Source organism: Quercus robur, chromosome 6 (genome assembly GCF_932294415.1).
Source record: "Quercus robur chromosome 6, dhQueRobu3.1, whole genome shotgun sequence".
NCBI classification, from domain to species: Eukaryota; Viridiplantae; Streptophyta; class Magnoliopsida; order Fagales; family Fagaceae; genus Quercus; species Quercus robur.
The window spans coordinates 37460360-37604538 of NC_065539.1; the positions used below are offsets into that span (position 1 = coordinate 37460360).

Consider the following 144179-nt stretch of genomic DNA (forward strand, 5'->3'; position numbering starts at 1 on the left):
CTAAATGTTTTAACTAAAGCCAATTGCAACCTATGAGCTATGCAATGTACATAATAAGCATATGGACATTCTTTAAAAAATAGAGCTTGTAATCCAATCCATTCACCACACATATTACTAGCTCCATCATACCCTTGACCTCAAATATTCTCAATGTGAAGGTTGTAACGAGAAAGGACAACACATATCTCCTTCTTTAGGGTCAACGCAGTAGTATTTCTAACATGCATAACATGAGAGAAACGCTCTTTAATGAAACCATTTTTATCAACAAACCTCAAAATAATGGCCATTTGCTCTCTCTTTGACTCATCCCAAGTTTCATCAACAAGAATGCAAAATTTTGCATCTTCAATTTCTTCACAAATAGCATTTCGCACATTACTAGCAAGAATATGCAAAATCTCCTTTTGAATTGTGGGTGATGTATATTTGGCATTTCGTGGAGCATTTTCCAAGACAACACTAGCTACTTTGTCATTAAAAGTTTATGTGAATTTTATCAATTCAATAAAATTACCTATATTTTTTGAATCAAGACTTTCATCATGACCTCTAAAAGCACAAACTTGGAATGTTAGCTGTCGAGCACACTCTATCGAGGTTTTGAGCCGCAACTAATTATTCTTTAATTCTTTTGACGTTTGTTTCTCAATTAGCTTGTCAATATGTCGTGAATAATTCTTTAAATCCTCACAATATTTCACAACAATTTTATGTGGGGAGTTTGGATCTTTCCCTACATGACAAATTAAAGGACAATTCATTCCATCTTTCTCCTTTTTCCAATTATTAAAACCTCTTGAAATGAATGCATTTAATCTAGGACGACCTATTGGTTTCTTACTAAAAAGGTAGCAAGGTAGACAATATATTGCATCCATTGAAGGTGAGTATTCCAACCAATCCCTATGTGATTCAAACCATGAAGGTTGAAATCGACAACGATGAGTATCATCGTTGTATGGATAGTATATATTTTTAAGTTGATATGGACCTTCTTTGTGATAAGCTCGTCGAATTTCATCTTGTTTGTTGATAGAGAATTCACATATTTGTTTACATGATCCTGGATCATGATCTATCTCTTTAGATTGAATTCTTGAACATTTGGAGGGGTGTTCATCAGGTATTGTAGTATCAACATTTGTTTCTATAGCCACAGGTGTCCTAATTTCTGAATTGCTAACATCTTTTTTCTTAAAGAATGCATCAATTGTTTTTTATTTGCTCATAATTCTTTTAGCTTTAAGAATATGACTCAAAAATTAACCTGAAAAGAATTTTAAAAAATAAAATTTTAATTAGAAATTTTTACTTAGTTATATGGATGTTATTTATACTCAAAAAAAAAAATCCACTATAATTTAAATAGTCAACCCATTTTTAATATGACTTTAATTAATAATAACCCCTCAAACAAAAATAAAAATTAAACACACAAGTATTGGTACACAACATAAACCAAAAAAATTTAACAACACCTACAGCCACATGATATCTAACTAATCAAAAATAGGTAATAAATCAAAACAATTTTACCTTAGAAACTTTGTCTTCACAAAGTGCAAAGATGGTCGTGTGGCAATGCCTACTACCTCTGCCTCCAACTTTAGATCTTCCCTTCAAGACTCATCACAAACAATCTCCCCATGCCTTCAATCATGTATTTCTCTAAAAAATTATGAAAATATAAAGAGCATGTGAATAGTTAGGTGTAGATAGTTGAGAAAATCAAAAAAATACACTAAAAAGAGATGAATGTCTAATGCTTAAGAAAGAAAAGAAAACTCACCAGGCGGTCACCAAGTTCCAAAACTAAATCTAATGAAGAAAGAAAAAATTGGTCAGGATTTTTTTTTTTTTTTTTTTTTTTCAAACTGTGAGGATAGAGGACTGGAGTTTTGGGGGGCTGGTAGGCAGCGGTACCAATGCAAGTGAAAGTGTATCAAAGAAGACAAAACAAAAGAATAAGAAGTAAAGGGAATAAGGGATTTCATGGGTCAGTGGGTGGGTTTTTTGAGATGGAGAGAAAGTGAAATTTTGTTGTTAGTGTGGACTTGAGTATTTAAATGAAGTGGGCTAGCTTTTTATTTTATTTGGAGTGCATAAGGCCTAAAACTAAAGTTAGGGCCTGGGAGAATAGTTGAGATATGGGTATGGGGGGGCCAGCTGTCCAGTACTGGGGGGGGGGGGGGGGGCAACTATTTTTTCTACCTACTCTAATGAATTTTTTTTTTTTTTTGCCGGGGCCACCCCCCCCCCCCCCCCAAGCGACTACGTGGCTCCGCCCCTGACTTAGGGTAACTTTGAGATCTATTTATTGTATTGAAATTGTAAATATTTTGCTGAAAATACTATAAATAAAGGTAAAAGTTAGCTGAAATATATATTGAAACTCATGAATAATACTAAAAAGTGTAATAAAACCCATAAATAATATCAAAAATAAACTGAATAGTAAAATAAATTGATAAAAATAATCTTTGTAAAACAGACACTTAATACCAGTTATAAAGCATTTAAAGTTTCTATGATAATTTCTTCTCTTCTTATTTAAAAAAGAAAAATGTTTCTATGATAATTTATTCTTCTACATTAACACTTACAGAAATAAATTGTACCTTAATAATAAGAACCCAAATATAATTTAAATTTCTCATTATCAAGCTAATTAATTATCTCTTACTTTATGTTTGAGAATTTATAAAATAACATAATAGAATGATCTTCTTTTCTTTTTCTTTTTTTGAGCAAACATAATAGAATGAATTTTTTTTTTTTTAAAGAATACTAAGTATTTTTAACACACACACATGGGGAGAGGAGAGAGTGTCTTAAAGAAACTTACAGTGGTGTATATCCAAAATAATAAAATAAAATTGATAGGTCATTAAAGAATGAAAATGAAGTTTCTATCCAAAAAATATATGAAGTGGAATATGGGTATTATTTTTTATATAAGATAAAAATTCTACTCTAACTTAATCACTACAAGAAAATTTGGCTATTTTTAACAGTTGAAACCGTCAAAAAAAGTATTAGAAACCATTAGAAAAAAAGTATTTTTGACAGTTAAAATGACTATCGAGAAACATCGATAAAAACCATGTCGAACATATTTTTCTACGAATTATGCAACCATTGAAAAAAGTGTTATACCTTTATCAACGGTTACTAAACTTTGAAGTATTATTGAAATCTGTTGAAACGTATACACATAAATGTAGATTAATGTGTGCTTATTACTTTTATCCGCAAGCACTCAACCGTCGGTAAAGTGTATCTTGAAATAATTTTCAACACTTTATAACCATTGAATTAAGTATTTTCTTTTAAAAATAAAAAATAAATTTGGATGTGCTCTTTCACATTGATCAAAATATAATAATATGATTCAAAATATAATCCACATTGAAAATTTTAAATACATTCTCATCTAGTCACAACGCTCAAGACTTTGCTAACAATGTTTGACAGTCCTATATACAAACAGAAAATAGAATTCAAAAAGAGGGACAACAAATATTTATGCCAAGATTATTTATTAGCTGAAACAAATAATATTGTATAAATATAAATATATATATATATATATAGAGAGAGAGAGAGAGAGAGAGAGAGAGAGAGAGAGAGAGAGAGAGAGAGAGAGTGTGTGTGTGTGTGTGTGTAACACCCTAAGTTTTTCTCTAAATATATGTGTATATTTTTAGTGAGGGCATTTTTGTAAAATTGTTAATAAGATATTTGTTATGTGTGGTCCATAACCTCCCCCATCTATCACCGCACGTGAACCCCCCGCCCCCCCCCCCCCTCTTCTCTTTTCATTATCACAGTTACTCTCTCCTTCCTATCTCTTATTCATTCTTTTCTTCCCCAATGATGACCGAAACTCAAAGCTCCCATATCCTGCATAATTTCTTTCCCCTCTCTAGTCGAAATCTCCTTGTTAGGGAGGATTATGTCTCCATTGATTCTCCTAGCATAGCCAAAACTCCATGAGATTTTGAAGTGCAAGAGACCCAAGGTAAAAATCTAAGGTTTCTCTCAATTTCTTCTATGAAATCCTTTGGTTTTTGTTAGTTTATGATGTTTATGGTAAATACTTGATCGGTTCGGTGAGTATTGGAAGATTAGAGGGTTATGAGGATTTGGGCAGCAAGAGTTTTTATTAAATCCAAAATTTCAAACTATTTGGGGGTGTTTACTTTGATGGAGTATTTTGTTGTCTATTTTACTAAAGGGTATTTGAGGTTTGGTTTCCTAGATCAACTATATGGGTTTTGTTGTTGCATGAGTTGATTCCAAAGTGTTTCCTTTGTATTTAAATGGCTTTGACATATGTGAATGTAGGCATGTGCTTGTTGCATGTCAAGTGTTTGGTAAATTGCCTATATGAGTTAGAGTATCGAATTTCTTAACTTGTGTTGTGATGACAATTATATGAGGTTATTGGTTGCATTCATAGTTGTTATCATGTGCTAAAACATGTAGCTTTGAGGTTAATCAAGTCTGAAAGTTTTTGGCATAGTATTAAGATTATAGTAATTTTATTTTGGAATTGTAAATCTGTCCCTGACAGATTTGAGTAAGCTACATTACATGATTTTTAATAAATTATAAAAAAAATTATTTTTAGCCGAATTTTTAGTGGTACATACTAGACATATAAAGGCTTCTCCCTATTTAAATTCAAGCTTTTTGGATAACGCTAAGTGGACCAATTATAAAAAGGGATGACCTGTTGGAAGTTATCTGAAAGTGTGATTAGGATACTGAGACTTTAAAGAATTTACTCCAAGCTTTTATTGTGTGGTTTAGCTTATAAGTTCATATGTGCTTTCTTTGGCAAGTGTTTTACTTTGGCTAATTTTATCATGGTTTGGTAGTGACATACTTTGTATCAAGTTGGTAAATGCACATTGTTTGCGGTAGGGAAATTAAATGCTTTGGTTGTGTTATAGTCCTATGAGTTTCTTGTATGCTTGTTTGGTTCCTTTTTGGGTAGGGGTACTTGTCTTGGGATGGTCAAGCTAGGCTTTAGGGCCTTAGGTTTGACTTTTGAGGAAATCCTTTCCGACTTATGGAGACAAATTTGATAGCGTAATTTTGTAGTAGACCATGTTATTAATAGGCTTGATTCTAGGTTCCAAGGTACTTGATGATGGACCTAGTGATGAGATTGATTGATTTCATTTTGAAAAGTACTATAATCATGGACCTAGTAATATAATCATGCATATTTTTGAAAAGTACTGAGTTTTTCTTTTTTTTCTTTTTTAAAAACATAGTTGTTCTCTTGAAATATATATATATATATATATATACACATATGAATACACATACATATATATATATGTGTGTGTGTATCTATACAAGTATACATACATACATATATATATATATACGTATGTATATGTAAATGAACACTCTATTTTCTTTCCTTCAAAAAAGAAACAAATGTTTTTTTCTCAAAAAAAAAAAAAAAAAAGAACACAGCAGCTACAACTGGAGGTGTCCTTTGCCATGGTGGCAAGAATTTAAGGCACAACAGGTAGTGGTTGAGGGAAATATGAGACAGGACAGTAGCGAAGCTGAAGAAAGACGATGGAGACCTCTTCCTTCGGGGTTGGTTAAAATTAATTTCGACGGCACGGTGTTTGCAAAGGAGAATAAGTCAGGGGCTGGTGTGGTTGTAAGGAATGAAGAAGGGCATATCACTGCCTCCTATACAAAGAAATTACAAGCTGCATACAACGGAGGTGAGGTTGAAACAATATCAGCAGCTGTTGCTCTTTCATTTGCTTCAGAAATCGGCATAAAACGAGCCATTCTAGAGGGTGACTCGCTGTAAGTGATAAAATCTTGAAGGGAGAATGTCAAAGTTTTATCCCCTACTGGTTTGTTGTTAGAGGATGTGATGGCTTTGTCTCAAAATTTTGATGAATTACTATACTCTCACACCATGAGAGACGGTAATCAAGTAGCGCATAGTTTGGTTAGATATGCATTAGGAATTCCAATTTTTTTAGTGTGGATGGAGGATGTTTCACCACCGATACTTTCTGTTTTACAAGCCAATTTGATAGGCTTACATTAATAAAATTTTGAAAAGTACTGAGTTTTTCTTTTCTTTTTTTTTTTTTTTTTAAAAAACATAGTTGTTCTCTTGAAATATATATATATATATATATATATATATACACACATATGAATACACATACATATATATATATATATATAAACGTATGTATATGTTAGTGAACACTCTATTTTCTTTCCTTCAAAAAAGAAACAAATGTTTTTTTCTCAAAAAAAAAAAAAAGAACACAGCAGCTACAACTAAAGGTGTCCTTCGCCATGAACAGTACAATATTTACACATGGACAATCAAGAAGAAAAAGATAACAATGCACATATGTATGTTTATATACATGCATAGAAGAATGGGAACTATTTGTTTTCTTTCAAAATCAAAAAAAAAAAAAAAAAAAAAAAAAAAAATTCTTTGCCTTTGGCTCAAAAGGGGTTTTTGCACAAAAAAAAAAAAAAGGAAAATAGTAGTTACGATTGGAGGTGTCCTTTGCCATGAAAAGTACAATATTTACACATGAATGGCTAAAAGAAAAGGGTAATAATGCGTATAAATATGTTCGTATACATGTGTATACATATACGTAGATGAATAAACACTATTTTATCACAAAACTTTTTTTTTTCCTTCCCTTTTGGCTCAAAAAATCATTCTTGCAGGAAAAAAAAATATATGGCACAGCAGCTACGGCTTGAGGTGTCCTCTACTATGAACAGTGCAATATCTTCACATGAATAGTTAGGAAAAACATGTGCACACATAAAAAAGTGACAATAGACAACCCCTTTTATGTAGAAAATTTCTTTTAGGCATGAACCTTTTACAAAACAATGTCCATAGTTAACTTGTCCTTCTTTCACATGTGATATTGGTACCTAAAATTGAATACCCTTTTGCACAAATAACAACAAAACTTATAACTGAACAAATCACAACTAAATAAGTTTTTATATAACTGAATAATTTCACATACATGAATAGTAACAGCACCTACCGCTAGAAGAGCTTTTTTCCTCCTATTACATGCAAAAAAAAAAAAAAAAAAAAGTCTTTATAAAAAGAGAGTCGCAAAACATGTAGTAACACGTTAGATACATATTACATCCCAACAGAGTTGCCCACTAGAAAAATAAACTAAAGCATGAGTAGCCTAATCCAATAAGCCGCCAAGGGTTTCTGCGGAGGAGGAGCCACCGCTGGTGGGTAAGGACAGCATGATGGAATTCTTTTGACTTGTCAAAAGGGATAGTTCTGCTTACTTCGCTACAATTTCTTTCAATAAATCTAAAATCTTCACCGCAAGCTCAACCAACTTTATCTCACCATCACGAATGATGCGTGAGACAGTAGTAGTTTTAAGCCAATTAAGAATGAACCCAACATCAAACTTCATGGATTGTAACTCACTAAGTACATCCTTCCACTCAAGTACTTTATGCAAGTTGAAACTCTTGAGGGGTGTGCGTTCTATGTCAAGCAAAACCGCAACAAAGGATTGGAACATCACCTTCCTCATTGCATTACCATATGTGCACCTAGACATAAAATCTGGATGCTTTGACAATATTTTCTCCAGCAATGGCAGACCCTTAACGGGAACATCAAACCGCTGAAATTTCACTGTGGTTCTCGAAAGTGTATAGAAGTCCTCGACAGATTTGTTGTTCTCCCTTTCTTGATTGAACATCTCTATGAAATCTTGAACATTAACCCCCTGAAACGCAGCACTTGATGGCTCTCCTTCTACAACTGTCAAACAAGATTGGCAGAGTTAATTTATTTGTCAAAGAAACAGAAAGGAAGTTTTTCTTTATAAGGCAAGCCAAACATAAATCTTCAGATATTATTGAAGCATGGGCAGCAGAAGCCGTACTTGTGGTTTTTCTGCTCTTGGGAGGATCAAGGTCAAATGTGGGCATGGTAGGTTCACTTATAATGCTTTCTCCAGCCGCACCAGCACAAGCAACTCCTTCAGGTGGCAGCAAGGGATCAGTAACACCCCCTCCAGTTGTGTCACCTTCAGCAACTTCCTCAAGGACCAACGAAGGTACATCAGTCTCTCTTTCAACTACATTAGCATCAACAACACCGCTAGGCGCTAGCAAAGGGTTAACAACAACCTTAATCTCACCAATTTCCACAGTTTCCATGTGTACCATTGAGGAATCAGCAACATTACCTGTGATAGAAATGCTATTAGCAGCAGTAGAAACATAGGATGATAAGGAGGCGAGTAGCAGAAGGTTACTAGAACCCATGGTGGTGTCCATAAAGTCACCAACACGATCTTCAGATTAGGTTCTCTCATAGTCACTAGACTAATGTGGCAACTAACAGCAAAAAAAATATGTCAGTATAAGAATAAAAATATATATAATAGTAACAGTAATAATAATAAAAAAGGGGAAGAGAAGAAGAGGAGTTTAAAGGTTAAGAATTTACCTCTTCTTAGGAGCTCTCAACATCAGGTCTAATAGCTTTCACCCTATGAGCAGTGGTTTTTCTCCTATATATCCTTGCCTCAAAATTTGGGCTCAAGAAAGGAACAATCTCGGTAGTCGACACCAATGGAGGCTCGACAGCCTCTACCATTGGAGTTGTGAGGGAAAGACTTATATCCCTAACCAGAGAATCATGCAGCACAATCACTAGAGACTTGGATTTATCTTTCTTACTGCTACCAACATCATGCTCTATCTTAGACCTTTTCCTCCTAGAAACACTTCCAGCTGGAGGAGTTTCATTTCGAGCCCTTTTACTTGGTGTCCTATGCTCCTCTATTTCGGGTTCAAGGGCTTCCACTATCTTATTCTACTTGCTCCATTCTTCTGGAACATCTTCACCATAGACGACCCAACCATTAAGGTCAGAATGCCATTCAGCGAAACTTATTTTCTGCCTAGCTGCCCACGAACAAACAGCCTGAGTATTCAAAACCAAACACCGGTTAGGAGGAATATCATTCCTTGGAGGGCCAATTGTCTCCCTTTCGTGCTCTCGGCTAGCAACAAAGTCAACAAAGGTGTTCATTACTTTTTGCCAGTAGGTACACATATTTCGGGTAACACGACCTTCCCTTCACCTACATGGGATCAACACATACACCTCCCTCTCACACCAATATTCCATGGCCGAACCATGAAGTAAAGGCTCTCGAATATCATACTCCATATCATTAATTATAGGCACATCTTGGTCGAGCCCGAATTGGCGTGACACTCTGAGGATTGTAATTCACGAGGCTAAAACCTGAACTGTTGTGGCAAGGGATCGACAATGGGGAAGTAATGAGCAGAAAATTCAAAATCTTGCTGCCATCCCCTAAGTTAAACATTTGAGAATCAAGCATCTGAGGATGAGGACGATGATGGTGATGATGCTGATGTTGATGCTTTTGATGCTGATGAGGATGATGATGCTATCTCTTCCAGTGCTGACGAGATGTCTACTTGATACTCTTACCCTTTGTCACTCGTGACAAAAAAGGGAAGTAGTTTTGATATAAGAGTAGTCATACTCTTAGGGGGAGGGTTAGTATAGGAGATTTTTGTTAGGGGGAGTGTTCATATTTTGAGGGATGTAGTGAGGACTTTCTGTATCTTTTTCTTTTTTTTCTATTTTAGATGCATTGTTCATGTACCATAGATCTTGTGATCATGTTGTGATAGCAAACCTTGTACTTGTTGATATATATATATATATATATTTGAGGTTGTTATTACAGTCATTTCACCTATCTTTACATGCGTTGTTTCTTTTCTTTCTTAATACACATGTTTCTTATATATTGTATGCAATCTATTAGTTCTATTTCACACTAAGATGTCATGATAAGTTTTGTTTAAAATGTTTCAGAAATACAGGTTGTCAAAGTCTACTTGTCATAAACTCTCTTCTTGCAAAGTTTTTCAAGAGTTTGGGTTAAGATAGATTTTATTGTATTCAACAAGTGAGTATGAGTTGAGTGATTTATGACTTCTCTCATATGTTCATTTTTTTGTTGTGGTTTTGTCACAGATTGCCAAAGGGGGAGATTGTTAGGACATATAGGATTCAATGTTAGGAACATATGTTAACATTTTATGTAATAGGCTAATCCTTTGACAAAACGCACTTTACTTGTAATTGGGTAGATCTAGGATGTGTTTAATGCTTCAAGAAACAAGGTTTCAAGTTCAAGTGTTAAAGCCATGCAAGTCTGTCCAACAATCAAGTGAGAAAGTGTAGGATTTTAAAACTCTACAGCTAGCATCTATCGAGGTTTAAAAGCTGCTAAAGCCCGTGGCTCGGCAGCTAGCTCGATATCGAGGTTTATGAAGTTCAGTTTTTCAAACTGATTTTCATCCAATCTGTGAATGTATATTAGGGCTTTCTTTTCTCACAACCCTAAAAATATATAAGGATTATTTTTAAGGCCGTAAAAGGTTATGAAAAGTTGCAATAGAGCAGAATTCCACAAGTGTGAAGAAAGGTTTGACCGAAAACCTAGTTTGCCCTAGTTCTTCTTTCTCTTGAAAAAGCTGCTGTGTTTGTACACCGTAGGGTTTTGTGACCAAACAACTTCATGATCTTCATCATATGATGAACAAAAGAACTTTGCAGTTAACATCCTTCTCAAGTTGGTGATCAAGTCACGTACTGGGATTCGTGCAATTGGTTAGTCATGTACTGGAAACCGTGCATTGAAAAAGAGAGATTGTCACTACAGAACAAGTCCAATTAAGTATTGGGGTAAGGGTTCAACTGTAGGTTGGTATAAGGTATTGGGATTCCTTTACTTGTAACCGTTTGTTTTGATAATAGTGGATTCTTGGGAGTGGGATTTTTACCGTGTAGGTTTTCCCCATTGGTAAACAAATCACCATGTCAATTTAATTTCCACTGCATACTTAGTTATTTGGTGATTTGTTTGTGCTGCCACGTATATTGCATGTTAATTTGATTAATTAAATAACTTGGCTAATTAATCAATTAATTCATCACAATGGGTCAATACATTCTTGGCCTATCAGACATACCTTGGGAAAGCTTTATGGCAAGGTGAAAAGTGAAGGGTTTGATGAACTAAGCGGGGTCGCAACTAAAGATGCATTTACTCAACCACATTGCTAAGACTGCAACCCTCCCAATTGCACAACTACCAAGCTTCTTAAATGCAAGAATCCACGAAGAAAACCTGGCCCTTTGACCACTAGGCGATGCCGCACGACCCCCAAATGCCTTATAAAGTCTCTCTTCAATTTTAGCCTCTTCTCTATCCAACTCCAAATCCGTTGGATTCAACCTCCCCATGCTTGGCAGTAAGAATAATCTCTCTACATTTTCAAGGGTGACAGTGGTTTCACCCCAAGAAAAAAAGAAAGTATGGAATTCTGAGCTCCAATGACGAATCAAATACCGCAGTGCGATACTGTCCCTGAATACATGCCACCCTCGAGACATCAGTATCGCTTCAAAAATGTGGGCATCACGAAGAGCCTGACAAAATCCATCATTCTCAATTTCCTTATCAAGCCAATCAAACCAACCATTGATCAATCCGTTGGGACACAAAAATTGCACTGGTGAAGGCAGAAGCTCCTTCCGCTAGAGGCACAAATCCATAACCCCAGATGCTGCAGGTACCCATGCAATTTTGGGATTGGGGGCTTCACCCCTTATATTCCATTAAGAAGGAGCATCAGATGCACCAATGTCAGTCAAAACCATGGGAAACAAGGGAGAAGAGCAATACCATGAGTCTTGCAACGGTAGGAGCGATTTTCTAGCGATTTCGACATCAACGGCAATGGGTGCTTCCTCTTCTTCAGCCATGAACACAATTTGATGATGGAAGCCTCTCAAACACAAATAAAAGGGAGAAGAAAAGGAACAACAGAGGAGGAACAGAATGGTTCCTTCTTTCTTTTCTCACGGCCAAATATATATATATATATATATATATAAATATATGAGGAGAAGTTTTTCCCTCTCCTCTCTGTTGTCGAAAATCAAGAAGGAAATATGTGAAGAAAGAAATTTTATCTCTTTTTCCCTTTTGGTGGTGCTGAAACAAGGAAGAAGAAGGTGAAACCCCTCTCTCTCTCTTTTATTTTTTCTTTTCTCCCTTTCTCTGTTTCTCGGCATTAACAAAAAATAATGGGGAAAGGGCAAAATTAACTCCTTACGTTGCACTGAGAAACATGAAACCTAGTCTTGAAAAGACATGCTAAGGGGCTACAGTTATTACAGGTAACAATAACCACCCTGGTATCTGATATGAGGTTTTACAAGGGTTCACACATAACACCACAAACGATCATTATTTTTCAAAAATATATGTATATATATATAAATAAAAAATAAATAATAAAAGATAAAAAAAAATAATAAAAATAACTAAATGACAAAATAATAACAACAACAATGTATACTCGTATATGTAAATATGAAACATAACAATGACAAGTTTTCGAAATACATACATATATATATATATATATATATAAACAAACATATATGTATATAGCAATGATGACAACAACAACAACAACAATAATAATAATAACAATAATAACAAAAGCACTCGCACGTGTGATCCAAATATTTTTCTTTTCAAAAAATATAGTAAGAATCTGATCACACGTGACTCGAGGGGCCAAAAAAATGTTGAGGGAGAAATTGATGCCTTTGAACACAATGTTGGGAAGTCAAGCCGAAACTCAGCTATAAGCTCTTGAGATGGTACCCAAAGGCTTTCGGTGTGATGACAAGCCTATCCAAGCAAGAAACAAAGGTTGCACTTGACAAAACAGCAACAAAAGCCCAATGAAAATACTTTACAATACTTAATTAATACATTAGTGGTCCTGTTCAGATAGTACAAGGGAAATGAATTCTCTAGCGGTAAGGGTGAAATTACACTTAAGTCCAAAAAGGTAAATTCTCCAACGGTTAGGGTGAAATTACATAGTCCAGCAACCAATGATTAAATAAATTTACGAAAGTGTTAACTCCTGGGTGTCCTTGTATGTCTCGGTCAGGGGAATTTACTGTACTTTCGGCCATCATTACATCAATGTGAGGGAAGAGCTCGATTGTTACAAATACATTATATCCTTCAACAGTAAAACAAAAAGTAAAAATTAAAGGTTCCATGGGAAGAAGAAAAGGATTAATTGGCATGGTGTGAAGGGAGAGAGGGATCCCGGCTCAGTGCAGCAAGTATTAAACTAAGATTTTGGTAAGTGTGTCTTCATAAGGCATGAATGAGGTAATGTGGGCTGTTTTGAGTGAGTGGGATAGGATTAATACTGAGGTTAAGGCTTTAGTGAGTAATGGGCTGTTTCTGACTAATTGGGAGACATTTATGAGCTGTGATTGTGTGCTGTGATTGTGTAAAGGGGGGAAAAGAATATCTGAGGTTAGGTGAGTGTGGTCTAAGGGGAATGAGTGGTGAGCTTAAGGAGAGCTAAACCACAAGCAAAAATGGCAAACAAATCAAGAGTTTCAGAGGGAGTAGCTGTGTGTTTGTGGGTTGAGGTGCTTATGTTTTTATAATGGAGTTTTAGAAAAGTATTAATTAACAAGAACCCAAAAAACATAGGACCAATCAAAGGCAAGGAATCAAGGTTAATCTTCCTAGGATTTGGCCAGAAGTAGGAGATTTACTTTAGGGGTTGCCTTGCTTCTTTGGGTAATATATGACACTTGATTGGATTTTGGAATGTTTTGCATTAAATGCTAGGATTTTTAGGGCTAAGTTTAACCAATGGGATTAAGGCATGTATCAAGAACGAATCCTAATGCTACAACTAAGATTTGGACCCCAAGAAGTAGGATTCAACACCCCAAGCCAGGTGTCAAACACTAAGTCCACTTTAGGGGGTTTCGCTAGAGATCCCTTTATGCCCTTCAAACCACATGTTCCCAATTTTTCCCCTTTAGGATTCATAGGCTTGGCACATGAATCATGTTTTGAACGTTTTTGACATTTATAGCGTCAATTTGTTGAGGTTTGGATAACTTGGTTTCAGCTCTCTTTTCGCTGGAGGTACAATCTTGAGGAAGATAATGGAGTTCCATCACCCTTTAGACTTCACCTGATATCACAACCCTCGGGCACTATTCACGTCAGGTAAAGGGTGACAGAAAGTTGATAGGATAGCCTCTAGTTCATTCTCAAAGACTTGGCTCTCTTGTAAGGGCCTCCAGCTGTACTTTGGTCAGGGATGAACAAGGGCTGGTTGTCCACTTTCAATCCTCTGCCCCTTGCTGGGGACTTTTGGATTGGGCTTGCTCACATGGGTTGGTTCCTTTAGGCTGGGTTGTGTGCATCCTACAAAATGGACATCAACAACACATGTTGCCATGGGTTTTCATTCCTCATGGTCTTTTATTAGTAAATATTTTGGGTTTTTCATAGATACTTGCAATGGGCCTTTGGGCAATTATTTGTAATGTTTCAAAATACTTTTGTAAATAACATTTACTATGATGAATTCCATATTGTAAATAATGTTCATGGTTTCTAATAATCGCATCATAATTTAAATGATAAACTTGTGGGATTGAATATTTGCCATGAGTGTTGAAGGTATATATTATGGATGTTGTGATGCAAATGATGGCCATGTATTCCATGGGTTTATAATATGAGAACATAATCTTCAAGACAACTCCCTATGAGCTTTTATAAGACGATTGCCATGGTTTTGCCATAGTAATATTTAAGCAATAATTATACCACGATATTTTTTCTTTGCCAAGCGTTAATAATCTTGGGCTTTTTGATAAAATAGTGCCAACGTAAATTAGGCTTTCGATATTGCTAGCGAGAACTAGGCTTTTAATATTGCCAATGAAAATTGGGGTTTTGATATTGCCAGTGGTTTTTTGACTGGGCTTTTTGACGAATAATTTGCCACGGGTTTGAATCATGGGCTTTTATCATGGGGTTGAATCTCATTGGAAAAATAGTATTGCCATGAATTTGAATTGTGGGTTTTTTCGAATATTTGCTAAGCATAAAATTCTTGGGCTTTAGAAAGGATTAGATTTTATCTCGCTCAATAAATAATTCGGGCTTTATGAGAAAATATTAGGTCCCATAGGGTTTTGCATTTGTAGCCAAATTTTGTGATAGAAATGAGAAAGGTTGTGGGCTAGCATAGTGATAGTCAAAAAAATATATTTAGGCATGCCCAATAATTTGTTTGTGACATTTGAAAAGAAATAAATAGGTGTTATTTAAATAATATTAGGTGTAAAGAAATGCACCCCAACAGTAGGCTAAAAGCTAGACACCTGGCTTGGGGTGATAGCTCCTACTCCTTGAAGCTCAAATCTTAATTGCAGCACCAAGATTCTACCTTAATACTTGCCTTAATCTCATTAGCTGAACACAACCTTAGAAATCTTAGCATTTAATGCAAGATTACCCAAATATTCACCCACGTGTGATATTGCCTAAAGAAGCAAGGCAGCCCAACAGCAAATCACATCATTTTTGGCCAAATCCTAGGTTAGATACTCTAAATTTCAACTCCATCTAACATTACCCAAAGGAGACAAGCACTCAAAAAGTTCATACCATTTTTGGCCAAATCTCATGATGGATATTCTGAAAATTCTCTTGCTAATCAGATCCAACGTTTTTTACTTTTGCTAATTGCTCCCTAAACTTCACTATAGAAGAAAGCATTGATAGGCGAGTATTGACCCCTGTGATAAATTAATTGATTAATTAGCCAAGTTTATTAATTAATCAAATTAACATGCAATTTATGTGGTAGCACAAACAAATCACCAATTAAACTAAGTATGCAACATAAATTAAATTGACATGGTGATTTGTTTACGAATAGGGAAAACCTACACGGCAAAAACCCCACCGGGTGATTTTAAAGTCACCACTCCCGAGAATCCACTATTATCAAAACAAGCGGTTACAAGTAAAGGAATCACAATACCTTATACCAACCTACAGTTGAACCCTTACCCTAATACTCAATTGGACTTGTTCTGTAGTGATAATCTTTCCTTTCAATGCACAGCTAACAGTACATGTAAACAATTGCGCATATTCTAGTACGCAACTTCAATCACTAACTAGAGAAAGTTGTTGGCTGCAAAGTTCTTCAGTTCATTACACGATGAAGATCATGAAGTTGCTTGGTCACAAAACCCTATAGTGTACAAACACAGCAACTTCTTCACAAGAAAGATGAACTAAGGCAAATTTTATCTCCGGTCACACTTCTTCACTCTAGTGAAATTTGCTCTTGTGCAATTGTGCGTAACCTTTTACGGCCCTTAAAATAATCCTTATATATGTTTAGGGTTGTGAGAAAAGAAAGCTCAAACACATATTCACAGATTGGATGAAAAACAGTCCTGAAAAACTAAGTTTCAAAAACCTCGACAGATACCTATCTGTTGAACAATTGTCGAGCCACGGGATTCAAACAGCTCTTTAAGCCTTGATTGATGCTAGCTGTCGAGCTTTAATGAGGCACTTTCACACTTGATTCTTGGACAAACTTGCATGACTTTAACACTTGAACTTGAAACCTTATTTCTTGAAGCATTAAACACATCATAGATCTACCCAATTACAAGTAAAGTGCGTTCTGTCAAAGGATTAGCCAATTACATAAAATAGTAACATATGTTCCTAACATTGAATCACATATGTCCTAACAAGCATCATCTACTCACCAAGGGGGACGAAATCCTCTCAAAGTCTCCATCAATCTTGTTATTTTCAACCCTTAATTTAGAAATATGTTCCTTTTTAGTTCATAAATGCCCATACCCATCAACTCACAAATATTCCTTCTCTTTTATAACAAAACCCAATATCATAAAGGTCTCATGATTAGCTACAATCAGTCTCTCTCCACCTTGACCAAAAATAGCCAAGCACATTAACCATTTTATTCCCACATCACCATATATATGCTCACCCACTCATATAAGAGTAGTTTCCATCATTTACCAAACATCCTTCCATATATTCCATCATGTGTATAAGAACCTTGGTTAATATTTGCTACACTAGGCTGGGGTCTTTCTCTTCCTTCATTCCATCCTAATTTTTTCTCTTTTACTTGTAATTATGAAGTCTTTAATCCATGTTTATTGTTATTGTAATGAAGGCCATAATGTCTTGGATACTATGAAAGTTTTCCCTCATGTTGACTTAATAATAATGAGGAAATATATGATTTTTATCATGTAAACACATTTATTAGCTTATCAGACGTTACCACTAGAGGTCTATTATATTCACTGTTGGACCATTTTTCCTCTTATGTACTTGTTATAATGGGTCAAATGGATGGGTTTGAGGTGGGCATAATTGGGTTAGGTATATAAAACTCATTTATCCATTAAAATCCATTTAACTAATTTGCTTCCAACCTAAACCCAACCCAATCCAATTATTATGGGTAAACCCCAACCCACCCAATTACCCAATTATCAAAATTACAAAAATGCCCCTAAAGTAAAAAACTCAAATCTCACTGCTCCACCTAGCCTTATCCTTCTTTTGTTCAAAAAGTGAGGTTGGAAAATTTCACCAAATCTCAAAAGAAAAAAAAGAAAAAAATTCACAGTAATCCCAAACTCTAATTTTCATCAAATCTCAAATTCTAATTTTCTCAACAACCAAACACTCCCCAAGAAATAGAAGTGAAAGTAGACTCTCAAACTCAACCTCCCACCAAAAACTCTCTACACTCCTCTCCCCATTCTACACCAAAACCCTTCTCACAGTAATCAATGCGCCGAAGCATGTTAGAGATCTCGATGATCTGTTCCTCATCCCTAAGGATCAGCTTGTGCACGTTGATCCACACGTCGGTGTGCTGTCGAATTGACTTGATGATGCTCTCAGACTTCTCGATCACTCCTCCGGCCTTCATGTCGTGGCATAGAATCCAGAACGACGTCGTCATGGTCAACGACGAGTCCAACTGGGGCTTCACGGCTCGACCCGACCCGCCTCTGTGGTGGTGGTGAGGTGGGCCTAGCAGAGCTGGAGCCGCCACGTAGTGGTGGTTGTACCGATTTTTTTTGCTTTGCTTTGTCCCTTTGTTCTCTATTTGTTTCTTGGGAAAATGAGATTTTTTTTTTTTTTTTTAAACTTGGAAACCCTAGAAAATTGAAGAAGAGAAGAGAGGCTGAAAGAAAGGTAGGGCTAAGTTTTTTGTTTTTATTTTGGATGGCAAGGGCTAGGTTGGATTTGGGTTAATTGTTTTTGGGTTAAATGGGGCTCAACGGGTTTTTAGTTAAAACCTAATAATTACTGGGTCTAATTGGGTTGATGCCCATTTAATCCAAATAATAATTAGGTAGGTTTAAGTTCAATTAGAGTGGGTGGGTTTGGACGAGCAAATGGGTTTAGACTTATTTTACCACCCCTAGCAGTGAGGCTGTGTGTGATTGTGACCAAATGAGAAGGCTGGGCTGTTTATTTTACATAAATAATTATCACATTCTGGGCCTCGGACAATTTTCGTTTAGGCTATTTCTAGCCTTAAAACTGTCCTTTTGGATCTACTTTCAGCCCAACATGGTAATATTAATATAATATCTCATATTCGGTTTTTATTTCCTAGGGTGCGTTTGGCTTCAAATTAAAAAAACCAGCTTATTTTACTATTTAGCTTAATTTTGCTACTATTTATGAGCATCACTGCACTTTTTGGTATTATTTATGGATCCCACTGTACTATTTTAGCTAACTTTTACCTTTATCTATAGTACTTTTTTATAATACTCAGAAAATTAGTAGGCTGGATGGCACGAATTTTGATTATTTTGAGGGCCTGAAAAAGAAGAAACAAAAGATTAGGGGAGATCGGGGTCAACCGGCCACAAACCTTCCGATGATAAAGTTAGTCTCTTTATTCCGAAATAGGAAATTCCAAACTTATGGGGATTGTGTCTGGAAAAAACTTACCTTTGTTTGTCGAAGATTCTTGTTTTTATAGGTTCAGAAAACGGTTATCTATTTAATAACTTCCCCCACCTTTACAGAGTCCAGAAAGTTTAGAGTACACCTCCATAACTGTCATGGAGGTTATATTTTATGCTCCTTTTTTCTATAACCGTTGTTGAGCTCATCATAAGTAATGGACGGAAGGTCATCCAAAAGCTATAGAGTTGGCGTGATGAACTCGTCTAAAAACCTCTATGGATGAGAGTGTCAAGGACAAGTATCTCGTCTTCTGCTATTCCTTCTCTGGACGAGTATGGAGTTGGCTCATTTTTAGACATCACCAATTGCCCCCTTGTCCATGGGTCGTCTCTAGGATATGTTTAATGTTGTTCTTAATGCGTATTTAATGCCAGCAATTAGGTATGCCATGTGTCACAATTTCATTGGTAGCCAGCCACATCGAGTTATTTTATCGAGAAGCATGCCACATGTCACTTTTTGATTGGTTGCGTCGTTTCAGATACCTAAGCTTACAACCTATAAATAGTAGAATTCCTCCGATACCCTTCACATTTCTGAAATTTCCTTCCTTGAGCTTCCTCGTCTTAGCACCTTGTCTAGAAGTGTCCTCTTGTCCTTAGTTCCCTCGTCTAGATTCAGATACTTTTTCATTCTCGTCCTCATATTTTAAGTTTTCTTAAAAATGTCTGAGACCGTTCTTTCCTTGTCTAGAAATAGCATGGATAAGGCCATAGACGAATATCATGATCCTAGTAGTTTTAGTGGCTCTAGTGATAGTAGTAACGGCAATAGTAGTAGTGGAGGAAACACCACGGATGAGTACACGTCTAGTGTTCCTGGGGTTTCTTTAGAGGTTCTTCAGGAAGAACTTAGGACGAGGATCGAGTCTGAATCCAAGGCTGGTACGAATGAGCCCTCATCCATAGTTCAGGATGAGGTTGAGGTAGTGTATAGCTGTGCCATAGGAGTAGCTTCCAAGACGGATGATAGGAGATTGGATTTACTTAAGAAATGGTACCAAATCCCGGACAACCTTAAACCTAGGTTAGCGGTTCGTGGGGAGTGGTGCTGTCAACCACATTTTGGGATAGGTATCTATAAAGCCAATCTTTTAGGTGGACTTAGGCTACCTTTAAATGCTTTTGCTAGAGAACTACTTACTAAGTTAGGTTTAGGTATCTGTCAATTCAATCAAAATGCATGGAGATTAATCGTCTCTATGCAAGTTTTGTGGAGGGAGGTGTTTGAGGGGGACCGTCCTCTTACTGTGGACGAGTTCCTCTACTGTTATAAGCCCTCCAAAATTAGTCAATCCCTTGGCTTCCATCAATTTATAACCAGAGGGAAAGATTATAGATTAATTAAGTCCTTAGTTACCTCAGATAGGAATTGGAAGACGGAGTTCTTCTTCGCCTTAGGTTTCTGGGCTGGACGTCCCATTGAGGTTGACCAAGACCCATTTCCTCCCTACACAAGAGAGTTAGGGAACCTTCGTCCTGAAGGTATGCTTATAGCTGTAACTTTGTTATTTATTATATTTATTCTTGTAGGTAGTTATCTAATAATTTTCCTTTTCTCTCCCCCTCTTTTTTTATAAGTGCTAGACGACCTCATTTAAGCAGGTTTTACATTGAGTGAATCTAGAAGGCTCGTCTATACACTGACAGGACTTTTCATTCTCTGGTAAGTCCCCAACGTCTTGCCATCTGGGGCTTAGGTCCTAAACCATCTGCTAAAGCCATCGCACACGAGCTCACCATTCGTAGACGTAAGTTTTCTTGTCATCCCTTTCTCTCTCTTTTTCGTTTTTTCTCTTCTTCTTTTTTTTTTTTTTTTTTTTTTGACGTCTTTCTTTTTAGGAATGGCTACAATGAAGGAGAACAAGGGTAAGAAAGTGATGGGCGAGGCAACTGGGTAGGAGGTACCGCCTCAACCTCATCCATTAACAGGTGACAAAAGAAAGAGCTTGTCATTAGGGGTTGATTTAGGGAACCTCCCAGGCGCAGGGAGAAAAAGGCTAAGCATAGGTCATCCAAGTCTAAGAACATCCAGTCCACTCCGTCCATCTCTATCCATGAGCCTGAGGATGTTCAGATCCTTGATGATCTAGAGCTTAAGGATCCTCCTACATAGGTCTCGTCCACAACCAAGGCGCCTTCCTTGTCTCAGCCTTCCCAACAGGTACCTCAAAACCTTATTGGGAATGAGGATCTAGCTTGGGAAATGTTTGGGACAACTATGATAGATGCAAAAGTGACAGCTTGCTATAACATGTCTTTGAAGGACTTTGAGCATTCTGGCGTCCATAACCTTTTCAAGGTATGCAAGCTTTTTCTTTTCCCTTTTATTTTTGTTTTTTAAGTCTTGTCTTGTTAGCAAGGTAGACATGTATTTTTGCTCTAACAAAACTTTGACTCAGGCAATGTCCAAGTTCATCGCCGCGTTCAGGCAAGCAACTGATTTGGACAAGATAAGGGTCTTGCTGGAGAGGAGGATCAAGGAGGTGAAAAACGAGAGTAAACGGTGGGCTGAGATAGCTGCTAATGGTAAGGAAAAGGCAAAGGAGATGCGGAATCAAATTGAAGAGCAAAAGACTGATGTCATAGAGAAGGACACTCGTCTTGACCACTTTCAGAAGAGGAATGACGAGCTGAGTGCTCTTCTTAAGAAAGCTAAGGAAGACGCAGTTGCGGAGTTTAAGGTGTCCAAGCAATTCACGGACTTACTGGATACCAACTATGCAGTTGGGTTTGAGAACTTCAGGATGGACACCGTGGAGAACTTCCCTGACATTGACTTCAGTTCTATCAAACTCAATCTTAATGGTGCTCCTACAAACTCCCTCCTCCAGACAAGTTCAAAAGATGTCAATATAGAGGACGACGCTACTACTCAACCACATCAGGACGACCAAAACACCAACGCCCCTCCTACCTGAAGACGAGATTTTAATATTTTGGTTATGTATTTTTCTTGAGTTTTGTTTGGTCCTTGGTCTTGGGACCTTTTAATGTAACCCAAGTACACTAAGCTCATCCATAGTTTTAGGACGAGCTATCAACAGTTGGCTTTACTTTCGTAAGGGTGTTTAGACATTGGTTGTCCGCCCTTAAACAATTGCTTGATTTTCTTTTCTATTATTGTATGGACGAGAGTTCTTTTTAATGTTATATTGTTTCAAATTTTTACTCATCCGTAGAAGTAATTCCTTCTTGTTTAAGTATATACATATACATTTTCTTGTCATACTTTGAATTTCGCTAGTATATCTCGTCTTTGTAAAATGGTGATTATCAACATTATTCGTTCTTAAACTTAGCTGGTTTTCGCCTTTAATGAAGATAAGACACAACTTTTCACTCATCCATAGATTGAATTGTTTTAGTAGGCATCTTAATCAATAAGTTAAACACTTGCTTATGCATTTCCTCGTCCATGGGTTGGACATGCATTACGCTTTACCTCATCCGTTATACTGACGAACATCCTCTAAACTTGCTGTGTTTTGCTCAGGGAAGCCAAGGCTTTACCTCGTCCTTTACTTGGACGAGTATGCCTTGCTTTGCCCTTAGGAAAGCTTATTAACATTACATCTCCGCATCCAGAAAATTTTCTCGTCTTGGGCTTTTCAGCCTTCTTGTGAACTCATTTGAACGAAAAATAGCATAGAAACTAAGATTCACACAACATTATGTACATGTCATAAATATTGTTCACGAACAAGGCATATGCAGGGAATATCGAGGATGATATGAGTAACAGCGGGGAACTACCACTCGCAGCCATCTCAGCACTTCAAAGGAGCCTAGCCTTTCGTGCCCTATTCAACCAGCTTGGATTCAATGAAGAAGCAAGGAAGGTAGCAACTGAAACACTAGTATTCATTGCCTCTGACTCCGGTACATACTGCCTTACCGCTGAAGCTCATGCCAGTAGAGCTTTAGTAGAGACTACTACTGTCATCACCTTTACTGACGAAGACATGGAAATGCAGCACCCTGATTATAGTAGACCCTTATATGTTGCTACTCAAATCAACAATGTCCACATACAGAGGGCATTAGTTGATACTGGTGCATCCTTGAATCTCATCCCAACCAGTACACTTAAAGCAGCTTAACATTTAATGCAAGATTACCCAAATATTGACCCATGTGTGATATTGCCTAAAGAAGCAAGGCAGCCCAAAAGCAAATCACATCATTTTTGGCCAAATCCTAGGTTAGATACTCTAAATTTCAACTCCATCTGACATTACCCAAAGGAGACAAGCACTCAAAAAGTTCTTTTGGCCAAATCTCATGATGGATATTCTGAAAATTCTCATGCTAATCAGACCCAACGTTTTTTACTTTTGCTAATTGCTCCCTAAACTTCACTATAAAAGGAAAGCATTGATAGGCGAAAAACGTATTAACCCTCTGTGATAAATTAATTGATTAATTAGCCAAGTTTATTAATTAATCAAATCAACATGCAATGTATGTGGTAGCACAAACAAATCACCAATTAAACTAAGTATGCAACGGAAATTAAATTGACATGGTGATTTGTTTACGAATGGGGAAAACCTACACGGCAAAAACCCCCACCAGGTGATTTTAATGTCACCACTCCCGAAAATCCACTATTATCAAAACAAGCGGTTACAAGTAAAAGAATCCCAATACCTTATACCAACCTACAGTTGAACCCTTACCCCAATACCCAATTGGACTTGTTCTGTAGTGATAATCTCTTCTTTCAATGCACGACTAACAGTACGTGACTAAACAATTGCGCGGATTCTAGTACGCAACTTCAATCACCAACTAGAGAAGGTTGTTGGCTACAAAGTTCTTCAGTTCATCACACAATGAAGATCATGAAGTTATTTGGTCACAAAACCCTACGGTGTACAAACACAACAACTTCTTCACAAGAAAGATGAACTAGGGCAAATTCTATTTCCGGTCATACTTCTTCACTCTAGTGAAATTTGCTCTTATGCAATTATGTGTAACCTTTTACGGCCCTTAAAATAATCCTTATATATGTTTAGGGTTGTGAGAAAAGAAAGCTCAAACACATACTCACGGATAGGATGAAAAACAGTCCTGAAAAACTAAGTTTCATAAACCTCGACAGATACTTATCTGTCGAACAACTGTCGAGCCACGAGATTCAAACAACTCTCTAAGCCTCGATTGATGCTAGCTGTCAAGCTTTAATGAGCAACACTTTCACACTTGATTCTTGGACAGATTTGCATGGCTTTAACACTTGAACTTGAAACCTTATTTCTTGAAGCATTAAACACATCATAGATCTACCCAATTACAAATAAAGTGTGTTTTGTCAAAAGATTAGCCAATTACATAAAATAGTGACATATGTTCCTAACAATGAATCACATATGTTCTAACAAGCATCATCTACTCACCAAGGGGGACGAAATCCTCTCAAAGTCTCCATCAATCTTGTTATTTTCAACCCTTAATTTAGAAATAAGTTCCTTTTTAGTTCATAAATGCCCATACCCATCAACTCACAAATATTCCTTCTCTTTTATAACAAAACCCAATACCATAAAGGTCTCATGATTAGCTACAATCAGTCTCTCTCCACCTTGACCAAAAATAGCCAAGCACCTTTACCATTTTATTCCCACATCACCATATATATGCTCACCCACTCATATAAGAGTAGTTTCCATCATTTACCAAACATCCTTCCATATATTCTATCATGGGTATAAGAACCTTGGTTAATATTTGCTACACTAAGCTGGGGTCTTTCTCTTCCTTCATTCCATCCTAATTTTTTCTCTTTTACTTGTAATTATGAAGCTTTTAATCCTTGTTTATTGTTATTGTAATGAAGGCCATAATGTCTTAAATACTATGAAAGTTTTCCCTCATGTTGACTTAATAATAAGGAGGAAATATATGATTTTTATCATGTAAACACATTTATTAGCTTATCAGACGTTACCACTGAAGGTCTATTATATTCACTGTTGGACCATTTTTCCTCTTATGTACTTGTTATAATGGGTCTACTTTTATATTAACCGACTATGGAGGAATGCATAATTTTTTTATGCAAATACATTTATCAATTTTTCAAGCGTCTACCACTAGATGTTTTTCCTATTTACCACTAGACGTTTATTTAAGCACTTATTCTTGTTTTCCGTTAGATTATTATTTAAGCACTTATTGTGGTGAGCCATCCTTTGTGCTAGCTTTTCTTTGCGATGGGTATTTTTTCAGGCTTTATTATAATCTTTGTTGAATGCAACTTAAACCTTGAGCAAAATGAGCTTTTCACATTCACCAATAACCTTTGGGCTATATTCCAAGCCCAAAGTCAAGTCCCAATCTTGACTTTCCAAATATCATGTTGGTGAAGAAAAAAAGGCCCCAACAGTGACTACCCTAAAAAAAAAAAAAAATCTTACAGCCGCCTCTGTCATTCGCACTCCACCCACCTCCAAAAAAAAAAAAATGAAACTCATGGCCTAGGGACAGAACACACCAAATGGGCCTAAAATCTTGTCTACCCTTTATGCTTCATAACATGGCTCATGTGGGCCATTGGCATGTCGCCTCTATAATCTCTATTAGGTTAGCTTTCTTTTTTTGAGATAAAAGATAGAAGTTTGTTCTTGATTCAATCCCCTCTACTTACATTTGGCTGAGAAAAAAACAACCATGTGTGTATAGCACTAGCAGTACTATCATCCATCAGAATCATCACCCAATTAGAAATGATGTGGCACCGATTTGTTTCTTTTTTTTTCATGAGTGTTGTGCTTTGGAAGGTTATATTGATGTTAATGGCCCCTCGAGTTGTCATAATGATTTAGAAAAAAGGTTTTTTGTTTCTGTATTGTGCTTTGAGTTAACATGAGTTTGCTGGTTTTAGCTAAAAAATCAAGCCAAGAATGAAGCATATAATGCAAATTTATTTCATTTGACAGGGCTTACACAATCAACAGTACAACACGTATTTATTTGAAGTCTTCTAGCTAGCTAGATCCCTTCAAATATTAGACAAAATTCATAAAGAACTGAACAAGCTTTCTACATAATTTCTGTGTCTCAAAGAGCATAATTAGAAAAATTCTCACATGACCAAACTAAAATGCATTACTTGCAAACATACCCAACACGTAGAACTAAACTGTAAATGAAAATCACCCCTGCTGGACAGCCGACAAGGTTTTGCTACGCCAAAGCTCATGAAAATAAACAAGCATTCTGTCCCTAGGTGGTAAATTGTGTTTGATCAGTCCGTGATTCAGAAAATTCTTCATCCATGCAATGATGGCAGGAAATTTTGCAGGATCCACAATCTGCGTGGACCCAACTTCCTCCATAATAGGCAGCCAGTAAGCGATCCATCCCAGTGCAATGTCCAAATACCCAATGCTTTCCCCTCCAAAAAACTTTTTCCCTTTTATCACTTCCTCTATCTTTTCCACAGCCTCTATGGCTAATTTTCGTGAATTCTCCTTTTTCTCTCCTAGGGACCACATAGCAGTCCATGCCGCTTCCATAAGCTGTCCCAAGAAACAGAAAATTTTGGATGATTAAAATTATGTGATGAAAGGATGAGTGAGTTGTTACGCATCAGCATATGTGTGTGAAGTGTGATATCCATAAAATTTTGCGTTTCCTATGCACTAATTTGGGAACATGATAATCTCTCTTAGTAAAGAAGAATGCTCATAAAAGTGTATTTTTAGAAAAGATGAAATCGATTGAGTATTTTTAGACATACTTTTAATTTCCCATACTCTATCCATGTGTGATGATAATTGGGTTTGTCCAATGTAGCCATGGTAAAAAAAAAAGGGGTTTGTCCATTAATTGTTTGTCATTTTCTGTTCTGGTTGAAACTTAAAAGGTTAAAACACTACTCTCAAATCTCATTCAATTTCCAATTTTGTTTTTGATCTGCAAAACGTCAACAATGAATCAAATCCACTTTTAAATTAAAACCAAAAAAAAAAAAAAAGAGACTGGTATAGTTAAATATCGTAATATTAGAAAGAAAATTAAAGAGCGCACAATTTCTCAAATAAGCTATATATAAAGCCCACAGGAATTACCTTCTCTTCTGCGAATTTAGCCCAAAATCGTGCTTGGGCTATTTCATAAGGATGTTGAGGCAGCAGTGGATTTTGTTTCCAGGTCTCATCGATGTATTCAAGAATGATGAATGATTCAAGGATGACTTTCCCGTCATGAATCAAGACTGGAACCATTTTATGAACTGGGTTCAGCTCCAAAAGAAGAGAGCTCTTGTTGAAGACATCTTCTTCAATGTACTCATAATCAACACCCTTCAGCTTTAGAGCCCATTCAACCCTCCAGGCAAATGGGCTAGGCCAAAATGACAAAAGTTTCACCTCCTGCTTCGCCATTTAAGATTTAGGTGCGGTTTTGTGCACTTGGTTTTTTTTTCGTTTTGATGAACAGGCTGAGGCTACTAGTACTTATATATGTGTGTCTTCCCAGAGATTTTGAAAATTCAACATCGGAGCATGAGATAATAAGACGCCAACTTTGACTAAATTAGATGTCTGTCTAAATGTTGAATTTTCTTTTCATTGCTTTTTCCTATCATAATTTGTTTTACTCAATTTTTTCAATTCCCTTTCGGAATGTGTAATGGAATAAAATATTTTGATATCAATCTTCTCAAAATCGAGGTAACGTGCCTTGTCCTTCAATTTCATTTTGGAATACTTTAATGTTATATATATTCAAAAAATGATGATACTTAATATATTTATTTAAATATTAATGATAAGATAAATCCAATTCACTCATTTTTAACTGAATGGATAAGATTTTGATAACTAAAAATAAAATTACCTTACGAAAGTGAAACATTTTAAACCCTTAAAACATATATACCATACAAATACAAAGCCGAATTATTTCGTGAAGTTTGGAAAGGACCACGCGAGGACAGTACATCAGATGATTGAATTTATTATTTATTTATTGGTAACCAAAACACTCTTTCCATCTTTGTTGTCTTTACCTGCCGGCACCAGGACTATTATTTTGTTTCAAATTCGAAGAAAATCTGATGTGAAAGCTTGAAAGAAGTGTCAAAGTGCACTTACGAATTACGTCATGATTACGATAGTAGTCTGTCAGTCACAATGTTCAAAGTCCGCGAACATTCCAGAACATTACTGTTCAAAGCCCATAACCAGTATGCCAATTATCTACTACTCGTGATAAATAACAGTTTCAAGAAATTCATCTCAAAGACTAACGGAAATGTAAAATATTACTACTTAGGCAGGGGCGTAGTCAAAATTTTTTACATGGAGCTGATTCAAAGTATTGATATGAAAAAACATAAATTATAAGTCTATTAAATATGATATTTCAATTTTGATATATCTTTTTTTTTTTTTTGGTAAACAAGGGAAAGACAAAAAACTAAACAGGAAGCAAAGCTTCAGGGCACAGCCTGTTCACAAACAGACCATGACTATCAGCCTCAAAGAAAGGAATAACGTCCACAGGTGGACTAGAGAACATAGTAAAATCAACACCCATAGAAGTTCCTAATTTAGTTGTTGGGGACATATTTTTATGTAATTGGCATATCCTTTGACAAAACGCACTTTACTTATATTCAGGTAAATCTAAGTAGGTTCAAGATGATCATTACAAGTGGTTAAATTGAAGACATAAAGACTACTCAAGAACTGTTCAAGAAAAGTTAAATCTGCAGGTCTCGATACCTGCTCGATAGAAGCTCGATCTGTCGAGATTCATTAAAGCTCGACAGATTCATTAAAGCTCGACAGATTCCTCGATCGATCGAGCTTATGGGTTTTCAGTTTATAGCTAAAAATGTTTTATTCTAAAAGGCTATTTGTTTATGGGTTTGTATAATCCTTATAGGACTAGGAAAGCCCAAAGTTTGCGTAAACCTAGTTGGAATAGGAGAGCCCATTAAACTCCTATTTAAAGGAGGTGAAAAAAGAAAAACCTAACCCTAGAGAGCTTCATAAGGTTTTCTTTTTGAAACCCTAGCCTCCTTCTACAGAAAAAAGAGTTTTTGCTGCGTTTCTTGTACGCCTTTGGGTTCTATAACCAAGCAAAGTCTCTTACACCAACATTGAAGATCTTATTGATGTTTCTATGTGAAGCTACTGCAAATCAACTACAACAATCAAAGGGTTGTTGTGGAGTTAGTCACGTACTTAGATTCGTGCAAAGGAGTAAGCCGCGTACTAAGATCCACACATCAAATTGGTTAGTCACGTACTTGGGAGCCGTGCATCAAAAGGGGGAACTGTTACTATAGAACAAGTCCAATTAGGTATTGAGATAAGGGTTCAACTGTAGGTTGGTAAGGTACTCGGGATTCCTTTACTTGTAACTGTTTGTTGTGATAATGGTGGAGTTTCGAAAGTGGTGACCTAAAAATCACCCGGTGGGGTTTTTGCCGTTAGGTTTTCCCTATTCGTAAACAAATCACCGTGTTATTTATTTTCCGCTGCATTATTAGTTTATTGGTGATTTGTTTCTGCTACCACGTGTTTGCATGATAAATTGATTAATTAATAACTTGACTAATTAATTAATTAAATTCTATCACAAGAGGTCATTCAGTTTGTGGCCTATCATTAGTCATATAGTATGCGCATCTATTGACTTCTCTATAGACATGTCTAAATCTTGACTAAGGAATCTGAGAAGCCAACTGCCTGCAATCATCCATGAGGGAGGAAATAATAGAATTAGAGTTTTTTTGATGAGAGAATGCATCTACAATGGCTTTGGCATCCATTTCAATGATTACAGCTTGGATGTGAGCTTGTAAGCATAAGAAGAGGCCATCCCAAAGAGCCTACAGCTCAGCAATAAAACTGTTTGCTAACCTAATCCTCCTAGCGTAGCCAATGACCCAATTCCCTTCCTCATCTCTAATTACACCTCTTCCTCCAACCAACCCAAGACTTCCACTTGATGCTCCGTCTGTATTAAGCTTCATCCATCCAGTATCAGGCTTCTCCCACCGGATACTTCTCAAAACCCATTATTTGGTAGCTGTAAAGCTACACGCACAATGCATATATTCCAATGCTCAAGCCTTTATTTCTTTAGCAAGATTAGGACATTGAGATCTTCCTTTGAAGACAAATTGATTTCTATTTTTCTAGATCAACCAAATAGCAAATAGGAACACTTGATGCCATTGGGGCTGCCCTTCATTAGACTTGGAATCAGCCTTACAATTGGAGGTGAGCCAATCTTCTAAGCTCTCTGTAAAAAAGGATGGATCAGCTGGCGATACACCAAGTTGCTGCCAAATATTTCTGACCAAGGGGCAGTCACGCAAAGCATGTAAAATCGATTCAGAACTAACCTGACAGGTAGGACAAACAATGTCCAAATTCAGCCCTCTTGCCAAGAGACATTCCCTCACACCAATGCTTTTGTGCATACACTTCCATACATTAAACATTATATCTTTCATATATCTTAAACATTAATGAACATACAAAAACTATCTAGTTCACTATAGACATATACAAAAATATCCACACACACAAAAAACATTTCACATCAAAATCATGTCTGACGACAATTTTTCATGGAATAGAATTCATCCATAATCATTTCCATGGTGAAATTCCCAGCAATTTCCTTTTCTATATAAACTATCATATTATCTGCCAAAAGTTCATCCTCCATTCTATTGCGAAGTCTTGTTTTTAATAGTTTCATAGCTGAAAAAGCTCGTTCTGTAGTTACTATAAAAACTGGAAGAGTCAACACAAGACGAATCAGTCTATCAATTAAATGATAGAATTTAGACTTCCCTGAAATTTCTAATCCCCTACATAGCTCAGATATTGTACCCATATTCTGAAAATCTGGATGTTTTGTCACATCAAGCTCATAATATTGCAATTGATGCTTCAAAAGACAAATTTCCTACTCAGTGAAATCTTGAGGATAATAATTTTCAGCCAAATTGCAAATATCACCAATTTTTAATGATCTAAAAGCATCCTTGGAATTTAATGCTAAACTAAGAGTGAGAAGATCTATTGTTAGCTCACAAAATCTACTATTCAATTCTTGCAATTGAAAATCTATTACAACTGTAAATATTTCAATTCTTAAATGATGTTTTATTGTTGTTAAAGTTTCATCTTGATGACGGTATCTACCTCGAGCTTTAGTGTAATGAGCATTTAAATCAGGAATATCAATTTCAGGTTGTCCACAAAATGATGAACACTAGCAAGTAAAGGCTCCCATCCATCATCTCTCAACTTTTGAATAAGTGATTTTGTAGTTGAAACTAAATGCATGGCATTTAAAAGATCCTGAGAATGTTGTTGCAAAGTTTGGCAAAGAATATTAGTAATTCCCATAATCTATTTCATCATATGCAAAATTAAAACAAATTCAAATGATGTTAATACCTGATAAGCTCCCTCGGCATCACCACGTTGTTTATAATTAGCCCCTTCCTCAGAGATAGTATTGATAACTTTGCAAGTTGCATCAAACATTTTTATCAAACTACAAATAAATTGAAAATGAGATCCCCAACATGTATCTCCAGGTCGTTGCAAAGTACCAATTTGGTTTGCTCCTCTTCCTGTCTCAATTTCATTAGAAGCAATCATATTCTCAATTTGTTCCCCTTGAACATATTGAATTTCATCATTACACTTACTAGAACCAACGACAATATTGATAATATTAGTCAAATGATCGAAGAACTGATGAACAACTTTTACTTCTCTAGATGCTGTAACTAAAGCCAATTGCAACATATGAGCCATGCAATGTACATGATAAGCATATGGACATTCTTTAAGAAATAGAGCTTGTAATCTATTCCATTCACCACGCATATTACTAACTCCATCATACCCTTAACCTCAAATATTTTCAATGTGAAGGTTATAACGAGAAAGGATAGCACATATCTCCTTCTTTGGGGTCAATGCAGTAGTATCTCTTACATGCACAACATGAAAGAAACGCTATTTAGTGAAATCATTTTTATCAACAAACCTCAAAATAATGGCCATTTTCTCTCTCTTCTACTCATCCCAGGCTTCATCAACAAGAATGCAAAATTTTGCATCCCCAATTTCTTCACGAATAGCATTTCGCACATTAGTAGCAAGAATATGTAAAATCTCCTCTTAAATTGTGGGTGATATATATTTGGCATTTCGTGGAGCATTTTCCAAGACAACACTAGCTACTTTGTCATTAAAAGTTGATGTGAATTTTATCAATTCAATAAAATTACCTCTATTTTTTTAATCAAGACTTTCATCATGACCTCTAAAAGCACAAGTTTGGAATGCTAGCTATCGAGCATACTCTATTGAGGTTTTGAGCCGCAACCGATTATTCTTTAATTCTTTTGATGTTTGTTTCTCAATTAGCTTGTTAATATGTCGTGAATAATTCTTTAAATCCTCGCAACATTTCATAGCAATTTTATGTGGGGAGTTTGGATCTTTCCCTACATGATGAATTAAAGGACAATTCATTCCATATTTCACATTTTTCCAATTATTAAAACCTGTTGAAATGAATGCATCTGATCCGGTACAACCTATTGGTTTCTTATTAAAAAAGTAGCAATGTAGACAATATATCGAATCCATTGAAGGTGAGTATTCCAACCAATTCCTATGTGATTCAAACCATGAAGGTTGAAATCAATGACGATGAGTATCATCGTTGTATGGATAGTTTATATTTTTAGGTTGATATGGACCTTCCTTGAAATAAGCTCGTTAGATTTCATCTTATTTGTTGATAGGGAATTCACATATTTGTTTACGTGATCCTAGATCACGATCTATCTCTTTAGATTGAATTCTTGAACATTTGGAGGGATGTTCATCAAGCATTGAAATATCAACATTTGTTTCTACAATCATAGGTGTCCTAATTTCTGAATTGCTAACATCTTTTGTCTTAAAGAATGCATCAATTGTTTTTCGTTTGCTCATAATTCTTTTAGCTTTAAGAATATGACTCAAAAATTAACCTGAAAAGAACTTTAAAAAATAAAATTTTAATTAGAAATTTTTACTTAGTTATATGGATGTTATTCATACTAAAGAAAAAATAAAATTTCCACTATAATTTAAACAGTCAACCCATTTTTAATATGACTTTAATTAATAATAACCTCTCAAACAAAAATAAAAATTAAACACACAAGTATTGGTACACAACATAAACCAAACAATTTAACAACACCCACAGCCACATGATATCTAACTTATCAAAAATAGGTAATAAATCAAAACAATTTTACCTTAGAAACTTTGTCTTCACAAAGTGCAAAGATGGGTGTGGGCCGTGTGGCAATGCCTACTACCTTTGCCTCCAACTTTAGATCTTCCCTTCAAGACTCATCACAAACAATCTCCCCATGCCTTCAATCATGTATTTCTCTAAAAATCTAATGAAAATATAAAGAGCATATGAATATTTAGGTGTAGATAGTTGAGAAAATCAAAAAAAGGCACTAAAAAGAGATGAATGTCTAATGCGTAAGAAAGAGAAGAAAACTCACCAAGCAGTCACCAAGTTCCAAAACTAAAGCTGATGAAGAAATAAAAAATTGGTCAGGGTTTTTTTTTTTTTTTTTTTTCGAACTGTAAGGACAAAGGACTGGAGTTTTGGGGGCTAGTAGGCAACGGTACCAGTGCAAGTGAAAGTGTATCAAAGAAAACAAAACAAAAGAATAAGAAGTAAAGGGAATAAGGGATTCCGTGGGCTAGTAGGTGGGTTTTTTGAGATGGAGAGAGAGTGAAATTTTGTTGTTAGTGTGGCCTTGAGTATTTAAATGAAGTGGGCCAGCTTTTTGTTTTAATTGGAGTGCATAAGGCCTAAAACTAAAGCTGGGGCTTGGGAGAATAGTTGAGATATGGGTATGGGGGGCCCAGTTGTCCAATATTGGGGGGGCCCAATTATTTTTTCTACCTACTCTAATTTTCTTTTTCTTTTTTTTTTTTTTTGCAGGGGCCACAACCCCCCAAGCCATTATGTGGCTCTGCCCCTGACTTAGGGTATGTTTGAAATCTATTTATTTTACTAAAATTGTAAATATTTTGCTGAAAATACTATAAATAAAGGTAAAAGTTAGCTAAAATAGTATATTGAAACTCATGAATAATACTAAAAAGTGCAATAAAACTCATAAATAATATAAAAAATAAGCTAAATAATAAAATAAATTAACAAAAATAATCTTTGTCAAACGGACACTTAATACCAGTTATAGAGCACCAAAATGTTTATGTGATAATTTATTTTTCTACACTAACACTTATAGAAATAAATTGTACCTTAATAATAAGAACCCAAATATAATTTAAATTTCTCATTATCAAGCTAATTAATTATCTCTTACTTTATGTTTGAGAATTTATAAAATAACATAATAGAATTTTTTTTTTTTTTTTTTGAGCAAACATAATAGAATGATTTTTTTTTTTTTTTTTTTAGAATACTAAGTATTTTTAACACACACACATGGGAAGAGGAGAGAAGGTCTTAAAGAAACTTACAGTGGTGTATATCCAAAATAATATAATGAAATTAATAGGTCATTAAAGAATGAAAATGAAGTTTCTATCCAAAAAAAATATGAAGTGGAATATGGGTATTTTTTTTATATAAGATAGAAATTCTACTCTAACTTAATCACTACAAGAAAATTTGGCTATTTTTAACAGTTGAAACCGTCGAAAAAAGTATTAGAAACTGTTAGAAAAAAGTATTTTTGACAGTTAAAATGACTGTCGAGAACCATCAATAAAAACCATGTCGAGCATATATTTCTACGACTTATGCAACCGTTGAAAAAAGTGTTATACCTTTATCAACGGTTACTAAACTTTGAAGTATTATTGAAATCTGTTGAAACATATACACATAAATGTAGATTAATGTGTGCTTATTACTTTTATCCGCAAGCACTCAACCATCAGTAAAGTGTATCTTGAAATAATTTTCAACATTTTATAACCATTGAATTAAGTATTTTCTTTCAAAAAGAAAAGAGAAATTTGGATGTGCTCTTTCACATTGATCAAAATTTAATAATTGATTCAAAATATAATCCACATTGAAAATTTTAAATACATTCTCATCCAGTCACAACGCTCAACACTTTGCTAACAATGTTTGACAATGCTATATACAAACAGAAAATAGAATTCAAAAAGAGGGACAACAAATATTTATGCCAAGATTATTTATTAGCTTAAACAAATAATATTGTATAAAGAGAGAGAGAGAGAGAGAGAGAGAGAGAGCCCCAAGTTTTTCTCTAAATATATGTGTATATTTTTAGTGAGGGCATTTTTGTAAAATTGTTAACAAGATATTTGTTATGTGTGGTCCATAACCTCCCCCATCTATCACCACACGTGACCCCCCCCCCCCAATTCTCTTTTCATTCTCACGGTTGCTCTCTCCTTCCTATCTCTTATTCATTCTTTTCTTCCCCAATGATGATTGAACCTTAAAGCACCCATATCCTGCATCATTTCTTTCCCCTCTCTAGTCTAAATCTCCTTGTTAGGGAGGATTATGTCTCCATTAATTCTCCTAGTATAGCCAAAACTCCATGAGATTTTGAAGTACAAGAGACCCAAGGTAAAAATCTAAGGTTTCTCTCAATTTCTTCTATGAAATCCTTTGGCTTTTGTTAGTTTATGATGTTTATGGTATATACTTGATGGGTTTGGTGAGTATTGGAAGATTAGAAGGTTATGAGGATTTGGGCAACAAGTGTTTTTATTAAATCCAAAAATTTCAAACTATTTGGGGGTGTTTGCTTTGATAGGGTGTTTTAGTTGTCTATTTTACTAATGGGTATTTGAGGTTTGGTTTCCTAGAGCAGCTATATGGGTTTTGTTATTACATGAGTTGATTCCAAAGTGTTTCCTTTGCATTTGAATGGCTTTGACATATGTGAATGTGGGCATGTGCTTGTTGCATGTCAAGTGTTTGGTAAATTGCCTATATGAGTTAAAGGATCGAATTTCTTGACTCGTGTTGTGATGACTATTATATGAGGTTTGGTTGCATTCATAGTTGTTATCATGTACTAAAACATGTAGTTTTGAGGTTTATCAAGTTTGAAAGTTTTTGGCATGGTATTAAGATTATAGTAATTTTATTTTGGAATTGTAAATCTGTCTCTGACAGATTTGAGTAAGCTGCATTACATGATTTTTAATAAATTATAGAAAAATTATTTTGAGCCAAATTTTTAGTGGTACATACTAGACATATAAAGGCTTCTCCCTATTTAAATTCAAGCTTTTTGGATCACGTTAAGTGGACCAATTATAAAAAGGGCTGACTTGTTGGAAGTTATCTGAAGGTGTGATTGGGATGCTAAGACTTTAAGGAATTTACTCCAAGCTTTTATTGTGTGGTTTAACTTATAAGTTCATATGTGTTTTCTTTGACAAGTGTTTTACTTTGGCTAATTTTGTCATAGTTTGGTAGCAACATACTTTGCATCAAGTTAGTAAATGCACATTGTTTGTGGTAGGAAAATTAAATGTTTTGATTATGTTATAGTCCTATGAGTTTCTTGTATGCTTGTTTGGTTCCTATTTGGGTAGGGGTACTTGTATTGGGATGGTCAAGCTAGGCTTTAGGGCCTCAGGTTTGATTTTTGAGGAAATCCTTTCCGACTTATGGAGACAAATTTGATAGCATAATTTTGTAGTAGGCCATGTTATTAATAGGCTTGATACTTGTGTTTCTAGGTTCCAAGGTACTTGATGATGGACCTAGTGATGAGATTCGTTGATTTCATGGTGCCCGGTTGAGGTAAAATTGGTTGGCATCCCGAGGTAAGTAGCTTTTTAATGGGATTTTTTTTGGAAAATAATCATGTTGCATAAATGTTGTTTTTGGGTCAAACACATTTTGGGAAATTATATATGGATCTATGTTTTCTTAAAAGTGTTGTATTGTAACCCTATTATATATTATTATATATAAAAATGCATCATATTTAGTATTGCATTTGGGAAAATGCATGGATTGTTGACATGGAAAATATAAGCATCTTTGACTTAATCCTATGATAAGGAATTCATGGACTCTATGGTATATTGGAAACTTAAAGGTGCTTATTTATCTTGTCTTGTATTATTTGGGAAATATTGATGCAAAACACTTTTGACAAGAAATACTTTTGAGAATATTGTGGACATTTGGTTGTTTGTAATACCTTATGAAACTACTTGAAAGTAAACTATGTATTTGGAATACATTGAACTTGTGAGTTTTTGATGTGGTTTTGCCCTTGTGCTATGATGTTGGTGATTATCCTGTCTTGGTGACAACAAGCCAAGTTAGAGATTCACACTTTGCATGACACGAGTAAATCCTTGAGTGTGTCGGTGAGGCCACTGCCTATAGGGCCAAAAGACCACATGCAAAAAGGGTACTGTGCGACATGTCATTCCCTGCTGCCCATGGGGAGAAGAGGTAATCCTTGAGTGTGTGGGTGAGGCTAGGCAAGGCCAAGAAACCTCATGCAAAAGAGGTACTACATGACGTGTTATCCCTTACTGCCCATGGAAGGGATAGGTAAATCCGTGAGGGTGTGGGTGAGGCTTGGCAAGGCCAATAGACCACATGCCAAAAGAGGTACATATCATGCTAGTGTATTTGGGCTCTAACTTGTTTGTGGCGGTATGATGTCTGGGTGATATCTCGGTCCTTGGTGCATCTTGGGTGAGGTTTTCTAGTTTTGAAATGGTATTGGATATTTTTATGGCTCACAGTGAATGGAATGTAATTTCATAGTTATTTTTGGAAGCTTGGTACTAAACTATTCCTATCGTTCTTGTCTGTGGCTAATGAAATTGTTTTTGCATAAATTAAATGGAAATTCCCAAATTGTAACATGTTTTGTAAAATGCTCATTATCATGAAACTTGCATTTCCCCCACCCCCATTAATTATACTACTTATTGGACTTTAGCTCATTCCACTCTCCAACAGTTTTTCAGATAAATTTGCTATACCTCGGGCATGGAGTTTGTTTTATTGGTGGTGATTGAAGCATTATCTTAATTGAGAGATTTATGCTATGATTGGTTGGTGACTCAACTTTCTAAATTTATTGAGGCCATAGCTAATTCCATTGGAGGTTGGGCTCTTGAGGTTTGTTAGCCTTAGGCATGGTAGGCCTAGATTCTGTCGTTGAGGTTGCCTATCCTAGGAAGGATGGTGATTTGATGTTGATCCATGTGGAGTCTTGGAATTTTGTGTATATTTGGAGACATTATTCGTAATTTTTATTGTTTGTGAATGTCTCATAGAGCTCTAACTTATATTGTGGAGAGATCAATAATTTTATTTATTTTATCATTTGGAAAGAAAAAAAATTCCCTTACAATTCCTTTTGAAGGTTTGGTTTCACATGCTTTGAACCCTTTTGGGTTTGGGGAGAGAGAGAGAGAGAGAGAGAGGTGCCAAATTCTAAATGTTGAATTGGTAATAAGTACAAGTGCAGCCACCACACCTTTAGTAAGTACATAGGATAAGGTTTCACAAATTTACTGACAAAGCTTGCAGCTTACCAAAAACTCTTTCTTTTGGTAGTAACTTTCCCCAAGATACCACCTGATAAATTGTATTAGAATGCCCACAGTTGGTTTAAAGCTTCAAAGAGAATGATTCCTAACCATTGTTTCTTGATAGATCATGACCAATAAAGAGGCAATTACAAATGGAATTTGATAAATAAATTCAAATATAACAATTAGATCAAATCCAAACAAAAGGGATCTTGCATTCTAATGATATGGTCAAAATCATTTATTTCATTTTGGTATAAGGTTGGCACACATTTAGATGAAACTATGATAATTTCATACAAGGGATAATTACAGATTACCCACTTGTGGTTTAACCCGAATTTAACTTACCCACCCACGGTTTCATTTTTGACACTTTACCCACCCGTGGTTCATTCCGTTTATGCTCCGTAATCCACCTCTAATTTTTCTATTACTCTAATAAGTTTCATCAAAAAATTAAACAAGAAATCAGATCAAACACTCCTCTCCCACGCACTCTCTCACGCTTGCTCACCCACCGGAGATCTTAGATGCTATAATGGCACCCACTTGATTGATTAGTCCGAGAATCATCATTAAAGTTGCGTTTGTTTCGCATGTAAACTAAAATCTGAAAATGTTTTACACTCGGGTGTGTGTTTGGCACCACTTGAAAATATAGTCAAATTGAAAATAGAAATCAGTTTGACTGTAAAATAAGCTTCCTATGCCATAAATGAATTTTCCTTTCCATTTCACCTTCAATAGATTTCCGGATTGGTCACTCCTCACACACCCCGAAACTCATCCTCAAGCTCACCTTAGCTCCACCCCCATGCATCGATGACAGAGAGACGCAGCTCTACCCCACACTCCATTGAAGGTTCGATGTCCACCCACACTTCGACGTAACTCCACCCCACACTCCGATGCCAGTCCGGTGAGTTTTCTCCCTTTTCTTCTCTTCTCTCACCTCCGCCCACTTTGAGCTCTACATGTACGCGATCCACCAAAGCAAAAATCTTCCTTATGCCAACAAAGCCATACCCACCTCCAACATCTCCGATCCGTCGCCAGCGAAGCCAATCTATGGGTTTGGGTTTTGACTTGTGAAGGAGGAGCATGACTAATTTGGGTATGGGTTTTGAGAAGCGTGATGTGTAGGTTGCGATTTGGGTTTTAGTGGTGGTCAATCTGAGATTTTGGGTTGTCACGGTGGACATCAGCGTGGGGTCGTGATGCTATGGGTGGACCTGGGTTCGTGGGGCCGTGGGTAGCAGCTCGCCGTGGGTCTTGGGATTGAGATCTGTGGAGTGGTTGATTTGAGTTTAATTTTTCTGGGTTTGAGAAGTCCTGAAATATATATCTGGATTTGAAATTGGGGTTTCAAATATATGCATGGTTTGAATTCATTTGTTCTCAAGTTCCATTAAAGTTCTCTAAGTTTTTTTTTTTTTTTCTTTTTTTTTCTTCCAACAGAGAAGTTGAAACTGTGATTTTTCTCTCTCTGCATGTTAATTTTCAATGTGTTGCTAGCAATTTGTGACTCTTTTTTGTGGGCTTAATTTTGAAGCCAATTTGGTATAAAACATGGGATCAAATGTTGTGCTATATTTTGGGGTTGTATTTTGATATATCTGTGGTTTGTACTTTGATGGTATTACTTGGTTTGATTTGTATTAGTTTTCTAGGTGTATGTTCTTCATGTTTGTATATGTTCTTCATGTTTGTGAATGGTGAGAAACCAATACTATATTTTAATCTTTTTTTTTTTTCTTGTTTTGGGAGGAGAGAGATATAAAATGGGTGTAAAAAGATTTATTTATCCTTCTTTTTTAACAAAGGTGGGTAACAAAAACTAAACGGAAATAACCTCAGATGAGTAAAGTGTCAAAAATGAAACCACGGGTGAATAAATTAAATTCGGGTTGAACCACAGGTGGATAATCTGTAATTATCCCTTCATACAATAACTTATTTGAACCAACGAAATTCATTGAGGCTATGTAGCTGGATATAATAACTTAGAGGGATTGATAGACATGGCAAAACAGGTCATAATTTTTTGACCCGACCCGATTGACCCACAATCCTATTGACTCGCAACCCGATTGACCCGTTTAAAAATGACCTGTTTTGACCCGCAACTCGTTTGCCCCGCAAACCCGATTGACTCAATCCGAACTTGACCCGACCTGCCCGTTTTGCCACGTCTACCAACATTTAGTAGATTGAGATTGAGGTGTAATTCTTATAAAATATTTACTTATTCTTCTTTACTTAATATGTTATGTACTCTATTATAGTTTGTCATTCTTTACTTGCCACCTTCATTTTCTCTTCCTACTTTAAAATGATCAAAGATTATACCAAGATTAGCTTCTAGAAAGCTGGAACAAGAGTTGCACCAAATTTGGGTATCAAGTGTTTAGTGGTAATTGGTAAGTGATAACAGTATCACCAGTGAGAATCTAATCACAATTAAGGAACTCATAAACAATTAACAGATTGCATCTATTTCAAAAAAAAAAAAAAAACTTATTTGTAAAATATGGGTCAACTTAACCCGTCCCACGACCCGACTCAACCCGCGACCCGATTAACCCACAACCCGATTGACCCGTTTAAAAATGACCTAATTGACCCGACCCAACCTACCCGTTTTGCCAAGTCTAATGCCGGATAGGAAGCTGTTTCCTTGTGAGTATGAGGTTGGTGTGGGGAAGTCAAATTAAAATATAGTTATAGTCTACATCCTCCTAAATTGTAATTATTGTGGACTTTCTCTTCAATAAGAAAATTGGGTATTAATAAAGTAAAGATAGGAAAAGAGGGCTCTTTTGACCAACAGTAACAGTAACTATTGATTTTTTTTTTATTTTTTATTTTTTAAGTTTGTCCTAATTTGTTGGTTTTTCAAAGACAATATTAGTGCTGGGCCTGCTGGCTACCGTACTTGACCAGAGTACATTTATTCAATTGCTGTGCAAGGGATGATCTTGGGTTAAAATGACATTCTACTCATCCATAGTATAAAAAGCCATCCTACCATTTTGTGCATTTCCACTATCATCGTTAACCTGCAATCATCAAATTCCATGATACAATATCTCTTTCAGGCATTTCATTGAATAGTTACGTGCCTTATGCATAAATGATTCATATAATTCAAACAAATTACAAACAACAAACAAATATTGATGGGCTAAAATTCAATGTGCCAGAAGTTTAATTGTCCAAAAAAATAAACCAGACCTTGACTGCTTAAACATGTATTGGCAAAGCCAAGCCACCACCGAAAAACCAAAATAGACGTGTCCATGTATTTGAAGCTTGCAATTTTAATCACATCAAAGCAACAAAGGGTACTTAAAGCTTAAGAATTTAATCCATCACATGTCCATTGGCTCCTTTACCAGAAAAGTTATTGGGGTATTTCACCAAAAATGTCTAAAGCATAGAGGATTCATAAGCTGAGCATTTTCAATCGAGCACTTTTAGGGCCAAACTAAATAAATCAAAGTTCAAGTATTTAACAATCCAAATCCAAATGCATGCCCAAATAATTAACCATGCCTAAGTCCAAAATCATACCATATATGTGCCAAAAATCAAACAAACTAAGCCTAAACTCAGTACATCACACACCTAAAATAAATAAATCAAAGCAAATTTGGAAGATCCACATACTTACTATTGATATCTACAAGTGCTACACTTGCAGATTAATCTAAATGTATATTGAGAAAGTTGGGCGCTCTCAACTTCTCCTAGGCCGTAGAATTTCGGGTTCCTTCTGTCTTGAAGGCTCTTCTGTTCCCTTAGGTAAAGTGTGTTTTATCTATAGGGCTTGTGGGGTCTCTTTTCCTTTGGGGTTTGGGAAACACATCTCTCCTTCTCTACCATGGAAGATATAACAAAAGGTTGGAACCAGCTATCCCTCTCTGACCAAGAGGGTAGTGGCTTCCATCTACGCAAAGAATTGGCTTCTGAAGAATTTATTCTCACGGCAAAGTTTTTTACAAAAAGAGTTTTAAACACTAAATCGTTGGCTAGAACTTTTAATCAATTATGGAGATCGAGAAATAACTTAGTTTTGGGCGATAACATTGTTCTTTTCATTTTAGATAATAAAATAAGAGTGGATTAAGTAATTGCAAATGAGCCTTGTAGTTTTGACAAGCACTTGGTGGTGCTTCAACTATATGATAAGGACACGCATATAGATGACTTAGCTTTTAATCAAGCAGCATTCTGGGTTTTAAGTTCATAACATTCCTATCAGGTTCGTGAGCAGAGAGGTTGCTAAAGGTATCTATTCTAATATTGGAAAGGTATTCGAGTCTGATGGTCTGAAAAGGGATGGGGGAGATTTTATGTGAGTTCGAGTTATCATTGACATATCAAAATCACCGTGTTGTGGTAGGATTATTTCTTTGAAAGATGGAAACGAAAAGTGGGTATCTTTTAAATATGACCGGCTGCTGAATCTATGTTATTTATTCACGTATGATAGACTTAGGTTTTGCGTTTCCTAACCACTAATGCTCATGTTTCTATATTGATTCTTCTCAAAGTTTTGTTATCGATACTATTTTCATTTTCCTATTTGCATATGCTTTTTTTTTTTTTTTTTTTTTTGAGAAACACATATGCTTTATTTGGTTATTATATAAATATGACTTTCAGGTATGTGACAAGTAGGCGAAGGGGAAAAATAAAAGATATATGACATGAATTTGAAGTGTAAAGGCCTAAAGGGTCATAAGTTCTGTAAAGCCAAATAGAAAAAGGATGACCATTGCTTTTTCTCGAGAACAAAGTAACGAATTAGTTTTGTGTATCTTTACAAGTTGGAAAGGCAAGTGTCTTGCCGCCCATACATTGTGGTGTTTTAAGGGCAAAAACAAAAGAAATATTAGGCACCTTCAACGTGGTTTGAAGCTTTCTCGTATATGAACGAAAAGTTGTTTGGTTTTTATGGTAGTCCCTACTGGAGCTTCATCTCCTCATGAAACTTGGAGATGAACTCCCATGTGTAATTTCTATTATTTAATTTTCTGAAATTAAAGGTAAGAGGACAGGATATACTTTAACTTCCATGGTAGACATGACAACTGCTGCTTCTAGAGGCATCCTCAAAGATCATTTTGGACCAACCTCTGGTTTGGTAAAGGTAAACTCTTAAGAAAAATAATTGGAAAGTGCTTAAGCATTTTCTTTTTCTTGCATTAAACGTGCTGAAGTTGTTCCAAACCAAAAAGTTTAGGGAACTGCATCTTCAAAATTACATAAAACTTACACTTATGATTGTTTCGATGGAAAACATTGTGTAAAGATAGGTTTTCGTATTTTCCAGTGTTTAGTAGCATTAGAATAAATGAGTCAAATGAAAACTATTTTTAGTCAACATAAAAAGTGTGGCTTATTTTAAGAGATTATTTTCCACTAATTTGTTTGGAAAACAACTCTATCTCACAGCAAGTTAAATACGGAAAGTTATGAAATTGTTTTTCAATTCATTAAAAGTTACTACCAAACATAGAAAAATGTAATAGTTTTATGGAAAATGTTTTTTGAAAAATGACTCATTTTGTAGAAAACATCATTATTGAAACAAATAGAGAACTAACAAAATCTCATATTATCGAATAAGAAATTTGAGGTTCAAATACTGCCTACTCTAAAAACCAACTAATATTTTAGCCTATAAATAAAGAGCAAAATTACCATAAGCTAAAATTCAATCTTATTTATTAAATAAAAATTTGAAAGCAGTGAGTTTTTAACCTATTTTATACACATTTATTATACTTCTAAAATATATTCTATAACTGCCCACTTCTACGAAAAATTATACAGTCCTCATGATGGACCACGTCACTTGTCCACCATTCCACTAAAAAACTCTCACTTGTTTAAATCAGTTTCTGTTTTAAAAAAATTTCTGACTCAGTAATTTTAAATAGGTGAGAGTCTTTTAGTGGAATGGTAGACCATATCACTTGTCCACCATGAGAACCTTATAATTTCTCCACTTCTACACCCAGCTCTCAAAAATTTTGTTTTTGTTTTTTTTTTTTTTTTTGTGGGGAGGGGATTATAAAAGCCACATTCATTTCATAATAATGGCCTTGGAGCCCACCATTAGGACTCAAAGTGAGATTGCACTATACAAAACCAATAATAACTAACAGGTGCGCTTTACAGGATTGCGCTTTCGTCACTCACTAAACTTAGGACCCAAGATTGCTCTCTTAATACGCCTGGCCCCCAAGACAGCCGAAAGTGAAAACTGCTCGTCTAAGAAAACACTTTCATTTCTCAACAGCTCCAATGCCACCATTGCCCCTTACAAAAATACCTTTTGCTTCTTTTTTGAAATCCATAGTGTACCATTTTGGTAAATTTCTAAGAAAGAAAAAGAAAATCAATAGGGTATCAGGCTCCTTCCATAAAAACCATCCAAGTTCAGTCTATGTGATGCAAAATCTTCAAATAATTTATAACATCCCACCCTGCCTCCTGCTTCTTAGGCCTCTCCCTTCAAAGAACAGTTCATCATCACATTATACTAATACTAAGCAACATTTTAATGCCCCGCTCGAGCTTGGCAAAGAAGCTACACCACGCTAAGAAAGCGTGGAAGAGCTTCACCATCACACTCCAATCCAAATTCCACAAGCTCAAGATCTCCAAAGCCATAAAAACCACCACTCACCGCCTCCTTGCCATGCGTTGCTTCCGCTTCCTTTTCAAACGATACCCTCTCACTAAACCCTCCTATCAATACAGCCAACATTACTACCACCACAACCAGCCTCAAAAGAACTTTTCTGCTATACACATAGACGAGCTCTTTGATGAACCTGTGTCAGTGTATACCAAGAATATGCATGCTCATGCTGAAACAAGCAAAGGTAAAAAAGTGCTCGACAAGAAGGTTTTACCAACAAATACCAATAACATTAATAGTGTTGAGGATGCCTGGAAGGTGGTGGTTGCTTCATCACCGCATCTCCAAGTGGATGAAAGGGCAGAGGAGTTCATCTCCAAGTTTCATGAAGAGATGAAGCTCCAGAAGGAAAGGTCAAATCTTGAGTTTCAGGAGATGTTAGCCCGCAGTGCCTAAAAATTAAATTTTTCATTCTTTTTTTTTTGTTACTTTCATATTTTCTTCTATCTTTCAATACAGAATATGAAAGTTATAACAGGTACTTGATGGTTTGAGATTTTCTCCTTTTTTTTCTCACCTTGTGGGGTGGAGTGAAAACAATGATTTTGCAATGAGTATGATTATGAAAGTGTATAGCAACCCTAGGTTGTCTAGGGCTTCTTGTGTATTCTCGCCAATGATTCTTTTCATGTGGCTTTTTGAATTTGGTGATTTGATACATACATATGGGGAGTGCTTTGTTTAATTAGTGTGGAAAATAAAACAAAGTTGTTTGTATTTGAAGAACTTGCAATGCAACCATGAAAGTTTGTAATGATTACCTGGCAAAGGCTTAAGAGTTCAGTGTATTTTATATTTGCAACTGCCTCTTTTTCAAACCAATGTCTGTAACCCTGAAATTAAGAAATACAGGATTCAAACAAAGTGACCACTTCAATTAAGGCCCCTAAACACTGAATTTCATAATTAATCAGTTCTATTAAGAGAGAAAAATAATTACTCCATGTTAATGATGATAAACACAAAGAATCTTAAAAAATTACTAAGAATCATACAGAAAAATGAAGTAAATCTTGGAACTCAAGAGTAGAAAATAATCTTACAAATTGCGTTATTATTTACTCATAGGTTGATTTAGTGAGTGGATATATCTGCAGTTTCAAGTATAAGAACTACTGCCAACGGACTAGTAGCCTGATTGGCATCTACCCCCATCCTATAAGGGATAGCCATGCCAGAACTCCAACTAATTGTCATGCTGGGAGCTCCCATAAAGATTTTGCAGAAGACATTTTCCTAAGAACATTTAAGCCACAGCATATAACCCCCTATTAAACGGGTTGTTTCTCCAAAACCAACTACTCCCAAACCCCCCACAAAGAAAAGCTGCTGCTTTACAACATTTCTTTCACTTATTCTATTTTTTGGTTTAGTATTTCATTAACAACGTAGACTGTTGTAACTTCTTTTCCCACAAATTACACAAAGTTTTATTAACATTAATGAGTCCATGAAAATACAGAATGTGCTCCCTATGATTTCCTCCTACATATATGCACATTAAACAAAAATCATAACAAATAGTTCATAGAGCCCCAACAACAGCAGATTTAGGAAATGATATCAAGTCTGCTTTGACAATATCCTAAATTAAGTGTTCCCAGCTCACAGAATCCAGCTAAAAGGCAAGTCTGGGACAACATTAGTGCAGAAAATCCTTCATGGGATCATCATGATGTATTCTTTTCATCCGATATGCCTCCATCTCCTCAGCAGTAACCTACAAAAGGCATTACATGATGTAAAAGACACAATGGAAAAGAAATTAACCAGATCCAAGACTTCACAAGTAATGGCTTAACAACAGTTGAATGATAATAAAGATACCTCATCATTCCATCTCACATTATACTTGCGCTTTCTTTCATCCTTCTCTTCCTTCTTCCTTTCGTCCTCCTGGCCAAACATAACATGCATAAGCAATAGCAATACATATAAAACCAATCATATCTCTGGTAAAAATTATGCAAACAATAATTTATATCTTCAATAATATTAAAAAAATTAGAAGCAGAAGTAGAAAAGATCAAATGATCCCAAATTCACCTTTTTAAGGGCCTCAGTGAGTTGTTTTTGGTCAAGGAGCAAGTCATCAGGTACATCATTTCCCCAAGTAGCAAGCCTTTTCTCCTCTGCTGGAACAGGTGTCTCTGCATGCAAGTTGAAGATCAAATCAGAATGCGAATGTACGCATTCATATCAAAACAAAAAGGAATTTACAAAACTCATTAAGAAGTGTCCATGTACGGGTACGGGTAAGACACGGTGACATAAGCAATTTTTGAGAAATTTAACATGACATAGCGGCTACGACACCAAAACGACACGGGTATGGCACCCCAAATGAAGTGTTTGTGCTTCCTAGAATATAAACAAGTAAAATCACTAAAGCACAGAGATTAAAATAAAGGACTGAAACTTGTGTTGAAATTTGGATTCCAATGAGAAACCAGTAGAATCATGTGGACTTTGATCAAATATAGGAAATGTCCGAAATCAGCAAATAAAAAAAATGTGAACTTTGTCAAGATAAATTTTGCACATAGAAAAAGTGAACATATATTCTAAAATTACAAATTAAAGGTTCTAACCTTCAGATGCTGCTTTACGATCAATGTTAGCCTTCATTAGGTCTGCTGCAGCTTCAGCAGCCTCAATTCCAGCTGCACCAGTGCAATAACTGTTCCGTATTGTTTGCTTACAGCACTTGTAACCCCATTGATGATCCTTCCACCATGAACCCCAAACACTTGTGTGGTTATTAATATACACATCCTCCTCATACTTACTTTTGGGAAGAGAAGTCTCCTTCAAAAATAAACCAAGAAATAAATAAGTTAAAATCCTCCTTTTGCATGCATCCAATATTAAAAACTGAAAAAAAAGTAGGTAAAAAAACAACATAGAAAATGCTTCACCATTCTGTCCATTCAAAGTTCAAATGAGCCAGAACTGAATGGTCAGGTAAAAATTGATAATTAGTAGAAAGTGTGATTCAAAGCGAAATATTATTGTATCTCTTTGCATATCTATTCGGGGCAAGAATACTGATAAGTATATAAATTTTGAAGGTCAGATGCCATGTGATAAAGGTTACAATTATTAATGTTCTTCGAAAGGAAGATACACCCTATAATCATTATAGAAAAAAAGCAATTGTACATATTTCCCACATTCCCCAGCAATTTCAAAAACCTGTTTATAAGTCTTTCCACTCATTGTAAGTACTAAAAACAGCAATTAAAAGCTCAGAAAGTTTCAAACCCAATCCAATTTCCTCAACCTCATCCTGACTCAATAAGGACAAATCAATTCCATGTTTCGTGAAAGTTCATTTCCCACGTCTTCAGCAATCCTCTCTTTTTTTCCCTTCTTACTCGAAAAAGTGATTTCATAGAAATTATCAACCAGTCCCAAAACTTAAAATTGTTACAAATGACAGGACAAATTTAAAGACGATAAAATCGTTAGTATGAGTCACCTTTTATAAAAATAAAATAAAATAAAAAATGAAAAAGGGAAACAAATTATTGAATGTCTAATGCTATTTCACCCTAGATAGTGCTATATGATCAACAATTTCCACAAGCCAATCCTATGGGGATGGATTAAAGTTTTGCTGAATTAAATTATAAAAAGAAGATTTCAAAATATAATGCAGCTTGCCAGCATTATCATATTCAATTCTGCCATATTTTTCAAAACAAGACAAATTTTTTAAGAATATGTTTAACAGAATGTAATACCAGGCCTTTTATAACTCTCCCAGCACGATCATATTCAACTTGTCTCTCAGTTTGTCCCATAAGAAGCTCCCTTGGGAGTTTAGCATCAGTTGCAGCATTGCCATACTTCTCCATAATGGCGTCTTTCATTTGTAATTTTAATTTCTCCTTAATGATCTTATAATTTTTGTAGAGCAATTCAGCTTGCGATGGAGCTGCTTGCATGTGAATATCTTGACCTTTCTCAAATGCCTCCCAGGCATGTATATTGAGTTGCTTGAACTCCATAGCTTGCCCGCTAACTCTGTATTGGTTATCTCCCTGTAATATAACCGTCAACAAATCAAAATCATGTGACATTTAACACATAGGCAACTACAAAATATTTCAAAATAACGTCCACAATATCCCTAGTCACCCACTCCATAAAACTTCTCATTCGGGTCAGCATCGGGAAGAGGATCTTCACGCATGGACCGAGTTTTGGGATCATAATACGCAGAGTTGACATCAAGGTTCAGAAGATATTTTGCTGTGTCCTCCCGAATACGCAAATTTCTGAAATAAAAGGACAGAATAAAAACAATGATGCGAAATTATTATTGTAAAGGAATGCTATACCAGTGGACAGAATATGCTTCCAGTTTAACATCAAACAAATATCTAAGACAGTAAACTGAAGAAAACACACCTGACAGTTCCAGTGCTTCCACCACCTGTAGTACGAACACGCTTCTCAACCTTTGCAAAGTCCATCTGCTTACTTTCATCAACCTTGGCCTCATCAACTTTCAGAGCATCTTCATCTTCATCTTCATCTTCATCACTGACATTACCTTCCCCATTCTCCTTATTGTTTTTCTCCTCTAATTTCTTCAGCTGCTGTTCTTTCAGGTACTTCCTTCGGGCCTCATCCCTTGCCTCATATCTCTCAATGACGCGAGCATAAGTTGCTGCATCATAACCATTCCATCGGTCCCGTTTGCCATCATAATCCAATTCAAAAGTCTCTATCTTTTCATCAGGTGCAATGTGCATGTTAGTCCATTTTGCTCCTTTCTTGCGTGGCCTCTCCATGCATAACTTCACATTATGTGTCATTGCCCCACAGCTGTAGCGAGAAAACGAAAAATCCACATCCTTCATGAATCACAGCTTTACCGCATTACATGATACAGAATACCAGTGAAACAGGTCATAAAGAGAGGAAAATTTTCCTTCTGTCGTCAAATTTAGTATCAGAAAATCATACACCATATATAATTTAAACTTTCTTCCTTAGTGCTAGTTTGGATAGCACTTTTATTTGCTGCGTCTGCGTTTCCTCCTTCCTTTCTTTTTTTTTTTTTTTTTTTTTTGCCTTTTCAGCCGCAATGGTTGACCCATTCTCCGGTGAACAGTGTATTTATGCACTGTTCACGGTCCCACAAACTCCACTTTTTATCAACTTTTTCATTAAAAATGGGTCCCACAATACTATTCACACATTTAAAAATTATTTTGCTACAGTGTTTTCAGTTTTCAGTTTTCAGTTTCAGCAAAATAAGTTCTATCCAAACACACCCTTAATATAGTAAATGACAACAGGAATAAAAGAAAAGCTACAAAATTACAACATCTCATTTCCAGATATGTATTCACAGTTCTAGATATCAAGTACATATTAGGACATAGAGACTACCATGTAGGCTTTTCAAAGTTTAATGATGCAAAGGCAAGAAAGCCCTGAGCAGTACTCTCTTGTGTGTTCCTATATTTCAGAGGCCTTATTTTAACTGATATGGGGCTAAAGTACATTTAACTGAGGCTATAAGCGAATCAAAATGGAGAAAAAAAATCATTGAAGTCATGTTGTTCAATAACCAAGGTGACTAAGCTTTGTACTATATTACATGTTCAAACAAATTACTATTACATGTCAGATGACTCATATTTTAGTTCAAAATAGATAAATGTACTCTAAATGCCCTCAAAATAATGAATTTGTTCTCTGGCTTTGTACGTCTGAGTTTGTGTTTGGCATAACAATGAATATGTTCTCTAGTTCTGTACATCTAATACTCGGGGGAGTATAGAACAGGGGACCACAAAGTAGAGATAAGATGATCACAAGATTGTACTCAATTATAATATTGCCTTTAGGAGTTCGAGTTCAAGAGAAAACAGTAGTTTAGCACCTCTTGGGGTGCCAGTGCACTGAGGTTTGAATCCCACTAGCCCATCCCCCTATTTTACCTATCAAAAACATATATTTCCTTTAAAAGAAAAACCGAGGAAAGGTAATACTTAGGATGATAAGATGATTATGACTCTGCTTAGTACTAGTTACCAAAGGCTACTTAATGCCCAAGGGCAGTAAGTGCTGTGGCAACACCTCAAAAAATACAACCTCAATTTGCATTTTCATCTAATCCCCATGAGAGTCATGAGCAATGGAGACCTATAGTGCTACAGACAGGTTCCCCCAGTCATTATCACTATTACACTATCAATAAACTTTTCATGCCCAATATTGAAAGCATTTTTCCATATCTCAGTCAAGAATGTAAAATTCCTTAGTGCAACCAACATGAACTTGGAAACAGTACGAGCAAGGTCCACTTACTTTTCACATGCTCCCTTCCTGTACTTATCTGCCTGAAATATTTTTGCACCTCTATCATACCAGGATTTTGTATAATTTGGATCCGATTTCCATTTCCTTTGATGTTTTAAACTCTAACAAAGAAAAAGGTAGAAAATCCTTGATGAGAATAGTGCCTTTATATGTGTGAGAAGGGTTGTATTGAACTAAATATGTGTGAAGCTTACTGGTCTCTCAGCATTAAGATACCAAGGTGCAGACGACATATACTGAGGAATGTGAGGGTTAATCTCTTTCCCATCTTCATCAACCTCTGCTGGCGCAAGCCCAGCTTTACGTGCTTCCTCCAATTCAAGCTGCTTCCGATGATCCTCTCTAGATTTGAAAGCCACTGCAACACCCAGGAAGTAAAACAGATTAACCAAAAATAGATATTCATGATAGAAACGGTCACCAAAAGGCCAAAAAAACAAGGGCAGCCACTGCAGTTTACCATAAATGACCTGTACTCCTCATGTTCCATGTTTCTAACTTCAAACTTAAGACACAGCTACAACTACAGTACATAAACATCCTTCATATGAAAATCTACCACTTCAGTTAATTATCATATTATTAAATTATTTTGACAACTTCAGCATAAAATTTTCAGACATATTTTACTTGGGTTACATGAAGATGGAAAAAAAGCTTCAAGTGTAGTCCAAATATTCATAGCAAGTACAACTACTAGCTTCATCCACTCAATAAACAACAGCTAATACAAATCCATGTGCTTTTTTTTTTTTTTAATAACCCTTCAGAAATGAGAGCAAATTATATTTTTTCTCTAATTAACTATAGAAAAATTTGAATACCCAGATGATAAAAAAAAATAAATAAATAAATCATATTGAATTTGAATTACAGAGACAAAGAAACAATAAATCAAGCAGATACCCACATGACAAAAACTCAGTACTGGGCAAAATTTAAATTATTCTTAACACAATGATACATGTGCAATAAGGGAAGATTGGAGAAAATGAATTACCTGATGCAGTAGCCATGTTTGAATGTAGGATAAGAAGAACAATGTATGTTCGATTCAGAGCCCTAACCTGCTGGTAGAAACGGATATATTAACATTAGAATTTCGTAAGTGGTCTGGTTTTATAGTGGGAAATGGTGGCATGTGTACCTCTACAGACGTACAGAATTTTCTGGAAAGGCCATTGGGTAGTGAGGATCACATGCGGGCGCGTTCATAATGAATTGTGGATTCATGAATTATTTAAACGACAATGAACCGTCGTCGTTTCCAATTATTCATTTAATTGGAAATGAGCCTAGCTGAGTTGAGCCGCCGAGTATTAAAAGTTTTAAATTGGCCATTTTAATTTTATTTTGAATATAAGCTAAGTTTAAGTTTATTACTAAACTAAAACATATGCTCAAGTCTACTTCATTTTCTTTCTCCAAAAAAAAAAAAAAAGTTTACTTAATTTTCTTTTTTCTTTTTTTATATAGGATAGAAATTCTTCTCTTACCTAATTTAGATGTATATGTGTGTGAAATTTCCTCCTAGAGACTTGAACTTCGACTTTTACCCTCACACCCCACAAACATTTATACTAGTGGAGTGACCATCGCACCAAGAGTGGTACGGTGGTTACTTCGTTTTCTTGTTAAACAAACTCAAACTTGTTCACAATTAATTATTCTTTTTCCATATATATAGTAAATACTGCAATAAATGTTTTCTCCTCTTGACAAAGATGTGCTAATAATTTTTAACTAAATTACAATTGAAATTATATTATTTAAGTTGATTAAACAAAATGATTTTTGTTTATCTATCTATATACTATATATAAGAGGATTTCCCTCTTTCGACTACACTTTTATGTGATTCAAAAATACCTTCATTAATTAAAGGACTTCATTTAGAATTATAGTCATAAATGTCAAATAACAAATTTCATTTTGAATTAAAAAATAGAACTCCTAAAATTTAAGATTTTTTTTTTCTTTTACGTTCAAAAAAGAAATTATAGTTATAACTTTTCTCTAAAACTTATCATTTTTATTTGTTTGAAAATTAAAATATATATATATATATATATATTCCTAAATTATAATAGATGTAAATTATTAACTTTTAATTAAAAAAATAAAAGAGCACGCACCTAAGCACGTGCTCAAAGGCTGTACTATGTATAAGAGGATTCCCCTCTTTCAATTGGACTTTTATATAGTTAAAAAATACCCTTATTAATGAAAGGTATTTTCATTTAGAAATAGGGTCATAAATGTCAAATATCAAATTTTATTTTGAATTCAAAAAGGGAATTCCTAAAATTTAGGATTTTTTTTCCTTCACGTTCAAAAAAGAAATTACATTTACTGCTTATCTCTAAAATTTATCCTTTTTATTTGTTTGAAAAAAAATATATATTTCTAAATTATAATATATGCAAATTATTAACTTTTACCCAAAAAAATAGATGAGCCTCGTGCTTAAAGGCTAGTAATCTTATAAAGATTAGATTCACAAAATTTTCTATTGTTAAAAATATACACAATTTTTTACTATAAATGGATTATTTATACTATCAATAAATTACAAATAATAATTTGATATAAGAAAGTTTATTTATAAATTTAGACAATTCAATCTCAACTCTATATAATTATATTTTAAATATTTATCTATATTGTTATTTAAGGAGCTTTCCTAATTTGAGAGTCTCGTTTTTTTTGTTCAAAAATACCCATACACCCCTATATTTAAGTAGAAACAAAACTAAAAACAATCCGGTAAAAATACAACTCTAACTCCCACTAAAACATTGCCTAAAAAATAAAGTCACTCTCCTGTTGATTTTCAAATTACTTTATCCACTTATAAATTAGATTCTCAAAAAAAAAAAATATATATATATATATATATAATAAAAACACAAGATTTTTTTTTACAAAATAAACATATAATATTTGTTCATTTTTTGAAACTAACCTTATGATACTCCTGGTTGTATTAGTAGTTCTAAATGCATAATATTAATGAGAAAATGTGTGAAACTCAAATTGGAACAAATGAAAATTTATGGCACTAAAAAAAAAATAAAAAAGCCTCATTGCACGCACGAAGCGCGTGTGATAAGGATAGTATACATACAAATATGTAATATTATATTATATTATATATATTGTAAGGATAAGGGCCCAAAACTATATATTGGGCTTTGGGCCTTGGCCGTGGACATTGGTTGGTCCAAGGACGAATAAACAACGATGAAAGTGTTAAGCTTAGAGTCTCATAGGTATGTGGCAAATGGAAGGGTTGGGGGAGGTGGTTCAAGGAGTAGTATCTCCTCGGATAAACGAAGTGCAAACCAGAGGTATATCCTATCGCTCAATGTGACCTTCTAGAAAATTCCACCAATAGGGACGTGAATTATGAACATACAGGAGGAATGGAAGCTCAGAAATATCTAAAAGAAAACTGCTACCACCGCATTGAATGCTCTATAGCTAACTCTCTAGCCGCATTAATGAAGAAGTGATCTCTAAACAGTGTTTTTCAGCCTTATAGTTACCACCAAAGACTTCAGGAAGGTGTTGATGGGACAAATATCAACACCAACCATCTAGCTTGCACGTGGAGGGTAGAGATGAAAGGAGAAGATAGTATAAAAGAAGAAGAATGCAATGAGAATAGGGGTGGAGGAAAAAAGAAAGAAATACTGTAACAATCAGGAACCAAATTTGTGATCAAACTTGTAAAAAATATATAAGAACTGATCTCTTTGGACTAAGCAAAGGACGATTTTCTTTAGATTAAATCAATCTATCTTCTTGTTCTTGTCATTGGAGCCCAATTTATTTGTTGTCTAACTCATTTTAACCTAGTCTTCCAATCCACTCTCTACAAATTTATTGTTTTGAACTTTTTGATTCTAAATCCATTCACCTTTTAGGCTGGAGACCCAAATCTGGTCCTTACACACACACACACACACACATATATATATATATATATATATATATAATTTAACATCATAATTAAGAGCTTGTTTGCAAGCATGTTAATATTTTTGGGTTCGATTTTTTCAATAATTAGGCTTAAACTTAGACTTCAGATTTGCTCATCTACTAAATAAATAAACATAAACAAGTTTTCCATAGTTGGCATAACTATTTATAAACAAGTTGGTTCATTTGTAATCCTACCCAAAATCAAACTTTTATGGAGTAAACCTTAAGGGTCCGTTTGGTTGGAGATAGAATAGGAATGATAGAAAAGAAAGGAAAGAAAAGTTGAGAGAAAATATTTTTAGTGGATGTTTGGTTGGAATGAGGAAAAAAAAATTTGTGGGGTCCAGGTGTTTTCTCCTCTGACACATTAAAATGTTTCTCTTCAAATTGGAGAAAAAACGATTGGACTAAACCACCTATGTGAAACATACTAAGTATTCTTGATTTGCCTTTTTTTTCCTTGTGCTTCCTTTTTTCTGTTTTGTCTTTTATTTTTTCCTTAGATGTTCTTTTTATTTGTATCCTTTGCTTTCTTTTTTCGTTTTGTCCATTTTTGTTACTTAGGGCCCGTTTGGGAACAATTTATTTCACTAAAATTAAAACCGAAACCTAATTTACTAAAAGTAGTGTTCGTTTGGGATTCGCTTATTTTACTGAAACTGAAATTTTTTTGCTGAAAATATTGTAGATAAAGGTAAAATTTAACTGAAATAGTACAGTGGGACCCATAAATAGTACCAAAAAATGCAATAAAACTCATAAATAGTAGCAAAAATAAGTTGAATAGTAAAATAAGTTGACAAAAATATTTTTTGTCAAACACACACATAATGTAGAAAAAAGCTAAAAGTTAGCTAAATAGTACAGTTAGACCCATAAATAGTACCAAAAAGTACAATGAGAGCAATAAATAGTAGCAAAAATAAACTAAACACTTTAAATAAGTTTAAGCTTTCATCACTTCCCAAACGCACTCTTGGTGTCCGTTTGGCAAAGATTATTTTTGCTAACTTATTTTACTATTAAGCTTATTTTTGTTACTTTTACTTTTATCTACAGTACTTTCAGTAAAAGTTTTTAGTTTCAGCAAAATAAGCAGATCTCAAACTGACCCTTAGTGTTCCTTTTTTTAGTTTTTTGTCACTTTCTATACTTTTCATTCGGTTGGTTTTTTCTTTATCAGCAGTTGGTTTTTTTATTTATTATTTTTTTGGTTGTGTTTCATCTTTTTTTTCCTTTTTTTTTTTGTTTCATCTTTTATCTAGCAAGGGCATGAAAGTAAATTTATACAAACTATATTTTTCTATCCTTCTATTTTTCCATTCCCTAAACAAAACACCATGAAGGAAAATTAGAATTTTCTATCCTCCTCTTTTTCATTCTTCCAACTCAATAGACCCTAGGAGGATAGAAAATTGTGGGAGAATGGAAAAGTAGGAGAATAGAAAAAATTTAATATCCTCTCATTTGTGTTTGGTTTGGAGGGGTAGAAAAGTGAAGGGATGAAAAACTTTTTTATTTGGTTGAGATGAAAAATGAGAGGATGGAAAATGAAATTGGTATAAATTTACCATTATGTCCTTACTAAATATATAAACAAAAAATAACACATTTTTTTAATTAAAATTTTGTTGTATGGACACTTCAATTTTTTTTTTTTTTTATATAAAATAAGTAAATGCCAAAAGGATTTTTTTTTTTTTAATAAAAAAAAGACCCAAGCCAAAACCAACGTATTGTGTGTAAGATATGGAAGACCTTTATCCCCCACCCCCCAAAAAAAAAAAAAAAAAAAAAAAAAGAAGCAAAAAGGAAAAAAAGTTGGTTGGTGGCAATTTTGTCATTCATCAACAACAGGCACAATCATGTCTGTTCTCTCCATTTGAGAGAGACAAGTTTTGTGTGGGCTCAGGTGGAAAATGCTTGAGCCCCACCCAAAAATTTTCTCTCTCCCCCTCTTTACCAAACAACACACAAACTCAATTTCTCTCATTTATTTTCTATTCACTCTATTCCATCTCTAAAGAGAGAAGCTATCAATCATGCACTATTTAGAGTAGTTTGAATGTACAAGTGAATTACCTTGAAAGGAAAAATGTACCTCATGAGACCACCCTCTCACAATATAGGACCCACATAATGTGATAAAGGGGTCTCCTGAGATTATCTCCTAATATACTTTTTCCTTTAAAGGAGTATAAAAAAGATTTAAAAAGGTGAGGTCATAGATTTATGATTTAAACAAACTTTGTAAGTAGGGAAAAACCAAGATTTGAACCTAAGGGAACTAAAGATGAATAAAAAAAATCATGCAAATTTAAACTAGCATATGTCGAATATTAACAAAATATTAATGAAAGAGAAGACACAAAATAATTCTCTTGATACATTTCAAATAAATCATAAATCCAAACTAAATTTGATTTCTTTTAAATCTTGAAAATCATTTATGATGGACTTTGTTTTAAATTTATCAACAATCCCTCTTTCAACATACAAAACTAAAGAGTACATTAGAAAATCATCATTCATAATCAAAGAGTTCTTTTAAAAATTTCATTGGACAATTTTCATAAATTGAGATATTAACATTATAGGTTGGCAATGCTATATTACTACCATTAGCTTCTGAAATATTTGCATTTTTATTTTTGAATAATTCACATATTGTAATTAACTTCTCATAATCCAAAAATCAAATAAACGACATTTATTAGTTCACTATATGTCCAATATTTTTCTAACTAAAATATTAATTAGTTTTTTTTTAAAAAAAATTAATTGTTTAAGTGTAGCCATATAACAAAAATCAAAGTGCCACACAATTTTTTATTTATTTATTTATATATATACAAAATAGAAATTCTACTCTAACCTAATCTAAGTGTATATCTGTGTGAAGCATTGAAACTCCCTACTGGAGATTTAAACTCCGGCCCTTACCTCCCACACCTTACAAATATTTATACTTGTGGAGTGACCATTGCACCAATAATGCGTGATGGCAAGTGCCACGCAACTTAGCATACCATTACTGCATAGCTATACACAAATAGTCTCACAACTAGTGATATACAAAAACAACTTACAACCATTACTAGGCAACAAAAATTAATTCGATAAATAGACTAAAATAAACTCAATAACTAGTAACTATAAGTCATACTTGGGGAAAAAAAAGCTATTAATGCATTAAACTATTAACTAATTGTGTAAATAATAAGAAGGATAAAGTTTGGTTACAAACTTGGTTGCTACAACTCCCATTAAAAATATTAATATGACTACATATTTTGAAAAATCTAATCATTAAATTACATGTTCTTTATGTTCATCAACACATATGTCAAATTTGATGTTAATTGGATGTTATTTACTATTTGACCCATAACTTATTTTTCATTCATAATTTTAGACTATAGAAATTTGAAATTTAAACATTTGATTAATAACATAGTTATTAATTTTCGGTCTTTCATAAATTTTGCAAGCATTGAGGATATAAAAAGAATATATAAATCTAATAATGGATTTGTCAAAATTCATATCCAATAAAAAGATATTGAGTGAAGTTATAACCTTAAGTTATAACCAAGTTTGTTACCAAATTTTATCCTAATAAGAATAAGTTAAAAAAATATATTAAACATCCCTTCGTAGGTAAGTGGTAATCTGAAAAGTTATTAAATTTGTAGGTTATCCATCACCTTATGACTCTCAAAAGTCATCTCAAATATTGATCGTGCCTATAATGAAAGGGAGAACCCTTCGTCTATTTATAAGGAAGGAGCCTTAGTTAACGAGTTCAAAAGAATTAAAAAAAAAACATTCTCAAGGATGATTATCAGACGTTTATCTAAAACAAGTCCTTCCCTAATTTTTTTTTTTTTTTATTATTAAATTGGATTACAAATAATTTTTTTTTTTTTTAAATTAGGCTAAAATTTTGTGCCAGGTCAGACAAGTGTTGAATTGAAGTTTATTAGTGCTAATCAGCAGTTGATGGTATAGGTATAAGTGCCAATCGGCGCAGTGAAACTCCAACTTAAATTTGCTAATCTTATAATTTTTTCCACAAATTTTGATAAGTTTATATATATAAATATATATATATATATATATATATATATATATATTTGGGATAAATCTAACTTGAGACCTAATTTCTAGCCTTTTAGGCTCAGATAATTTTAATGGATATTTAAAAGTCTTATTTAGGTTCCAATTTCATCTCCTCCGTTATAATTAATCAATTATATAAAAACTCCTATTAACTATCTATTTTTTAATTATATTTTATCTCGAAGGTTCTTACTTCTTACAAAAATTTGGCATAATTGTGATGACTGATGAGAGGTCAATGAGTCTGAGCTTCAAGAAAGAACTAAACTATTGCAAGTAAAAAGAGGAGAGGTCATAAATGGAGGTGAAAATGGCCAAATACCATGTTTTGGCAAAATTTATGATAAACAAGCACTGTTTCGAAAATATTTAGCAATCTATCACTTTTTTAGTACTCGAGTTTCACAAAATCGAGTTCTAAATAGTACTCGAGTTCAGTGAACTCAAGTTCCTAAGTAAGTCGCTAGCGTGGCATTGTTGATCTGGAATTTGAGAGATTAAAAAACAATGTGGTACTCGATATTGCGGAAATCGAGTATTTTTTTATAGTACTCGAGCTTAACAAAGTTGAGTACATTTTTTTTTTTTTTGGGTACAAAACTTTTACTTATTTCATCTTCAACTGTTTGTGATTATTGTGTCCACCATGTTAGGTGCATCATAACATGGCATTGCTGATTTGGAATTTGAGAGATTAAAAAACAATGTGGTACTTAATATTGTGGAAATCGAGTATTTCTTTATAGTACTCGAGTTTAACAAAGTCGAGTACCCTCTTTTTTTTTTTTTTTTTTTTTTTTTTTTTTTGTTGTTTCGTATAAAACTTTTACTTATTTCATATTCAACTATTTGTGATCATTGTGTCCACCATGTTAGGTGCATCATAACACCGTGGGTCTAACCCACACTTGATAAAATACCTCATTAAAGAGGTGGTTGGACAAGCCATAAAAGTTAGCCTATTTTCTTCTTGGGCAGTGACTTAGGTGTGTTGGACATGCTAAGGAGAAAAAAAAAAAAAGAAATGGGCTGATACATTAAGGCTATTCGGCCTAAGGGAGAGCTGAAGGAAAAAGAAAGTGGCTAAAGCAAAGTCAAGGCAAGTGAGTTGCATTTATTGTGATTTGATGTCAAGGGTTTGAAAGGAAGAAAAGAAGGAAATAATGAAAAAATAAATGGAGAGGCCATTCGGCTAGTGAGCAAGAAGTGAAATCCCAGAGAAAGTGAGGACTAAGTGCAGTCTTGAAGAATTGTATGAGTGAGCGAGCAAGCAACTCCAGTTACTTTGTGCTTAGCTAATTGCAACTCCAATTACTTGCATATGAACTTTTTCAAGTTCAGATACTGTACTTAGTTTGGTGGACACAATGATCACAAGCAGTTGAAGATGAAATAAGTAAAAGTTTTGTATGAAAAAAAAAAAAAAAAAAACCCAAAGTACTCGACTTTGATAAGCTCGAGTACTATAAAGAAGTACTCGATTTTTGTAATATCGAGTATCATATTACTTTTTTAATTACACAAATTTCAGTTCAGCAGTGTCACGCTTGCAACTCACCTAGGAATTCGAGTTCACTGAACTTAAATATTATTTAGAACTTGATTTTGTGAAACTCGAGTACTAAAAATGTGGTACATTACTAAATATTTTCAAAATGGTACTCCCTCCGTCCCACTTTGTTTGTCCTCTATTCCATTTTGGGATGTCCCAAAATATTGTCCTGTTTCTAAAAATAAAAGTCACTAATTTACTAATGTTCCTATTATACCCCTATTAATTTATTAATTCAATTTTTTGATAAATTTATTTAAGGGTAGTTTTGGAAACTTATACATTTTTAAAAGGTAGACAAGACAATAAATGATGTTCCCTTAAAAAGTTTGACTTTTCAAACAGAACAAACAAAATGGGACGGAGGGAGTATTAGTTTGTCATAAATTTTGCCAAAACGTGGTATTTGACTATTTTCACCAATAAATGGATGTGTAAAGCTGTATTGCCCAAGTATAATTTAATTATATCTTAGTTATTTTATTTTATCTCGAAGGTTCTTACTTTTTACAAAATTTTGGCATAACTGTGATGAGAGGCCAATGAGTCTGAGCTCCATGAAAGAACTAAACTATTGCTAGTAAAAAGAGGAGAGGTCATAAATGGATGTGTAAAGCTGTAATGCCCAAGTATAACCCGTTATTTCTTGGGTAAGTATTGCAAGTAAACTTTTTGACTAACTCATCATTTGACTTCTTGGTTGAGCACCCAACGGTTGTTCAAGCTTGAAATGCGTAGGACAACCTGTGTTATCAGTTGCTGACTAATTCATATTTATATCATATATCATATGACGCCCGTGGAAAGTTAATACTCACCACTCATAGCATAGTGCGCATCTAAATAGCATATTCCTCCTACACATCACGCTGCACTCGCACTTTACCCAACCCCTTTATTAAAATCTGCTTCCCAAAACTAAAAAACGACGTCGTCCTTCCACCTCATTCTGCATTTTTCGTTGAGCCTTGTTTGTTAACCCTTCACCAATTATTAAAAAAAAAAAATTATTATTATGAAATTCATTTATTTTGCTTTTTAAATTCATTAATAATTTTTTTAAAAAATTTGTGACACTTATACTTTTTTTTTTGTCCCTATATTTTGACTTAATTTTAATTTAGCTATTAAGTTTTCACAAATTTCATTTAAAACCTTATATTTTTAAAGTTATTGTTATTTTAGTTATTACTATTTGGAAAATTATTATATATTCCGAAGTATCATAAATGCGTATTTCTTCCTCTCACATGAATGATGGGTCCACTAATTAAATTCATGGTGGGATTCACCATTCATGTGAGAGGAAGAAATATACATTTATGATACTCCGAGAGTACCAAATAATTTTTTCTTCTTATCTAATAATCACGTAAGTATTTTTTATTAGTAAAAATATAATAAGCACCAAAATGAAAAAAAATTTTAAAAATTTAAGAACCATAAAAATTTGAAAACCAAAACCAAAATATAAGGGCCAAACATACAATTTTGACAAAATTTGTATTAATTTTAGAATATTATCTTTATCAATCACCCTTTGCACATTTCCCTAGGCAACTTGACAACTACGTTTCCGGCCCAATAAATATTCGAGCCTCATCTCTTCTTTTCTCCCAATAGCTACTACTTCACTGCTTCACTCTCCAATTTTTCAAACCGATTCAATTTTTTTGCAGTTCCTTTGATCTCGATCGAAAATGGGGAAAGAACCAGTTCGCGTTCTCGTTACTGGAGCTGCAGGTACCGTATCAAATCCATAATCAGATCCATCACTCTCAATTTTCTTCACTGAAATTTTTCGATTCGATCTGAGACTTGTTAGACTAGTATTTAAATTTCTTTTTCACTTTCTATTGCTTTTAGTCTGTTTGGAGACTGGTGTAGATCTGGTACATGACGATCTACGATAAGCCTAATTAGTTCGAAGAAAATTGCGTAAATTTTTAATTTTTGGTTATAATAGAAAAAGAATTAAACAGATCTGGTGCTTGCGATTGAGTTTTTTGTATCTGCGTTATTGTTATTTACCGATTGTAAAAGACAGAGTTAGAAGTTGGTGTAATATTATTTGTGATCTGAATTCTAAGATCTATGTTTTAGTTTATTGCCCGAAAAGTTTAGAAGATAAATGAAATGGATCTAAGATTGTGTTATGAGAATACTCTATGCTTTGCTGGCTGACTGACATGAGTCAACTCTCCCATGTTCACACGGAGTGTTTGAATTTGGCCATAGCATACAAAGCGAAATCTGTGTTATGTAATCAGTGCCCTCTTTAATGTTTAGGTAAAGAAAATAGTGTTCATTATAATTATCCACTCTAAACTATGGAAATTTTGCAATGTGAGACCTAAACTACACTCTAATGTGAGATTGATTTGTAACATAATCGATTAGTGGGTTAATTAATCTTGAATTAGGTTGTTGATTGTAAAATTTTCATAGTTTATGGTGCACTTGGTAAGTGTTCTTATAGTTCAGAATGGAAGCTGATTGTTAGTGAGCGTTTGGATTGCGTCTTAAGCTGGGTTTGGATACGGATGAAAAGGAACGCTTCTGTCCGATTCCCTTTTTTTGTTTTTTTTTTTTTTGAGCATTTTGTGGCTGTGGTGTCACACTAGTGGGTCCCGTGCACTTTTCACGGAACTCACAAATCTCTTTTTTCATTAAAAATAGGTCCCATAGCATTATTTACACATTTAAAAATTATTTTGCTACAGTATTTTTAGTTTTCAGTAAAATAAGTGATATCTAAACGGACTCTAACAGACCTGTGTTTTGCGTTTCAGCCTTTTTTTTTTTTGGGGGGGGGGGGACCAGCTCCTGGTGCACTGTTCAAATTCCAAGAACAGTGATCAAGGCATATGAACAGTGTTTTTTTAGTGTGACCAGTATCCAGAATTTATTTTTCAATTGTTTTCAGTTTTCAGCAAAATAAGCGGTATCTAAACGCACCCTTAATCTATTAATTTAGACGTTGATTTGGATGGTAGGACAGATGTCGAAAGTTCATCTCAAATTGGGGAGTTGATGGTAGAATTTTGTAGTTTAGGATGTTTAGCATGCACATTGAAAATGCTCAATAGTTTAGGGTGGATAGCTATAGTTAAGCAAATGGGTCCTGACCACCCTGTGATTCTGCTCATTCCTGATCTAATATAGTTAACATTTTCTTATCTACTGTGCAATATTTTGTCTTTAGTTTAGTTTTTGAGCGATGTATTGAGGATTTATTGTTGGATTTGTTTGCAGGACAAATCGGATATGCTCTTGTGCCCATGATTGCTAGGGGAGTGATGTTGGGTCCTGACCAGCCTGTGATTCTGCACATGCTCGATATCCCACCTGCTGCAGAGGCATTGAATGGGGTGAAAATGGAGTTGGTGGATGCCGCATTCCCCCTTCTTAAAGGTATGTGTAGGCTTTTTAATATGTCAAATATGAATGACTTGTGTTAAAGCATCAATACAGACTCAGCCTTTTTAATTTGTTAAATTATGAGGTCTGATGGGATGAATTTTGACAGGTGTTGTTGCTACAACTGATGTTGTTGAGGGTTGCACTGGGGTCAACATTGCAATCATGGTTGGTGGGTTCCCAAGGAAAGAAGGCATGGAAAGGAAAGACGTGATGTCTAAAAATGTTTCGATTTATAAGTCTCAGGCTTCTGCCCTTGAACAGCATGCAGCTGCAAACTGCAAGGTGAATTAAGTTATTTAGGATTTTTTTTTGGGGGGGTTATTTTGATGCCCCATAGGGTTGAGTCCACCTTATCCTGAAATCAAATATCCTCTTGCAGCATGTATGATAGCTAAAAGTTGGAACCATATCATGTGTTAGTTTTCTTTGCCACTTTTTCTTGAATGGTATTCTTGAATCAATCCAGTACTTGTAACATATTTGACATCTAAAGTGCTTTGAAAAACTAGGGCAGCCCCTTATGGATTTTGTGTTTACCAAACAAATTAGTTTGAAGTTCTGAGTAAAATCATCCAGATGAATTCATGTCCATGTGATGTCCATACATGAAAAAGAAAAGGCATGTTCTCCTGTAAAGTCAGACTGGATGTGCTTCCTGAACGTATGCTTAGATTTCTTCTGCTACCTTTGCAGGTTTTGGTTGTTGCCAACCCCGCAAACACCAATGCATTGATCTTGAAGGAGTTCGCACCATCTATCCCTGAGAAAAACATTACTTGTTTGACAAGACTGGATCATAACAGAGCTTTGGGCCAGATTTCTGAGAGACTGAATGTCCAGGTTTCTGATGTCAAGAATGCTATTATCTGGGGAAATCATTCATCGACCCAGTACCCTGATGTTAACCATGCAACTGTGAAAACACCATCAGGAGAGAAGCCGGTCCGTGAGCTTGTTGCTGATGATGCTTGGTATGAAAATGGACTACTACTTATTTTGATAATTCTGTTTGGTTTGAGTACATTGAAGTATTCACATAAGTTTCTTTACTTAAAGGTTGCATGGAGAATTCATAGCCACTGTCCAACAACGTGGTGCTGCAATCATCAAAGCTAGAAAGCTATCTAGTGCATTGTCTGCTGCCAGCTCTGCTTGTGACCACATACGTGATTGGGTCCTTGGAACCCCAGAGGTTGGTATCTTTCTGTCTATTCTTTGATTCATATACTGTGCAGAAGTTTCTTTCATGCTGATTGATCACTTTATTTGCAAATTCAGGGCACTTGGGTTTCCATGGGGGTATACTCTGATGGTTCATACAATGTACCAGCTGGACTCATTTATTCATTCCCTGTCACTTGTCGCAATGGAGAGTGGAAGATAGTTCAAGGTAATTTCCAGCAAACACTTGTAATATTAATCAATAATTGGTTTTTGTCTTTCTCCCCACTTACACTTTGCCATTCTTTTTATTGGTTGTCACTCATATCTTACATGTAAAAAATAAAACGGATTGCCACTCTTTTCTCTGGATAACTTAAATCTGATTCCCTTTCCAGTTCAAATCTTCTTGCCTTGCTTAGCCTTTGGCATAGGCATGGGCGTAGGCTCTAAATCAGCGGAATCCCAACTGTGCATTTAGGCTTTAAGCTTTGACCTTAATGGTTGGAGGGATGAAATAGCTGGGTTAAATCAATTTCATATGTGTGTGTCTAGAGAGAGATTGAGGGAGAGCCTGCTGGGGGTGGGTGGGCTCTTTTTATCGAGAATTTCATGTGACACTGTGCCGAGAGCTTTATTGGCTTTGCACATATGCTCATCAAGGCTGCTGCCTTCTAAAAGAAAGACTATTCACTAACACTCTTGGATCTTACTTTTATGTTGCTTTTTTATACCTTTGAATTCTTCCAGCTTCATTGTTGTTGTGTTTGAATGACAGACAGAAAAATCTGATTGATGTTTGAGTTTTTTTTTTTTTTGTGGTTATGATTTATGGCTTTGATATTCAAGTTTTTTAAAGTTCAGATTCTTTACATTGTTTGTCTTCAGTTTATGATTCTCTTGGTGATTCTCATTTATTTATTATTACTAATTATTTTCTATTGCTCAGGACTTTCAATTGATGAGCTCTCAAGGAAGAAGTTGGACTTGACAGCAGAGGAGCTCACCGAGGAAAAAGCCTTGGCTTATTCATGCCTCTCTTGAATGCTCTTGTTCTTTATCTAATGTGATAGTATGTCTGGCTCTTTCTGGTGTGTCAATAGAAGTAGCTACAGTTTTGAATAATGCCATTGTTAAAGATTTAGGGGAACTGTTAATGATGGAGAAGCTGCTTCTATGGATTTATATTTTGCAGCTTTCATTTTTACAAGAATGTTTGAATTCATAATGGTTATCTTGGTTATAAATATGAATACTATCACCTGCATAATTGGATGAAGTTGAAGAGATTGTTAATGTAGAACATGTAGGGCTTTTGTATGTTTTGCCCCCCTCCCCCTTCTCTTGCCTCAATTGTGATTTCATGGTGACTGTTTAAATACCAGGTTCCATTATCCTTGATTAACAAATGAATTTCATCTTTTACCTTTCTAGTGTTTCACTGTTTTGTACGTTTTTAGTTTTAGCAGATGTTGGTACAATACTAGGGGCATCTTTAATGGTAGTTTTTTTTACAAACTTTGTACATATAATTACGAAAGAAAAACTTAATCCAGATGCTCAGAAGCTAAAAGCCAGCTATCTTTTAGCGGACCTTTTTGATCGTGTGCAAGATTTCGTTGGTAGAAAGTTAATCTTTGATGCTTCAAGCCTTCAACACTAAAACCATTTCCCTCGTTACTTGTTTGGGTTGAAACTGCATTTTTTTTTTTTTTAAACGCTGCCATTTTATTTGTTTAACTTTAATAATCTAACTTCTCTAGGAACATTATTTAGTTCAATCTCTTCAAAGTAAATTATTAGTTTCTAAAGTATCATTCTTAATTTAGGCTTAAATAATGCAAACGGATTCAAATAAATGATAAGTTATAAGGTTTCTCAAAAAAAAAATTTGATAAGTTATAAGGGTTATGTCTTGACTTTCTAAGAGAACCTTAAATGATATAGTGGACAAAGAAAACAGTACGGGGAGAGGAGAGTCAATAGACTGAATAGTTATTTCAGTTTGCAAACCCTTTCGTTCGGTCTGGGAGGGGGAAAGGAATGCAATTGAATGAAATGAAAAAGGATGATTTTTTAAAGAATATTTAGTCAATTTCCCTAACTGGAAGTTTAATAGGAAAAAATAAAATAGAAGAGGGAATACTTATTCCATATCCTTATTTGGAAGTTTAATAATCCTTAAACGTAGGTTTGTACCGCACCACATCAATTATAATTTGTAAGAGCATTTACATCTATTTAAGCAAAATGTTATTTCAGTTAAAATATGCAAAGCCCAAAAAATGGTCTACATTGGAATATCAAGCTAAAATATGCAAGTCCAATTAGAGTAATTATCTAAAAATTAACACATTCATAATTGGTCCCAAGCCCAAGAAAAAGATGAGAATTGCAGTAGTTGTCAGCAATCATAAAATTTAGTCACTCTATTATGAATGAATTCAATAAAGATACTCCTTGGGCATCCCCTATACATGCAGATGACCCTAATTAATATGTTAAAAATTCATAACTAATCTCAAAATTTTGGCACTAAAACTTTGTTTTTGTTGTTTTAATTATCTCATGGAGACAATGATTTTCCCTCAATTACCTTTGAGGGATTTGTGCACATATTCTAATAATCCTTAACAAGCATTTGCAGGTTACAGCTGTTCGTAGGTTGTATTGTACTACATTAATTATAGTTTGTAAGAGCATTCACATCCCTTTAGACAAAATGCTATTTTAGTTAAAATATGCTAAGCCCAAAAAATGGCCCATATTAGAATATCAAGTTAAAATATGCTAAAGCCCATTTAGAGTAATTATCTAAAAATGACTACTTCATAATTAGTCCAAAGTTCAAGAAAATGATAAGGATTGCAGTAACTTAACAGCAATCATACAATTTAGTCACTCTATTATGAATGGATCCAATACAGATATTTGTTTGGGTGTTCCATATACATGCAGGTGACCCTAATCAATATGTTGAGAATTCATAGCTAATCTCAAAATTTGTTATTGTTATGGTTGTAATTATCTAAAAATAGAAACATTGCAATTGGGAAAATAAAATATTTTAATGCTTGTTTTCCCTTAGTCCTTGAGCTCTCTCTCTCAATTGGCAATGCCATCAATGGCTTGGCCAACCAACTTGAGCAATGTACGCACTGGCGTCAGTGAGCTTGGACGTCCCTGATGGCTCGCAACGTTGCTTCTTATATTACCGTTATCTCTTTCTTCAACCCGAACTTGAAATACTTGAGGTTGCGCTGGTAAGTCTAGATCACTGTCTTAATTAACCTACCAAAACTCCAAGAGCAGTTAGAGTTTGGGTTCAGGTTCTATTTTGGAGTTTCGTCCTTTTGGGTTTGGTGTGGGTGGCGGCGAAAGCAAAAGGTTGGCTGTGTGAAGTGCGGCAAAGGTATAAAAAACTGGACGTGGGTTGCGGTATGTAAAGAGAGAAACTGATATAGATTTAAATTAAGAATAATAATATTTTAATAAAATGGAAAAAAGAAATAAAGAGTTGAGTGTGTGGTATATTTAAAAATTAGCAGACAGTGAGGGGTGTTTGGTATTTCAATACAAGAATATAACGTTATATTGTTTAGAAAGATTATGTGATTAAGGTGATGTGATATATTTTGTAATTTTAGATTATGGTTATGTTAAAAAAAAATAAAATAAAATAAAAATTTTAATATCATATCATCGTAATGTGTATTACATTAAGAATACATCACAACGAACTAAACACCTCCTGAGTCGTGAGAGCTTTGCAACTATTCCATGTTGTTTTGAACGAAAACGTCTTCAGTTTAAGTTCTCTTTTTAACGAAAATTGTAACCATCAAATTATTATTATTATTATTATTTTATAAAAGGTGTGTTGGAAAAAAGAAATATTTTAATAAAATGGATTTAAATTAAGAATAATAATATTTTAATAAAATGGAAAAAAGAAATAAAGAGTTGAGTGTGTGGTATATTTAAAAATTAGCAGACATTGAGGGGTGTTTGGTATTTCAGTTCAAGAATATAACGTTACATTGTTTAGGAAGATGATGTGATTAAGGTAATGTAATATATTTTGTAATTTAGATTATGGTTATGTTAGAAAAAATAAAATAAAATAAAAATTTTAATGTCATATCATCGTAATGTGTATTACATTAAAAATACATCACAACGAACTAAACACATCCTTAGTCCTGAGAGCTTTGCAACTATTCCATGTTGTTTTTAACGAAGATGTCTTCAGTTTAAGTTCTCTTTTTAACGAAAATTGTAACTATCAAATTATTATTATTATTATTTTATAAAAGGTGTGTTGGAAAAAAAAAAGTTAACTTCTTTATGTTAAAATTTGTCTAGAATTTTGACTAAGCGGACATGGATACTCTTACTAGCTACGAGTTTGCAATACAAATCAACTTGGCCATAGCAAAATGTAAAGAGGAGTTGCCGAGTTGGTGAAACCATCAGAACCCAAGCTTTTAGGTATCATGGCATAATAAGGACGCATTACGCAACAAACCATCCAGATTCCTGTTCAAGCTAGCTCAATCAATTTCACCCCAAAAGATTAATATACGTAATAGATCGTGGTAAATTAATTAGGTGAATTTAATGATTGGGTTTGAGGAGGGGAAAAATGACTTTTCACAAATTTCTGTGTGAAGTTTAATGGTCCGTTTGGATTGAGGGGGAGGGAAAAAGGGAGTAGAGTAGAGTAGAGTAAAGTAAATTTGGTAAAAAATTAGCTTATTTTGAGCCAACTCTACTTTACTTCCCTCTGCTCTCTCTCCTTCTTCCCTCAATCCAAACGGGCCCTAAGGAGAAGGCATTGAATATGAAGCACGATGGGATGTAATGGCCAATTGCGGTGAGTCGGTGTGACTTCTAAACACACCTGAGTCAGGTCAAGAAGAAAAAAAGACTTAGGTCGATAGTGAGGGGAAAGATTAGTGTACAACATAATGGCCTACAACGAAATACTTTTTAAAAACACTTTAGCAATAATGATTGTAGGGACACGATTTATTTAACGGCCCAAGAATGACGTTGGGCTCGTATGCAAAGGGCCCCAACAATATGATTTGTAGAGAGTGGGCTTGAAAGACATGACCTTGAGCACAGGTGGACGGTTAATCGTAGCGTCTATGGAAGTTCTTATATGGGCGGGCTTGGCTTGACTAGCTAAGCCCTCCATTAGTACGGATTGTAGGACTTAAGTCCTTGGACGTTATCCGAGGAGCCTTATATCCTTCCCTTTCTCCCTTTCACCGGGGGAGGGAGTCCCTTTTTCTTCTAGGGGGGTTTTCCTTTTATACTAGTGTTTGTTTCCCCCTTTAGAGTCCACGTGTAAGTTTCACTTTTCTGGGATGCAGACCTGTCCTGTCAACCCATACCTAGAGTGGTTTGGGGTCGTTGGGAAAGTTAAAGGGTATGGTTTAGAGTATGGACTTGTCAGATACAGGGTTTTGTATTATGATGTTGGCAGCTTTTTCCCTTGCCTTGCCCCTACACTCAGTTTACCCCTTTCTTCAGGCATTTCGTGAGGTGCCGAGCATGAGGTCGTCCTCGGCAATGGCTCTCCTTGGCTTGGGCCCTAGGCCCTAATGTAGAGTGGGCTTGGGCCGCGAATTCTCTGCCCCCACAATAGCCCCTCAAAATCATGCTGCCCGACTTTTAGTCGAGGAGGAGGGTTTTGGTAATGTTGGGCTTACATCATAGCTTGTTCAGATTCTGTACTCTACTAAGATTTGTGTTTTTCTATTTACATGGGAGACGTGCCATATTAGAGGTATTCCTTTACCTACTCACGTGGAGTCCTTTGACGCTTCAATACTCAAGGCGCGCCTTCACGAGGATCTTCAGATCCTACGGTTGCGAATGGCATTGGAAATTGAGCCAACTCTACCTTGTTCGTAGCATTCCTTGGAAAGCTGCATGAATTGAATGCCCCCACCTTACCTCTTATATAAGTAGGATAAGAGGTTATTTTCCTTACACACAAACCCCTCGATTCTCTTCAAAATCATAACCCTTCAGCTATAATCACAGTTTTCGTCTTCAGTGCTATCCGCCCTTTGTGCAATATGTTTGAGACACGGACAGGAGTAAAGGAACTCCATCCGCCACAGAGGCGCCGGGTCCTTCCGAGACTCAAGGTAGCGTGGTCTGGGCAAGGGAGGCACAGATTCAAGAAAATCTTCCGTCTTGACAAAGGGGGAAATGGTATTTCTCCTTCTTTTAGTCAAAATCCGAAGCAGGTACTGGTCGCACCAGATTCTTGGTGCGTCAGAAGTAAAGCTTTCCGCCATCAGCGCTGTCTGCTATATCGCAGGCGTGGTTACGTGGAGGCCCATCAACTTCCGGCTGCCTGCACCTTTTCTTCAACGGTGCTGGCCTCAAGTTGGGTTCCCTGAACCTTTTCTTCAGCTGCGCTAGCCCGAAGTCAGGCTGTCTGCTATATCGCAGGCGTGGTTACGTGGAGGCCCATCAACTTCCGGCTGCCTGCACCTTTTCTTCAACGGTGCTCGCCTCAAGTTGGGTTCCCTGCACCTTTTCTTCAGCTGCGCTAGCCCGAAGTCGGGCTCTCTGCGCCTTTTCTTCAACGGTGCAAGCCCCGAGTTGGGCTCTTTGGCTGCCTGAGTTATAGGCATGTAAAAGTATTGAGGAATGGCTCCTTTAGACGAAATTTTGAAGCGGCAGCACATCTCTTCTCTGCACCTCTTCTTCGGCTTTTTTCTTCATTCCCTTGTATCTTTTCTTTTCGCTTGTGTAGTTAGTTTCAGTATGAGCTTATTTAAACTCTTTCATTGTACGCTGTACTGTCCCTTTGTCTTAATAAAAGATGAATTTATTTCTTTTTAAATATTTTTCCTTTCTGCAACAATTATTTTGTGAATGGGTGTGCTACATGTGTGTTCTCCTTCGATGATACTTAGAGTAGGAAACCCGAGATAACAGCTGAATACTCCGTAATGCATGCAAGGTGACCGTCCGAGAACAATAAACTCTAAATAATTCATCTGAGAGGGTAGCCAAGCAGCGAGGGACTTTAACTGTGTTTTGACAACGTATGGCCCTATATTGCAGTTGCACCAATTCCCTTGGTACTGAGAATCCGAGGGTAGGCTGGGGAATCCATGCAGTCCTGGGATTAGCCCAACTATCAAATGGGGAACTCTTTCTCGGGGTAGATTCTAAGGGCCATCTAACGTCCACGTTGTGTCCAAACCCCGTATTGTCTTTTCTAAGTAGTTGGTTTCCCCAGAGGCTTGAGTCCGAGGACCATACAAGGCCTTGGTTCTGTCCAAAACTTGTAGTTTTCTTCTAAGTAGTTGGTTTCCCCAGAGGCTTGAGTCCGAGGACCATACAAGGCCTTGGTTCTGTCCAATACTTGTAGTTTTTCTTCTAAGTAGTTGGTTTCCCCAGAGGCTTGAGTCCGAGGACCATACAAGGCCTTGGTTCTGTCCAAAACTTGTAGTTTTTTTTTCTAGGTAGTTGGTTTCCCCAGAGGCTTGAGTCCGAGGACCATACAAGGCCTTGGTTCTGTCCAATACTTGTAGTTTTTCTTCTAAGTAGTTGGTTTCCCCAGAGGCTTGAGTTCGAGGACCATACAAGGCCTTGGATCTGTTCAATACTTGTAGTTTTTCTTCTAAGTAGTTGGTTTCCCTAGAGGCTTGAGTTCGAGGACCATACAAGGCCTTGGTTCTGTCCAAAACTTGTAGTTTTCGTCTAAGTAGTTGGTTTCCCCAGAGGCTTGAGTCCGAGGACCATACAAGGCCTTGGTTCTGTCCAAAACTTGTAGTTTTCTTCTAAGTAGTTGGTTTCCCCAGAGACTTGAGTCCGAGGACCATACAAGGCCTTGGTTCTGTCCAAAACTTGTAGTTTTCTTCTAAGTAGTTGGTTTCCCCAGAGGCTTGAGTCCGAGAACCATATAAGGCCTTGGTTCTGTCCAATACTTGTAGTTTTTCTTCTAAGTAGTTGATTTCCCCAGAGGCTTGAGTCCGAGGACCATACAAGGCTTTGGTTCTGTCCAAAACTTGTAGTTTTTTTTTCTAGGTAGTTGGTTTCCCCAGAGGCTTGAATCCGAGGACCATACAAGGCCTTGGTTCTGTCCAATACTTGTAGTTTTCATCTAAGTAGTTGGTTTCCCCAGAGGCTTGAGTCCGAGGACCATACAAGGCCTTGGTTCTGTCCAAAACTTGTAGTTTTCTTCTAAGTAGTTGGTTTCTCCAGAGGCTTGAGTCCGAGGACCATACAAGGCCTTGGTTCTGTCCAATACTTATAGTTTTTCTTCTAAGTAGTTGGTTTCTCCAGAGGCTTGAGTCCGAGAACCATACAAGGCCTTGGTTCTGTCCAAAACTTGTAGTTTTCGTCTAAGTAGTTGGTTTCCCCAGAGGCTTGAGTCCGAGGACCATACAAAGCCTTGGTTCTGTCCAAAACTTGTAGTTTTCTTCTAAGTAGTTGGCTTCCCCAGAGGCTTGAGTCCGAGGACCATACAAGGCCTTGGTTCTGTTCAAAACTTGTATTTTTTACTTATTTATTGATTTAATTTCCAAAGGTTAGCCCCTTGACCCAGGTGGGGAGGGGTTAGCTTGATGTTGGAAGCCCCTAGAATTGCCCGTGCCCTTGGCACTGCCAGGCATAGCTCCTAGTGGAAACTTATGTTGGAACAACAACAACATGTCGCTGGAAATGAAGGCACCCTCGCAGACCTTTGCTTGACAAAGGCTCAACTCCGCCGCCGCCTGAGCCAACGCGCAAGCCATCCCCACAGACGGCGCCAATTGTAGGGACACGATTTATTTAATGGCCCAAGAATGACGTTGGGCTCGTATGCAAAGGGTCCCAACAATATGATTTGTAGAGAGTGGGCTTGAAAGGCATGACCTTGGGCACAGGTGGACGGTTTAATCGTGGCGTCTATGGAAGTTCTTATATGGGTGGGCTTGGCTTGACTAGCTAAGCCCTCCATTAGTACGGGTTATAGGACTTAAGTCCTCGGACGTTGTTCGAGGAGCCTTATATCCTTCCCTTTCTCCCTTTCACCGGGGGAGGGAGTCCCTTTTTCTTCTGGGGGGTTTTTCCTTTTATACTAGTGTTTGTTTCCCCCTTTAGAGTCCACGTGTAAGATTCACTTTTCTGGGGTGCAGACCTGTCCTGTCAACCCATACCTAGAGTGGTTTGGGGTCGTTGGGAAAGTTAAAGGGTATGGTTTAGAGTATGGACTTGTCAGATACAGGGTTTTGTATTATGATGTTGGCAGCTTTTTCCCTTGCCCTGCCCCTACACTCAGTTTGCCCCTTTCTTCAGGCATTTCGTGAGGTGCCGAGCATGAGGTCGTCCTCGGCAATGGCTCTCCTTGGCTTGGGCCCTGGGCCCTAATGTAGAGTGGGCCTAGGCCGCGAATTCTCTGCCCCCACAATGATGATTCCATTTAAGGAAAATTACATTTTAATAAAAAAAATCCTTATTTTAAATTAGGCCTCAAATTTTTAATTTTATTAGTTAAAGTACCAAACTTATGAAACCATTTCATTTGAAGCTTCTAGCATTTCCATTAGTATTATTATTATTTTTCCTTATTTTGGCCAGTAACAAAATAGATAAAAGTGAAAAATCATTGATTGACCTTTGTGTTTCACTTTGAGGATTTTACAAATCAACTTGACACATCCATTGAATAGCGAAGGTAGGTACAGAGAAGGTTTCGTTTAAAGAGAAAATATTTCGCTTACAGTAAGAAAAATAACTGTTAAAAAATCAAAATTGGTTACTTAGGTGAAACACAAAGTTCCATCAACGGTTTCAATGCAAATGAATAATGAAGATGAACAAGGGCTTCAAATTGAAACAGTTTCATAAGTTTGAGACTTTAATTTTCAAAATTGAAAACCTAAAACATGCTGAAAAACTCATTTGTATCACATACAAAACATATACAATAGAAGACAAAAAAGATCTACTTCTATCATACGAGAAAACATGTAATCTTTGAATCTTAGAATATTGTTTATAGAATACATACATTGATCCAATGAAACACAAGAACAAAACAAAAAAGAATGTTTGATCTTGAGAACACTCTGATCTTCACCTCAAGTCCACAAGAACTCGAGATTGTGGACTATCTTCCTTGTCAATAACCCTTGAAGGAGTACTTTTCTTCTTCTTTGTTTTTAGAACGTATGGTTGTCTCCAAAACTAGAGAGAACTTTTCTCTATTCAAAACTTACTTAAAAACTAAAGTAGCATTTTTTTTTCTTCTTTTTAACAAGGAAGATAAATAAAATTCTAACTTTAATGGGCTTTGGGCCTCTTGTCAACTTTTAACAAGTTCAAAATTACCATTAATTCTATTAATTCCACTGTAATAATATAATTACACTTTAGGTTTTATTAATTAAATTAAATCCTAAGACTTTATTATATATATTAGCATTTGACCCGACGAAAACAACCATAAATACTATTAATTTGTGTTTGGGGGCCGTTTTTTAGTGCGCAGCCATGTGTTGTCCACTGAAGGGGTAACCTTGCCAAACTCGGATTTGTATGGGGAGTTGTGTCCAGAACTCGACATTGGGCCAAGTAGTCCAATGACTTCCAGCGTATTTTTAGGCCTACAACATGGGTAAAGCCCAAAGTTGAAGAATCATGATAATGGTTGAATAAATAAATAATATGTATTTGATATAATAGCTTTGATTAATAGTTGTAGTAGTAGTTGAAATAAAGTAATATGTATTTAAAGGTGAAATAATCATGTATTCCATAATGTAGATTTAGAGATATGGAAACGCAGTGACTTATCTTTGTATGATTTGTAGCTACAACTGTAAAGCGTCAATCAGTTGATGGTATTCTAGCAGAATGACTCCAGCAGTGGAGAGGCAATTTGCCATGATAATTTCAAGATTGAAGGGGAAAAATGGGTGCAACTGGAGGGAAAGAGAATATGTCCAGCTATGTGTGGAGGCTGGTTAAGTTTATCCCCTTTATCATGCATTTAAATGAATTTCCCCTTGATAATGCTCTTTTAGTTATTGTGAAGCTATGAATAGTATTGCATTCCATGGGAAGGGCTTTTGTAAAAAAGGTTTTGCCTTCTACGAGAAGGGTTTTAGTATTAGAAGTTTATGCCTTCCATGAGAAGGACTTTTAGTATGAGTGTTTGATATCTCTTGAGAAGTATGGAGATGGTAAAAGATATAGATGTTTTGTGAGATGTAGTATTTGTAATTTGTAAGATACATGGAAGTATGAGAGATATGGAGATTAAAGATGGTAAATATATGAGGTTATAGTTGTTGGAGAAGTTATAGTGATGACTTGTGTTGCTTTCCAAGAGGAAAGATTTTGTAAGAGAAGAGGTTTTGTAAGAGAAGTAGAGAGGGAAAGGTGCTTAAAGGATATGGGTGTAGTGGGCCTTTTTTGGTTAAAGTGGGCTGGGCTACCTCCTGCGGTATGGGGCCCGAGTGTTCTGGGTATGGGAGTTGAGACTGGTCCAATTGGAACTCAACTTGGTCCAGCTTGTGCACAAACTATGCCTCCTCTGTCAGGAACATGTTTACGATGGGCAGAGCTGTTTCAAGTGAGTTGCAGCAGGCAGACATGATAACGATAATAAAATCAAATACTTTGAGATCTTTAAAAAGGTGAACAGATAAACCTTATTTAAGAAAAAAAAAAAAAGATAACTATAGTTTTAACAACAATCATTTTACAAGAAAAGTGAAAGGGAACAAGTGGGTGATATGTGAGCTGATTGAGAGAGTAAATAAATTAGATCAAGTTTGATCCGCAAGACCGAAACCAGAGAGGGAAGAACACCCCTTCTCAAAGTGAATAATCTCTTTGGGAGATCCTACCATAGAAATTAATCACTTTAAGGAAAGTGGACCTGAATGGTTAGCACCCAAGAACACCTTTTGTTTCTGATAGATAGCAGGATTTTGAGAGGGAGAGAGGGAATCAACCTATTGGTGCATGCCTACTGTTCTCACTCTCTATCTTTTTTCTCTCCTTCCTTTCTAATATTCCCTTTTTTCTTATCTTTTTCTCTTTTCTTAATCCTTGTTTTTATTTCCTGGTTTTCAAGTTTTCAAATATTGTTGTGCTTACTGTTGTTGTTGTGTTGTTGTTCCTATACACGGCAAGGGCCTCTTTATAGTGCCTGCCGTGACTGGATTTTACTATTCTAGCCCTTAATCACCTTTGTCTGGTCTGGGTGTACCTGCCAACCATCACTGATCCGATTGTGTGCCACTCCCTATCGCCAGACAAAAGAAAGCTATTTTGTCTGTTTATCTGCCGTGGCATCCTTTCCTGCTACGATGTGGGTGCCTTCTCTCTCCCTATCTCTCATGGCATGCACCTATCTCTCATGTCATCCTAGCAGGACACTTCCCCCAAAAGAGCCCTAGCAGGAACCTCAAAATAGGTTTTCCCCTCTCCCCACCACCAAACCATGCCATTTTACCTCTGACCCATGACCTCACCGTGTCCTGTATTGGCTGGGTACAGGTTGGTGAGGTCTGGGCCTTGCGCGTGCTTCTTTTCCCTGTATGTCCAAAATCATGCGCCTGCCGTGGTTGGTCTGCACAGTCTGTCGTCCGTTCTTAAGCATTTTCTGGTTTCCCTTTCTTTTATGGCTTACCCTAGTCGGGGCTGGGCCTTACTTGATGGTGGGCTTTGCTTTTTCCTCAGCCCACCCTTCTTCCTGCTACTATCTCCTGCCATACCACTCTATCATTCCTGCTGCGAAGTTATTTTGTTTCAATCTGGCTGGGTCCCTTTGGGCCTGTCGTTTATTTTCCCCTAATGGCCCAATAAAACCATTGGTTCTTGTGTTACATTACTAGCGGGCTCTTGTGTCCCATTTGTTTCCCTTGGGCGTCTTGGGCCCGTTTGCTTTCCTTGGGCTTCCTTGGCACTTTTCCTAACTTCGCATTACCATGGGTTTTTACTGAATTATTTGGGCTTCCCCGGCCCAATTACATTATTTTTCATCCTCGGGGTTCATGGGCTTGCCATCGATCCCTTACTTTCTTTGCTTTCATTACTTTGGGCCTGCCGCGGCCCATTCTCACTTTTCCACATCATATACTACCCATGATTTGCTTTTTCTCTCTTTCTGGGATCCTTTAAGCCCATTTACCTCTTCAAGACCCATTTGTTTATCTCATGGGCCTATGATCTATTATTTTTACCGCTTGGGCTTAATGGGTTTTCTATCCATTTGCCAACTCCTTTCTGTCTATATTGCTAGGCTTCTCCCTTCCACTTGGGCTTCTGAAATGGCCATCAACAATGGGTAGCAAGATAGATGCATTTTCTGAATATGAAGAGTGAGAGAATGAGCATAAGAAGAGTAATGGTGTTGTAGTTTGTTTAGCAATGTTGCTGAGATTTTCTACTGGAGGATGGATAAAGGCTTATGAGTAGCGATATGAGGGGCAGTTGTGGGCTAAGGGCTGAAGAGCTTAGTTTCTAATTTGGAAGCTAAGAACTCATAAGCTCATAACCTCATTAAGAGCTTAAGAAGATAATTAGAGGGAGAGGGAAAATAGAGAAGTTTGTGAGAGAGTTGTTCTTCTCCATTGGTGTGCTTTGGTGTGTTGATGAGGGGCTCTTTTATAGTTGAGTTTAAAGGAGTATTTAGTAAAGAATCTCAGCCAAAATCTGTCACAATCAGTAATAAATCTTCAGAAAATACATCCTAAGATTTAGCCGAAAATGGTACGTTCAGCTTTAAAGGGTTTTTGCTGTTTTGGGTAATATCATCTAGAGGAAAGACCAGCAAAAAAGGAAAGGATTTTAGCAAGAAAAATATATTTTCTTTGGTTGCTTTTGGTTTTTAGCCAAATAAGGAAATTCTGTAATATTAAGGCTGTTTTGAAAAAACTGTCACAGTTGTCTGAAAAAGCTATCATAAGACAACTATTGCTTGGGGTTGAAGTAGATGAGATTGGCTAGAATGATGTTAGGCTGCTGGAGAGAATATTCAGCATTTATTTCATGGATTTGGCTAAAAATGATAAGATCTCTTTTAAGGGTATCTTGCTATTTTAGGTATAGTAGCTAGCTGCTGGGATTTGAGCATTAAATGGCTGGGGATGTCACTTTCAACCAGGTATCAAGTGTTGAATACACTACTAGTATTCTGCTGGAAAGGTTTCCTCTTTTGGGTATTTATATTTTTGGTTCAAGATTCTATTACAATGCATTTTAGTAAATAATAGAATGATTGATTGATAGTTAATAAAGTTTTAGAGATCTAGTCAATGTCCCATTGTGTTGTGACTTAATCTTGGTGAGCAAAAAGAGCATTTAATGCCCTGCTTTGGCAAGGGAATATTTGGTTTGATTATGGCGGATGGTAGCTGAGTATTAAAGATATCATGAATATTTTATATATTTGGAGATTAAAGATAGCCAATCAGATTTAGCCATGTGTTTGAGTTGGATTTTAGCTGAAAATAGTAATATAATTTATGTAGAATAATATAATTAGCTTTCTAAATTCGTATAGCAACTGCTGGAGATTGAATGAATAATTATTTGGTTAGCATTTAGATGGCTAGAGATATTGGATATTTGTTATATGACGAGCATTAAGTTTTAGTCAAAGAGCAACGTAAAGTTTTATCATTTTAAGTGTTTATGTGACAAGAGAGGCTTACCATATGTTACTTGCTACACACTGACTTGTCAGAGTTCAAGGAGTTGGAGAAGACACTCCAAGCAACATGTTTCTTTTATCAGCTTTAAACCGCTAAAGCTTTATTGAGCATACCTCTTGGCCCTCCAAACCACAACTCCCAAAATTTTCCCAAAGAGACATATGAGCTTGGATCATAAGCCGAATATGAGATGACGTACCTTGGGTTCTGTTGTCATTTTGTGTAAATATGGGCTTTTGTTGGAGAAGCCGCTTTCCATGAAAATGAGAAAGGTAAAATGGGTTGTGAGCTTTGATTCATTGCTTGAGCCCGATCCATATGTTAATGTTGTTGATGTCATGGGTTATGATCCCAATTGATGAAGAGGAAATCTGGACCATGAATCTGCCTCTTGAAGTAAGGATCTTGTGGGCCATGTGAGCCTAATCCATGTAGTTGGATAAGATATGAGCTTATTTTGAGCTTTAAATGAGATTTACCCAAAATTCAATAATATATTGATGTGGCATGGGTTGCCAATGAAGTAATGCCATGTGGGGCAAAAAAAGAGTCCTCAACACTTTGTAAATCACTATTTTTTATTCCTTGAGTCCATAGTTTAATTTTTTAAATTATTTTTATATTCATGAAATCTAATTTCATTAACTATAAACTTTAGTAACTCTTTTACTAAGTTTAATGAAATCTAATATCATTAAGTATTAACTCTTTATAAACTTTAGTAACTTTAGTAAAAGAGTTACTAAAGTGATTAGGCCAAACACTTAGAATAACTAATTCTCATTATACTTATCTCAAGTTGATGTTTCATATATGTAGAAAGAGAATATGAATTCTATATTGAGAATATATGTGTGTTCCCACAACATTGCATGTGATTGCCTAACTTACTAAGGTTTTGACTATGTAAGATCTCAACCCTGCATACATCAAAACAATCAATAATTTATGTTTAGGTTCACAAGCCTTAGAGAAATGAGAGTTTATGAATATAGCAGTCAAAAGATTTATTATTCTAGTGAAGTAGTTTTTGGAATAATAAATCACATATCGGTCCAATTTAATGTATGCTACATACTTAAGACACACCAACATGTCAATTAGAAATCTCAACTACTATGATTAAGACAAATCATCTAAATTAATACGTTATAGTCTTTACAAATGAAATGCTCAATTTCAATACTGACTATGAACTAGGGTTTAAGATTTTACAAAAAGCTTGTGATTTAGATCTTCATATTTAAATCTTATTCCCATACCTAAATCACATACAATGCATTTCATAGATTACAATATAATGTCCAAATATTAGTGCTAAAGTAATCTTAAGAAAAAAAAACTTTTATTATTTAATTAATAGATAATATCGTACAATTAAATTTTAGGGCACTAGTCCTAACAAAACGGTGAAACCAAATATGAATATACCTATTGAGGAATAACTCAAGTTCTGTGTTAGAAATACTGAATGAATGTATTGTATTTCTTAGAGAATAAAGTATACATGAGTGCCTTTATATATAAGAGGCAGAGTGTGTTGTACAAATATGTGTGCTATACAAGCAAACAAGGTGGACCTAAAGCCCACAACCCTATTACACGTTAACAGCCCCCCCTTAAACTCAAGATGGATGTGAGACCAACTTGAGGGTTGTCAACCAAAGCACGAAGGTGTCCCTTAGGATGTAACTTGGTGAAGATATCTGCAAGTTGATCTTTAGAGGAGATTGAGAATAGCTTGAGAGCACCATGAACAAGATGATAACGGATAAAATGACAATCGGTCTAGATGTGTTTAGTCTGTTCATGGAAGACATTATTGTGAGTAATATGAATAGTACTCTGGTTGTCACAATAAAGAGGAGTAGCAGAGGATGTTGGCACACATAAGTCCTTAAGAAGCCATCGTAGCTAAATGAGCTCAAATGTGGTATCAACAAGGGTATGATATTCTGCTTTAGTACTGGAGTGAGCCACAAGGGTTTGTTTCTTGTTTCGCCAAGAAATCAGAGAAGAACCAAGAAGAAAGAAATAACCTGTGGTGGACCTATGATCGGTGGGATCTCCTGCACAATCAGTATCAGAGAATGCACGGAGAACAAGGGAAGACTGAGCAGAGTAGAAAATGTCATGGAAGAGAGTGCCCTTCAAGTTTTGAAGAATGCATAGAACAATAGCATAGCGAGTCGATTGTGGAGTAGACAGATACTGGCTCACCTGGTGAACAACATAAAAAATGTCTAGACGAGTGACAGTGAGATAAACTAGGCTGCCAACCAATTGTCTGTAAAGAGAGGGATTAAACAATGGTTCCCCCCCCCCCCCAGAGGGAGTTAGATGCGTATTAAGTTCAACTGAAGTGTCAACAGTCTTGCTATCAGTAAGTCTAACTCGAGACAAAAGTTCAAAAGCATACTTGGCCTAAGTAATATAAAGACCATCTATAGAATGAGTGATTTCAAGATCCAAGAAGTAGCTGAGATGTCCAAGATCTTTTATCTCAAATTGTTGACTAAGAAAATCCTTGAGTTCTTGAATGCCATTGAAGTCATCACCAGTTATGATTATATCATCCACACATAGGAGAAGCAAAATAGTGCCTTTGTTAGTGCGACGAAGAAATAAGACAAAATCATAATGATTGGCAATGTAACCCAAGAGAGAAATAGTAGAGCTAAAATTGGTAAACCAAGCTCGTGGAGCTTGTTTAAGGCCATAAAGTGCACGTTGAATGTGACAAACCTTGTTCGGTTCAATAGAGAGACCAGAAAGAGGTTGCATATAAACTTCTTCACTTAAATTCCCATTAAGGAAGGCATTGACACGAACAGATGAGATTCGAGCAACCGGAGTAAAAGTCTCTTCATAATCAATCCCATACTCTTGTGTAAAACCCTTTGCAACAAGACGAGTTTTATATCGCTCAATGGACCTATCAGAGTGAGTCTTGATCTTGTAGATCCACTTACAACTAACCATAGATTTCCCAGGGGGGATAGTCACCAAATCCCAAGTATGGTTTTTAGATAATGCATTAAGTTCCTCTTTCATTGCAATCTACTATAAAGGGTCAATAAAGGCCTCACGATAGGTGTGAGGCTTATGCAATATAGCAAGGGCAGTGTAACAATGATAGTCAAGTAAATGTGCAGGAATGGATCTTACCTGAGTTGAGTGACGAGGTGGGATGTCTTGTGAATCTTCAGGCGGAACAGAAGCAGGGGACCCAAGCTCAGGGTTGGGTGGCTCGTCTTCGACCTGTTCATCTTCCACCTGTTCATTAGAGGGTGATCTAGGAGAGACATCAAAAATATCTAGTGGTTGGACAGAGAAGTCTATAGGAGGATCAGGAGCAACAATAGAAGGAATATGTGGCTCATCTAGAAAAATATCTAAGACAAAGGAGGTAGATAAGGAGGCACGGAAGTGAGAGAGCTCAACAAAGGAGTGATGTTCCCAAAAGACAACATTGCGAGAGATACAAAGATGATGGGAGACAGGATCATAACACCGAAACCCCTTTTGAGTTTTGCCATAGCCAAAAAAACAATAAAGTATAGATCGATGCTCAAGTTTGTTATGCTCATGTGGCTGAAAAAGAACGAAACAGGCAAAACCAAAGGAGTGAAGGTGGTGATAGTCTAGAGGTGACCCAAAGAGGTGCTCATATGGAGTTTGATTTTGAATGATAGGACTGAGAATGCGATTAATAGCATGAACGGCATGAAGAGCAGCTTCGCCCCAAAAAAGAGCAAGAACTTTGGCAAAGAGAAGGAAAGCACGAACAGTGTCAAGAATATGACGAAATTTTTATTCGGCTCTACCATTTTGCTAAGAGGTACCTGGACAAGTTAGTTGATGAATAGTGCCATAGGAATGCAAAATAGCTTAGAAAGCATATTGAGTGTATTCAAGAGCATTATCAGATTGAAAAATTTTGATTCGTCTGGAAAACTGAGTTTCAACCATTTTTGCAAAATTAGAATATACTTGCAATAATTCAGAAAGATGTTTTATATAAAAAATCTAGCTATAGCGGGAGTAATCATCAACAAAAACAACAAAATATCGAGATCCACTAATACTAGAGACAGAGGAAGGCCCTAGACATCAAAATGAATTAGGTCAAAGATATCAGTAAACATTGATTCACTAGTATTGAAAGGCAAAAGTGGTTGTTTTCCTAACTGACATAAAACACAATCAAAATTTTCTGTGGACACTGAACCTAACAAACCTTTAGAAGCCAGGTGTTGTACCCAAGAGAAAGATGTGTGACCAAGTCAGGCATGCCAAAGTGTAAGGGAAGGAATAGAAGAAACAACAATAGCTGCAGCAGCAACAGAAACAGAAGTAACAGGTGGAAGACGAAGGTTGTCCACGGGAAACATACGCCTAACTCTGGGACCGGTCCCAAGCTTCTGTCATGTCCTCGAATCCTGCACAATACATCCAGAATAATCAAAGGTAATTATGCGATAGTCCAACTCAGCTAATTGTCTCATATAAAATAAATTGTAAGAAAGGTTAGGAACATTAAAGATCCTAGGAATCGAGAGGTTGGAAGTCGAGATAAAACCTATGTTATGACCAAACATTATGGAACCATTAGCAGTGCAAATATTAAGAGGGTATGGTGCAGATTCTAGTTGAGAAAATAAGGATGAGTGAAGTGTCATGTGGTTGCAACAAGCAGAATCCATAAGCCAAGAGAAAGGAGACATACCGGATGAAATTGAGAGAGAAGAGGAATAAGATACATTACCAACCATATGAATGGTATTGGCAATGATGTTTTGAAGGTCAACTGTGGAAATGGTGATAGTGGATCCAAAAGACTTGGACTTTACGAAGACAGGAGCCATTGGTTGGATATTCTTAGTATTAGCAACAGTAGCAGCATAAATGGAAACAGCTGATTTGTTGCGTTGATAGCAAGTCTCAATATTATGGCCAAGACGTTTACAAAAATTGCAAACTTGTTTATTGGATTGTCAGCGACGATTATTGCAATAAAAAACTTGTCCTTATTCTTCATTTAGAAGCAAAATATGCGAAAAAATGGATTGTAAAGATGAAATTTAAGTAAAAAAAACTAGGTAAGGAGCACCTAGATTACAAAAAGTCAACGGTCAAAGTCAACGATCAACAAGGTCAATGATGATGACGTCATCAAGATGATGCAAGTAGTTGACTAATGCTGACGTAAGCAGCTAACTGGATGCTGACGTGGCAGTGATGATGTCACTAGGGCTGACGTGGCGTAGATGACGTAATCGATGATGTTAGCAGATGGTGTTCTAGCGCGTGGCGGCGTGTGGAGGCACATAATCGTACCGCCGAGACTTGTAGTGGCGCGTGAGAGGTTCGATGAAGACGATTTTTCACAAGCGAGCAGATCAGAGAGAGTACTTTCTGATGGTGCAATTTGTGGTCTAATCGGAGAAGCGGAAGCGATGGTGGCGACAAGGCGGTGGTCTTTCATGTACTGTAGTCGCGGTGGAGGCAGTGGTGCTGCTGACAACAACGGCTACAGTGGATGATACCCAAGAAGACAAGACTGCTTAAAAGCGACACACCAAAGGATTAGAGTAGTGACTTTGATACCATGTTAGAAATACTAAATGAATGTATTGTATTTCTTAGAGAATAAAGTATACATGAGTGCCTTTATATATAGGAGGCAAAGTATGTAGTACAAGTATATTTGTTATACAAGCAAACAAGGTGGACCTAAAGCCCACAACTACACATTAACATTCTGCTTTTGTGTTACTCTAGGGTATAAGGTCTTGAAGGACCTAGAAATGATTAGTAAATTTCATTAACGACTTCTAAGGGTTAAAGGCAGTGGACAGTTTTGAAGAGCTTTCCACTTTCTATACTACTTTCCATTTTTTCTAGCTTGACTGATAAATTGTATCTTTGCTTGAAGTCATGAAAGAAATGGGACAGCATATACAGAAGACGATGATATCTCTTTATGTGATGTTTTGGCTTACTTGTCTGTCATTGTATCTCTATAAGTACTAACTTGAAAAACTTTTCTACAATGATACTTCTTGTTCATACTACCAAAACAAAACAAAACAAAACAAGACAAAAAATTGCATCTCTGTCACCTTGAATTTAGATTCGCCTGTGGCACTATTGGAAAAAATTCCTTCTGTGCTTGAAATAACTTATATTTCATTGGTTTATTTTGCTTAACAATTAATAAGTTAGGTAATGTAAAAGTACAACTGTAACTAGAAAAGAAATGAAGTTTCAAAACGTTAAAGATAAGTTGACCTAAAATTTGTCACATTATAAGTTCCAAAACAAAGAATTGCATTTATAATGACAGACTCTTTTTTTTGAGAGGCGCAGAATGCTTTCTTGGCTTAGAGTTATAGCTTATAGTTCTTAAATTTTCTTAAAATCATGTGTTAAATGGTCAAATTGTATCATTCGTTTACGCAAGGGAAATCCTCCATCGAAATATTTCTATTACTGAGAGTGCAAACTTGATATGGTCAGCAAAAATTAAAATTTTCGAAAATCTGATTGATGTTTGGGAATTTTTATTTTTTGGTCATGATTTATGGCTTTGATATCAAAAGCAAGTTTTTTAAAGTTCAGATTCTTTACATTGTTTGTCTTCAGTTTATGATTCTCTTGGTGATTCTCATTTTTTTATTATTAATAATTATTTTCTATTGCTCAGGACTTTCAATTGATGAGCTCTCAAGGAAGAAGTTGGACTTGACAGCAGAGGAGCTCACCGAGGAGAAAGCCTTGGCTTACTCATGGCTCTCTTGAATGCTCTTGTTCTTTATCTAATGTGATAGTATGTCTGGCTCTTTCTGGTGTGCCAATAGAAGTAGCTACAGTTTTGAATAATGCCAATGTTAAAGTTTTAGGGGAACTATTAATAATGGAGAAGCTGCTTCTATGGATTTATATTTTGCAGCTTTCATTTTTACTAGAATGTTTGAATTTATAATGGTTATCTTGGTTATAAATATGAATACTATCACCCTTCTCTTGCCTCAATTGTGACTAAGGGGATAAATATAACTCTAATTTCAATGGGCTTTGGGCCTCTTGTCAACTCTTAACAAGTTCAAAATTATCATTAATTCTATTAATTCCACTATAATAATATAATTACACTCTAGGTTTTATTAATTAAATTAAATCCTAGGACTCAATTATATATATATATATATATATATATATTAGCAACTGGCCCCAAAAAAACAATCATAGTGAAACAAAGTCATAAAAAATACTATTACTTTGTAAATCACTACATTTTATTTCTTGAGTCCATAGTTTAATCTTTTAGTTATTTTTATATTGAAATCTAATTTCATTAAGTATAAACTTTAGTAACTCTTTTACTAAAGTGGTTAGGCCAAACACCTAGAATAACTAATTCTCATTATACTTATTGCAAGTGGATGTTTCATGTATGTAGAAAGAGAATACGAATTCCGTCTTGAGAATGTGTGTTCCCACAACACTATATGTAATTGCCTAATTTACTAAGGTTTTGACTATGTAAGATCTCAACCCCACATACATCAAAGCAATTAACAATTTATGTTTAGGTTCACAATCCTCTTAGGAATGAGAGTTTATGAAAATAGAAGTTGTAAGATTTATTATTCCGGTGAAGTAGTTAGTAAAATAATAAATCTCATAACGGTCTAATTCAATGTATCTTACATACTTAAGACACACCAACCTGCTGCTGTTTACTCTAAAAAAAAAAAAAAAAAAAAAAAAGACACACCAACTTGTCAATTAGAAATCTCAATTTCCATGATTAAGACAAATCATCTTAATTAATACATTATAGTCTTTACAGATGTAATGCCTAATTTCAATACTGACTATGAACTAGAGTTTATGAGTTTACAAAAAACTTGTGATTTAGGTCTTCTATATGTAAATCTTATTCCCATACCTAAATCACATACAATGCATTTCATGAACTACAATATAATGTCCGAATATTCGTGCTAAGGTAATCTAAAAAAATATCTATTATTATTTAATTAACAATTGAGTTTTAGGGCACTAGTCCTAATAAAATGATGAAACCTAATATAAAAATACCTTTTGAGGAATAACTCAAGCTCTGCTTTTGTATTATTCTAGGGTATAAGGTCTTGACCTTTTAAAGTAATTTCTCCTTTAATTTATGATACAATTTACATAAAATATCTTCTTCTCGATTTTTCTTTTGGAAGCAATTTCCCGGTAGGTCTAGATTTAGATACATTTAATTGGTGCATGATTTGATGGTTTTCAAAAACAAAATTCTTTTTCTCTTGGAGTGATGTCATTCAGTCATTGACTGTTAATACGAGGGAGGTGGAATTTTAAGGAACAAATCAACTTGCATTGAGATTATAATATCTGCAAGTGGAAAATGGAAAATCATAAAAAGCAAACATCATGAAAGAACGACCGAAGTTGCGAGAACCTAGTGGTGAATTACTAGTAAATTTCAGTAACGACTTCTAAGGGTTAAAGGCAGTGGACAGTTTTGAAGAGCTTTCCACTTTCTATACTACTTTCCATTTTTTCTAGCTTGACCGATAAATTGTATCTTTGCTTGAAGTCATGAACGAAATGGGACAGCATGTACAGAAGACAATGATATCTCTTTATGTGATGTTTTGGCTTACTTGTCTGTCACCGTATCTCTCTACTTTTTTTTTTTTGACTTAATTGTATCTCTATATTTGAGTAGTAATATCTTGTAAAACTCTTCTATGATGATACTTCTTGTTCACACTACCAAAAAACAAAAGCATCTCTGTCACCTTGAACTTAATTTCGCCTGTGGTCCTATGGGAAAAAATTCCTTCTGTGCTTGAAATAACTTATATTTCATTGGTTTATTTTGCTTAACAATTAATAAGTTAGGTAATGTAAAAGTACAACCGTACCTAGAAAAGAAATGAGGTTTCAAAACGTTAAACATAAGTTGGCCTAAAATTTGTCACATTATAAGTTCCAAAACAAAGAATTGCATTTATAATAACAGACTTTCTTTTTTTGAGAGGCGCAGAATGCTTTCTTGGGTTAGAGTTATAGCTTATAGTTCTTAAATTTTCTTCAAATCATGTGTTAAATGGTCAAATTGTATCATTCGTTTACGCAAGGGAAATCCTCTATCGAAAATTTTCTATGACTAATTAAGAGTGCAAGCTTGATATGGTCAGCAAATTAAGGTTGGCAAGTCATTCAATCATCAGTATCATATTTCCGATACCAGAATTTTAGTTGTTATCTGATGAGAATATTCGCATTTTGCTTATTTTTACTCCGTCCTTTAATTTCTTAGCTGCCCCTTCTGGCCTCTCCCTCTCGTTCCAGCACTTCTTTTCATCCATGAATTTTTTTGACTTTTGCACCATGTTGCCAGGAAAAAAAAAAACCATGATTTTTTTGTCTGAAGTTTTTAGGAAAAGATATATCCCATCCTATTAAATTTTCTAATTTCTTCTAATTTTATTTAAATGTAAAACATGTGGCAATTAAAAATTAAATAAATTTAATGTGTCTCACATTTAGTTAAAAATGAGAAGAAATTGGAGAATTCAATTGGAAGAACCATTTCCCCATATTTTTTAGTAGCATTTGGAATTTTCATAAAACAAATTAATTTGTCCCATTTTTATGAGATATTCAAGCATGATGCTAGTATATGTTGTAAGTGACAATGGACATCATGAATATTTGTTGGATAACCACAATTTGGCTCTCTATGACCGCTCTAAAAACAGGCTCATGAGACGTGATGTCGAATACTATAAAAGATCTAAGTGTATTTTTTTCATCACCAATTGGTTTAGAAATAGAGTGGCACAACTCACAATTTGACAAGTGGCATCGGAGCTAAAGTCATATGTTCAAGTCACAAGAACCTCATCGTGGGGGGCATTGTTTTTTGTGTTGGGGGGGGGGGGGGGGTGGACGCATAATTAAGCTCCCTATGACCACCCTAAAAACAAGCCTGCTTAGTGAGATATCCAGTGTCATAAAGGATTTAAGTACATCTTCCTTATCACCAATTAATTTTGAGATAGAATGACATAGTTCATAGTCTAACAATATTTATACCCAGTCTTTACATCTCTCTTGAGCATCTTATCACAACAGAATAATTCAAAGGTTGGGTTGATGGTTACTTTTTTCAATGTCAATGGTACATTATTCAATAACTTTATTTATTTACTTATTATTCAATGATTTTTACTAGAGATTTAAAAATAATAATAATTCTATAGTTAAATAACATTGACTTCTTATGTGGGTTTTGGTGATCACAATTGGTAAATTTTTTTTGTCATCAAATAAAATACTTGGGTTTGAATCTACTTACCCAAAAAAAAAAAAAAAAAAAAAAAAAAAAAACCTAATAATTGGTGCTTTGACTCGATAGTAACAAACAATCATCATGAATGGGGTGTTATAAGTTCAAAATCCTAACCTATTTAAATTTTAAAGTTCTTTGAACTTCAAATTATATACAACACATGAATTTATAAATAAAAAAGTAAATAACAACATCCATGTTTAGAACAGGTAACCAACCATGAGATTTTTCAAATAAATAATTTAAAATTAAGTAAGAGTTACCCAAGGTATTAACCATTCAAATATCAACAAATTAATTTTATTCATCATTCATCACCAAATCAATAATTTAACTAAAACAACCAATAAATTCTATCCACCGAACGTATGTGGATGTCTTGCCTCTAAATACAATAATGGTACTGATGCCATGGTTACACAAATTTAATTAACAAGGGCTAAGCTGAAGAAACGTATGTAACTTTGTTTGTTCAATAAAGGATTATGCTATAATGCTTTTGGAAGTCTTTCTATCACTTTACAAAACTGTATCTAAGTCAATGTTTTTGTCCTTCACTTGTTTCTGGTCCATAAAGGATAAAGCATGTGTTTTACGATTTGCCTCCCTTTTAATTACCACCTTGGTCATCCTCATAACTCATGAGCAAGACCTGCCTTTTGTTTCTTCGTCAACCAGTGATTCTTGCTTTTGGACTAGGAGAGAAATCTGCGCCCCACGCTTGGAATTGCTGTCCTTCCGTTGTTATAACGATCAAAATCATGGTACCAAGATATTTTTCAAAGATATCCAAGCCTCCAAACAGAAAATAAAATTAATTTTTAAAATTCTGATAATTCTGGTGAGCCCCCAGCTCCAATGAAAAGGTTGTACCAAAAATCCATGCCATCATCAATAATATTTGAGCCATCGCTATAGTCTGGTTCCACTAACTCAGTTGAGTTGAATGGAAATTGGGCTTGTAATAATTCATCATTGTTTGCCAATAAACTCGATGGCATGCTTGTATTTTCAGCCAAAGGTGCTTCAGACCAAAACCCTTCATCGATTTCGGGAAAAGTTTCCCAGATATCAATTTGTTCATCTTTGACATCATTGGTCATGCTGTTTTGGTCCATGGTTGCCATTGAAGCATCTGTGGTCGATGAAATATCATCACTAGAAGATGTTTGTGGGGACATTGTTGTATATGCTGGACTCTCAAACCCTTGCTGTGAAGGAACATTCAAGCTGGAGGATTCTGATTGCATTGGGGCATTGGAATCACAATTTGTAGGTTGTAGCTTGGTTTCTGGATTGGCCTGGTTTTGTTTGAGTCTTTTCTTCAGATGGGTGTGCCAGACATTTTTTATTTCATTGTCAGTTCTTCCTGGTAATCTTGCTGCAATTGCTGACCACCTAAAAACGAAGGAAAATAATTTGTTTGAGATATGTATAGTATAGTTGCTAGCAGAAGAAGAAAAGCGTATGATTGTTTATCCAACTAAATAATTACTTTAATTTGAGGTGTCAAAATTAATGATCGAAAAATTACAGACATCTTTCATATCTGCATGTGCTACAAGCTATGGCCAGAACAATTTTGAGAATCTTTCAGCCCCACTTGTTTGTCTTTTGTGACACAAAGTTGAGACTTGGGAGAGAGACGTATTCCTTTATTTTTCATATTGATGGCTTCGAGTCCCCACTAATTAAACATAAAAAAAAACAACTAGTACATTGAAGATAATGGGGCTAGTAAACCCACCACCAAAAAAAATACTTGAAAACTTTTCTATTAATTTATTGAATCTCCACCAAGATTTACCTTCTCCCGCTAAAAAAAAGGTCCATAATAAGATATTGAAAAGTGAAATATAGTGGCTTCCTTTGAAATTTGTGTTTGTTTATATATTAATGTTCGTGTAATGCAAACAGCTAAGTACTATATTTTGGGGATAAAGAAAGAAAATGATTTCATTTATAAACTGGTAAATGAATTGATGCATACCTATTCCCTAGCATTTCATGCAACTTAATGATAGTTTCCTCTTCTTCTTTGCTGAAGTTTCCTCTCTTGATATCTGGCCTTAAGTAATTTGTCCAGCGGAGTCTGCAACTCTTTCCACATCTTAGTAGACCTAAACAACATAAGATATAGACCAAGAAAAAGATGAGACTACTAGAAATAAATATAACCCCATATGAGAAAGATGAAACCATGGCGTAACTCTTTTTTTATTCCTTTTCTTAAGCTTGTCCATGTATTTCTAATTCTATAATCTGTATAGCAAAAATCTATATGGCCTGGACATGTAAGAATTTGTAATTACCAGCTTGTTTTGGGAGCGCACGCCAATTTCCATGGCCATATTTTTGGATGTAGGAGATTAAAATTTGATCTTCTTGAGGAGTCCAGGGACCCTTCTTTAGTCCCATCTTTTCACAGCAAGGAGCTCTCACCATCTTTGTTTTTGTAAGTTGCGCAACACTTCTCTCAAATGCTCTCTACGCTCCTTTTTTTCTCTTATATCTTTGAGCTTAAAATTTTCCAAGGCCTTAGTTGGCTATTTATACTAAGATATGTTCTTGCCTAGCAGGCAAAGAAGAATATAAAATTCTTAGCAATTTCCAGGAAGGAGAATCTGTCTTCAAAATATATGTATATAAAAGAAATCTAAATAATTGACTTCGGTAAGGCTTGGCAGACTGAGACTACGGAAAGTGTCATATAGCGATTAGTGAGACTGGTAAAAGTTGCTGATCAGTAAGTGAATCAGACAAAAGATCAACAGTACAAAAGGTTGAAACGTCCAAAATAGGTTTGACATTAAATTTTCGTTATTGACCATGTATGAGAACTGAACACACGGACATGATGAATGCTTTTTACTAAATTTCATAAACGAAAGTGTATAAAAATAATTCAAGTCTGAAAATTAATCTATTCATTATGTTTATATATGTGTGTGTATGTATTTACACATTAAGTTACTCATTTCTAAATAAATACTTCTGTTGAACAATGGACAGTGCCATTCCATTGGGATGTCAAAGAACTTGAAAAAATTTCCTTAATTGGGGATGCATTTATATACAGTTAATAATTTTGTGGCGGATCAAATGTATACAAAGGAAGCCAATGACAATATTTTCATAGAGTAGTGCTTGGGAAAAAAAATATTTCTCAACTTTTTTCATAATTATTGATATGATCTGTCATGATTATAACAACATTATTTTCATTTTGACCTATTATTGTCACTACTTTTATTATGTATCAATAACAACATGATATGTTAGTGGAGGTAAAAAAATATTGTGTTTCTAGACCTACTTATTTTCTTGAAGTCATAAAAGTTTGGGTAAATTCTACCTCTTCGAAATTGAATTGGGACATTGAGATCTGAGTGTAACAATGTTGGTGTCTAGCTCCACCTAAACGATTCATTTGGCCTTTTTTCCTTTTTTAATGTCAAAAGAATTTTGGACGTAATATAAAGCACAATGCCGAATAGATGAGATCGAGTCGTTTCAAACATTTATTTTTATGTTTGGACTTTTAAAAAATATTTTAGTTAGAAACATTAATGAGATTTTAGTTAAAATAATATTGGACATATAATGAAATGACAAATATAAAATTTACTAACTTACAACTGCATGCATATACATAAGATACATTACAAATAAGTATAACTCAATGTGTATTAAATTTTTATCAAGTGTGTGTCTATATATATATAATGTTTGTGTTTGAAAATATAAATAGCTACTTATAAAATAAATATTAATTCATTCAAAATAAATGAAAAAAATTTATTTAAATTGTTATTCATGAAATTCTCAATTTTAATTGGTCTAACCACTATTTATATAATAATAAAAGACTATAAGAAAAATAAAATATATTGATGGCTAATGCTATTACCTTTCTATATACTAAAGTTTAGAATATGTTGATTTAGATTTGGTTTAAATAGAAACGAAACCTAAACTGAAGCCTAAGTCCAACATAAATATGAATTCCATTTTAGTTATTTAAAAAAAAAAAAAAATTGCACAATCCTCGTTGCCAATAATCAGGTCAGTACATTGTCAAAGTCAAACCAAACCATTCTTTTTCTATTTTTTCTTTTTACTCTTCAGCATTTGCACTAATTACTCATTTGGCACAAAAATTAAAATTAAAATTATATGGAACATGTGGCGCAAGATTAGGTTCTAATTGAAAGTCTAATTGGATTCCACCAATAGAAATATAAAAGTATGCAGGTGAGATGTTTTTGCCTAAATGAATGAGGAGTGTCATTCTTGGCTTCCATTTTAATGTTAATGCATCATTAATTTTGGCACAAAAATTTTAAAAATTAGATGAGAGATGTGTCACAAAATTAGACTTCAATTGAAATCTAATTGATTTGTAGATTAAAAGAAGGGTTCCGTTAACATATATCCTTAGGGCATTTAGTAAATGATCATTTTTGGAAATTTTTTTATACTAATTTCATGGAAAATATAAAAAGTTAACAAAACATTTAGTTTTTTTTTTTCATTTCCCATAAACGGTTTCTAAAATATTTCTTGAACTAATGCCATTACGACATCTATTAACTTTTCCCTTATAAAAGAACCAACTATAATATATTATTTTTAGATCACCAAAATTGTTAAAAATTTGGTTTCACAATAAAATGAAAGATGATTTTCTACAAACTTATTAATTTTCTATATTGAAAGATAAATTGTTATGAAAATACATAATCATCATAAATTACCACCATACACCTTTAGGATGATAGTCACTTCTCAAGTACAAAATTCATACGGGGTGTAAGAGGGATAAAAGTCAGGATTCAAGTATTCAAGTTGGAACTTTACGTACATATATATTTAAATTAGATTAGAGTAGAATTTTTATTTTGTATAAAAAAAAATCATAAATTATTTTTGAGATTTTAAAAATTTCTAATTCTAATTTGATAGATATTCATATTTGAGTAGAGACGTATTAAAAATAGCAATTTTGTGTTATTTTTATCTATCCTTTTTATCTTTTAATAATGATGAAAATTTTGAGTAAGACTCGTTTTTAACCAAAAAAAAAAAAAAAAAGGGTTGAGCGAATGACTTGGGTCCCAAAAATTGATATGTAGCCGTCTTTGAGTAATATTAAACGAGGGTGGTTCTTAGTCAAACCGTACAGACTTCAGTCAGTGTTATATTATTTAATGCTGCTTAATTGGTTGTCTTTTTAAAGATGCTGCTTGGTTGTCAATTGGGAATAGTATGACTGGGTACATGGTATCTTAGCCAATCTGCCATTATTTCATTGGACCGGCCGATGAATTTGACATGGCATTATCCAATTGAACCTTTGTACTTTTCTGGGGTGGACCGTGGGGACATGCGCCATGCAGTAAGTTTTGTTAGACTTGTCAACAAATTGTAAAAAACCAAAAGACAACGGTGTTTTTTTGACGGTGTCTTATAATTTAGTGTTACAAATTTGACGATGTTCTTTTTTTTTTTTTTGCTGTATTGCGAATTTGACGGTGATTAATCCGATATGATGGGTCTCTCACATCAATAAGAAAACTTAATTTTCTTCTTCACGCATTTGAATAAAAAAAGTTTTTATTTCTTTTTAATTTGTTGGACGAACAATCTGATTACTAAGTTGGAGTTTGGATTGGGCGTCATCGTTACACGTCTATGTTTTCTAGCTCTTTTTTTTTTTTTTTTTTTTTGTGAACAGTAGTATCACATGATTTTACTGTATAGGAAAAAAAAATACTGTTCATACACTGTTCATGTACTATTCACACACTGTTCATGGGTTCCACGATACTATTCACATATTTAAAAATTATTTTACTACAGTATTTTTAGTTTTCAGTTTTTAATTTCAGCAAAAATAAGTTCAATCCAAACATACCCGAACTATCATTAGTTAAATGCCTTTGGTAATTTAAACAAAAACTTAAATGAATATTATTCATAATTTTTTTATTGAATTTTTCTTATAATTATTGATATAAAATGTTTTGATTAGTGTATAATTTAAAATTTATGTTAGTACTAAATCTAAGCAAAAAGTGATTTTGCTAATCACAACAATTTTAAATATTTTTTAAGATATTGTGTACCTATCATCGACCACTTCCACATTTTTTTTTTTCTTGAGAAACACTCCCACATATTAATATGCAGTCATATTAGAAGAATTAATTAAAGATAATGACCATATAATAATATATATATATTTATCAAGAAGGAAACGAGTTAGAAATCTGTTTAATTGACCAAGCACTATGGTGATAATTTTAGGAAATATAGATGCACGTGTTCTCAATGCCCAATTATAAACGAGGCTTCTCAAAATAAAATTAAAAAAAAAAACTATTGGCCATCGCCATCAGCTAGTTTAGTCTTCTCACGTGTGGTATATAGAGCAAGATACTGTTGTGTCATAACCAGCTAGCCACAGGCCCACATACTTTAAATTTTGGTCTTGCCACGTGCGGTTCATTGAGCAAGTTAAGACACCCTCTTTCACGTTACTTAAGCTGAGTTTGGATTGCACCTTTTTTTCATAAGTCACGTGCAATGATTACAAGGCCCGTAAATATGAAAAAAAATACAAATTTTACTTTAAAGTTAGGTCCTACGATACTATTTATAGATTTAAAAATTATTTTGTTATAGTATTTTCAATAATAAGTTTTTAATTTTCAACAATCAATGGTATTCAAACAGACCCTTACAGAAAGCAACTGTTAACAAATTGGCTACTAGCTGATCGTGTAAAACTTTCTTTGAAAAATGTCAATTGTGACAAGATCCAATGAAATTGCATTGCCTAAACCCTTCAATCTTTTCTTTCTTTCTTTTTTTTTCTTTATTTTTAAACAATTTGTTGTACCTAAGATAACAATGTTTTATACTTATTTTTTGGTTCATGCGCCCATTTGGTCACGGGATGCATCCTTTACCGGCTAATAAGTTTTGAATTTCATAATTGGACATCATTTTAAAAAAGTTATGTTGAATGTCTTATAGCAGAATTGACATCTTTCCATGCACAAAATTCTTAAGGATCTGAGGAAAAAATGTTCGAGCTGCAAGATTAACAGCATATTATAATTATATATATATATATATATATAGCTTAATTCCCCCTCAAGGCCCCCAACGAAGAGGACTTTCCTTTTTGTACGAAAAGTGATTCTTTCATATTGAGAGTAAATACGTTAACTACACTATAGTGTAATGAAAATTAATCTATCAATACTAACTTTTAAGCAAAAAATAGAATTGTTGCAATATGGTAATTACTTGTATAAACACCTTAATAAGACAATATAGAACCCTAAGTCAATGAAATTTAAGTACGATAACATAAATGATTAGTTTGGAATTTGTGTATTACTTAGGGTGTAAGCCACTATTTATACTTGAGATCTTAATGGTTATCGATAGTTATTTGTAACACATAGAACACTATTCTTAACTTTTTATGATACTTATTTATTAAAATGCTATCAGAGGTTAATGGGGTGTTTGGTGAGTATTTCTAAACAACAATTTTCAGTTTTTAAACACATGTACCAAACGGACCCTAACTCTCTTCTTTTTTTTTCTTCTTTTTTTTTTTTTTTTTTTTTTTTTTTTTGTAAAAAGAACAAGTCGGCATACTTCACTTCTCACTTATTAAAATGGAAAATACCATCTCATCATCACGCGTTAATCATGTTTCTAATTTCGATGATTTATTACACTTTTCATTTCCCTCTAGTGCCATCTGTTCTTTTATCATGATTTTTTCCCCTGAATTTTATCATGGTACTAGCAAACAATAAAGGGGTTTCTGTCCCAAATAATGAAAAAAAAAAATGTAAAAGGAGAAAAAGAAAAGTGGGGGGGAGAAAGTTAGGGCATTGGATATTATTACTAGTAGTTCTCTCACCAATGGATATATCGACATAAGCTGTTTGAATCAAGTCAATGCAATGAATGGCTACTAAAATTGGAGTTCGAACAAAATAGAGAATAAGGATCGTGAGTACTTGGTATTACATACTAGTCAAAGTCAAATATGTGGGCTACTACGAAATCATCGAATCCGCATGTGTATTGTTATTATTTATAGTTTTATAATCATCCAAACTTGGAGTTGATATTTTTTTATTATAAACTCAGTTAGAGTTAACTTGTTGTGTACTGGTATTTAATAATATGCTATATATAATATAATAAAAATAATATGCATGCTGCTCCTATTCCTTTTTCATTTTTTATCCCTTTATCAACTAGCAGCCAAAAATTGAAAACACAGAAAAGACAATCAAAATATCATTATAATTCATGAAAACCCTACTTTATGCTTGGTGTTGCATTTTTCTGTTACGTGCATGCATGTTCATTGTTGCTAATGCTGCTTATAGTCTTGAAAATTCAAATTATTTTAAAGAACTATTACTAAACGTGAATGATGCTTTTGTCGAAAAAGTTGAATGTCTCTATATAAAAGCAGGACAGTCAAAGACGGAAGACAAAGGTTAATCTACCATATCCTAAACAAGCATAGAGTACTAGTTATAGGTGTTTGTGGATTAAACTATCTCAAATTTGGTGAAGGTGACATAATTTAGATTTATTGAAGGGAAGCAATATATTGATATCAATTTATTAGTATAGTTTTGATTAGAAAATTAGTTTTTACGCCCTTGAAAAGTTACCCATTTTTGTTTTAGGTGGACGAATGGATCACGTCTTAACCTAATAGACATGAGAATATATATATATATTATAATCAATTAGGGTTTCCTTTTTGATTTCAACATCGATCGATCCTTGACGAGTCTCTGTATAATCAGTCCATTTTTATTCACTGGTTATTGTCACTAATGAAGTAATCATTCCATTTTCCTCAAATTGATATGTTATTCTCCACTAACTTCATGTTATACACATTAGTAATCATGGATTCCTATAAATTGACCATCTTCTTATCGTGATTCACAGCATAACTTTTTTTTGTTTGGCTGAATAATTTACAGCATATCTTATTTTTGTGTTAGGCAATTCCTCTCTCTGGGGTAGGTAAACTTCCTCTTCTCCTGGCAAGACAATAAAAAAGACATATTTGCTTAAGTGGTTGTTATTACAAAGTCACTAATAGCTAAAATGGATTCAGTCATACATATATATCGTGGTGCTTTTTTTTCACTCTTTTTTTCCACAATTATTTTATTGCTATTATTGGAGGGAGATAGGGAGAAAGAGAACGGTGTGATAGAGCAAATTGTAGCTTTCACCTTACTAAGTTCTAAGAAGTCAATTGGAGGATTGATAAGTGATATAAATTTGGATGAAACAAGATCGTAATTTCCTCCATTTTTTTATATATAAAAATCAGTCTAAAAATTTCCTCAATATATAATAAACGAAATTTTAAGTATCTTCTTGAATTAAAATTATTTCAGAAAAAGGCATCTAAAGCTCTTTTGGATTTGATTAGGTAGACCATCTGCTTCAAGATTAATGTTAAATTGATCCTTTGAGAAGGCTAGCACCCTCACTTTTTTAAGAACTGTTGGCTACTTATTCCGGATTTGGTATGAGAGGTATTTCCTAGCCACAGCATGTTTGAGGTATATCCAGTGCAAATAGTACCTTTTCTTTTTTTTCCTAGCCCCGATTGATGTGGCAAGTCTTGTAGTTTATAGTAAAAAAAATTCATTTCTTAAGGTCGCAATTGTTTCGTATAAGTAGTACTCACAATATCTATATCATTTCATGTGTAAAATGTGAACACTTGGTATGAAAGTCGGATATTGTGTAAAACATTTCAAGTCTGAGAGTTTGAAACAATAACTAGTCTTTTTTTTTTTTCCTGCTACATTAAGAGGGGGTGTAGACTATTGAAGCCTAAATTGGACATTGGAGCATGCTCCATTTGATAGAAATTTGTTGTGGCAGAAAATTAAAACTAAAGGCATGTACTTTCAAGTGGTATGTACGTACGTACTTCGGAACGCGCAAATCAGAAATCATTCTTCCTCAATTTTCTAACCCCCTCGTCACATTTTAGTTTACATTTTGTACGCGCAGTTCTAACACATATACTGCGAATTTGTAAATCAATATAGACTTTGAAAGTAGAAGAAATTGTCCTAGAATCTGACGCTTATGTTCGACTTATCAAAGCTAAATTTTTTTCTGATGTTCTTGTCTAAGAAAAAAAAAACTTACTAATGTCTTGTCATCTACCTAACTATATATCTCAAGTCTCAACATTCACACACACTTCTAAATTGCTAAAAATTTTGACGATTCCCAGAACCAACCAAACCTTTGAATCCCAATATATATAATACCTATAGTTACGTCATATTTGTTATGAGTGATCATTCAATTTTTCTTGCACACGCATGTATTGTGTTTTTTTCTTTTTCCTTTTTTCTTTTTCAACGGATTGGTTGATATTGTCTCCAGCACAAAATTTTCATTTGAATATATTATCAATATCAATTTGTCTGTCCAGATTGACATTTTGCCGATAAAAGTATCCAATTAATAGAGTTGCCTAGTCAACAGCATTGAAAACGTATTCTTGATACGAAAAATTCAGGATAGTATTGGCAACTTCAATGTCTCAGGGTAAACATAAAATCATATGTTAATGACGTACGAAGACGTTAGTGCCTGAAGTAAAAATTGGATTCATTCAATAAGGATAGAAAGAAAGACTAAAATATTAGGTAATATTGGACCAGGTATATATATACTACTAGGTATGAGTACTTTAACTGGATTAAAGAGCCTTCTAGATATATACCTAAGTGTTTAGTAAAACATACTCTTTTTTAACTCCAAGAAAAGTTCAATAAGAGAAGTTCAGAGTTGGTGACTCTAAGATTTGTTAGATTTAGTCATATACTTATCAGATTCGATTGGATGAATATTCACATTAACTTGAGATTACAAAGAGGTTTATATACAACCATCAGAGGCAGGTAAACACTAACTTGACTAACAACTAATCCTAACTAACTGTATAGCTGTGCATTTAAGTAGTAACGTGTTTATCATGTGCTAACTAAAACTAACAAAACTACAAGTAGCTTTATACAAAGAAACCAATTACAAGCTAAGCTACAGCCGTTTTATTCTTTTCTGCAGATTCAATGTTCTTTCTGCAGACTCGATCCGTTTCTTCTCGAGCTTCCTCATTCTGCAGCTTTAATCTTTGACAAGACTTTAATGCGCAATATCTAGATGACTCGCTAGTCACTAGTCTTTCACATCTAAATCTCCTCTTCAAAATGCGATCTTACGTCGCATATTACATACTTGGAATTAATACTCTTTTTAAGTGCAGCTGTTCACACTTAACAATTTGTTTTATGCCAAAGCTATTTTAATCATTTGATACTAAAATTATAATTTTAATTCGAATCACTTGCAACAAGTCGATAACTATAAAATTTGATCACATAATAGTGTTAGTCTACTAGCGTAGGGTTTGGGCTTATCAAAGATGGTCCAATACGTACAAAAAACTTGCACTATTCAAAGATGGTGCAAGGTTTTTACGAGATTTGGGATTAATGTTGCGTAGTAAAATTTTTTATTGAGGATTGTTTGTTTGATTGTTGTGGGATTGGATTTTTTTATTGTGGATTACGTGTTCATTATGCTAAAAATATTTTCTTTTTAGTGGAAACAATCACAGCCTTAGTATAGAGAACCTCAGTTTCCTCTTGTCCCATATGAGCCTTCCATATAATTTGGGAAGTAACTCCAAATTAACTTTTGATAAACTAATTGAAGTTTTTGGAAACCACCCCCACCCCCCTGACTTGGAGAGGGAGATCTAAAATAGTTTGAGAAAAATTTTGGTGCTACATCTAAAACCACAACTTTGCCCGCAACTCACCCATGTGGCGAGTTGTGGTTGGTGGAGGGGTGATGGTGGGTCCATGTGGGGACACCCCTCCACCAACCACAACTCGTAACATGGGCGAATTGTGGACAAAGTTGTGGTTTTGGGTGTGGCACTAGTATTACTCATATTTTGACAATTTCGCAAACCATATACCCATTCCAAGAAGCTTATATAGATTTGCAAGTTTTATCTTACAAAGATCTAGAATTGACCGATCAACCACATTCAGAAACATTAAAAATATATCTTGAAAAATCCCATCAAAGTAACAAAGTCCTCTCTGAAAGATGAGTTTCTGAAAGTCATCACCGAAATTAATAGCTTGAATCAATATTACATACTTGGAATTAATACTCTTTTTAAGTGCAACTGTTCACACTTAACAATTTGTTTTATGCACCACTGTACACCCTTAGTGCGATGGTCACTCCATAAGTATAAATGTTTGTGGGGTGTAGGAGGGGTAAGGATTGAGGTTCAAGTTTCCAGGAGGGAGTTTCACACACATATACACATAGATTAGGTTATAATAGAATTTCTATCTATATCAAAAAAAAAAAAAAACAATTTGTTTTATGCTAAAGCTATTTTAATCATTTGATACTAAGGGTGTGTTTGGATAGAACTTATTTTGCTGAAACTGAAAACTGAAAACTGAAAACTGAAAACTGAAAATACTGTAGGAAAATAATTTTTAAATGTGTGAATAGTGCTGTGGGACCCATTTTTAATGAAAAAATTGATAAAAAATGAAATTTGTGGGTCCGTGAACAGTGCATATATGCACTGTTCATTGCAGAAAGTCAACATTTGCAGTTACTGTTCATTGAACAGTAACCGCAATACCCCAAAACGCATGAAAACAAAAAAAAAAAAACAAAAAAAAAAGGAACAAAACGCAGCAGGAAAACGCAGAAGCTGAATACAAACACACACTAAAATTATAATTTTAATTCGAATCACTTGCAACAAGTGGATAACTTAAACAGTTAAACTTTGATCACATAATAGTGCTAGTATACTAGCGTAGGGTTTGGGCTTATCAAAGATGGTCCAATACGTACAAAAAATTTGCACTATTCAAAGATGGTGCAAGTTTTTTATGAGATTTGGGATTAATGTTGCGTAAAAATTTTTTTTGTTAAGGATTGTTTGTTTGACTGATGTGGGATTGGATTTTTGTATTGTGGATTACGTGTTCATCCTGCTAGAAATTTTTTTTCCATACAAGCCAAATATTTGAAAATAAAAATTTTGAAATATTTTCAAGGATACATCTAAACACTTTAAAATATTTTCCTTTTAGTGGAAACAATCACAACCTCAGTTTAGAGAACCTCAGTTTCGTCTTATCCCATATGAGCCTTCTATATAATTTAGGAAGTAACTCCAAATTAACTTTGATAAACTAATTGAAGTTTTTGGAAACACACACACCCCCCCCCCCTCCCCCCTCGCGACCTGGAGAGGGAGATCTAAAATAGTTTGAGAAAAATTTTGGTGTCACACCTAAAACCACAACTTTGCCCACAACTTGCCCATGTGGCGAATTGTGGTTGGTGGAGGGGTGGTGGGTCCATGTGGGGACACTCCTCCACCAATCACAACTCGCAATATGGGTAAGTTGTAGACAAAGTTATGGTTTTGGGTGTAGCACCAGAATTACAAGAAGCTTAGATAGATTTGAAAGTTTTATCTTACAACGATCTAGAATTGACCAGTCCACCACATTCAGAAACATTAAAAACATATCTTGAAAAATCCCATCAAAGTAACAAAGTCATCACCGAAATTAATAGCTTGAATCATTAAATGATTTCATGATATGAAATTCCACAAATCAGAAGTGTTTCAACTTCCAAAGATAATAAAGAAGAAAGCACATGCGGCTTTTTCTACTTTTCTACCTTAGCTCTTGATAGGCCAAGAATGTATTGACCTCTTTGATAACTTAATCAATTAATTTAGCCAAGTGAAATTAATTAGATTCAATTACATGCAATAAGCGTGGTAGCACAAACAAATCACCAAGTAAACTCAATGTAGCAGAAAATAAATTTGATACGGGTGATTTGTTTACAAATGAGAAAAACTACAGAGGCAAAACTCCACCGGGTGAATTTAAGGTCATCACTCCTGAGAATCCACTATTATCAAAACAAGCGATTACAAGTAAAAGGAATCTTAATACCTAATACCAACCTCCAATTAAACCCTTACTCCAATACCCAATTGGACTTGTAATGTAGTAACAATCTCTTCTTTCAATGCACGGCTCCCAATACGTGACTAACCAATCGATGCACGGATCCCAGTACATGACTAACTCCACAGCAACCCTTTGATTGTTGTAGTTAATTTGCAACAGTTTCATATAGAAACACCAATAAGATCTTCAATGTTGGTGCAAGAGACTTTGCTTGGTTACAAAACTCAAAGGCGTACAAGAAACACAGCAATAACTCTTTCTTCTATAACAGGAGGCTAGGGTTTTAAAAAGAAAACCTTATGAAACTCTCTAGGGTTAGGTTTTTCTTTTTCCACATTCTTTAAATAGAAGCTTAATGGGCTCTCCTATTCTAAATAGGTTTACACAAACCTTGGGCTTTCCTAATCCAATAAGGATTATACAAACCCACAAATCTTGGATTTTCCTAATCCTATAAGGATTATAAAAACCCATAAACAAGTAGTCTTTTAGAATAAAAACATTGCTGGCTATAGTCTAAATCCCGTAAGCTCAATAGATCGAGACATGTGTCGAGCTTTAATGAATCTCGACAGATCAAGCTTCTATCGAAGAAGTATCGAAACCTGCAGATTGCACTTTTCTTGAGCAGTTCTTAAGTAATCTTCATATCTTCAATTTAACCACTTGTAGTGAACATCTTGAACCTTCTTAGATTTACCTAAATACAAATAAAGTACGTTTTGTCAAAGGATATACCAATTATATAAAAATATGTCCTTAACAGCTCTTAAGCATGATAAATAAATAAATAAATATATATATATACACGCACACTATATATAATATACACACACTAGGAAATTAAAGAATTAAATTTTTTATTGAAGATAAAAAAATAATAATAATAATAATAAAACACACACACAACAAAATAATAATGTTACCTTTAAAAGGGATAGGAGCTCAAATGCTTTATGTAATTTTAATATTTTTCATAAAATTGGGTGTGTAAGTAATAAAATTTAGACATAATTATATCATAAGCACCATAATTTGATTTTTTTTTTAAGTCAAAATCTAAAGTTTTAAATGTACAAATGATTACTATATGGCTTAAAATTGTTATAACTTAATCATTATATAAGTTTAACAAAAATTAACATATACAAGATGTATTTGAGATTTATCTAATACTAAAAAATATTACATGAGAACCAGAATCATAAGTGCAATTTCTATTAACTCTATAAAAAGAGGCAATGCCTCTACAATGTCAATTTTGGTTTATTGAGCCACTTTGTCTTCTTCTTCTTTTTTTTTTTTTTTTTTTTAAGTTTTGAACAGTAGCTACAGTTTTGTTTTTTTTTTTCCAAGTCTTCCGTTTGTACTTTTTTTTCCTTTTATATATATTGTTATACTAACATAACAAATTTCACAATATTTTCATAATTATTGAGTTGTCAATTTCTTATAAATCAAAATAAAATAATAAAATATGAAACTGTGACCAACTACAACTAAAAATAAATATTTTGTGAAAATGTTGTGATACTTGTTAGGTGAATGTATAAAACTACAGTACTTTTGGTTTGTTCAATATATACTTTTTTTTCGAGTCATCAATTTGTGCTCTTTTTTCTACTAATTATATAAAAAGAGGCAATGCCTCTACAGTGCCCCTTTTGGTGTAATGAGCCATTTTTTTCCCCACAAGTTTTGTACAGTTGCTACAGTGTCACTTTGGTTTGTTTAAGTGGCACTGTAGCTACAGTAGCTACAACGTCTTTTTTTTTTTTTTCCCCTAGTCTTCCGTTTGTACTTTTTTTCCTTTTAAATATTTCCGAAAAATGGGTGAGTTGTAGACAAAGTTGTGGTTTTGGGTGTGGCACCAAAATTACTCATAGTTTGACAATTTCACAAATCATATACCCATTCCAAGAAGCTTAGATAGATTTGCAAGTTTTATCTTACAACAATCTAGAATTGACCGATCAACCACATTTAGAAACATTAAAAACATATCTTGAAAAATTCCATCAAAGTAACAAAGTCATCAACAAAATTAGTAGCTTGAATCATTAAATGATTCATTATATGAAATTCTACAAATCAGAAGTGTTTCAACTTCCAAAGATAATAAAGAAGAAAGCACATGCGGCTTTTACTACTTTTCTATCTTAGCTCTTGATAGGCCAAGAATGTATTGACCTCTTTTGTAACTTAATCAATTAATTTAGCCAAGTAAAATTAATTAGATTCAATTACATGCAATAAACGTGGTACCACAAATAAATCACCAATTAAACTCAATGTAGCGGAAAATAAATTTGACACGGGTGATTTGTTTACAAATGAGGAAAACTGCCAAGGCAAAACCCCACCGGGTGAATTTAAGATCGCCACTCCCGAAAATCTACTATTATCAAAACAAGTGGTTACAAGTAAAAGGAATCTCAGTACCTAATACCAACCTCCAGTTGAACCTTTACCCCAATACCCAATTGAACTTGTAATATAGTGACAATCTCTCCTTTCAATGCACAGCTCCCAATACGTGACTAACCAATCGATGCATGGATCCCAGTACATGACTAACTCCTCAGCAATCCTTTGATTGTTGTAGTTGATTTGCAACAGCTTCACATAGAAATACCAATAAAATCTTCAATGTTGGTGCAAGAGATTTTGCTTGGTTATAGAACCCAAAGACGTACAAGAAACCCAACAAGAACTCTTTCTTTTATAGAAGAAGGCTAGGATTTCAAAAAGAAAATCTTATGAAACTCTCTAGGGTTAGGTTTTTCTTTTTCCACCTTCTTTAAATAGGAGCTTAATGGGCTCTCCTATTCCAAATAGGTTTACACAAACCTTGAACTTTCCTAGTCCAATAAGGATTATACAAACCTACAAATCTTGGGTTTTCCTAGTCCTATAAGGATTATACAAATCCATAAACAAATAGTCTTTTAGAATAAAAACGTTGCTGGCTATAGTCTAAATCCCGTAAGCTCGATAGATCAAGACATGTGTCGAGCTTTAATGAATCTCGACAGTATCAAGACCTGTAGATTGCACTTTTCTTGAACAATTCTTAAGTAATCTTTATGTCTTAAATTTAACCACTTGTAATGATCATCTTGAACCTTCTTAGGTTACCCAAATACAAGTAAAGTGCATTTTGTCAAAGGATATGCCAATTACATAAAAATATGTCCTTAACAGCTCTTAAGCATGATAAATAAATAAATATATACATATATATACACACACATTATATAATATACACACACTGGGAAATTAAAGAATTAAATTTTTTATTGAAGGTAAAAAATAAATAATAAAAAAACACACATACAACAAAATAATAATGTTACCTTTAAAAGGGATAGGAGCTCAAATGCTTTATGTAATTTTAATATTTTTCATAAAAATGGGTGTGTAAGTAATAAAATTTAGACATAATTATATCATAAGCACCATAATTTGATTTTTTTTCAAAGTCAAAATCTAAAGTTTTAAATGTACAAATGGTTACTATATGGATTAAAATTGTTATAACTTAATCATTTTATAAGTTTAACAAAAATTAACATATATAAGATGTATTTGAGATTTATCTAATACTAAAAAATATTACATGAGAACCAGAATCATAAGTGCAATTTCTATTAACTATATAAAAAGAGGCAATACCTCTACAGTTGCATTTTAATTTATTGAGCTACTTTGTCATTTTTTTTTTCCAGTCTTCCGTTTGTACCTTTTTTTTTTTTTCCTTTTATATATATTGTTATACCGACACAAAAAATTTCACAATTATTGAGGTGTCAATTTCTTATAAATCAAAATAAAATAATAAAATATGAAACTGTGACTAACTACAACTGAAAATAAACGTTATGTGAAAATGTTGTGATACTTGTTAGGTGAATGTGTAAAACTACATTAGTTTTGGTTTGTTCAATATATACCTCTTTTTTTTTTCTTTTTCTTTTTTTTTTTTCAGGTCATTGATTTGAGCTCTTTTTTCTACTAATTATATAAGGGTCATGTTAACGGGCACCTTACTGTGCCTATTAATACCCAGCTTTTTTGCAATCTTTTAGTCTCTACAATACCCCTTAGTGTAGTGAGCCATTTTTCCCCCCAAGTTTTGAACAGTTGCTACAGTGCCACTTTGGTTTGTTCAAGTGGTGCTATAGCTACATGCAACATTTTTTTTTCCCAGTCTTCCATCTGTACTTTTTTTTTTCCTTTTAAATATTTATAAGAACCAGCATATATATTGTTATATTGACACAATAAATTTAACAATATTTTCACAATTATTGAGATGTCAATTTTTTATAAGTCAAAATAAAATAATAAAATATGAAACTATGACCAACTACAACTGAAAATAAATGTTTTGTGAAAATGTTGTGACACTTGTTGGGTGAATGTGTAAAATCTACAGTACTTTTGGTTTGTTCAATATGTACTGTTCATCGCTTTTTTTTTTTTTTTTCAATCATCGATTTGTGCTCTTTTTTTCTATATATAAAAAGAGCAAATAGGCTCATGAATAGTGTTATGAATAGTATTTTTGGTTTAGTAACTTGCCTTTTTCCTCCTTTTTTTTCCTTCAAGTTCACGAACTTGGTTTTAGCTTGCTTTTTTTTTTTTTTTCTTTTAAATGATCTCTCTATGTTTACTTTTTACTTGTAATGTAAACTTACATTCTATACACACAAAAGATAGCAAATATTATATACATTTGCAAAAAAAAAAAAAAAAAATTGTACAAATTTCGCAAATGTGTACAACATTTACCAATTTTTATGTGTTTACAATATAAATTTACATTGTAAGTGCAATGTATATTTCTCTCTCTCTCTCTCTCTCTCTCTCTCTCTCTCTCTCTCTCTCTCTCTCTCTCTCTATATATATATATATATATATACATATATATTATATATAAAAAGAGTGAATGGGAAAAGTTACAATAATTTCGCTACAGTAGTTTTGGTTTGTTTAACTTTCACTGTTTTGCTGGCCCTTTTTTTTTTTTTTTTTTTTTGTGAATGCATAAAGTTGTAGTATATTTGCTATATTATTTTTGGTTCGTCCACTATAATTTTCACAGCACTTTCATAACAAATCAAATATGATAAATTGTTATTGGTTTTAATTTAAACTTACAAATGAAACTACTTTCTTACCCACCAATAACAACTTGTAATAACCTACTACTTATAATTTGCTGTGAAAATGTCATGGACATAACATTTTTTTGTGTGAAAAATGTTAAGACATCTTGATGTTGTCACAATATTTTCAAAATTGCTAAGCTGTCAATTCTTTACAAGTTAAAATAAAATATAACAAAATTATAAAGGTATTATGAAAATGTTGCGTCATTATGTTGTGTTTTTAGAAATTTTTTGTTGGTTTAATCAACTTTGTTAAGACAAAATTCACTATTCCACATAAAATTTTCTTGGGTTGACTTTTTATATATTTTTTCTTTACACACTATTTTAAGTAAAATCACATAGTTTTGCACACAAAAACAAAAACTTAGGAAAAAAACATTTTTCATCTTTTATGTTTGGGGTAGTTTACAATTCTTCCTTAAACTTTAAAATCAAGCAATTTTTCCTTTAATATTTTGGAAAATAGCAAATATGTCATATTGTTATTCTCTCAGTTAAACCCTAATGAAAGCTTATGATTCTTAAAATATTTTATTGTGTAATGTCTAAATTACTCCTGCTAAATTTTAACATTCTAAAAATTTTCTTTACATATTTTGAATTTTAAATGATAAAAGAATTTAGAAAGTTAGAATGATGATATTCGATGACACAAGCCTTTTTTTTTTTTTTTAATTTCTTACCAAAACTCAATTGTTTATTGTTAGAAGATGATGATATTCGTTATCATTCTTAGAAGTTTTTAGAGAATAGATATATTGTCTTTAGCAAGTAGGTACTAAAAAACTATTATAGTTAAATAAATATTTATATGTTAAATAGCTACCCTAACTTTGTGGTTGATCAAAATTCTAAAACGAATGAGATTAACTTTTTACAATATAATTATCAAAAATTTTAAAATTAATATTTCTTTTGATTAATGTAAATCTTTATATACTTTTGTTAACATATATTACGTTATGGGTTTTATGCCCAGCTAGATTACTTGTATAGCACACATTCTTGTACTACACTTTACTTGTACCGCACACATATGCCTCCTATATAAAGGCACTCATGTATATTCTTTGATTATGAAATACAATACAATCATTCAGTATTTCTAACAACTTTAAAAATCAAATGATTCATATCTTTGTTTTGTAATACAAATAAAATGTAGAATTAACCTTAATTACTACAGTATTTTTTTTCCATGGCAAGCACGTGCCTTGCACAGGCTGCGTTAACTAGTTGATAATGAAAAAGTTATAACACGACTTATTTATTCATAAAGCCCTAACAAATAGACACAATATATTGGATATGTTTTTTTTTTTTTATTGTTTTTATAACAATGAAGTGCCACTTAGTATTCACATAAGTGTCATTTTATTGTCCAAATTTGGTTTTAAGAATTTTATATATATAGTTTGTTTGCATTGTGCTCATACATTATATGTGCAATATGTGTATGGAGACATAGGTATTTTAGTTTAAAGAAAAATCCCCCCCTCCCCCCCCCCCCCCCCCCTCTCTCCCTTAAAGTTATATCATGGTTCCATATTTATGTTGGAAACACAAAGAATGTCCATATTCACAACAGAAAACCCTTTATGGCTGCTATTAAGCTATATGTTTTACAATGAACTTATTGAAAGGTATTTATAGTAGGCTAAAACCCAAACTAACCATACACCAAAATGGTTACACGGGGTTACAATTCTTACACTACAAATAGGATTAGTATTACTTTGCTTACACTTCAAATAAGATTAAATATGCTGAACTTGGACTAGAGTTATATAATAGACTTGTACCACGACCAAGATTGGAACCTGATATCTCTAATATTGAGGTTATCATTAAATGATCGAGGTGTGCTGAATTTAGTAATAACATGGTTACCAGATTTCGACAACCACATGGATTGAGTCGTTGGCCTCCCTAGGTAATTATGGTGTTTTTGTAGATATTTTTGAAGACATCTCTTTTATGAGCTATTTTATAGTCTAATTTTTTTTAAAAAAAAATAGATACTATTTTTTATTTACGATTTCAATTTTTTTATTTTTTTTACTGGTTTTCTTGCTTTGGTTTACTTTCATAGGGGCTAAATAAGACTTTGGAAGCATTCGATGCTAGTTGTTTGCTAATTTGTGGAGTTTTGTGTATTTGAGAGTTTCAACTCTAAATATATTGATATTCTAGATCTATTTCCTTTTTTGATTTGTGTTATGGCTTTCAAAATTTTGGCCAACATTGGAGACTGAAAGGAAAAAAAAAAAAAAAAAAACATACAATTTAAACAATTTATTAATGACGTAGTTATAGATTTTTAATTTTCTAGAAATTTTGCAAGCATATGGAGGATATAAAAAGAAGATGTAATCCAAAGATAGATTTGTCAAAATTTATCACCAATAAAAATATATTGAATAAGGTTGTAGCATAAAGTTCAACTAATTTTATAGTTAAACTTTGTACTTCATAAATTATATGTAAAATATACGTGTAACTCGCTTTGCTTCTCCGAGTTGATTTGTTGGACTTTTGAGCTATGAGCTTGGTTGAGGTGGGCTTTGATTGCCATAGAGAAACTATAGGCACGGCTGCCAAGGTCCAGAGTTGGTGATTTTGGGTTGAGATTAGGCTTTTTGGGTTTGTTGGCGTAGGTGGACCAAAATGGGGTATTGGCATGTTGCAATTTTAATTACCTTGTGAGGATGTTGGTTAATTTGTAAATTGAAGTTAGGCCCGTTTGGTAGCAGTGTTTAAGTATTGTTATTCAGTTTTTAGTGTTGTGAAAATACATGTTTGAGTGTTATGGAAATACATGTCAGAAGTATTATTGTTGTTTAAACACTGAAAACTGTTGTTTAAACAACCGTGCCAAACAACCCTAGATTTGTTTTTTTTTTCTTGGGTTTATGCATGTGCTAAAACTTGATAGTTTTTCTCTTTTATTTTGGGTTGATATGGTTTGATTGACTGACTATTAGCTTACTAAATTTCATTAATATTGTACCGAGGATTAGTTGTATTTAATATGATTGCAGAAATATATATTATTGCAACTAAAGGAAAAAGGTCCCTACTAAAAAAATGATGCTATAGCTATATCTTTTATTTGAAAAATGGTCTAGTTAATAGGAGCCTTTAGAAAATTTGTTAATGAACCATTTTCGGAAATTTTAATACCACTTTTATAGGAAGTAGAAAAAGTATCAAAACATTAATTACTTTCTTTTTCCATAAAAACTTTCTTAAAATTGTTCGTTAACCTCCGGACCTTCATTGCTTAAAGATAAATTTTGATGCCGCGGTGTTTCATTGATCAAGTTTGGCGGGCATTGGTGTCGTTGTCAGTAACAATGCAAGTGAAGTTGAAGGTGCTTTGTCCTCTTCCATTCCCATAGCCTAATCAGTGGCAGATCTAGAAGCCTTAGCATGTTTGAAGGCTGTCCAATTTGCTTTGGAACTGGGAATCACTCGAGTGGTGTTTGAAGGTGATTCAACAATTGTCATTAACACCCTTCTACACGGTGCAGGTGCATTCGCTAGCTTCGGCAACATTCTAGATTATATACGCATGCTCTCTGCTGTTTTTCAGTTTGTAGACTTTGTTTTTGTTAATCGTCGTTGTAATTTAGTAACTGATGCTCTAGCTAAAAAAGTTAAGCTATTTGTTGGGGTTCAGGTTTGGCTGCATGAAGTGCCAGCAGACATTGCCCCTTTAGTTCTCCATGATGTTCACTAACTTTGAGTTTGGTTTCAATAAATGGCCCAGGTCCTTGATCTGGCTTCTCAAAAAAAAAAAAAAAAACTTTTCCCTTTCAAAAAAGTTGAATAGTATAAACTATATGTCTAGGACACAAGAAAAACTTATTGCAAGAAAAACAAAAGTTCAAATATGTGATGGATAACCCTCTTGATAAGAAAGATCCAAATTATGAGAATTGGATGAGTAAGGATTAATTCCAGCCAAGGTTACAAGGGAGATGAATAATGATCTAACCCGTGATTTTACCATGGATGAGGTCAAAGAAGTACTCCAACAGATGCACCCTACAAAAACCCCCGACCCGGACGGTATGTCAACTATTTTTTATCAAAAGTATTCGAACATTGTTGGTTATGATACTGCTAATATGATCCTTAATGTGCTTAATTCCAATGCTTCATTGCTTAAAGATAAATTTCGATGCTGCGGTGTTTCATTGATCAAGTTTGGCGGGCATTGGTGTCGTTGTCGGTAACAATGCAAGTGAAGTTGAAGGTGCTTTGTCCTCTTCCATTCCCATGGCCCAATCAATGGCAGATCTAGAAGCCTTAGCATGTTTGAAGGCTGTCCAATTTGCTTTGGAACTGGGAATCACTCGAGTGGTGTTTGAAGGTGATTCAGCAATTGTCATTAACACCCTTCTACACGATGCAGGTGCATTCGCTAGCTTCGGCAACATTCTAGATGATATACGCATGCTCTCTGCTGTTTTTCAGTTTGTAGACTTTGTTTTTGTTAATTGTCGTTGTAATTTAGTAGCTGATGCTCTAGCTAAAAAAGTTAAGCTATTTGTTGGGGTTCAGGTTTGGCTGCATGAAGTGCCAGCAGACATTGCCCCTTTAGTTCTCCATGATGTTAACTAACTTTAAGTTTGGTTTCAATAAATGGCCCAGGTCCTTGATCTGGCTTCTCAAAAAAAAAAAAAAAAAACTTTTCCCTTTCAAAAAAGTTGAATAGTATAAACTATATGTCTAGGACACAAGAAAAACTTATTGCAAGAAAAACAAAAGTTCAAATATGTGATGGATAACCCTCTTGATAAGAAAGATCCAAATTATGAGAATTGGATGAGTAAGGATTAATTCCAGCCAAGGTTACAAGGGAGATGAATAATGATCTAACCCGTGATTTTACCATGGATGAGGTCAAAGAAGTACTCCAACAGATGCACCCTACAAAAGCCCCCGACCCGGACGGTATGTCAGCTATTTTTTATCAAAAATATTGGAACATTGTTGGTTATGATACTGCTAATATGGTCCTTAATGTGCTTAATTCCAATGCTCCATTTACTGAACTAAATAGAACTAACATTGCTCTTGTGCCAAAAGTTAAGCATCCATCTAAGATGAAAGATTTTCGTCCCATAAGTCTCAGTAACGTGGCTTATAAACCGATATCCAAAGTTCTTGCTAACTGCCTCAAAGTGGTTCCCCTCATCTTATATCAGAAAATCAAAGTTCCTTTTTGACAGAGTGCCTCATTACCGACAACATACTGGTGGCTTTTGAGCTAATGCATTATTTAGATCACAAGAAAAGTGGGAAGGATGGTTACATGGCGGTAAAACTGGACATGAGCAAAGCCTATGACAGAGTTGAGTGGATTTTTATAGAAAAAAGTCATGAGGAGGTTGGGCTTCCACGAGAGATGGGTGGATTGGATTCTGAGGTGTATAACTACTGTCTCTTATTCTGTCCTAATTAATGGTGAGAGTCATGGGTGCATTACACCGTTGAAGGGGTTAAGGCAGGGAGACCCTTTGTCGTCATACCTTTTTTTGCTGTGTACAAAGGCATTTTCAGCCATGATTGTGGAGGCAAATAACAACCAGGGGCTCAATGGCATTTCCATTTGCAGGGGGAGCCCTAAAATCACCCATCTTTTCTTCGCGGATGATAGTTTATTATTTTGTAAGGTAGAAAGGCAAGAAAGAAAACTTTGGTGGAGATTCTAGAGAAGTATGAGTTGGCTTCGGGGCAGAAAATTAACACGGACAAATGTTCAGTGTTCTTCAGCCAAAATACAACACCCGACACAAGGAATGAGGTCTTGGGCACTCTTGGTCCTATGCAAGACACAAGGCATGGTAAATACCTCGGCCTCCCTTCTATAATTGGGAAGTCCAAGAACCAGGTTTTTGCTAAAATAAAAGAGAAAGTGGGGAAAAAACTATCAGGGTGAAAGGAAAAAATACTCTCAATGGGTGGCAAGGAGATTTTAATTAAAGCAGTGGCACAAACTATCCCGACATACACGATGAGTTGTTTCCTACTTCCTAAGGGTTTGTGGGAGTGAATGATGAGAAACTTTTGATGGGGTCAAAAGAACCAAGAAGCAAAGATACCGTGGGTGGGGTGGAAGAAAATGTGTAAGTCAAAAATATAAGGAGGGATGGGCTTTCGCAATCTCAAGGCTTTCAACTTAGCTATGCTAGCAAAGCAGGGCTGGCGCCTCCTTACCAACCCAAATTCATTAGTGGCCCGGCTCTACAAAGCTAAATATCACCCCGCAGGTGATGTCCTTGGTGCAAAGCTTGGATCTAATCCATCGTATGCCTGGCGAAGCATCTATAACAGTCTGGAAGTGATAAGAAAGGGCACTAGATGGAGGGTTGGGAATGGGAAAACGATCCACATTTGGGAGGACAAGTGGCTCCCTAACCTAACCACCTACAAGGTCTGCTCCCCAGAAAGAGACATAAATGATTTCCCAATGGTCTCATCTTTCATAGATGAGAACACAAGACGTTGGAAGGCAAATAGAGTAAGAGCACTTTTCTACCCGTTTGAGGCAGAAACTATCCTTAATATACCTCTGAGCTACAGCTGACCGAGTGATAGTATTATCTTGTTAGGCAACAAAAGGGGCATGTTTACGGTTAAAAGTGCTTATTATGTGGCTTTGCCCTTGGTTGAAGAACCGGGTTTGGGTGAATGCTCAGGTGGAGACTATAGAGCCCCACTTTGGAGGAAAATGTGGCACCTTAAGATTCCGGCCAAAGTGAGAATATTTGCTTGGCGAGCCTGTGTGAATGGGCTGCCGACTTGCCTGAATATGGTGACAAGAGGAATTGATGTTGATGCAACCTGCCCTCTTTGTGGAAAAGATGGGGAAAGCACAAAACATGCTCTTCTTTATTGTAAAAAAATTTGTGATGTTTGGTGGTTTTGGCAGTCTTGCCCAATAAATCTCTTAGCAGAAACAAATGACGTAGTGGATGTGGCACTACGAATTATGGAAGCTGGAGCCAACCATGATTTGGAAATATTTTTTGTCACAGCGTGGTCGATTTGGTACAATCGGAATCAAGTGGCTCATGAGGCTCAAGGTTTCTCCTCAGTACAAATTTGGGGTACTGCACAACAAGCCCTTACCAACTACAATGTTGCTGCAGCTGTCAATCTTCTTCGACAGCAACCTCCGGAGGTTGGCTGGAGTGCACCTCCATCGGGTATGCATAAAATAAATGTTGACGGAGCAACGTCCAACGATGGCAGACCTTCAGCTATAGGTGTGGTAATTCGAGACTGCAGAGGAGTGGTTGTGGCAGCAAGTGCAAAGCTACTACTTGCACAATATGAAGTGGACGTCACCAAACCTTTAGCTATTGAGGAAGGCATTCTGCTAGCTCGACAAAAGATGCTCAAGCAAGTTATTATTGAGTCTGACTCACTCTTGGTGGTTGATGCAATTTCCTCGAACTCGCCCCATGGAGATTTAAGGCCTATCATTCAAGGGATCCTTCTGCTGTCTTCTTCCTTTGATATATGGAAAGTCAAGCACTTGAAAAGGGAATACAACAAAGTGGCTCATGAGTTAGCCAAGTCGGCTAGAGAGTCCAGGACATCACTGACCTGGAATGAAATAGAGCCTCCAATGGTTTATCATCTCTGCTAAATTGATAGGGCTAAATGCTAGGAATTTTATGTGCTTCTACCTTTCTTTGTTGTACTTCAATTTCTGAAGTGTTCTTAAGAGATCAAGAAAAGTTTCATTTTCAAAAAAAAAAAGTTGTTATAGGATGGTTGTGGCATAGCATGAAACCTTATATTGGTACTACAATTGAATGTTGTGGTTTTTCTAAGAAGATTTAGGATTCTATTGCGGATTTTTTTTTTTTTTTTTTTTTTTTTTTTTTTTGCATTAGAATAATGTTTTTTGAGTTTATGAGATATATGAAAATATTTTCACTACTAACCAATTTAGGAAACCATTGTCTGAGATATATGAATAGTTTGAGGAAAAAAAAATTTATGTTGTTTTATTTATTAGTTTTTGGTGGGAAGGCATAAGAGACATAATGTTGCGTTTCTAGTTTAGTTTATATTGTATATGTAGGTATATACAAGATAGGTTGTAATATATATACCAAAATGTGCTTATTAAAATGTCATAACCATTCACATTAGATATACTAAAAAATGTCTATTGAACGAAAAAGGTGTCTATTAACCCAAAATGTGCTTATTTTGAATGAAAATGTGTCTATTGACTGAAAATGTGTCTATTAAATGAAAATGTGCCTATTGAAGGATGATAATCATTTTGGTATAAATAATGATTCGTATTCACTTGGTAACTTCTTCTCATTCATCTTTTTTAAAAACACAAGAAACTTGTAAGTATTCTCTAAAATTGCTATTTGTAAGTCGAGTTTGTTTTGTTAAATATGAACCACTATTATGATATGTATTCTGATTTTTCAAAACAGTTTGACCCCTCCTGAAATAGAGAAAAAAAGAAGAAGCCATCCTTCAAGACATAGATGCCGAAAAATATAGGAAAAGAACTCTTCCCTGACGAACCAATCCAACCTAATCATTTTTTCTGAATTTTTTTATCTTCTCCCACATTTAACGTTTTTTACCAATTTCACTATTCAAGTTTTTTTTTTTTTTTTTTTTTTGAGAAATAATTACAACATGCTGCTAACCCCACAGTTCGAACCCTTTCTCCCCTAGACTCCCAAGTACTTTACACATGGAGAGGTGCCAATTCAGCTACAAGGCTTTTGGCCACTATTCAAGTATTTAATTTTCTTGCTTATCTCATAAATGAATATATATTATAATAGTAGTTAAATGAATAGTGAAATGCCATTTTAATTGTTTAGTCTTCTAGATAGGATGAAACTTTTTTCTTTTTCTTTTTTTCAAAATCAAACATTTTTCTTTTTTAGAATCAGATAGGATGAAGCTAAATTCAAGATAATCTTTTTTCTTTTTTTTATCATCAATTCGATTAGTGGGTCCCATATATATTTTTTTTTAAATACTTAATCTTCTCATAATGTACCAAAACCCTCGATTTTTCTGAATTTTTTTATCTTGTCCCACATTTAACGTTTTTTTTCCCATTTCACAATTCAAGTATTTAAGTTTCTTGCTTATCTCATAAATGAATATATACTATAATAGTAGTTAAATGAATAGTGAATGTCATTTTAATTGTCTTTTAGATAGGATAAAACTTTTTTAGAATAAGATAGGATGAAGCTAAATTCGAGATAATATTTTTTTTTATCATCAATTCAATTAGTGGGTCCCATATATATTATAAAAAAAGACTTAATCTTCTCATAATGTACCAAAACCCTAGAGCCTCCAACCCTGCATTATATTCTAATTTCTTGGGTGGTTAGTTGAGGAGGGCTGCAAAAATTAATAACTACCCAATGAAATGGTGCAATTGTACAGTGTACACCAACAGTGGGAAAAATACTAAAATAGGGCTGGTATGGTTTGCCAAACGAAAAGTTACATCTTTATGTTTTTAATTTTATACGTGGCAGTAATTCATATTTCTAAGAAAGATTAGAGAGAAAAAGTTACCAAATGAAAAACTCATTTAGTATTATTTTTGCTACCGTTGGTGTGACTTGATTCTTGGACCTTTTCACTATAGTATTAACCTATCAGTTTCTTGTGTTCCTAAAAAAGATGAAATGGAAGAAGTTGAAAAGAAGTTACTAAATAAATATAAACCATTATTTATACTCAAAGGATTATAACTCTTTAACAAGCACCTTTTCATATAATATGCACATCTTCAGTCAATAGGCACAATTTTCAGTCAATAAACATATTTTCATTCAATAGGCACATTTTTGTTCAACAGGTACATTTTCAATCAATAGGCACCTTTTTGTTTAAAAGGTACAACTGTATATGTGGCATAAATTTGTTTAGCCACGTAGTGCAATAAGAAGTGGTCAACAAAAAGTCAAACATTTCAGCTATTTGTTTTCTAGTTTAGAGTCCAATCTACATGGGTTCAAGGATCATGTTCTTGCTAGTGAGGACTTAACTACAAATGCTAATGCTTATTCTCCATTATTGCACTTATCCTTGAGAAAAAACTCCACCATTCCTAAAGTCTTCTTTTCAGTTTTAAGCAGCAAAGGTCATGGTGATAGTGGAAGCCATGGTTTTCATGGTAGTTCTCGCGGTGGTCATGCAGGTTGTAAATTTTGTGGTAGTTCTCATGGTAATGGTCGCCATTCTATTGGAAATTTTGATAGGATGTGCAGTCATTATGGTATTTCCAATCATACCAAGTCTTATTATTGGGCGAAACTTGGTAAGCCAAATTACATGCATCAAGTCATTGATGGTAAAACACACCATAACCTGTTTCTACTCCATCTGGACATGCAACTCATGGTTTTGGCTCTCATGATGCACCCATTACTCAACTTAGTGAGCATGTTCAACGAGTGCACACCACACTTACCTCTTCTTCCACTGCTACATTTGCTGATTCAAGTATTGTTGCATGTGTGGCCAATTAATTTCCTCTTAGGTCATTGATTCCAATTCTAACAAAACATCTATCTAGCAAATCATATTATTTTTTCGATTTGATTCCTATTAGGCACTATATCATTTTAGCTAATGGTTCTTCATGGCATGTTCTTTATATATCTTTTTTCATCACATTAAGTCATACCATTTAGTCTCTTAAGTATTTTTACAAACAATTTTTACTACTGTGTAAGAATTAAACTAAAATAATTTATTTATTAATTTAATTTATTATGAAAACTGACTTCGTATTCGTGATTGCTATTTGTAATATGCACCAAATTTATCTCCACATAAAAAAATATTAATAACAGTTCCTCATATTTGGCTTCTAGCTTTTTGAGAGCTTGGTACATCAAATGATGTTTTCTTGAGTTAGAAGTCTTGCTAAACCAAAGGTAACTAAATAGATAAATAGTATTGGATTCTATTATTTTTTATTTAATTATAAAATGGTGTATTGGATCACTACTAGAAAAAATGTTTTAAAAGCCTTAAATTTTTTTAAAAATTGTTAGGTTTATTTTAAATGCATCCATGCATATGCATGGGTTGCAAACCAACTAACATATATTTTTTTAATTGTTTATAATGAAATCTTGTTAGCTAATATTCTTGAGTGTGTGAGACACACCTTACAGAGTCAAGGCCACAATACCAGTGGTATTGTACCATGATGAAAAGCTCACAACAGTAATAGAAACCTGTCTTAAGTCTTATTTCTAGTCCAAGGATGAAAAGGCGAAATTCTTCCAATGGGATATAGTTCTACAAAGAAACAGAATGAAGAACATACTTCACAACTAAAATTTCAGCACAATAAGGCAAGGCATATATCATGAAAATAATACTAATTTATTTTATTCGCTCTTGTTCCCACCATACAGACTAGCATTACAATGGACAAAATCATGAGTGATTAACAATACTAGCTAGAGCTATACAGATGAGAAATAGTAAATAACAACCAACCAGAGCATGGTGACACAATAAAGTAAAACTGACACAATAAAGAATATTTTTAGGTCTAGAGGGTATTTTGGTTAATTTTTAGGTTTCAGGGATATTTTGGTCATTTTTAGGTTTAAGGGGGGTATTTCGGTCCTTTTTTAGGTTTACTGAATATTTTGGTAATTTTTCTAAGTTTCAAGGGTAGTTTGGTAAATTTCTAGGTTTCGGGGGTATTTTGGTCATTTTTTAGGTTTCAGTGGTATTTTGGTACTTTTTAGTGATTTTTTAGCAAATTTGGTCTTTTCTAAGGTTGGGGGTATTTTGGTCATTTTAAAGGATTTTAGGTGTACTTTGATCATTTTAAAGTTTTAGGGGTATTTTGGTAATTTTAATTATTGGGTAATTGGGTGGATTGAGGTTTACTCATAATAATTGGGTTTGAGTTAGAAGTAATTAGTTAAATAGACAATAAATAAGTAAATAAGTTTTATGTACCCAACAATTATGCCCACCTTAAACCTACCCAAATGCAACCGCCTAAGTAAAAGTAAAGAAGAAAGACCAAACACTAAAAAGTTAAATTTTTGGAGCCTTCAAAGCTAATGGCCGAACTATCAACAGTTGCATTCAAGTTAAATTTTGACCCTAGCTATTAAAGACAATATCTCCGAAATTTGAACTTAGCAAAAAATTTGAAATATTTCACAACTGGATAGAAATCTTGTCTATAATATACAAACTGCTATTATCAAATTTATGGTTTCTAGAGAAAATATAAAATTCAAAAAAAAAAAAAAAATTCCGATGACGGTTGAAAACGCCACCGAAGGATTTAGGAGGGCACATATGATTATATGATGGATCTAACTATCAAATCACTACTTATCTATATATATGACTGCTGTTTTATTTGATCTTCCAAAAAAACTCGAACAGCAACTCTAGTCATACTCAGCTTGATTATGAGGCATTCTAGGGAAAGCAAACCCTTTTGCAAATTCTAACAAAGCGTTAATTTCGACATCCTGTTACCACCTCCAATTTAAGTTAAATACAATGAAAACATAAAAATTCCCAAAATTGGTTGAGGACTCTATAAAGTATAAACCAGTAAAAATTGCATCAATACAAAGCTAATTAGAGCATTCACAGCAGCGAATCTAAATTTTTAGCTTTTTTGCTACACAAAAAGTCACTTTGGATCCGTTTGGATGGAACTTATTGTTGCTGAAACTGAAAACTGAAAGTACTGTAGCAAAATAATTTTTAAATATGTGAATAGTATCGTGTAACCCATTTTTAATATTTTTTAGTGCGTGAACAGTGATGAACAGTGCTGCTACAGTGCTAGTTGTCCTCTGGAACGCGTGAAGTGAGGTAAAAAAAAGGAAAAACGCAGCTTTGGATTCAACGGAAAACACTGAATCCAAACGACACCTTTATCTATTTTACCTTCTCACATCCTACAGCAGTGGAACTATTTTACCTTTTAACATAATAAAATAATATAAACACCAATAAAATAATATTTCATTCAACCACCCACACACCACCACAACCAGCATCAAACCCATAAAAATCATTGCACAACCATAACCCCACCATGCCCATCAAAACCAGTGAAAAAGAACAAAACAAAAACCTAGAAAAATCAACACAGCCAAACCAAAACCCATGCCTGATACTCTGTCCGATTCGGTACCGACCGACGAGACCTGCGTCGATCATTGATCAATGATCATAAACAGTGATGATGAGTGCAAAGCGAAACGAAATGCTCCGATTTGAGGTGAGTTGGGTAATGTGGGACCCAATCGGAGCTAAAAACAGAGAGAAGGAGAGAGAACGAAAGAGAAGTGGGTCTGAGGCAGATGGCAGCATGGGTCTAAGGATGATTGGCGGCTTGGGACGATTGGTGGGTCGGTAACATCGAGCTTCGGTGGCGGCGACGTTGAGGATGAGTCGGGCTGACGGCGGTGAATGAGGAAGCTTGAAAGAGTGACATTGAGAGAGTTTGCCTGAGAGAGTTTTGAGAGATGATGAGAGCTTTAGCACTGAGAGAGAGAGAGAGAGAGAGAGAGAGAGAGAGAGAGAGAGAGAGAGAGAGAGAGAGAGAGAGAGAGAGAACAATTTTTATTATTTTAATCTGGCAGGGAGTAAAAAATTGTTTTTTTTTTTTAGCTCTCAACTACAGTGCACATCTATAGATAGATGTGCACTGTAGCAATGGAGCTAAAAAAAATAAGTATAGCTCCACTGCTACATGCTTCTTTTTGATGTTTTGGTGGAGCTAAAATAGCTATATAGTTATTTAGCTCTACTGCTGCAAGTGCTCTTAGACAAGTAAACAGACCATATTGTTCAAAAAAATCGAACGCACAAAATCCACTTTTGTTCAAACCAACATGCATCATGAACTTCAAATGTATCTTTTAGAAAAACAGGGGAAAAAGGGAAGGAGAGAGAGAGAGAGAGAGAGAGAGAGAGAGAGATTTTAGGAGAAAAGGGTGACAGCATAATAACCGTTGAGATGCTTACCTGAGGTTTGAGGGCTAAGAAGAGACTGAAATATGGAGATCTCATGCAGTAAAAAAACATTGGCAAGGGATATGGCATTCAAGAAAAGGAGAGGCCAGTGAGGAGAAAGAAGAGAGAACACTGCCAAGTGCCAATTGCAACTGCTAAAGCTATTTGACTGAAAACAAATGCATTTTAGATTTTACTGATGAAAGCAAACTGCCAAATGAACGTAAACTTAAATCAGACAAATAAAAAAAAATAATAATAAAAATAAAAAATAAAAAAACGGAACAGAAAAAAGAACCCTTCACGGGTGAAGTTTTCTTTTGGTAAGCACTTTCCAGAGTCAGATTGCTTAACTCTGAACCTTTTTGCCTGATCCAACCAAGAACCATGATCCACCACCAGAGAAGGAGAAAAAAAGTTTTTAAAAAAGGAAAGGAAGAACCATTCAACTAACACGACCTATAAGCCAATCATGTTGACTTTTTCTGAGATCAATTTAGACAATCAAAAACCAACATTTTTCTTTCAATTCTACTTTTAAAAGATTTTTGCCTATGGCAATGGAATAACACTTTCAATTACAACCATATGTATTTACTCTTCATTTTCTGTTCTTCCTAATTCTGACTACAACACTCACAACAATTACAACTTAACATGAAGAAACAGAATGGGATAAGAACCCTAAAGTGAGAAATATTTTTGCATAAATTAAGGGCAGCATCTAATTGCTCATGACAGGCTACTCATGCAACATAGCCATCCTAAAGGAACCTAGTCAGCATGACCTAAAGAGAAACTTTCTAGACTACAATACAACCCAGCTTCCCTTTTAACTCTTATAACCTGAAATTCATTGGATGTTTACATTGAAAGCTCTCCAATTGATGCAGGTTATCTCAAGCTCGAATCAGGATCCTCTTCATCATCGAAATCTTGTTCAGTTGATGGCCTGTTTCTCTTTCTATCTCTTGATGCTGTTCTGCCTTTCTTTGGTTTCCCCCTAAAACATGGTTTGGATTATGCATTGAAGATGCAGAAACAACTTTTCACAAATGTAGAATTCAACTAATTATTATGTTTCCTTTTTTATAATTATTATGTTTCTTAAACATCTATGATGATTTTGTTCCCCCTATGTCTCTTTAGTACTTCAGCAAATTATGATGAAAAGGTGCACTTACGGCCCATTGGTGGGGAAGCCTCTGCCCTTCAACCGACCTGGACCAAAATCAGATCTTCCATCTGCAGTGAACAGAAAGAAGAGATTAAACATTTTTTTTTAAGAAAAGAAAATATTTTTAACCTATTCATGTCAAGGGAGATACATTTTGTAAAATAATCAGTGTGGGCTTACCATCACATCCGAATCCAAGTTCTTCAGCCTGAACAGAAGCAACAAGTGAAGAGATCAGTCCTGTTAAATCTGGATATTATATCTCAACCACATGTGAGAATTGAGATGCAGCCTCATTATATTTTCAGCTTCTGGCAGAAAACAGAATAAACAGTGTTGCACAAACATGATATAGCAGAAAAAGGGAAGCAAATTCTTTCTGAGAAGGAAAAAGGAAAGCAACATAACAAAGAAAGTGGCCAGAGTAAAAATGACTAGCCGATAGCAGTGGATGAAAATAAACAAAGCCATTTTTTTCTGTTACCAGGCCTGAGAAATGGCTTATCTTAAATCAATGTTGTAAACAACAAATAGGTTGAAAAAGATTGATATGATACATATAGGCTAATGACTAACAAGTGACAATCTTTTTTTTCATTTTGCATCACCCAATGGTGTTTCCACATTAAGTTTTATGCTCTTACAGTTAAATTTATGAGCATAGATTCCCAAACTGAGTGGGATATAAAAAGAAAGTATTAACACAACAATTCTAATATTTCCTAGGGATTATTACTTTGAATCCACTTCTACAATCTCCAAAGCTTTATTTGAATTGGATCATTTCTGAGTTGAACAGCATGCAGTCTGATTATTGGTCAACCCCACCCCTTTTCTTTTTTGTCCCAACTACTTAAACAAGAAATCAATTTCACATTCAATGCCTTTAAGGCTTATTTTATAAAACATTCCTTAAGTTCCATCTTATCAACAATGACAAAGTGCACAAAGTATTTCCAAAAATAAAAATAAAGTTCCTTGCACCACCTCACAGACTTCAACTCACTTCATCCTATTCCAGCCCAAACAGGTGCAGCTCTAACTAGTCTACCCCCACTCTAGGCGGATGAGCAAACAAGTTATGCTTACTGGATCTGACCAGCACTACTTTTTAATGTGATTCAAGATCAATCTTTATCTTCCATATAACGTCAGCCAATGCCAGCTTGTATGTAGTGGGTGCAAGCCCCAACTACGCTCTACATCTAAGCATATATTCATGAAAGGGAAGGATGTGCAGTTATAGGTGCACAAAAACATTAGGCTCTTGGTATAACACGAGTGTTTCTAGCACCACCACACCATAATTCTGTTTGATCTAGCAGAAGTTGTATCAAAATATAATATGAAATTTAGTACATACTGCTGGTGAGGTAACTGAAGACAACGAGAAGAATCGATCTTCAGGCTGGAATTTCCTCGATCTCTTTAAGCTGCAGGACAAACATTTGTCAAAAAAATCCACTCAGAAGTCACAATTTAACATTTAACACTTATATTTAGTTAACTATCAAAGAAAATATACAGAGGTAAAAGGACCTTATATATAAGCACCAACACCATCATCATAATATGGGTGGAATTAACAAATCAATTCATCAATCCTGCTATTGAAGTTTCATAGAAATACTAAATTGGGGGGAAAAAGTCCATATATTAACTGCAAATTACAAGATATTTCAGAATTAGAATCAAAGAATGGGCAATTTCAGAAGCTTCCAGATTTCAGGTTTTAAAATACTAGTCCCAAGCAACACAGGGGTTATGCAAAAAAAATAATATACAATAAATATTTAATTAATAAATATAAATAAATAAATCCAAGCCAGTGGGTTTGTAGAAATGACCCAACAGAATTTAATTATAGTTTATTTCCAAGAAACCTAAATACAATTTAATCAGAATCTGAATAGTTGGTTGCTTTAGTCCAGTAAAACTCTTTGATAGTTTAATTTTACTTGTTTGTTTTCACATGGACAAGTCCACTTTCAAGGTTTTCTTCTCCTTCTAATTGGTTTCAACTAACCTATACCAAGCTATACTCTTTACAAATCTGAAAATTAAAAGTTCTGGCACAGAAACCAGAACTTTCAAAAACTGATGTGGCAGCATATGAGGAAATCCTAAGAAAAGTCTAATAATTTCACTTTACTATCATACCATTAGATTAAAATACATATATGTATCATGATCATATTGCATTTGATATCAAGATAAATCTAAAATCAGCATATCCAAATGCTATTGTGCATACACCGGCTACTATAATTCTTTTTTTTCTTCCACCTGTCAACAATTCCCTCCTTTCTAAACATCAATGCTTCTAGAATCTTTAGTTCCAAAAGTATTCCCAAAATTTAAACATTTACTAATAATCTTCCAACATATCGTACAGCTTCATATAATGATTTTTCAACTTTTCTTGACCTATTCATCAACTATGAATAGGTCCTTCGTGATATTCTATCTAGATTTTACAGTTTGGTTGGACAACATTCCAACTGCTGATGGCCAACCCCACCAAGAAAAAGAAAAAAAACCACTGAAACCTAACTCAAGGTTAACAATGTGATTTTATACAGAAGCACATTTAGGTCATATTTGTGTAAAAGTAACCATTTTTTTAAGACAATTAAGAAAGAAAGAAATAAAGAAGAGAGAGTAAATCAAGGCTATCCTACAAAATAGACTTTGTAACAATCAGCCAATCAGGAGATTTGAATCTGATTCATAGATGCATTAGGACACTATGATAAGTTGAGTTCTCTGTCACTTTGCTATTAGTAATTTCAATTAAACTAAAAATTAATAAAAACAGATAATTCTTTTAAAACAAATGCAAATCATCACACTAAGTGGCGCTGCTTGGTGATATGGAAGTATAACTTTAATCTACCCATATGCATAAGGCTGAGCACCTAACCACTTACAGTTTTTGGTTTCAAGCTTTGCAATTATCAATTGGTTCACACATATTGTTAAACTATTGGATGCTACAAGCAACATAATGTGGGGCAGTTTGCAATCAAACGAATGATTGCATCCACTAATGCATAATGCTCTACTCATTGACCTCTATTTTCATATCATACGATCTATGAAAACGCAGACACTTCAAAATCCTAGAGAATCCTGCATGAGTGTTCTCAGCACATTGAAAGGAAAAAAATAATTTAATTAAAAAATATTCTTTGATATTAGATATGTTATTAAAGATTTTGATATATATACCTAAAGATTTATAGTATTTAATTAATTAATTGGTGTATCTATCTCCACCATGTCGACTCCTAATTTTTCAAGAATTCATGTCCCGTGTTGTGTCAGTGCTTGTATCTATGCTTATTAATACAAAAAGGTTCCGTTTTTCTATGAACTGTTCATTCAATTAATTTCAAATAATTCATATCATGCTCAGCCCAATAAATAGAGCTGAAGTTAAAGTTAAAACTTAAAAACACTAGTAGAAAACTGAAATAATTAGTTGTTGTGGGCATAAAGAGGCTAAATGAAACATGTTCTTTTTATACATATGTTTATAAATGCATGCATATCAACAAACAATACATTTTAAAAACAAAAAGGTGTAGAATTCAATTACTTTGTTGTGTTCTTGGATGAAGAAAGAAACCCTTCAAAACCTTTCATTTCGTTCCCGAAATAGCTCGAATCTTGCAAGTAGCTTGTCTCTAACTCATACACCTATATAATTTACAACACTAATATTTAGCCTTTAGCATAGCTCATCAAAATTGTACACTAGCAAATCATACATGTATATAGGCTAACTGCAATAAATAGGAAATTTTAATAAATTAATTTACTTTTGCAATTTGTTATAAAGAGACATAAATAAGAAGGAAAAAAAAAAATTATAAGAAAGATTTTTTTTACTTTCTTTTTACTTTTCTTAGCAGCCAAACAGCCAGAATCAAATTACCTGCTTTTCGATGATGCGGAGCTCTTCTTGAATCTTGTCTCGCTTGCTCAACAGAGATTTGAGCATGGCCGGGGGTTTTCTAGAACCTCTTTGCCCTAAAAACATTTCACGTTCAATTCAGAGGAATTCCAAACACCAAGAAAGAAAAAGAATCGCTTTTCCCTGGTTTTCCGAGTTTGCTTTTTATGAGAGAATCAGAGGCTGAAAATGGTAATTACGCAGTAATTTTGAAAGAGATTGGACTTGTTTTGGAATAGTAGACTGGGAATTCGAAGACTACGAAAATCCAAATTCGTTTGATAAGAGAAGAAATTAGGGTATGAATTATGAAATGAAAGAGAGAGAGTTGAGTACAAATTAGTTACCATCGGATTCCATGTTCGCGCGGAATTTCAAATCCCGAGAAAAGAGAAAGCCTAATTCAAACGTTGGAAATCCCTCTTTCAGGTTTCAGTTTGAAGATTCTCAAAAAAAAAAAAAAGGTTTCAGTTTGAAAATCCGAAATGAGCGCTAGGGCAAGCACGAGCCCCGCTTCGAGCCTTGGATTAGACCTACTCCTACAAGTCTTTTGTTTTTTCTTTCTTTTTTTCCAAAAAAAAAAAAAAACAAAAACCTTTTCTTGTTTTTTTTTTTTTTTTATTCTTGAAAAATGAAAAGGCTTTCTTTTTCTTCAATTCTTTGTTTGAACTTGGATAAGATAAGACAGCTGATATATATATATATATATATATATATGTTGTATAATAGTATGATTTTATTTGACTCTCTCTTATAAACCAATTAAACTCTCTCTTTTCTCTCTTCTCTATCCTCATAAAAGTGATTATTTTATTTGTTAGTATAGTTTATATTATTTTAATAAGTTATATGTAAACATAGAAACTGTGATGTTGGGTGAGTCGTGAAATGGGTTGATAAAATAGATAAAATGACGTTTGAGGTTGTAAATAGGTTTTTTTTTATATATAGTTTTTTAAAATCTCACATTTTCAAAGTACAAATATATTTTAGCACAATTCCAGTAAAAAAAATTTCACCAAAAAGCAAAGTAAGTTGTTTTTTGACTCTTTTTTTTAATAAATTTTTCCATACCTTTTTTTTGGAATCAAATACTTCAATTATATCTCAATGTGGGTTCCTAAGGTCCCCAAGAGCAATGTTATTTCCGCAACAAATTCTAGGTGCCAATTATTAGTGGCTATTAATAGTGAGCAAAAAATTAATTTCAGTGGTGGGTTGTGAGAGTGCCTTTTTCGGGATACTCAGGCCCAAGGATCCCGGGCCTGAATGAAAAGGAAAGGATTTGGTGGACCGGGCCTTGACTCACCGCAGCTAACAAGCTGTTTAAGAATCAAGTGAATGCAGAGAATACTCCTGACAATATACAGAAAAAATGACAAACAAGGATATCGAAGAGTGCCAAAAATTAACAACGTAAGTTCAGAAAGAAAGAAAAACAGGATTAGCGAGACGAAAAAAAAAAAGTGCTGTGAGGATCCTGGGAATTATGAAACAGTATTTCATTAATACATTATCTGTTTGATTACAGAAAGCTCACTAGGACGTGATACAAGGTCCAATCAAGCTCAAAAATTACAGTCTTGAATGGCTATTTCAGTCTTCAAAACTTGCAAAGTTTGATTCTCGTTGAATTCGAGTATGTGCAATAGTGGCCTTTACAGGATATCGGGAAGCAGTATTTGTTTTCCCTTAGTATTTTCTTTCTGCACAGATTTTTCTGATAGTTTTTCCTAGAGAATTTCTTCTTTCTTGTGTTTCTTTCTTTTTTTCTCGCTGCCTTCTTCACAACCCATCCCCTCATTTTATAATGGAGTTTTCTGAGCGTCCCGGGAAACCGTTGGTTCCCCTGTTTTGTTCTTTTGCAAACAGAGCATGTTCTGTCTCCATCGTCTCGGTAAGTCCATTTTCCGTTTTCTCTCATTCTTTCCTTCTCTTGGTTCTGATTCCTTCGAAAGCTTCTGGTTGGCCATCCTCTTTGGAACGTGCTGAGGTATGCCCTTCTCGGCATCCCCATTTCTGGCGTCTTCCTCTTTTCCCTTTCTTTCCTTTTTAGGCGGAATCCTGTTCTGCCATTTTTGAAAGTCATTTGTTACCATTCTTCTTCCCTGTCCTGGTTCCCCGAGGTCCTTTTCTGTCTGTGCCATTGAGAGGTCGCTCGCGTCTTTTGCTTTTATTTCTTGTTTTTCTTCTTCTGTCTTCTTTCTATCGATCTGTCCCAGTCTTCCTTTTTTATTTGTGCTTGAAGGGATCTGCGCTTATTGAGGATCCTTGCTTCTTTATACTTTGCCGTGGTTTCTTTTTTGGATGCTTCTTTCTTTTCTGGGCTTCAGGATCCTCTGGGCCTTCCTTTTATTCCCCCATGAGTCATCCGTATCTATTGCTTTGGGCTTAGCCTGAATTTTTCCTTTTGGGCTTGACTTGTTCTTCTGTTTTGGGCTTATTTTATTATGACCCTTTCTTTTCAGACCTCAACATTTAGCCCCTCGAGCTCGTGGGTTGCCTGAAACCCACGCGTGAGTGATTTAGGTTTCCTAAGATTTTCGTGGTATCCCCCTTTTTTTCAACTTCTACTGGGTTCCCTTCCTCTTTACTTGGGATCCCAGCTCTTTTCTGCTGCTTTTAGTCACCTCCTTTTTGCGTGTTGCATTCCTTTATAATTATTACTTTTTGCAGCTTCCTCTTTATACGGGACGTGGCAGTTGGGTATTTGAGGTAAAACTCCTCTACCCACTTTTTCTCGTTTCCCGTTATTTCTCATTAATAACTGCTAATTAATCCCTACTTCAAATTAAATTTCCTGGCAACTGGCGCGTCTTTCCATAAACTATTTTCCCCAACTGCTATTTGCGGCTTTATTGTAGCCCTTTCATCTTATCACTTTGCTTCTCTGAGTTTTTCACTCTTTGTGTTTCTCTTTCTTTTTCTCTTCTTCTCTGTTACTCTGGTCTTCCTCCCTTTCGCACTTTCAATCTCTTTTCTTCTCATAGTGCGTGTTGTTTCCATGGCTTCTTCTTCTTCTCGAAAGAGGAGAGAGCGTACTCCCAGTCCTTCTGAGGGTGAAGGTTCTTCTGGTTCTGCTCCGAGTGATTCTCATGAGGTTATTGAACGTCCGGCCTTCCCTTTACGGGATCCTTGGTATTCTCTCAGTTTATTTTTTCCTCATATATCTCATGGTGAGGCTCCTCCATCCCCTCACGTTTGGATGTTTTCTGGCCAAGCGGGTTTCGCTGGTTCCGCCAGTTCTTGACCCTAGAGAGATTTTCGATCTCCATATCAGACAAGAAATCCGAGAGGCGGTTCCTATTTTCTTTGATTTTGTTCCGGAAAAGATTCAGGGTTGGTCCATATGGGTAAACAAGGAACTGTCTGATGCTGAGTTTGTGGGTCGTTTGGAGCACGTCGGTATCCTAAAGGCAGTGGCTATTTCCAGAAACCTTGAGGGTTTCAGAGACGCCAAAGGGCTCAGGCATCTGGTACGTCGTTGGTGTCCTTCCCTTCATACTTTTTTCTTTTCTACTGGTGAATTGACGATCACCTTGGAGGATGTGGTTAATAACTTCCTCCTCCCGGTGTTTGGTGAAGAGAATCCCTTTGATATTAACCTTTCTGGTGAGGATCTCGTGGTAGAAGAAAAATTATTTGGTCATTTTGGTGGTCGCTCCGCCTCTTCTGGTGGTAAGCCGGCTAGGATGGGGAGATGGGTGATGACCCTCTCTCGTGAAAAAGATAAGGAAGTGAGGTGGGCCGGTTTCCTGGCTTTTTGGCTTAATAAGTTTTTGTTTAGTGAGTTCCCTGGGTACGGAGTTAAGTCTTCGTTTTTTCCGTTGGCAATCAAGTTGGCTCGAGGTACCCAGTATCCTTTGGCCCCTCTGTTTTTAGGTCATGTTTATTCTCAACTGGACCAGCTTCATGGAGATGAGGCTGAGGGTGATTCTTGTTATGTGATCACTTCATCTCTTCACTGTGCTATTCTTCAGATTTTCATGTGGGACCGTTCTACAGCTACTTTGGCTAAGTGCAGGAATTTGAAATTTGTGAAGGACAAGTTCCAAGGATCCCCCGACATAGTGAAGGGTCTTTGTGGCAATTCTACCGATGCCTTTCCCATTATTTTTCGTTGGATTAGCTTGAAAGGTGGTGGCCTCAATCTTGTGGAGTTGTTTGACCAAGCAGGGAGCTTATATTGGAGATCCCCTCGTGAGTTTGGTCCTGGCTTTGCATGTGATTCTGTGTTGTCTTCTTTTTTATCTTCTACAGGTAATACCTTTGACTTGCGCCGTGGTGATGAGGGCAGTCTAGCTTATCTTGCCTGCATTAGCCCCTCCTGGCTTCCTGTGCCTTCTTCAAGTGGCCCAAAATATACTCATTATTTAGCACACCGGGTGCTCCGACAATTTGGTTTTGATCAAGACATTCCGCCAGTTTTTAAGGATGTGGTGCCATCCCTTCCTTCCTTGGATCCTTTCTTGAGGCTGCAGGCCTTTTCTTATTGGTCACGGAGGAGCCCCCAATTTGCAGTGCCTAACTCCCAGAGAGGAGTCTTTGCTTCTAGTGGCTATACCAGTTATTGGAGAAGAGTACAAAAATCTTTTGTTGATTATGTTGGCACTGGTACAGTTCGGGAAGCCCCGAATTCTAGCATTGTTTCTGCTCCGACAGCCAATAGACGTTTATCCCTTCCTACTGCTGGGATTGTTTCTGCTGCTGCAAGCAGCAAGACTGGGTTTGCAGAGTGGCATGCCTCCAGGGGAGGTTGGGTGGCTTATGGACAGGATTTTCCTGAGACCTGGCTGGGTGATAGTCTCATCATTGGTGCTTCCTCTGGGGTGCCCATCAAAAAGGGTGCAACAGAGACAATAAGTGCTGCCACTGCTCCGAGTAAAGGTAAGGATGTCAAGTCGAAGAAAATGAAAGCTGTTGATGTTGGCGAAAGTACAGGGGGTGTGGAGATAGGCTCTGAGGCGAAAAGAAGGAAAACGGGGAAATCTCAAGCACACTTGGCATCTCAGGAAGGCAAGGATGTCAGGGAACCTTTGGTTTCAAGGACCCGGAAGAAGACCAAGGTAGAGTCTTCTTTTCCCCAGGTTCCTGTGACTGCTTCAGTCCATGGTTCTTTAGGATCCTCTGGTTTGGTATCCCAGCCTCCTTTAGGACCCTCTGGGCGTACTCGTAGTAAGCAAAAGACTTCCAGAGAATCTGTAGAGAGAGAGAGAAGGGCAAGACTTCTTTCCTTCTTCTCTTTTTTTTTTTTTACCTGTTCACCTTGTTGCACTTATTTCTATTTTGCTGACGAGTGGTGATTTCCTTTGTAGTCCAAGCACAAGTCTGATCACAAGAAGGGTAAAAGCCAATCTTCTGGAGACGACGTGGTACGTGTGTTCCCCCCTTCTTTTGTTCTTTCCCTTTTGTTCTGACATTGTGTTGTTAGCATTTCCTGCTGTTGTGTTTTTCTCTTCTTTTTTTTTTTTTTTTCACTTGGTATTGCCTTCTCCGCTTCTTCTTCCTTTAGGTGGAGGTATCCCCTCCTATGACTGACAAGGCTCTGGGGGAGGAAACTATCACAGCTCTTTCTGTCGTTTTTCCTGTTATGGGGGAGAAGCCCCCTACTGATGATCCAGCTGAGGAGACCGGGCAACCGATGCAAGGTTCCTAGGATTCTCAGGATCCCAAAGCTTCTAGGATCCCGTCATCTCAAAGTCTCCATCTTGAACGCACTCCTAGTCCTATCAGGACTATGTTTCCTCAACCCTTGTCAGATAAAGGTGCTTTGGGAGACACTCCTTTATCCAAACAAACAGGTAAACCTTGTTTCTCTGAAATAGCGTTATATTTTACTTTCTTTTCCAGTTTTTCTTGAGTTCCTCCTTTTCCTTTTCCTTTTAGGTCAAACTAGTGAGAAATCCGCTCCCAGTGTTGCCTCTTCTTTAGAATCAGAGAGCTCAGAAGGTGAGTGCAAGCTGCTCCCATCGTGTTTCCTTTTTCTTCCCCCCCTTTTTTTTTTTTCTTTTATATGGCGAAGCCCCCTGCATCTATCCCTTCCTTTAGCCACTTTGCCATTGGTCCTTCACCTTTTCTTCAACTTGCTTTATGTTCCTTCCCAGAATCTTCGGGGAAGTCAGGAGATCAGGAAGAAGAGGCTCTGCCCCAAGAAACTGGAACCGGTTTGTTCTTCTTTTTATCCCTTTTTTAAAAAAAAAACTAAATCTGTTCTTCCTTTTCTTTTCTTCTTTTTTTTCGAATATTGATACAGGCTTTGCAGGTTCTGAGGCTGTTATCCCTGAAGGAATTGTGAGACCTGTTCAAGTTGCTGACCTTCATCCAGAGCAAAAGGCTGCAAGTCCTCCTGTCTCTGCAAGTGGTGACACGGCGATGGGGGATGCCTCGAAGATGGCTGCTTTAGATCTTGATTCAAGGCTTTCTTCTTTCCTGACTCGCTTTGATCTCTTGGAATTCAATAGTCTTCCTGCCAACCACTTCCATGTTTTTGGGTCTTCTTATGGCAGCTTCCTGCGCTTCTCTGTTCCTGTGGAAGGCCTGCCGCTGCTAGAGAGCCTGCTCAAGAGTCATGGGGATTTTACCAGCAGCTTCAGGGGAGGCGTTTTTCTAGGCAATATTTTGATGGAGTTGCTGTGTGCTGTGCTGATTTCCCTAAGGAATTCCTCTGTAGATTCCTTGTCTGAAGAAAAGCTCCTGGAGTGGAGAGGGGTGGTGCAAGACCTTCTAGAGGCCAAGTTCAATTTGTCTTTTCTGCTAGATCACTTGCGTCTGCTGGCTCATATGCTGTTTCAGAGGCAATCATTCAAGAGTATAGACACTGAGATAGCTGCTGCTGAGGAAGCTTTGGCTCATGCTCACAAGGTTTTACAAGACTTGAAGGTCAAGCGGTAGAGGATCCTTTCTACTTTGGCTGTGCCTGTTATTTCTCCGGATGCCTCCCTGTTGGCCGGCCTCATTCCTTAGCGCTTTTTTTTTTTTTTTTTTTTTTTTTTTTTTTTTTTTTTTTTTTTCAGATTTACATGAACAATTTGGGGTTGTATAAGTTTTTTTTTTTGAACATTGCTCTGCTCTTTGCTTTCTCTTTTGTGTTTCAAAACTGCTTCTTATTTCTTAGTATGTGAATCTGTCTTTTTCCTTGGATATATATATTGCCTTTACTTTCTTGTGACTCTTTTCTTTCCTGAGTCCTGGACCATGGTTTCCACAGGCTTCACTGTAAGTTCTGGTCCAGGTACCTGGTAATTTATTGTGCAAGTACTAAACTGGGTACACTGGTATCCTTCCCTATGTATGTATTTTTTTTGAGATACGGTCCCAGTTCATGAACTTTGACAGGTTCCCCTTTTGCCAGGTGCTAGGCTAGGTATCCTAGATATTTTACTTTTATTCTGTGATCCTAGACCTATGCACTTGGGACTGTTTGTGGGATATCTGAAATTATTTGTGAGGTGGATCCTGGGCCATATGTAAAAGGGTATTACATATTCTCCCCTTTTTTTTTTGACTCAGGTATCCTTCCTTAAATTTATCCACATTTGGTCTTTGCAGTATTTAAAGAAAAACTTAAATGTTGAAGAAACAGGAATTTCATTAAAACATGGTCATTTTTAAGGAACAAAGAAAAAGTCTTTTGGTGCAGCATTGACCACAAAGTGTCAATCTATCACATGTTCCTGAACAAAATTATCTTAGACCAGAATTCATGATAAAGGCTGAAAAATAAAAAGACAAAAATAAAAAGAACTTAGCAGATAGTGAAGCTGGTGAAAGGACCCTGAGGTACCGGGATCCCCTTGTCCTTATGCATAGTATTGCTTCAGCCATTTCCCGTTTATGGGCTCTGTCAAGACTGTTCCATCTTCTTTGGCAAGGTAATAATATCCACTTTCATGAGCTGCATTGATGATGTAGGTCCTTCCCATTTTGGGGTGAACTTGGAAGGCCTTGGCAGGTTCCTCCTCACGTGCTCCGCCATCCTTAGCACTAATTGCCCTTTGGTGAACACTCTTGGGTGTACTGCTTGTGCATATGCTCTAGTCATTCTTTGCTGGTATCTTTGGCTCCTTTTCTTGGCCAGCTCTCTTTCTTCTTCTACTCCTTCCAGATCTACTAGCCTCTTTTCATTGCTTGCGTCCTCACTTTCTCCCTGATTTTCCTCGAGAACTACCCTTGGTGTAGGAATGATTAACTCCACAGGGCTGATGGCTTCTGTTCCATAAACCAGGGAGAATGGGGAGAATCCTGTGGCTGTCTTTACAGAGCTTCTACATGCCCAAAGCACATCTGCCAGATGGTCACTCCATTTTCCTCCATACTCATGCTTCATTTTCTTAAGGATTTTTAATATTACCCTATTAGTAGCTTCAGCTTGGCCGTTTCCTTGTGGGTAGTATGGGGTAGATCTTCCATGCTTGATGTGGTATGCTTCAGTTAATCCCTTCATATCTTTGTTTATGAATGAGGTTCCATTGTCGCTGATTAATCTTCTGAGGATCCCGAACCTTGTAATGATGTGGTCTCGAATGAAATTTGCTACAGCTACTCCAGTAGCTTTTTTCAAAGGGATGGCCTCTACCCATTTTGTAAAGTACTCTATGGCTGCCAGGATCCATATATAACCATTGGATGGAGGATTTATGGGCCCTATGAGATCGAGCCCCCAAGTATGAAAAGGCCATGGCGTCGTCATATCCTGTAGGACATTTGGGTGAGTGTGAATTGCATCTCCTAGGACTTGGCAAGCATGACATGTTTTGACCAGCTCCTCAGAGTCTCTTTTCATCGTTGGCCAGTAATATCCCAACAACAGTAACTGCTTGTACAGCCTTCTCTTCCCTGGGTGACTTCCGCAATCTCCAGAGTGCACCTCTCTGACTACTTCTCTAGTTTCCTTTGGTCCCAGGCACCTGAGGGGATCCCCATGGTATCCTTTTTTGAAAAAAATGTCGTTCTGCAAGAAATACCTACACGCTAGTTTTTTGAGCTTGTGGGCCAGTTCCCTGTCGGTTGGCAGGATCCCCCGAGCCAGGTATCCTATGAAAGGAACCCGCCAATCTTCTGCAATAAACACCGCGTAGCTTTCTTCTTTATCGATTGCCAAACGACATTCCTGGCATTTCCTCTATATGATTGCTGCTTCCTTGTCCCTATCTGGCCAGTAATACCCCATGCGTTGCATCCTTCTGTATAGGCTGACTTTTTCTGCAACTCCACATGCTTGGCCGTGTAATTCTTCTAGTTTCGACTTTCCTTCCTTCTCGGTGATACATCTGGACAGTATTCCTCCTAGCAGTCTTCTATACAATTCTCCTTCTATCTGAGTTTAATCCATTAGTTCTTTGATGTTCCCTCTAGGGCTCGCTTCTTTCATCCTTTCTTTGACTTCGTCCCTCTAGTCCCACTGTTTGGATTCCCCGGGGTACATCCCTTGGAGGATCCTTACAATAGAATGTTCCTGCCTTCCTATTTTTATCAGCGTATCCCTCCCATTAAATGGTATTTGGGATCCCAAGGTGGCGAGAGCATCTGCAAAACTGTTTTCACTTCTTTGAGTGTATTCTATGCTGAAGGTTTGAAATTCCATCTCCAGCCTTTGTGCCTAAGTCCTGTAGGCTGCTAAGCTTTGTTCCCGTAATGCAAAGTCACCTTTCACTTGGGAGACTACAAGATTAGAATCTCCCAGCACTCTCATATGTTTCACTCCTATGTTGAGTGCTATAGTCAACCCAGTTAAGTATGCCTCATACTCAGCTGCATTATTAGAGCATGAGAAACCAAGCTTGAAAGACAGGGGCATGATATCCCCATTTTCACAGCTTAGTACAATTCCTACCCCATTTGAAGTTGCTGTAGCTGACCCGTCAAACCTCATGGTCCATTTCTTCCCTGGTATCTCCATCACTGCTACCTCACCAGGGATTTCTTCGCTTAGTGGGCCTTCTTCCTTTCCTGGGAATTGAGCTTGCAAATCTGCTATGGCCTGGCTCTTGACAGCCTTGGGAGTTCTTATACCTATATCATATTGTGAGAGCAACACTAGCCATTGTGCTATCCTTCCCGTGAGAAGGGGCTGGTGCAGGAGTGCTTTTATGGGGTGGGACTTGGTTACCAAGAGGATTTGGTGAGCTGAGAAGTACCTCTTCAACCTTTGGGATGCATAAACGATTACTAGGCAGGCTTTCTCTATTCTGGGGTACCTGGTCTCGGTATCCTTGAGTGTTTTGCTTACATAATATATGGGCTGCTCATTTCCTTGGTCATCTTCTTGTGCCAGCAAAGCTCCTATTGCCTGAGAGTTTGATGCTAAGTATAGCAACAGAGGTCGCCCACGTACTGGTGCCTGGAGGGTGGGCAAATGATTCATAATGCCCTGAATTCTTTGAAAAGCTTCCTGCTACTTTGTTCCCCAGGTAAATTCATTTCCCTTTTTCAATAGTTTGGATAGGCCTGCTGTAGCTGAGGCTAAACCAGGCACAAACCTCCTGATATAGGAGACCCTTCCCAGGAAGCTTTTGAGTTCCCTAACAGTAGTTGGTCTTCTCATCGTGGCAATAGCTGTGGCCTTGGCTGGGTCCACGCTTATGCCTTTGTGATGTACCAGGAACCCAAGGAACTTTCCAGCAGACACTCCAAAGGCGCACTTCATGGGGTTCATACGTAACTTGTATTTCCTGCATCTTTCAAAGACTTGCTCAAGTACTTGGAAATGTCCTGTTCTGGTTTTTGACTTGACCACAATATCGTCTACATAATCCTCCATCTCCTCATGCATCATGTCATGGAAAATGGTTGTCATGGTCCGTTGATACGTAGCCCCCGCATTTTTGAGGCCAAAGGGCATTACAGTGTAGTAAAAGTTCCCAATCGGAGTTCTGAATGCCGTTTTCTCTGCATCTTTGGCTGCCATGCGGATTTGGTTGTATCCACTGTACCCATCCATAAACGAGAACATTGAGTTTCCTGCAGCTGAATCTACAAGGAGGTCGATATTGGGCATGGGGAACTCATCTTTAGGACATGCCTTGTTCAAGTTACGAAAGTCTACACAGCAACGGATTTGACCATTTTTCTTCTTCACAGGCACAATGTTGGAAAGCCATTTTAGGTGTTGGATGGGTTTGATAAAACCAGCTGTTAGTAATTTCTTGACCTCTTGGACTATTTGAGCTTCTATCTCAGTGTGGAAGACCCTAGCTGGTTGGACTACTGGCCTCATCCCTGGGTCCACATTAAGAGAATGGACTACCAACTCCAGGTCTAGACCAGGCATTTCATCATAGGTCCATGTAAACACATCTCTGTATTTTTGAAGTAAGGTTACCAGTTGTTCTCTTTCTTAAGCCACCAATTGACTGCTAATGAAAACAGGTTTTCGGGATCCTGGTTCTATTCCCAAGTCTACTTCCTTTAGTTCTTCCTCAGGCTGAATCTGGGCCTCCTTAACTGGTTCTTCTGGGATTTCTTCTTGGGCCATCATGCAACTTGGTGGTCCGGGACCTTCCTGCACAATGCATTCGGGTCCCGCGCACCTTCACAAACGATAAATTAGCCTTCCCCCAGGTTCCCGCACCACCACACATTCTCGGGATCCTGAAGAGCTGGGCTCCCTCTTTTGTCTTTTTCTTTCTAGAAGGTTTCTCAGGTCACGGGTGCCCCTTCCTTCTTCTTCTTCTTCTAGGATAGGTGCCCCCGGGGTCCCCGAGGTGGGGTTCTCACCATCTGGCTCCAACTCATCATAAAACATTGTTTCTGCAAAGTTCACTTCTCTCTGGCTGAAAGGATTATGATTGGCAGGGATCCTTATGGGCCTCCCATTCAGTCTCCCTTTAATGCATTGATGGAATGTGGATGGAATAAGGCGATGTTTATGAAGCCACGGGCGTCCCAGCAACACGTGATAAGAAACTTCTGCATTAATCACATGAAACCTTGTCAAAGCTACTATTGGCCCTACCCTTAAGGCTAGCTGCACGTATCCTTCTGTTGATTCCACCAATCCTCCAAATCCTGTATTTCCATGGGGGCCCCCAGGATCCTTCTGTCAACTAAGCCAACAGCTTCCAGGGTACTTAAGGCAATGAGGTTGAGTGATGCCCCTGTATCCACCAGTGCTCTTCTGACTTGAACACCGTTTATGGTGGCCATGAGATAAAGGGGTCTACGGTGGTCTGGGTGCTCAATCTCCATGTCTTCATCAGTGAAGGTTATTGCATTGGTTGTTTCCAGGAAAGCTCGACTAGCATGTGACTCAGCTGTAAAGCATTCCATCCCTGAATCTGCTGCTATGCTCATGAGAGACTCTGTGGCCACCCTTCTTGCTTCTGGTCCGAATCCTAATTGATTGAATAGTGACCTGAACTTAGGATTCTTCTGGAGGGTTCTGACTGTGCTCGGGTGGAAGGATCCTTCAGATTCTCCTGCTTCTGCCGGGTTCCCGTGTATTACTACTGCTACCACCCCTTTTCCTTTTGTGAGAGTGCTTTTTCTCGGGATACTCAGGCCCAAGGATCCCGGACCTGAATGAAAAGAAAGGATTTGGTGGACTGGGCCTTGACTCACCGCAGCTAAATGGCTGTTTAAGAATCAAGTGAATGCAGAGGATACTCCTGACAACACACAAAAATGACAAACAAGGATATCGAGGAGTGCCAGAAAATTAACAACGTAAGCTCAAAAAAGAAAAGCAGGATTAGCAAGACAATAAAAGAGAAGTGCTGTGGGGATCCTGGGAACAATATTTAATTAAAGCATTATCTATTCGATCACAGCAAGCTTACTAGGACGTGATACAAGGTCCAATCAAGCTCAAAAATTGCAGCCTTGAATGGCTATTTCAGCCTTCAAAACTTGCGAAGTTTGATTCTCGTTGGATCCGAGTATGTGCCATAGTTGCTTTTACAGGATATCGGGAAGCAGTATTTGTTTTCCCTTGGTATTTTTCTTTCTGCCTAAACTTTCTGATAATTTTCTAGAGAATCTCTTCTTTCTATTGTGTTTCTTTCCTTTTTTTCTCGCTGCCCTTCTTCACAACCCATCCTCTCCTTTTATAGTGGAGTTTTCTGGACGTCTTGGGGAACCGTTGGTTCCCCTGTTTTGGTCTTTTGTAAACAGAGTATGTTCTGTCCTCATCATCTCGGTAAGTCCCCTTTTCCGTTTTCTCTCATTCTTTCCTTCTCTTGGTTCTGATTCCTTTGAAAGTTTCTGGTTGGCCATCCTCTTTGGGATGTGCTGAGGTATGCCCTTCTCGGCATCCTCACTTCTGGTGTCTTTTACTTCTCCGTTTCTTTCCTATTTGGGCGGAATCCTGTTCTGCTCTTTTGAAATCGTTTTGTTAACATTCTTCTTCCTTGTTTTGGTTCCCCAACGCCTTTTCTGTCTGTGCCCTGAAGGGTCGCTTGCGTCCTTTTGTTTTTTTCTTGTTTTTTCTTTCTATCGATCTGTCCTGGTCTTCTTTTTTTTTCTTCGCGCTCATTGATGGTGCCCGAGGATCCTTGCGCCTTATACTTTGCTGTGATGTTCTCTCTTTTTCTTTTTTGGTTGCTTTTCCTTTTCTGGGCTTCGGGATCCTCAGGGCCTTTTGTATAATCCCTTTGGACTTGGTCTTTTTTCTTCTGGGCTTAACTCACTCTTTCTTGGGCTTAGCTTATCCTTTCTTGGGCTTATTTTATTGTGATTTTTTTAGGCCTCAACACCTTTGTGGTTAGGCAAGGGGTTCCTCTGCACTTCTGGCTCCTTTTGAGTGAGTTCCAAGGTTCCTTCTCTCAACTTTTTGTGGAAGAGTCTGCAAAGGGTCCAGCAGTCCTTAGTGGAGTGCTTCACATAATTATGGATTCTGCAAAATTAAAGATTCTTCCTTTCTTCTTCGGTTGGTGGCCTGGACACAGTGAATGGCCTGACAACCCTATCTCCAATCCATTTGTCTAGGACATGGCTTAACTCCTCAGCTGTGCATGGGATCACCGGTGGTTCCTCAAACATCTTCCCATCTGGTCTCTTCCTTTTCTCTCCTGCTGATGCTGTCATAGCTTGGGATGCGGGCAGCCTTTTTGTTCTCATGGTTTACGCCGTCCTTCTGGTTCTCTGTAGCAGGTCAGCAAACTGTGTGATACATAAATTTTCAAGGTTGAGCCTGTAATCAAAAAGCATGTTGGCTATACAGGTTTCCACGAGCTCTTTTTCTTCATGGTCTCCATAGCAGTCTAGGGACACATCTTCGAATCTTTTAATAAATTGAACAGGATCTTCTCCAGGTCTCTGCCTCACCATTTGCAGGTTCTGGAAAGTGATTTTGTCTTCACCAGGGTAATATTTGGCGCAGAATTTTTCCATCATCTCATCCCAGGTCTTGATGGACCCGGGTCTCAGCGTGGTGTACCAAATGTATGCCCTATCCACTAAGAATTTGGCAAATTCCCTTGGACATAATTCTGTCTCCTGCATAGGGGCCCATAGTGTGGACAAACCTGCTCACATGTTCCACGGCACTTCCATTCCTCCCATCGAAAGGATGGAACTTTGGGGGTTCGTATCCCTTAGGATATGGTTTGCCAAGAAGTTCTGGAGGGAACGGGGGATCCCGAGAGAATTGCTTGGGGATCCCTGAGAGTTTTTCCCTTTCTTGCT

The 144179-nt window shown here is 35.4% G+C and overlaps 7 protein-coding genes and 1 long non-coding RNA gene across 13 annotated transcripts; 4 read left to right on the forward strand and 4 right to left on the reverse strand.

Annotated features, from left to right (window-relative positions):
- Window positions 1-25972: 25972 nt before the first annotated feature.
- Window positions 25973-27547, reverse strand: LOC126688631 (glutathione transferase GST 23-like). The gene is made up of 2 exons (XM_050383395.1): window positions 27142-27547; window positions 25973-26589 (listed from the first exon to the last, which is right to left on the reverse strand). Exons 1-2 carry the CDS (start codon window positions 27454-27456, stop codon window positions 26224-26226), a joined length of 681 nt encoding a protein of 226 aa, XP_050239352.1. The 5' UTR covers window positions 27457-27547; the 3' UTR covers window positions 25973-26223.
- Window positions 27548-35510: 7963 nt separating this feature from the next.
- LOC126688632 (uncharacterized) lies at window positions 35511-38411 on the forward strand. The gene is made up of 3 exons (XR_007644322.1): window positions 35511-35725; window positions 36853-36939; window positions 38102-38411. It is a non-coding gene; the product is annotated as an uncharacterized LOC126688632 (long non-coding RNA).
- A 6450-nt stretch (window positions 38412-44861) lies between these two features.
- Window positions 44862-46180, forward strand: LOC126688634 (uncharacterized). The gene has a single exon (XM_050383399.1). It carries the CDS (start codon window positions 45257-45259, stop codon window positions 45791-45793), a length of 537 nt encoding a protein of 178 aa, XP_050239356.1. The 5' UTR covers window positions 44862-45256; the 3' UTR covers window positions 45794-46180.
- Window positions 46181-46815: 635 nt separating this feature from the next.
- Window positions 46816-52905, reverse strand: LOC126688633 (pre-mRNA-splicing factor SLU7-like). 3 transcript variants are annotated; one of them, XM_050383396.1, is made up of 10 exons: window positions 52740-52905; window positions 51934-52097; window positions 51728-51840; window positions 49814-50233; window positions 49545-49680; window positions 49144-49443; window positions 47989-48205; window positions 47444-47547; window positions 47225-47293; window positions 46816-47117 (listed from the first exon to the last, which is right to left on the reverse strand). In XM_050383396.1, the coding sequence occupies exons 1-10, from the start codon at window positions 52753-52755 to the stop codon at window positions 47040-47042; spliced, it is 1617 nt and encodes a 538-aa protein (XP_050239353.1). In that variant the 5' UTR covers window positions 52756-52905; the 3' UTR covers window positions 46816-47039. The 3 variants fall into 3 exon arrangements, with proteins under 3 accessions (XP_050239353.1, XP_050239355.1, XP_050239354.1); XM_050383398.1 differs by lacking the exons at window positions 51728-51840; window positions 52740-52905 and having other exon boundaries at window positions 49814-50277; window positions 51934-52074; XM_050383397.1 differs by lacking the exons at window positions 51934-52097; window positions 52740-52905 and having other exon boundaries at window positions 49814-50277.
- A 10069-nt stretch (window positions 52906-62974) lies between these two features.
- LOC126688635 (malate dehydrogenase, cytoplasmic) lies at window positions 62975-87683 on the forward strand. 2 transcript variants are annotated; one of them, XM_050383401.1, is made up of 7 exons: window positions 62975-63143; window positions 64656-64814; window positions 64930-65105; window positions 65517-65794; window positions 65880-66015; window positions 66102-66213; window positions 87384-87683. In XM_050383401.1, the coding sequence occupies exons 1-7, from the start codon at window positions 63101-63103 to the stop codon at window positions 87476-87478; spliced, it is 999 nt and encodes a 332-aa protein (XP_050239358.1). In that variant the 5' UTR covers window positions 62975-63100; the 3' UTR covers window positions 87479-87683. The 2 variants fall into 2 exon arrangements, with proteins under 2 accessions (XP_050239358.1, XP_050239357.1); XM_050383400.1 differs by lacking the exon at window positions 87384-87683 and adding an exon at window positions 66934-67263.
- A 3643-nt stretch (window positions 87684-91326) lies between these two features.
- LOC126688637 (transcription factor MYB14-like) lies at window positions 91327-93634 on the reverse strand. The gene is made up of 3 exons (XM_050383402.1): window positions 93368-93634; window positions 93046-93175; window positions 91327-92453 (listed from the first exon to the last, which is right to left on the reverse strand). The coding sequence occupies exons 1-3, from the start codon at window positions 93498-93500 to the stop codon at window positions 91877-91879; spliced, it is 840 nt and encodes a 279-aa protein (XP_050239359.1). The 5' UTR covers window positions 93501-93634; the 3' UTR covers window positions 91327-91876.
- Window positions 93635-114669: 21035 nt separating this feature from the next.
- On the forward strand, window positions 114670-115002 carry LOC126690146 (uncharacterized). Its single transcript, XM_050385277.1, has one exon. It carries the CDS (start codon window positions 114670-114672, stop codon window positions 115000-115002), a length of 333 nt encoding a protein of 110 aa, XP_050241234.1.
- A 9923-nt stretch (window positions 115003-124925) lies between these two features.
- LOC126688638 (chromatin modification-related protein eaf6) lies at window positions 124926-130168 on the reverse strand. 3 transcript variants are annotated; one of them, XM_050383404.1, is made up of 8 exons: window positions 130022-130168; window positions 129905-129986; window positions 129540-129634; window positions 129201-129301; window positions 126963-127032; window positions 125780-125807; window positions 125607-125667; window positions 124926-125425 (listed from the first exon to the last, which is right to left on the reverse strand). In XM_050383404.1, exons 2-8 carry the CDS (start codon window positions 129915-129917, stop codon window positions 125317-125319), a joined length of 477 nt encoding a protein of 158 aa, XP_050239361.1. In that variant the 5' UTR covers window positions 129918-129986; window positions 130022-130168; the 3' UTR covers window positions 124926-125316. The 3 variants fall into 3 exon arrangements, with proteins under 3 accessions (XP_050239361.1, XP_050239360.1, XP_050239363.1); XM_050383403.1 differs by having other exon boundaries at window positions 129905-130060; XM_050383406.1 differs by lacking the exon at window positions 130022-130168 and having other exon boundaries at window positions 129540-130015.
- Between the last annotated feature and the right edge of the window lie 14011 nt (window positions 130169-144179).

Coding starts and splice junctions, on each gene's coding strand:
- LOC126688637 (XM_050383402.1), bottom strand. CDS start 93,500: ATGGTGAGAGCTCCTTGCTGTGAAAAGATGGGACTAAAGAAGGGTCCC. Junction 93,176..93,367: donor TGCGCTCCCAAAACAAGCTG/GTAATTACAAAT, acceptor TATGTTGTTTAG/GTCTACTAAGATGTGGAAAG. Junction 92,454..93,045: donor CATGAAATGCTAGGGAATAG/GTATGCATCAAT, acceptor CTTCGTTTTTAG/GTGGTCAGCAATTGCAGCAA.
- LOC126688634 (XM_050383399.1), top strand. CDS start 45,257: ATGCCCCGCTCGAGCTTGGCAAAGAAGCTACACCACGCTAAGAAAGCG.
- LOC126688638 (XM_050383404.1), bottom strand. Junction 129,302..129,539: donor TCCGCATCATCGAAAAGCAG/GTAATTTGATTC, acceptor TAAATTATATAG/GTGTATGAGTTAGAGACAAG. Junction 125,426..125,606: donor GGCTTCCCCACCAATGGGCC/GTAAGTGCACCT, acceptor ACCATGTTTTAG/GGGGAAACCAAAGAAAGGCA.
- LOC126688635 (XM_050383401.1), top strand. CDS start 63,101: ATGGGGAAAGAACCAGTTCGCGTTCTCGTTACTGGAGCTGCAG. Junction 66,016..66,101: donor GGGTCCTTGGAACCCCAGAG/GTTGGTATCTTT, acceptor TTGCAAATTCAG/GGCACTTGGGTTTCCATGGG. Junction 66,214..87,383: donor AGAGTGGAAGATAGTTCAAG/GTAATTTCCAGC, acceptor TCTATTGCTCAG/GACTTTCAATTGATGAGCTC.
- LOC126688631 (XM_050383395.1), bottom strand. CDS start 27,456: ATGGCGAAGCAGGAGGTGAAACTTTTGTCATTTTGGCCTAGCCCATTT. Junction 26,590..27,141: donor CTAAATTCGCAGAAGAGAAG/GTAATTCCTGTG, acceptor TTCTTGGGACAG/CTTATGGAAGCGGCATGGAC.
- LOC126690146 (XM_050385277.1), top strand. CDS start 114,670: ATGGCAGATCTAGAAGCCTTAGCATGTTTGAAGGCTGTCCAATTTGCT.
- LOC126688633 (XM_050383396.1), bottom strand. Junction 49,681..49,813: donor GGAAGCACTGGAACTGTCAG/GTGTGTTTTCTT, acceptor CTTTTATTTCAG/AAATTTGCGTATTCGGGAGG. Junction 48,206..49,143: donor GGAGAGTTATAAAAGGCCTG/GTATTACATTCT, acceptor TTATTTTTGAAG/GAGACTTCTCTTCCCAAAAG.